We start from the raw sequence: 144,179 nt of genomic DNA, 5'->3' as shown, positions 1-144,179 counted from the left end.
TAGGCTCCAATTCTCACTATTTACTAGTTGCTTATTACTAGGATATTGGCTGTTTATTAGTACTTATGAAGCACATATTAATGCCTTAGAATGCATGACCATATTCTACATCCCTTAATCCACCTGACCCAATACCTAAATTTAACAACTACCTTTCTAACTATTAATAAGCAGTAATTAGGAGTTTAATGAGGCAAAAGTCGTAGTTAACATTTAGTTATAATAGTGAGAATTGGACCCTAAACTATGGATTTAATGCTGAAATATATCTACACTACCATTCAAGTTTGGGATTAATAGAATGTCTTCTATTAGAAGGCTGCATTTATTTAATCAAAAATACAGTAAAAACAGTAAAATATTATAACAATTTAAAATGTTTATTTTAATGTGAAATTTATTCCTGTGATCTGTATTCAGTTTTGTATTCCTGTGGTATTTTCAGCAGTCATTCAGTGTCATGTGATCCTACAGAAATCATTCATTGGTGACTAGAAACATTTCTTATTATCATCAATGTAGAAAACGGTTGTGGTTTTTGTGGAAACGTGATACTTTTGTTTCAGAATTCTGTAATGCAAGTTCAAAAGACAGCAATTATTTGTAAGTAACAAATAAGTAACATTATAAATGTCTTGACTGTCACTTTTGATCAACTTAATGCATCCTTGGTGAATGAAAATATTAATTTCTTTAACCAAAAACTTTCTACATCGAAATCTATATCGAATTTTTGCACAAATACTGATGAGGAAAAATATACAGTATCTACCATCATTACATAGTAGAGTCTTTCATGAAATACAATGACATGTTTTTAGTACTCTATTTGACACAGGGTAAAACTAGAATCCAAATTCCAATAGACCTTATAGTCCCCGCCCCTTTTCAGCACTGTGCTCCTTGTGTTCTTGTCTTCCGGTTTATACTTCCACATCATGAATATAAGATCTTACAGATTTATGAATGAACCACTTGTTTTAAAATCTTCCCGGTCTACTGAGATTTGTTATGACATCCGCATTAAACATTACAATGGTCATGATAACTTTCGTTAACTCTACAATAAGTAAATATGCATGCTTGTTTCTGGCGCATAAGGTCTATAGAGCAGCCCAAAGACCAAGTAAAGGCGTGACTCTGCAGTGTGGCGAACTAAATAGTTCTTCCGCTGAATCCTGAAGTAATGTGTGTAAACATTTCATAAACTAATTTTCTTAAAAGTTATTTATAAGTTCTTAAAAACACTAAAATGGAGAAGAAAACAGCAGTATGATGCAAACGTTTTTAAACACAACCGCTCATTGTCTGAGGTTTGTCCATTGGCTTTTTGTTTAAAATGCTTGTTTAAAAGCACCTCACTGGAATTTAATAATCATGACCTTTCCAATGATCACAATACAATGTTTACTACTGACATTTTGCAACAGCTGTTCAAAAGAAATTTGCCTGGGGCATTATTTTGTAATTTACCAGGAATAATAATAATATAATAAATGCAATATCTTTCAATTAGTCGCTGTAAAGAATGAATGAATGAAAATTCTGTCATTAATTACTCACCCTCATGTTGTTCCAAACCCAGTCGACTTTGGTTCAACATTGGAACACAAATGAAGATCATTTTGATGAAATCGGAGTGTTTTCTGTTCCTCCTTTGACAGCTATGCAACTGACACTTTGATGCTTCAAAAAGTTCATAAGGAGATCGTAAAACTAATCCATATGAATCCATACTAATCCATATGAGCGGTTTAGTCCAAATTTTCTGAAGAGACACGATTGCTTTATATGATGAACAGATTGAATTTAGTCTTTTATTCACATATAAACATTGATCAGCGAACAACGAACCTGCTTGATGCGTGAGAACTAACCTCTCGCTGAAGCTCAAACATGCTGCGTAACACAAGAATGAACCTCATTGGTTCTTGCGGAAGCTCAAACGTGCTGTGTAACACGAGAATGAACCTCATTGGTTCTTGCGGAAGCTCAAATGTGCTGCAAAACACGAGAATGAACCTCATTGGAACCTCATTCTCGCATGTTGCCTTTGGCTTGCTCAGTTGGGGATATTCAAATTAAATGACCCATCATACCACTGATCAGCTCTACCAAACTTGGATGTCTTTTTCCAGTAATAAACAAACACTGTTAAGTTGTTTTGATTGATACTGTGAAGCAGCTCTGATACAATCTGTATTGTGAAAAGCGCTATATAAATATATTTGACTTGACTTGACATTAAGCATACATGCTTGAGTTTCCATTTACCATATCTGATGTGGGAGTTGATGAGTGAATAAAAGCCTAAATTCAATCTATTCATTATATAAAGCAATGATGTCTCTTCAGAAAATTTTGGACTAAAGCACTCTATTCATGGATTAGTTTTACGATCTCTTTATGAACTTTTTGAAGCGTCAAAGTGGTAGTTGCTAGCTGTCAATGGAAGGACAGAAATAACTCAGATTTTATTAAAAAGAACTTCATTTGTGTTCCGAAGATGAACGAAAGTCTTACCGGTTTGGAACGACACGAGGCTGAGTAATTAATGAGAGAATTTTAATTTTTGGGTGAACTATCCCTTTAAGTCTTCCTCCGGGCACCTCCTAAATGTCTTTTTAGGAAACTTTCAATACGCCAGTATGTTTTGACACCATCCCTAGACAGGGCAACTCGAGTACATACCACGATAAATACTTCCTTTTCTGTTGCCACACCAACAGGCATCCAGCCGTTTGTTGCCCGGCGACGACTGATCTTAGGCTGCTTGGCAGAGCCGCTGCCATGGCCTGCTCCCAGCTGGCCATCCTTAATATGGGGGCAAACAGCAGAGTCCCGCACCCCAGAACGAGAGCCACTGGGCGGCTTGGCGCTCTGAGGGCATTCCCGCCCCACTCTAATCTGCACCTGGGGTCGACTGGCATCGGGAAGAGGCGTCTGCAGGTGGGGCACTGACTGGGTGGATGGAGGCACACTGGAGATGGGGCAGATGGACAGAGGCAGGGCAGAAGGCATCGTGATGGATGAGCTGTGGTCATCCAGAGGGTAAGAGTAGTCTTCTACAGAGCGGAGAAAGCAAAAATCATTGGTTCATAAAATGCTCAACATGCATTTATGATCATAAACAAACACCATATTGCATGTAATACAACACAGCAGACTAATGCAGTCATAAATGAGTCAGTGTGCCAGATGCTGCGTGGTCAGATGCAAAGCTAAGAGCTGTAACCACAATTATATACAACCTTGAGGGGATTGGATTTTATGACAGGAACTACAAATCAATTTAGAAATGTGGAAACAGTGAAGCACTTGATTATTAATTCATAATTGAACTCGAACAAAACAATGACGGTGCATTATCATTTCAATAACATCCAATTGCTGTGATCCAAGGGTGTCGTAAAGGTTGTGTGGGCAGTTGAAAAAATAAAATAAAAAATTCAGAATGGATGAGCCAATCTTGGGAAACCTGTCAATTGCCGTGGTTCCCATAGTGATGGGGAAATTTGAGATGTGAGAAAGTACATGTGACGAAATTCTTCTGGTAATGCATAAAGAGACAAGAAATGTGCATTTTTAGGGTTCATCTTGACTCCAGAAATTAAATTGTGTCATGAATTGTTCCAAAGCTGTACTGTATCCTGATTTTATCCATGGAGCAAAAGGTGATTTTTTTTTCTTCACATCTTGATCTTTCGTTTTCCCATACAATGATAAGTTCAATGTGACCACAGACTCAAGTTACAAAATATAGCCTAAAACAAAGATACAGTATGTTTCATACACTAATAATTCATAATGATTTGGTTTTGTATGGAAAAGAACAACAATCAAATTAAGAGGACAAAACATTGAGTGCAATTAAGTTTTATACTTCAAAAATTTACCTTTAAAACTTTTTACAAAGAACACATACACTCACCTAAAGGATTATTAGGAACACCTGTTCAATTTCTCATTAATGCAATCATTTAATCAACCAATCACATGGCAGTTGCTTCAATGCATTTAGGGGTGTGGTCCTGGTCAAGACAATCTCCTGAACTCCAAACTGAATGTCAGAATGGGAAAGAAAGGTGATTTAAGCAATTTTGAGCGTGGCATGGTTGTTGGTGCCTGACGGGCCGGTCTGAGTATTTCACAATCTGCTCAGTTACTGGGATTTTCACGCACAACCATTTCTAGGGTTTACAAAGAATGGTGTGAAAAGGGAAAAACATCCAGTATGCGGCAGTCCTGTGGGCGAAAATGCCTTGTTGATGCAAGAGGTCAGAGGAGAATGGGCCGACTGATTCAAGCTGATAGAAGAGCAACTTTGACTGAAATAACCACTCGTTACAACCGAGGTATGCAGCAAAGCATTTGTGAAGCCACAACGCGCACAACCTTGAGGCGGATGGGCTACAACAGCAGAAGACCCCACCGGGTACCACTCATCTCCACTACAAATAGGAAAAAGAGGCTACAATTTGCCAGAGCTCACCAAAATTGGACAGTTGAAGACTGGAAAAATGTTGTCTGGTCTGATGAGTCTCGATTTCTGTTGAGTCATTCAGATGGTATATAGAGTCAGAATTTGGCGTAAACAGAATGAGAACATGGATCCATCATGCCTTGTTACCACCTTGCAGGCTGGTGGTGGTGTAATGGTGTGGGTAGGGCTGGGATAAACGATTATTTTTTAAACGATTAATCTAGCGATTATTTTTCCGATGCATCGATTAATCTAACGATTCATTTTCCCAGTCCGATTCGATTTCAATTCGATTATCGATTATCTCCCCATTAATTGACTAATAGCACGTTATACATGTTGATTTACATATCTGAATGAAAAAAAAACATGAATTCCTTAACATTGCAATATATGTTTATTGCTCTTAAAATTCCAAATTAAAAGACTATATAAGTGCAAAGTAATGCATTCTTATTTTCGTAACATTCTCATTTTCCACTAGATATGTCCCTCTATATATCTAATCAGCAATTTCGATTTCGGCACGCTCTGCAGCAGCTGAGCACTAAGGAGCGAATGTACAGTGACGTGACATCACTGCCAGATTCAAACTGTGAAACTGCTGAGTTTCATTTTCAGTCATTTAAATGCAGTTTAGTCAATCTGCATGGTCAAATCAGGGTCAGAGGTCAGAGGGTGAAGGCATGAAGACTACTGAAATTAATTCTCTCTTATCTCTTGATTTTCTGTTTTACTGGCCACTTCCCCATTGCAACGAGGGAAGAAGAATGACTCTTTAATAGCTGATTAACAAGTTGGTGGTTTTAACCTGCAGCAGGGCAGACTCCTCTCGTGCAAAAGATACGGTTTATCAGCAGCACCCATCCCCTGAGGTTTGACATCAATGAATGGCAAATGCAGACATTTTATTACAATCTAGACTCCAAATCTAATAGAAGCAACAAGCATAACTTGAACACCAAATCTGACCAAATCAAACAGCCCTCAAACTAAGCGCACACAATGACATGCCGTTGGAGTGGTAATCACACTCAGTCTACACAAAAAATAGATAACAATACTTAAGATAACCCAGTTTACAGCGCTTGGTCTCAGTGGATCGAGTCTGGGTAAGCGTGTAAGGAAAAACACAATCATTGTACATTCACTCGAGCATGAAAGTGTTGCGTTATTGGAGGAAAACTTCACTTCCCCCTGCAGTATACAGACAGTTTTAATAAATTTACACTCAGTTTTAGCTCGCACAGTATTGAACGGTTCAATACAGCACTTTGTGTATGTGAGATTTTTTTAAAGTGTAAAGCTTTGCACTTCCAAAAATTACACAATTTCCACAACCATTTAATAGCAAACCAAATATACCAACTTCAAATTAATACTAAAAGGCCTCTGCTTTGCTTGTTTGTCTTGTCACAGTGAAAGTCATTCTGTACCTAAAGAGAAACCCACAGAGAGTCAGATTACTGTCTCATTAACAGAGATTACGGTGAGTGAAAAATTACATCGTATAACGGAGCCGTGTGGTTAAAAACCAACAAGGGAGCATCTCTGCGGAGGTCTCTGCCTGTACCGAGGTCCACATGCGTCTGCGAGACCACAGCTGCCACCTCACAATGAACAGACAGTTCAAGTCTCCTGCCAACAAAAATAACCAGCACCCTTCCCCACCTGTGGCAATTACTCACATGCAAACCAACAGCGAACAGACTGCAGGGAACATGCAGCCACAATGATGTGGCTGGGGAAGGGAATTTCATTTCATTTGTCTCTTATTCAAGCAGTTACTTTTTTCCCCACAAGTCCTTGATGCAACCTTGACAGGGTTTCTCTTGACATCTTTTAATGTCACTGTATTTCTTGTGTACACCTTTAGATCAATCACTTTGGAGACTGTGTGAGCTCATTCATAAAGACGTCTACTGCTGAGACTGGGTCAAGGCTGAGAATACAAACATGGCATAGAATGATGAGAATGTGGAAATCCTTCTATCCACTTAAGAGATACATTTTCTCTAAAAATCAGTCATTTGTTAATTTACATAATGATGTTTTTCTATTTTCTTTACATAATGATATTTTCTAATAAGCCACCTCTCACATTATAGGGGAGAGTGAGGCAAGATGTGCCATTGTCACTCTTTTTATGTGTACCTTATGGATAAGTCAAATTATTTTTTCATTATTTTATTCATCCAGTCCAATTTTCTCCTCCAAACAATGTGCAAATCAAAAGTATATATCCTATATGTGTGTGAACTGTGAAATATTATTAATTTAAAAAATAACTTTTCTATTTTAAAATGTAGCCTAATTCATTCCTGTGATGGCAGTCCAGTCTTCAGAGTCACATAATGATGATTTGGTGCTCAAGAAACATTTCTTGTTATTAGAGACGGACCAATACTAAATTTCTCTGCTGATAGTATACTGATAGCCGATTATTCAGAATGATATACCGATGGTTAGATTTTTTTTAATCTCTCCCAAATAATGCTGCAAATGAAACAAGGAACCCTCTTATTTGGAACATTACTATAATATTAGATGTTAAATTTAACAACAGCTATTATATTCAACTGGTATTTATTTTCATATATAATAATTACACTAAATAAAAACTGAAATGTATACAACTCGGTTGCACATAAGGCAGTTTTGTATATAATTAACAGTAAATAAACTGCTCTCTAGTGTTTTTTATAGATAACAAACGAACTGCTAACGCTGATTGGGTGATTACATGAGACGATTCATTTCGGTTACATAATTTAGTTTTTTTTTGTGTGTTGTAAGTTACTCGTATTAAAGTGGAAGAGATGACTCGTGCTCTGCGCTGCTGCTTGAACGGAGGCGGTACAGCGATCTGTCACGTCACATTTAAGAGTGTTAAAAACATTATTTATTGTTTGAAATTTGTGATAAAATGGACAGAATTTGAAAGCTGAGACTTAAAACAAAGCGCAAAGCTCTTTGCGATTATTGGATGAGAGGTGCTACAAATAATGTTTGATGTAGGGAAAAAGCAACAACCCTGGCTTGAACTACGGGTGATTCATAGAGTCAAATAGAGCCTGCTTTAACATCGCTTTTTTTTTTCTTTTTTTTTACTGTTAATGTATTTTCTGTATGTCACATTAACTTGCCCTAAGTTCAACACAAGAGAGATTTTCTTTACACACAGTATGAGTTGCAGTCTGAACATCTTTTTCTGCTGCCCTTTTGATTGACAGGATAGAATTGGACTGGATCATCTTCTGTTTTTAAACAATTGGCTGATGGCCGATAGTGAAAATAATTGCTTTTATCGGCTGATACCAATTATTGGCATCTCTACTTATTATTATCAATGTTGAAAACAGTTGTGCTGCTTAATATTTTTTTGGAAACTGTTTTACATTTTACATTATTCTTTTAATAGAAAGTTCAAAAGAATAGTATTTATTTAAAATAGATCAATCTTTTTTGTAACATAAATCTACTGTCACTTTTGATCAATTTACTAGATCTTTGATCATTTTTTTTACAGTTACTGTTCTTAAACAAATCATTGAACGTGAAGAGTTGTGAGAGAATGAGTCGCGTGTGAGACCCGCGTCTCTGTCAGCAGCGGCTAGTCTTAAAGGGACAGCAGCCAATAAAGCTTTCTGTCAGTAAAGTTAATCATAGAACAAAGTGAACAGAGAAAATTACTCACTGCTATTGACTAAAGAACTTTTGTAGCTATTAGGCTATTCTATATTTAATTTATAATTTATGCAGTGCAGACTGTTTGATAACTTTGTTAAATTTCTGTATATGTCCTACATTTAGACAGTAAGGGCACAGGTAAATATGACATTTATTTTATACTATTGTACTATTGAGACAATAATTAGTAAGTTTGCAGTAATGCAAAGATGTCACTATTTAATTTTGTGAAAAATATTTTTTTTGCATTTAGTTATTGCTAGTTTGAGTTGAGAAATACACATTTCAGCATTATCACTAATCTGTGTGTGCATTTTATTTGAGAACCAAGCAAGTTGACTCATGAAACCATTTGTTTATTATATCGCAATCGCATATCACAATCGCAATATTGACTTCAATAATCGCAATATGACATTTTCCCCAAATCGTGCAGCCCTAATTTACTGGGCTACTTTATTTGTATCTGATTTACAACGAGCAGAAATCTGTGAGGAATATAATGACCCAAAGACAAATTAACTTATGAACTCATAAAAATAAGCTGTTATGTAGGAGCAATAGCCTTGTGGGCAGCGCTGTGTCATACGCCATAGCTGTGCACTAGGCAACCCGCGTTCGAGTCTCAGCTACAGGTTCAGGCATATTCGTTCATTAATGACGTCATCAGCGATTAGTCAATGCCGCCGACTTTACTTTAATCACATAAATGTTGACTTTAAAAAAGTCGTTCAACCCCAACTTCCTATCTGTTGCATTGTCTGTTTTACGCGCATATGTGCATATTTGCTTTATGAAGTACTTAGTTTAACAGCGTCTTGCAAGCTTGCAGTTCTTTACTAAATGCAGCCCTACTTAAACATAAAATGTGGCACAGTTTACCAACTCTCACTTTCTCCTCCATACTTCAAATCACAAGAACAGCAGGCAATCTGTTTCAAGACAAATGCTAAAACATCCTTGTAAAGTTACAGTTTTGGAGCTAGTCAGACAAAAGCGAGAGACATTTTTATCTTTCATTCCATTTCCCATCCTACCTTTTTCCATTTTGTGCATGCAGCTGGAGCATCCTGCGTTGTACGAGCAGCCCCTGCTAGCGATGGGTTGCGTGGGTCTGTAGGCATAGCTGTTGAGCCTGCAGGCTTCTCCGTAGCAGGTGCCCACAGAGTTACAGTATGCCGGATGAGGGATCCCTGTGGTATGGGAAACTGAAGAGGGTAGCAATTTTGGTCTCTGGACCCCGCTAGTGCACATCGCCAGCTGGGGTACTGACGAGGGCGTGTGGCTTCCTGGATTTGAGCTTACAGGATGCGCCGGAGTCCCGTGATGGGCAATGTGGACATAGTACCCAGGGTAACATGGATAGGAATGGGCACCGATAGGCATCGCTGGATGCGTCAGGGTGTGAGAAGAAGGAAGAAATCCCTTCAGAGAATGTTCATCGGTTTCCGGGTAGCTTTTCTGGCCGAGGAACAAGGCTAGTCTATGGCAGTACTCCACTGATCTCTCCTGGGAACAGCAGTAATATGATTTCACATCAGTCTCTGTTTTCTCTTCCTTCACAGGCTTCAGGGGAAAGCCAAGCATGGATCTGCACTGATATCCGGGGCTAATAAAGCCATGGCTTCCTGTGCTCCCGTCCCACAATGCCTCGGAGTGGAGGGCTTGCTTCTCACAGAGGCTGCAGCATTGCTGCGCTACTTTTAACTTGGACTGACAGGCCAAGTTGTGCTGCTGTTTACGCGATTTAGACTGTAGCTGTTTCCCTCGCACCCCTCCACCGCTCGGTTTGCCATCTGTTTTACCTTTGCGCTTAACTCCAGAGGACGTGCTGGTCAGCTTGAGCAGGGCGGCCGCATTTAAACCAGCCAGGCGCTTGGGAGCAGGACTGTTTAGAGTCAGGAGATCAATAGTGTCGGCTTCCGCCTTCGCTTTTTTGGGGTTTCGACATTGTTCGGTCTCTCCGATACACGTGCATTTTCGGTTATCTTGGGCTTTTCTGGAACAATCATTATCTTTCGTTGTGTCTTTAGAAAGAGAAGTGTCTCCTTTTTTCTGTTGCTGCTTCTTTGAGAGTTTTGATGTCTTTTGGGGGTCCTCTCTGTCTAACAGCAGACTGTTAACGGCCTCTGCATTCAGAGAGGCCAGCCGTCTCTGGCGAGGTTCGGGGATGAATTCTGTGTATAAGGCAGATTTATCTGGTTTCACTTTGCTTTTTGGTTCAGGCGCTGACCGGCAAATCTTACAGGCTTTCTTGCGACACTTGCAGATTTTCGCCTTCCCCTGCATTTCCTTCACCTTGGCCTTCATGTTGTTCCTACACGTTTCGCTCTCGTCCAAGCGCGTCAGTACGACACAGCAGTTAAGCGCGCTCACTTCACCCAATCCATGTCGTCCCCTGAGGGGGTACAGCTTCCGGTCTCTCTTGGTGGTTTTCCCTTTTATTTCCTTAACTTTTCTTCTTTGGGTAGAGCATGTTTTAGCCTTCTTTTCTGGCCAAGTTCTGTCCATAGTTGTCTGACAGCTCACCTGGTCCGCAGATTCACTCTTATATCCACATAAAGAGTTCCTCTGCCGTGCATGGGTCATCACACACTGTCAAGAAAAACCTATAAAAATAAATAAAGCATTTTGTAATTATTATTTCGAAGCTGTAACTGCTATGATTAAATATATAATGTGTACAGGAACCATTAAGAATTTCATAACCTTTACTAATTAATATTAATGCAACCGACTATGTAAACTAAAGCTGAAAAATCAGCACAAATGTGACCTTATGTGCCACCGTAATCAGGTTTCTGGTTTGGCAAGAGTTTAAAGAATTTTAATTTGTAAGGGACAAACATGGTTACTAAACTGCGTAGGTGCAATAAACAATTTTTAGCATATGTTGTTTTGGCCTTTTGTAACAAACATCTTTCTAGGTGAATTCACACAATCCATAAATAACATTCTTATCTTAGCAGGCTAGTAACACTTCTGATATTTTAACTTTGAGATTTTACATCATTCCTTTAGCATATAATGGTTTCACAGGCACCATTCGGTGTACATTCGACTCTAATCGACCTGAAACACTGCCATAATTAGCCTACGTCAGTTATTTAAATGAATGATGATGTAGTTGCTAAAATATACAGAGAGACAGCAAAACATTTTGTTATGATTGATGTGATGGTACCACAATGTCTGAAACTTAGGTCAGCTATTCCTATTTACATCTTGCATCATTTAAAAGGACATTTATCCCAAAAATTAACATTCTGTCATCATTTATTCACCTTTGTGTTGTGTTCTTGAAATAATAAAAAAAACATGTTTAAGATGCCCTTTTCCATGTAAGCTCAATGACTGGACCTTTCAATAGCTTTAAAACAACATGATGGCGAGTAAATAATGACAGGATGTTCCTTTAAGAGATACAGAAACACCTGATCTGTAAAAATTACATAGTCAGGGACAGGGTTCTTCTAATAGTTTCTTAAGTGCCCATTAAACTGTTGCTCTCCAAATAAAAACTATTTGATTTGCAATTTTGTGGTACACAAGGTTGAAAACTTGTAACCTCAAATGTCAGATGAGAAATTAATGCAAGAAATATTTCTGATGTCATTCTGGAGATTTAACATGTCCAACATGTTTCCCCGAGACCTATTGATTAACTGAAAGGCAAGTCAGGGGTCAAACACACACGCGGAGGAGACATATGACAGTAATTGGGCTCCATGTGAAACTTAACACTAACAGACACAAAACACTAACTGCTTTGACCTATTGACAAGTTCCTCTTTCTTTAAAAGGAACAGAAGTCCTTGAGGCTTTCCAGTTGACTCTGAAGTTAGACCAAGCTATTATTAGTCAAAGACATCTTTTCATATTTGATGCATCGCTTTAGTTTTAAATATGATTTTGAGTTTTATGTTCTGTATCATTGGTATCACTGTGCTCCACCATGAAAGACAGAAGAGCTTTGAAAAAGTATGAATGCTACAGGCTTGCTTGGATTGTGTGAATAGATCCATTTATTCCTGTGCTCAGTTATTAAGTTTGACAGCTGCTGTATTTGAATCTCCATCTGTCAAATAAAAGAGGTCATCATAACCATCAGTCAACCTCAGACGCATGTAGTGCTCTCCTTTACAATGCACAGAGCAAGTTCAGCACCCGCGAAAGAAACATTTTTGTAAACTGTATATTTACATAACTGTAAAATATGGACAACAAAAGGCATCTACCATAATTGACAACTGTAGCATTCTCTCATTTGCAACAATCCTCTTCACTCCTACTGCTCTAGATACCATTTAAAATCATCCACATCCACCCATGCGCCAGATAAAGAGGGGAATCATTCTGTAGTTCCAACCATAAAAGTGACTACTTTAAATATTTAACCAAACAGGTTACACTAAAAGTAAAATAACCAAACATACACATTTACAGTAGGGATCAATAATTAGCTTTATGATATTATTTATAATTACTGTTATTAAAATATTCATTAGGTTTATTAAGTTTTGTTGTTAACGCTGCAAAAAAAAGCATGCATTAAAAATATTAAATATTGGATTTGGTGATTGTATGTGTGTGTATATATATATATATATATATATATATATATATATATATATATATATATATATATATAAAACATTCAATCTCCAATTTACCAAGAATCAGCATTAACGCATATTACTTTTCTTCTCTTGCTTTATAAAGTCATTTAAAGATTACCGCAATTGAATCCTATAGTGTGCGTTCACAAATGTGAAAAGCTTTAAATACAATTTCTAAGTGCCACTAAAAACTAAATCAACAGTCTGTAATTTCTGGGAATGTCACAAGTTATTGATCTGGAGGAAAGTGTGGCTCATAAAATAATAGACTAAGTGCTGGTCATGTCCAATTGAGTGACACAACACAAACTCTCTAGTGGAAGGTAGCTGGAGGATGAAATTTTGGCACGATATTATGGAAAATTAGAGGTTCCCCTTTCTAGTTTCAGGAGGGGTGAAGGGAAATGGACTGGTGCCCATAATTTACCACCATTCCGGGTGTTTTTCTTTTTTTCGGAATGAGGTATCAGCCCGACTTTCTGGCAAATATCCGGATAGCCATCTGGCGTTTCGGACGTAAAACGTAAACGTTCAATAGAAAATGTATCCAGTCTGCGCTTTGATAGGTGGATTAATGCGGTTTAACGTGATATCCGACATGTAGAGACGAAAGAAGTTGCTCTTTCCTTCGTGTGATTTGAAATTCACCCCTCACTCACTGTACACAAATAGATGTTGTTCTTTTTTCCTCCTACACTGCAGATACAGAGAAGGGAAAGGTGTGGATTGGGGGGGGGAAACTGAAAAAAAGAGGAAACAGAGTGAAATGTACAGCGCGATTAAAGTAATCCGGGATAAAGGCGGCAAGCGCGTGCTGGAGGTGTATGATGATGAGAGGAGCTCGTGCGGCTCATAGGGCGTATCACACTCACACACACTCTCTCTCTCTCACACACACACTAAAAAACAGCGCTGTTTCCTTCACATCCTACGGTTTCTGCCACCGCATACCTCCCAACTGCGAAACCGAACCAGCACGGTCAACTCGAAACCGAGCAATTAACGTCAGTGCTGAAAATTACACTAAACGGCCAACCGTGAGAATCAAACGCCGAAGCGGATAGCGCTCGGTCGGTCCCTGCTGAAATTTCCGAGCTTCGCGATGGTATCCAGAGCACGATAAAAGAACAGTTTGTGCAAGTCTAACTAAAAAGCGTCTCTCGAACCGAATTCATACAGCAATGATCACGAATCATGTCATATTTCAAGCTATTTCCCCACTAGAGGAGAGAGCGAGCGCTAGAAAAAAAGCGCATTACCAAGATAAAACAGATTAGTAATCCTTCATTTACCTCGTCATCCACTCACTCCGCTGTATTCCCGATCAAATAATCACATTCCGCGAGCAACGAGGCTCCTGTTGTTGGGCTATTACAACAATATCGATGTTCAACAGTGAAATGAAACGAGGGGAGCACACACAGCTGACAAGACACGTTTAATCGGTGACCTACTTCCGAAGTAGCGTGCTGCTCGAGATAATATTCATGCGCTGCATTCGTGAGAGCCGCTGCTGCGCTGGGACGAGGTCTCGTTGGCATCATTCAGGTAGTTGAGTGATGAAAAATGCAAAAATGACAGGCATCGGCTGAGATTTAAACCCCATCACTCCGTAAAACTCACTGTTGGTCAGTGCTTGATCTCACGCAGTGAGCAAGTCCCTTGGATCAACAGCTATTACATAATGGACAGCCTTGGACTATCTCATCATCAGCAGTAGCCGATAGGCTACTCAGAAACTAGATAATGAAATAATTGCCAAAGGGAAAAAAGTTTGCATGAGGTTATCAGAGCGGTCTAGGCACGACGTCTAGTTTTAAAAGATTATAGGCTAATTAATCACATGTGGTAATTTAATGCTTTTACTCCTACTTCCAGGAACAAACCCTATATTCCATATTCAAATTCAAACTGGTTGGGTTTTGACCTTTTGACCATTACAGAATGTTTGTCAAGCTTGGGTCCTTGCCTCTTTAATGTGAGATGCATGTGAAAACAAGTACTCAGGCTAATAAACAAATTACACTGTAAAAGACAGCCTACTATCACCAATCCTATTTTATGGTTTAGAACACAATTTCAACTGAATAATGATTTAGGGTCATTCCGTGTCAAATCAACCAGAGGTTGAACCATCAAGGGCCTTTAAAATGAAGATATTAAAAGGAAAGTTTGTTAAGAAGCAGAACAGAAGGATCTTGAGATAGGCCTACCTTTAATTCTTCTTGAGTTGCAGGCATTTAAACTTGAGGCAAAAAAGAGCTTTTTCCCATTTTTTAACTGTCACCGTTGGCATATAACGCAACCAAGATTGCTAAAGTCAACAGATTTTACCAATACAGACCTACCAATCTCTATGAAAAATAAAATAATAATGCTGCCATCTTTCTATTTGTCATTTTTACCCCCCTGTAATTTGGCTCCAGATCTCATGTAAAAACTGTCATTTTGACCAGTGGATTACTCAGTAAATACATCCATGACATTTAATATTTTGGCTTTCATCACTATTTATGTTTGTCTTTCAACAGAAAAAAGTTTGAGCAAAATAAAAAATTTGAGCTGGGAAAGTTTCCAAAATTTGGTTGATTTGACACGGAATGACCTTTTAGTGTCCCCATACAGAGAAATGTTCCTTAAACTCTCACACTCACTGTTGTTTGTTTAAAGAATGCACCTAAATGCCTTTCATTTGCATACAGTGAGATTTATGGATTTCAGTGTCGCTACACGTTTAGTTTGTTCAACACTACTACTACTTCTAATACTACTTCTTCATAATTACTAAGACATTGTTTTGTTATTAAACCAAGGTATTATTGAATAGTGTGTTAGACATTAATACAAATCTAAATCCAAATCTCCAACATACACTCTAAGATGCTCAGAACATCATTGTACTGTTTTTTTCATAGGTGTTTTATACCTGTATTTTAAATTACTGTATTAAACTGTTTTATGGTCAAAGGAATTTTTCTTATGGTGTACTTTTCCTTGGTTCCTGTATGAACCGAATTCGCAAACATGTACAATTAAATTGAGTCATGGTCTTAATGCTTTAAAGTCAATGTTTTGTGTATAAATGTCTTGAAACAAGTGTATAATATCTGGATGCTGTTGTTGCTGAAGAAATACTAATACAATAGATTCGGTGAGCATTTGCTTTCTATTGAAAGTAGACAGTATCCAATTAGAGACTCAATAGAAGGATGAAGGAAAATGGGGCAGTTGAGTGTGAAGACCGCACTGTAAATTGATGGGGAAGTATAGCTGAGGTTTTACAGCTGCAGCCTCAACAAAACACTATTTTTCTAAGATAACTAAGACAGAAGGATGATATTTACACTAAGCTTTAAGTTACATAAACAACACTTAGGCTAATGATTTAAGCTTGGAAACTTCACAAAAGTGTTGACTGTAATGAAGATATGACATCTGAAAGAAATGGTTGTAGATCCACAGAGTATTAAGATAGGAGGACAAAAGCTTCAAGGTCCTACAAAGGCTAATCTGGGAGAAATGCTGCAAAAAATACTATTTTTACATATAAATTGATGTTTAATACCATTCAGAAATATGTTTAATATAGGAAAAATGAATGGAATTTGCATACTTAGACTAATAAGCTCAACAGATCAAATAGATAAGCACTATACAAATCTTCACAAAACTTGCTCGAGGCACACACAATGAAACATTAACTTACGCTCAAAGATTCTTCCTCTGAGGCTGTAACGTCTCAGATAAGATAGGGTATCAAATAGAGATGTTAAATGAACGGTCCCTAAAATGTCTGGTTATCCTGTTGATTATGCAGTTTTAATCAGGGAGCCTTTAAAACACACGGCATGTGGCAGGATGGCAAACACAGCCGAAGCTATGACATAAATCTTAGAAATAAAAAGTGGGAGGAAATATTAGACCCTTCTTAGACCAAGCCCATTAGTATCTTGAGTGGAAAAAGCTTTAGAAAGTGAAACAATGATTTTCTGCTTTATGATAAAAGCAATTGTCTGTGTCATATCAAATTTCCGTCTGTCTTTTAAAACAGAAAACTCTAACTAAAAACAACTGAACAGAGGTAACAATCAACACTGCAAGCAAAGCTCATTTTACACTGACACAAGCTCACAGCATAAACCTCAAAGTAAAGACGTTTCTCCAGCAGATCAGCCTTCAGCTTGGCCTTCTCATGAACGTGATTATCCTACGCTACTTGAAATGCGTTTTCATGTTGATTTAACGAGAGAGAAAAAACATTTCAAATAGGCTATTTAACTCACATAATTCAGCCTCATTTAAAAGATGCTCACTGCCTTTGATAGATCAGATGGTAAAGCATTAAAGCTTGGTCGTCCGTATGTCATTGATGCCAACAGGAGGAAATTACTCTTTTGAATTTCCCTATGAAGATCAATAAAGTTCTGCAAATTAGTATAGAAATTGGGTAACAAAATTCAAACACAAAAAAGTAAACTAAAATATTAGTTTGTTTTATATCCTTCTATATGCAGAGGTGTAAAGTTCTAACTGAGTATTTTGGGGTTTTTACTTGAGTGAGTACTATTGTACCTTTTGCCCCTGTAAATCCAAATACATACATTATTAACCCTGTTTTTCAAATTGACATAGGAGTTACACAGCTGTTATGAGAATGAGAAATACAAAAAGGCTCGAAAGAACCCCTGAAAATGAAGCTCTATCAGCTCAGGTGGCCATGAGCAAACTGGTACCGTGGGTTCATTTGCACACTGGCATTTGAAAAGCAGAGAATTCACTGAGAAGAGGCTGAAAAGGCGTTAATGTTAGCCCACTGCGTCATCACACCAAGAGTGCAGAGGCACAGTCTGATACTGACACTAACACATTGTCCAAGAGTTCACTGTCCACTGCGCAACCTTCTGCCAGTTTAGCCACTCAGAGTTTACTCCATTTCAGAGCACTAAAGTGAAGCTTTCGGAGAAATTGCTTCCTAAATTTGCCTCAGCTGCTCCTCTCTGTCAACGTCCCCATTAATGCAAGATTTTTAAGTATACTGGTGGCAGGCCCGGCTCCAGATATGAGATGAAAGGTGGGCCAAGTGATATTCCAGGTGGGCCGGTCAGGGGGAGGGGGGAGGGGATATAATACTAGTCTCACATGTCTGTTGATATAATTTTAATATCATGCATTTAAGGCAATTGTTAGGGTTGTTTTGTTATTGTTGTGTTTGTGTTTTCTTCATTTTTAATATTTTTTGTACATATTTTGGAACTATTTAGTAACTTTTGTTTAACATGTTTATTTTTACATTCTCTATTTTTGCATTTGTAATATTGTTTTTACCTCTTAACAGATCTTGTATCAATTAAGTAACTATAGATTTGATAAAAAGGAACAGATCTTTTAAAATAACTATTTACATCAACTAAAACAAACTTGTTACTAACTAAAAATGTTAACATGTTCTTCATTTTTAATATTTTTTGTATATATTTTGGAACTATGTAGTAACTTTATATATATATATATATATATAAACATGTTTAATATGTTTATATATATACTAATAAACTAAGTTCAGAGCTGCCAACTCTCACGCATTGGCCGTGAGACACACGCATTTGATTGGTTTCACACGGTCACACGCCACACCCCCGATCTCTCACGCTGAAGTGTCAACCTGGGGTGCGTTTCCCAAACCCAACTATGGTAGCAAGTTCCGTCGTTACCAATAGAGTTCAATGGAAATTGCGATCATAGTTGGCCAACGATGCTTTTGGGAAACGCACCCAGGTCAGTCAAATGCCTGGAAGATGAGTTTATCTATATATCTACCTGTTGAGCCACTCGTGATCGACTTGCTATGCCGCAAATTAGTTCAAATCTCTCGTAATCTAGAGCGAGCGCCAGAGACAGAGATTGTGCTCCAAACCACGTAGCGCGCGCACGGCATAGAGGGAAAGCGAGCGAGAGACCTTGCGTGTGACCCTGAATGTCAATAAAGCTGTTTTCATTTCCTATTTTTTTTTGTTGTCAGACAATAGAACGAGTAGCTATAATATAGTGAATGATTACATTTTTTATTGGCCTATGTGGAACATTATCTGAATTGAGAGAGTTAGGGAACCAGATGAACTAAGCTCTGTGATAGTGAGTGTTAAGTAATAAGCACAAGAAAATAAATAAAATTAAAATGGTCAAACTAAATTATTTAAATATAACAAAAGAAAAGCAGATAAGTGATAAGTCCGTGGAAAAACACTGCTCATTCGCGTCTGTCAGCGGCCGTGCGCTCCTCTCAGCCATTCACTGAACAGAGGAGACGCAGCTAGAGAGAGTGACGACAGGGAGAAAGCAAGACCTCGCGCTCGCAGGACAGTACTGGTAACATTTGGAGGTTACTGAGGTTTGTCCAAAAAGTCGCTAAAATTGTCGCTAGTCGCTTTTTTGAAAAAATGTCGCTAAAGGGGTCTGAAAAGTCGCTAAAAATAGCGACATAGGCGCTAAAAATAGCGACATAGGCGCTAAGTTGGCAACACTGGTCTCGGAGGGAAAAAGGAGGGGGTTGGGTAGAAAATAGAAAATAACGTAGCCTATCTCGAGCTGAATTGAATATCGCACCAATTTTGTGATTGGCTGTTATGTGGTGTGGGGCCAGGGTGGGCCAAGCTTCTGATTGGGTGGGCCAGGCCCACCCTGGCCCCCCCGTGGAGCCGGGCCTGACTGGTGGCATTCATTCACAGAAGAAATTGAACTATCATGAACTTCCAGATGTACGTAGCAGCGCTCTTTCCAGGACAAAGGTGGCAGAAGACATTTATTTGCATGTTAGTGATTTTATGAAAGAATTACAGGCCTATTTTACTTTAAAGGGGCTATGTGTAGGTTTTTACTTAAAATCTTTAAGATAGAGTCTTCATTTGTACATTTATGAGCCAACCATTATGTAATAGAAAGAATGACACCTTGACTGTCCACCACGGTTGCCTCTATCAGCCTGTAGGCTCAATTGTCTGGAGGAGTCGGGTCCGAATTGGCGTGAAAATTCACAAAATGTGACGCCATGTGCGTTCTCGTCTACTTGGGCTTTCATCCGTACGGCAGACATTATTAAGCAGAGGGAATCGCTAGCTGTAGTGTTTCAAATGGACTCTGTGGACGGAAAGAAGCGACCAGGCTCCAGCACAATCCAGATACCCACGGAAACTCCTCGTAAGTTTAAAAATAAAAAAAAGCCTTATATTATCTAGTGCGGCCAACGAGCGAGCGAGCGTGTGCACCGAAAACGAGCATGAGACTGGCTGCAGTTACTCTAACGGCCACTGGTGTCAGTAACGGTAAGAAATTTCAGAACTTCCGCAATGCTCCTTTAACCTAAGTTACCAGGTTATCTATTAGGCATTGACAAAAAGCCAAAACCAGTTCTGCTTCTAACAGCAATTATTGTAGAGAAAAAGCCACTTTTAGATTAACTGATTAAACCAAACGAAATTACCATTATCACTGTTCATTACTGCAGATTTAAAATTGTGTTTAAATCAACTAACCAATAAAACAATGGAACAACACACATGGGACAGAACATAGGTTAAGTTTTGAAATACTTTTATGACATCTGTGTATGACTATCATAAAGGAAAACCAGTGGTGGAATGTAACAAAGTACAAATACTTCGTTACTTTACTTAAGTACATTTTTCACATATCTTTACTTTACTTAAGTAGAATCAATAGTGCATACTTATTACTTTTACTTCGTTACATTTTGCAGCAATTATTATACTTTCTACTCCACTACGTTCTGTTACATTTTCGTTACATTTTCTGATCAGTTTTCCCCTGCCAAAACGTCATCCTGACCGTCCGTTCGTCGCACGTTTGTCTCACCAATGAAGTTTGGTTGCCATATCAACCCGGTCACGCAGTATGTTTATTGTGCAATTTATACGCGGAAATTTGTTTTTACGTGCATAGGATACGCATGGGTAGGTTTAGTAGTGGTGTGGGGTGCCTGTCTATTATACGTTTGGTTAAGATTAGTATGGCAAGCCAAGAGGTTCAGAATTAAGCCATAAATTAATCGCGTTTACAGCCAAACCCCGTCAAATTAAGCTTAATCTGTATATTGCCTAATTGCAAGCTTGTTCAGAAATAGTGACAAAAACTTTTAAAATAACGGCTTTTCCATCATTATTGAACATCATTATAGGATTAATAGGTATAATGATGTTTTATTAATCATTAGAATATGCACTATATGCACTATGTTTTATTAATCATTAGAATAATATAGACATTAAGAGAATAAATTGTTATGCAAGTACTTTTACTTTTAATACTTAAAGTACATTTAAAATCAGGTACTTTTTACTTAAGTAGGGTTGTCATTGTGGTACTTCTACTTTCACTAAAGTAAATATGTCTCTGGTTATTTGTACTTTTACTTAAGTACTGAGATTCAGTACTTCCTCCACCACTGAAGAAAACTTAACAAAAGGAACATAAATCCAAGGGTTTCACAGGGCGATGGCTTGATGTAAAGTCCAATATTGTAAAATCAAATATTCTTATTAATATATAATCACACTCAAATGAGAAAAGCTGAAGAAGGGTCCTAATAAAAAGATGGCATCTAGCCCTCCAACTACCCCTCTACTGATGTGAAAAATACACATGCTTTAATATCAGTGCCTCTAATAATTTGGCATGTACTGTAACCAGATTTGCTAATATTCAATCCCACTGACTCATGTTTGTCACTGACTCAAAAAAACAGTTTGTAATTTTTACAGAAAAAAAACCTGTACATTTTTTTTTATTAGGTCACCTGTAAGTTACCTTACTATATATGATGAAAAAACGTAAATGGGTTAGCATTACATATAATTTTACTGTAAAATACTGTCAAATGTACAGCTTTTGCAAACAAAAACATGGATTGCCATACAACTAAAAACAGTAAAAGGTCATTCCCAGAGGTCCTTGCGTGACATCAAATATGATTAAAGTTTATATAAATCATTGAATTCTCATTTTTGTTATTAGTAGGGTGTGAGGAGATCTTGTGCCACGAGATTAACAGCATGTTTATCTGTATGATTAGCATGTATGATAAAATGTTATACCTTGTCAAATGCTCGCTCAGCACCGCCACTCCCTATACACAGACTACGTGCGATCGCGAATCCGAAAGTGAAACTCAAGCTCCTGCAATACTGCAATATTCCATTTGATTTGTCAATTTTGATTTCATGGTGACTTTTAAGAGAACCCCATTTCCACAATCAATGAAAGTTCATTTGATGTAGGCTAACGTTGTTTTCAAGTGTAACACAGTGGTTTTGTTAAGCTATACACTATTGCCATGAAAAGAGCATAAAAGATATTTCAGTACATCTAAAGAAACCATAAAGAGACTTTGGATGTACACAGCATGTTAATTTGTTTGCTCGTGTTAGTTCAGACTCTCAGATGACAGTTTGTTGCCACTGAACTGACAGAACACAGGAAGTCAAACTCTTGTTAGTTGTTAAAGTGTCTGTCTTCAAAAGCATGAAAGACACAGGGCAAAGTGCCCAGGAAAGCGCAAGGGATGGGTTTTTTTCTTCTCAGAATACACTCTTATGACACATCTTGTTAAGATTACAATGAAGAATCAACACCGTTAAATGCTTTCTGAGAGAAAGAAAATCAACAATAGTTTGACTGGATTTCCAGCTGTGTAGTAACAACCAGCACAAACAACAGAGGCTCAATCTTGTGTTCTCGCATGCTGGGTGTTGCCATCTGCGATTTTGAAGACCATGTGCTCTACAAGCTTCAGGGGAAGCCTGAGGTCTGGCTTGGAAGATTTTAGCATGGCTCATGAACAGTCTTTATCATCCTTTTAACATAAACATTTTAGCAGTGATAATAGACCAGAGCTTCAACCCCTTCACGTCGACCACAGCTGCAAACCCTCAAACAGCTGAATCTGGTTTCAGTGGCCACTTTTAACCCCAGTTCTCTCCTCGAACAGACCAGTAAATTTCACAGCTGTGGCTCTGGCACAGGACCAGGTCGTGTCGTGTCTGATGGGTTTAAGATTAGCCACATGAAACGACTCTTCCCCGTCAAGCATATGTGAGCTGGAAATCTATGGGACACATGTCCTGAAGGTAATGAAGAACATTCCACAGCGTCTTCATTCAAATAGAAATACAGTAATCAAAGTACTTTTGATGCAGTATAAGAAAGTCTTGCCTTTGGGGATTTAATTCTGGGATGAGAAGAAGGGACATTTGAGCCTTTGTGAGTCTGTAACTGACATAACTCCAATCTCACCCTAAATTATCCAAATAAATACAATACATTTGTTTCATATAGTGTCACTAGTGAGATACTGCCTCTCTATAGGTTTCCATGAACAGCGTTCAGTACATTGCCCTCAAGGGAAAACAACAATTAGTCATCAATGATTAGTCAGCTGACATTTTGTAAACATTTTAGTACTGTTCAAAGAACTGTTTGCAAATTAATTCTTAAATTTGCATGAGGAGGAAGATGATTCAAACATTTGAAACAAGGCACGAAGAGCTGGTTTATCTGGTCAGATTATATTTTTCCAGTGCAAAATTAAACTTTCCAATCAGTTAAACAGGTTTAACAGTTTTTGGAAACGGAAGGAAGACTATCAACAAGTCTTGACTTTCTCATGGTCAAACTGTGCAACATTCAAGGTACATTGTAGTAACCTATACTAAAATTCTGGCTGATATGATAGGGCGATAATTATCTAATGTTATGTCGAGAACTAATAAATGGACCAGTTCAGCAGTTGTTTGTCTAAATACATTTTTTTAAACTACTATGTAAAAAGGTTGTGACATGGATTTTGTTTTTTATTATTTTAAATGTTCCTTGAGGTTCACTTATATTGTTAATAAAGTTTTTTTGTGCAAAAAACATACGCTGCCCGGACAAAAAAAGTCGCTCTTTTGATTTAGGCAAATGCTTAAGAGTCTATGATTGGATCATTGTTGCAGTGATTATTGGGTCAATGACGTGACGCCGAATGTATACATTTTCTGTCCGATTGCATTTTTTCAGGTAAAAACGGGTTTAAATGCATAAAAAGTATGTACTCACTTTATGTAATGTGTCTAGAAAAACTATGTCTAGAAATCAATTTCAATAGTAACGTTACATTGGGTTTAATTAGTCTTTTAATGAGATCTACTAATATTGTTAGTGCCGAGAATTTTCATGTGAATAAATCCATAGATCAGCAATTTTGCTTGTGTAAGTTACCTTAATGGTCTTGTGGTTAAAACTTTAGCCAAGCGTGTCGGAGGTTCTGGGATCTAATCCGCACACGTATAGATTTTTTTTTTCTCATCAAAACAAAATATGTTTATCAGTGGTTACAGTATATATCAAGCAGGGCCACGTTTGTGTGCATTTTGTTTTGTGATTTCACCGGAACGAATAGAGAGTCTCCACAACGGCGATAGATTGAAGCGAGTATCCGAGTGAAGACTGCATGAGCCACAACAAAACACTAGCCATGTTTCCATCCACTTGTCAATCGAAATTATCTGAAGTTCGGTAAAAAACCTCATGCAAATAAAGCTGGTGAAAGTGTGTTTCCATCAAACGGCTTTAAAGCGGATAAAAACCTGTGCGTAATGACGTCACATGCTGTTTTGCGATCAAATTGGTATATCGAATTGATTTGAGACATGTTAAGGTGTTTCCATTCATTTTCTCACCGAATAGCAGAACATTCAAGCCAACATTTGCGAACAAAGTTTTACTAGGCAAAATGGATCGCAGTCATCGCACCATAATAACGTTTCCATCCGCGTTTATCGCATAAGCCGTATATCGATCAAGATAAAATCGACCGATCGTATTTCATTTGAGTCGATATTCATAAAAATTTAATCGAATTTTACTGTTTCCATAAGGCATTTTTCATTCAATATCACTTAATGCGGATAAAAATGTGTGGATGGAAACATAGCTACTGTATCCATGCAACTGATAACAAGCATTCAGCTTGATTTAAAAACAAAACAAAACATTTTAGTGCTAGATTGTCTCTTATTTAATAACGAACTAAATGAATGCTCTGCTAGTTAGCTGGAGATGATTTATTAATTTGTATTAGGTACATCCGTGCCTCGAAATGTTTCACAAAGTGGTGGGGGACAATATCGACCCTGAGAAAAAGTGATGGGGACTTGTCCCACCCATAAATTACGCCTATGCACAATAAAAATTAAAGCTCCACTTTCACATGAATGGTTTACTTTGCGTGTCAGAATGTTTGAATCCATGTGCTAACACACTATCACTGTAAAGCTGCTTTGAATCAAACAAATCAGTATGGTAAAAAGCACTACATAAATAAAGGTACCTTTATTTAAGGTACCTCACGTGACTTGACCATATTCAGCTATAAACAGCATAAAATAATTAGAGCACTATTTACTTGCCTCAAAAAAAGTCTGGTATTGTTATTATTAAGTTGGCTTGTGAGAGCCAACTTACTGATGTTGTATTTAAACTTATTAAGTTGGCTTGTGAGAGCCAACTTACTGATGTTGTATTTAAACTTATTATTATTATTATTATTATTATTCTTCTTACTCAAAATTTACAACTGCTACTCCTCCTAGAGCTTTAACTCCACATACTCCAAACTCGGCACGGACACTCAAACTGTTCTGACTCGGTATGCTATATCTTTTCTAACTGATCGGACTTACGGTTTTCCTAAAAATGACGATCAAAGTCGGAAAAAACTCCCATTGACTTTACATTGCGGAATCTTCAGATTTTCAAACTCCCCAACTGTCAAAAATTCAAATGTAAATCCCTTGAAACCCTAGACTGAATCAAACTGCCATTCTATACACTATATGAGCCAATGAGACTCATTCAAACTAATAAACTCATCTATCTATGACACTTATCCATCTATCTATCTACTTTAAACTAAATTAAACTTCAAACTAAATTAAACTTTAAACTTCAAACTAATTTAAACTTCAAACTTATTTAAACTTTAAACTTCAAACTTATTTAAACTTTAAACTTCAAACTAATTTAAACTTTAAACTCATAAACTCGTACACTTATAAACTCATACACTTATAAACTCATGAATTCATACACTTATGAACTCAAACTCATAAATTAATAAACTCTGAACTCTTACTCATTTAAACTTATAAACTCTAAACTCATAAATTCATACACTTATAAACTCATGAACTTATAAATGCATTAATTCATACACGTATGAACTCTCATGAATTCATACACTTATGAACTTTTAAACTCATAAATAGTTCACCATAGCAAACACCCAGAACACTCTAGCAACTGCATAGCAACCACCCAGAACACCCTAGAAACCAACTGAAATACCTTAGAACACCCTAGCAACACCATAGCAACCACCCACAATACCTTAAAACACCCTAGCAACCACATAATATAACTTAGAAACACCCTAGCAACCACCCAGAACACCCTAGCAACCACCCAAAATACCTTAGAACACCCTAGCAACCACCCAAAATGCCTTATGACACCCTAGCAACACCCTAGCAACCACCCAAAATACCTTAGAACACCCTAGCAACACCATAGCAACCACCCAAAATACCTTAGAACACCCTAGCAACACCCTAGCAACCACCCGAAATACATCAGAACATCCTAGCAACACCCTAGCAACCACCCAAAATACCTTAGAACACCATAGCAACACCATAGCAACCACCCAGAACACCCTAGCAACCACCCAAAATACCTTAGAACACCCTAGCAACCACCCAGAACACCCTAGCAACCACCAAAAATACCTTAGAACACCCTAGCAACACCCTAGCAACCACCCAAAATACCTTAGAACACCCTAGCAACACCCTAGCAACCACCCAAAATGCCTTAGAACACCCTAGCAACCACCCAAAATAACTTAGAACACCCTAGCAACACCATAGCAACCACCCAAAATACCTTAGAACACCCTAGCAACACCCTAGCAACCACCAAAAATACCTTAGAACACCCTAGCAACACCCTAGCAACCACCCAAAATGCCTTAGAACACCCTAGCAACCACCCAAAATGCCTTATAACACCCTAGCAACACCCTAGCAACCACCCAAAATACCTTAGAACACCCTAGCAACCACCCAAAATAACTTAGAACACCCTAGCAACACCATAGCAACCACCCAAAATACCTTAGAACACCCTAGCAACACCCTAGCAACCACCAAAAATACCTTAGAACACCCTAGCAACACCCTAGCAACCACCCGAAATACCTCAGAACACCCTAGCAACACCATAGCAACCACCCAAAATACCTTAGAACACCCTAACAACACCCTAGCAACCACCCAAAATACCTTAAAACACCCTAGCAACACCATAGCAACCACCTAAAATACCCTAGAACACCCTAGCAACCACCCAGAACACCCTAGCAACCACTCAAAATACCTTAGAAACCACCTAGCAACCACCCACAACACCTTAGCAACCCACTAGAAACACCCTAGCAACATTTAATTACTTGAAACTATACTTTAACCTTTAAACTACTTTGAACTTTAAACTATTTAAAACTTTAAACTACTTTAAACTAATTTAAACTTCAAACTACTTTAAAATTCAAACTTATTTAAACTTTAAACTACTTTAACTTTCAAACTAATTTAAACTTCAAACTACTTTAAAATTCAAACTAATTTAAACTTTAAATTAATTTAAACTACTTTAAACTTTAAACTAAGTTAAACTATAAACTACTTTGAACTAATTTAAACTTCAAACTAATTTAAACTTCTTCAAACTTTGCGGTCCAAACTTTCACAAGCCAACTTAAAGTTTGTCTCGACGAACTTTTTCTAGTTATTAGTGGTGCTTGCCTATGGCGAAGCAACACTATTGTTATCTCACATACTTATTATTCTTCTTCTTATTATTCTTCCGGCCACTTTTTGACGCGCTACTCCTCCCGCAGTTTTTGTCACAGACCCATGAATGAGGTGTCAAAACGTGCGGCCTGTTCGGGAATGGTGTGCTATGACTTTTCTAAGAGATCGGGGGTACGATGGTCGCCCCAGGGGCGAAAAACGGCCCAAAAAAATCCCATAGACTTAACATTGCGAAAAACTTTGACGAGTCGTAGCTCGGAACGAGGATGTCGCAGAAACGTGAAATTTGCCACATTTGAAGAGGCTGACAGACTCTGTAAGAACATACCACACAATGGGGTAAAAGTTGCACCCCTGGGGTGCAGGAGCTGCCCAAAGTTTCCCCATTGACTTACTATGGTGTAGGACGGCCCATGAAATGGGCCGTCCTACACCATAGAAACCGCTTTTATATTGAACATAACTCTGGATCACAGTGTCATAGAGACAAGGGGGCGGGCTCATTTTACTCAGACAACCAATCAGTCTCTCAGGATCATTGTGAAGCTATCAAGCCACGCCCTAGCAACCATTTAGAGCACCTTAGCAACAACTCCCATAGACTTCCATTGAAAGAGATCGAAGGGATATCTCTGGACTGAATTGTCATAGAAACATGAGGGTGGTCTCGTTTGACTCGGGCCAGCAAACAGCCAATCATGAATCACCTCAACACTTGCTAGCCACGCCCTAGCAACCATTGTCGAGCACCTTAGCAACCAAAATCCAAAGAGGAATATCGTCCATTCTGAATGTCACAGAGGCATGGGAGTTGGTTTATATCTTTCATAGTGACAAGCAGCCTTTGGAGTTTCATGATTGGCAGCTGCCAAGCCACTCCCTAGCAACCAAACAGAGTACCCTAGCAACCATTTTGCAAAACCAATATCTCTGCATCAGAACATCGTATAGAGATGGGGGTTGGTTTATACATTCACATTGACTTTGGAGCTTCATGATTGGCAGCTGCCAAGCCACTCCCTAGCAACCAAACAGAGTACCCTAGCAACCATTTTGCAAGACCTACATCTCTGCATCAGAACATCGTATAGAGATGGGGGTTGGGTCTTTTGACTCATGCTAGCAAACAGGACTTGCTACATGCTACACATGCTAGCAGTGAATAGCTACATGCTAATATTGATTAGCTAAGTGCTAAATCATGCCAATAAAATGCTACAAACTCAACAGTAACCATCTTTGACAACTACCAACCACCTAGTAACACCATAGCAACCACCCAAATTACTCTAGCAACACCCTAGCAACCACCCAGAACACCCTAGCAACTGCCTAGCAACGCCCTAGCAACCACCCAGAACACCCTAGCAACCGCCTAGCAACCACCCAGGATACCCTAGCAACCGCCTAGCAACGCCCTAGCAACAACCCAGATTACCCTAGCAACCGCCTAGCAACGCCCTAGCAACCGCCTAGCAACCACCCAAAACACCCTAGCAACTGCCTAGCAACCACCCAGAACACCCTAGCAACCGCCTAGCAACCGCCCAGGATACCCTAGCAACTGCCTAGCAACGCCCTAGCAACCACCCTCGAACACCATAGCAACGGCCTAGCAACACCCTAGCAACCACTCAGAACACCCTAGCAACCACCTAGCAACACCCTAGCAACCACTCAGAACACCCTAGCAACCACCTAGCAACACCCTAGCAACCACCCAGAATACCCTAGCAACCACCTAGCAACACCCTAGCAACCACCCAGAACACCCTAGCAACCACCTAGCAACACCCTAGCAACCACTCAGAACACCCTAGCAACCACCTAGCAACACCCTAGCAACCACCCAGAACACCCTAGCAACCGCCTAGCAACCGCCTAGCAACCACCCAGAACACCCTAGCAACCGCCTAGCAACACCCTAGCAACCACCCAAAACACCCTAGCAACCACCTAGCAACAAACTAGCAACACCCTAGCAACCACCCAGAACACCCTAGAAACCGCCTAGCAACCACCCAAAACACCTTAGCAACCACCCAGAATACCCTAGCAACCGCATAGCAACACCATAGCAACCACCCAGAACACCCTAGCAACTGCCTTGCATCATCATAGCAAACTCCAAGAACACCCTAGCAACCGAGCGGCGAGTTTTGCCACTGCAAGCACCACTTCACATTTTCTTCTGGAAATGTACATTCTAGTTATTATTATTATTCTTCTTACTCAAAATTTACAACTGCTACTCCTCCTAGAGCTTTAACTCCACATACTCCAAACTCGGCACGGACACTCAAACTGTTCTGACTCGGTATGCTATATCTTTTCTAACTGATCGGACTTACGGTTTTCCTAAAAATGACGATCAAAGTCGGAAAAAACTCCCATTGACTTTACATTGCGGAATCTTCAGATTTTCAAACTCCCCAACTGTCAAAAATTCAAATGTAAATCCCTTGAAACCCTAGACTGAATCAAACTGCCATTCTATACACTATATGAGCCAATGAGACTCATTCAAACTAATAAACTCATCTATCTATGACACTTATCCATCTATCTATCTACTTTAAACTAAATTAAACTTCAAACTAAATTAAACTTTAAACTTCAAACTAATTTAAACTTCAAACTTATTTAAACTTTAAACTTCAAACTTATTTAAACTTTAAACTTCAAACTAATTTAAACTTTAAACTCATAAACTCGTACACTTATAAACTCATACACTTATAAACTCATGAATTCATACACTTATGAACTCAAACTCATAAATTAATAAACTCTGAACTCTTACTCATTTAAACTTATAAACTCTAAACTCATAAATTCATACACTTATAAACTCATGAACTTATAAATGCATTAATTCATACACGTATGAACTCTCATGAATTCATACACTTATGAACTTTTAAACTCATAAATAGTTCACCATAGCAAACACCCAGAACACTCTAGCAACTGCATAGCAACCACCCAGAACACCCTAGAAACCAACTGAAATACCTTAGAACACCCTAGCAACACCATAGCAACCACCCACAATACCTTAAAACACCCTAGCAACCACATAATATAACTTAGAAACACCCTAGCAACCACCCAGAACACCCTAGCAACCACCCAAAATACCTTAGAACACCCTAGCAACCACCCAAAATGCCTTATGACACCCTAGCAACACCCTAGCAACCACCCAAAATACCTTAGAACACCCTAGCAACACCATAGCAACCACCCAAAATACCTTAGAACACCCTAGCAACACCCTAGCAACCACCCGAAATACATCAGAACATCCTAGCAACACCCTAGCAACCACCCAAAATACCTTAGAACACCATAGCAACACCATAGCAACCACCCAGAACACCCTAGCAACCACCCAAAATACCTTAGAACACCCTAGCAACCACCCAGAACACCCTAGCAACCACCAAAAATACCTTAGAACACCCTAGCAACACCCTAGCAACCACCCAAAATACCTTAGAACACCCTAGCAACACCCTAGCAACCACCCAAAATGCCTTAGAACACCCTAGCAACCACCCAAAATAACTTAGAACACCCTAGCAACACCATAGCAACCACCCAAAATACCTTAGAACACCCTAGCAACACCCTAGCAACCACCAAAAATACCTTAGAACACCCTAGCAACACCCTAGCAACCACCCAAAATGCCTTAGAACACCCTAGCAACCACCCAAAATGCCTTATAACACCCTAGCAACACCCTAGCAACCACCCAAAATACCTTAGAACACCCTAGCAACCACCCAAAATAACTTAGAACACCCTAGCAACACCATAGCAACCACCCAAAATACCTTAGAACACCCTAGCAACACCCTAGCAACCACCAAAAATACCTTAGAACACCCTAGCAACACCCTAGCAACCACCCGAAATACCTCAGAACACCCTAGCAACACCATAGCAACCACCCAAAATACCTTAGAACACCCTAACAACACCCTAGCAACCACCCAAAATACCTTAAAACACCCTAGCAACACCATAGCAACCACCTAAAATACCCTAGAACACCCTAGCAACCACCCAGAACACCCTAGCAACCACTCAAAATACCTTAGAAACCACCTAGCAACCACCCACAACACCTTAGCAACCCACTAGAAACACCCTAGCAACATTTAATTACTTGAAACTATACTTTAACCTTTAAACTACTTTGAACTTTAAACTATTTAAAACTTTAAACTACTTTAAACTAATTTAAACTTCAAACTACTTTAAAATTCAAACTTATTTAAACTTTAAACTACTTTAACTTTCAAACTAATTTAAACTTCAAACTACTTTAAAATTCAAACTAATTTAAACTTTAAATTAATTTAAACTACTTTAAACTTTAAACTAAGTTAAACTATAAACTACTTTGAACTAATTTAAACTTCAAACTAATTTAAACTTCTTCAAACTTTGCGGTCCAAACTTTCACAAGCCAACTTAAAGTTTGTCTCGACGAACTTTTTCTAGTTATTATTATTATTATTATTATTCTTCTTACTCAAAATTTACAACTGCTACTCCTCCTAGAGCTTTAACTCCACATACTCCAAACTCGGCACGGACACTCAAACTGTTCTGACTCGGTATGCTATATCTTTTCTAACTGATCGGACTTACGGTTTTCCTAAAAATGACGATCAAAGTCGGAAAAAACTCCCATTGACTTTACATTGCGGAATCTTCAGATTTTCAAACTCCCCAACTGTCAAAAATTCAAATGTAAATCCCTTGAAACCCTAGACTGAATCAAACTGCCATTCTATACACTATATGAGCCAATGAGACTCATTCAAACTCATAAACTCATCTATCTATGACACTTATCCATCTATCTATCTACTTTAAACTAAATTAAACTTCAAACTAAATTAAACTTTAAACTTCAAACTAATTTAAACTTCAAACTTATTTAAACTTTAAACTTCAAACTTATTTAAACTTTAAACTTCAAACTAATTTAAACTTTAAACTCATAAACTCGTACACTTATAAACTCATACACTTATAAACTCATGAATTCATACACTTATGAACTCAAACTCATAAATTAATAAACTCTGAACTCTTACTCATTTAAACTTATAAACTCTAAACTCATAAATTCATACACTTATAAACTCATGAACTTATAAATGCATTAATTCATACACGTATGAACTCTCATGAATTCATACACTTATGAACTTTTAAACTCATAAATAGTTCACCATAGCAAACACCCAGAACACTCTAGCAACTGCATAGCAACCACCCAGAACACCCTAGAAACCAACTGAAATACCTTAGAACACCCTAGCAACACCATAGCAACCACCCACAATACCTTAGAACACCCTAGCAACCACATAATATACCTTAGAACACCCTAGCAACCATACAGAACACCCTAGCAACCACCCAAAATACCTTAGAACACCCTAGCAACCACCCAAAATGCCTTATAACACCCTAGCAACACCCTAGCAACCACCCAAAATAACTTAGAACACCCTAGCAACCACCCAAAATACCTTAAAACACCCTAGCAACACCATAGCAACCACCCAAAATACCTTAGAACACCCTAGGAACACCCTAGCAACCACCAAAAATACCTTAGAACACCCTAGCAACACCCTAGCAACCACCCAAAATAACTTAGAACACCCTAGCAACCACCCAAAATGCCTTATAACACCCTAGCAACACCCTAGCAACCACCCAAAATACCTTAGAACACCCTAGCAACCACCCAAAATAACTTAGAACACCCTAGCAACACCATAGCAACCACCCAAAATACCTTAGAACACCCTAGCAACACCCTAGCAACCACCAAAAATACCTTAGAACACCCTAGAAACACCCTAGCAACCACCCAAAATACCTCAGAACATCCTAGCAACACCCTAGCAACCACCAAAAATACCTTAGAACACCATAGCAACACCATAGCAACCACCCAGAACACCCTAGCAACCACCCAAAATACCTTAGAACACCCTAGCAACCACCCAGAACACCCAAGCAACCACCAAAAATACCTTAGAACACCCTAGCAACCACCCAAAATACCTTAGAACACCCTAGCAACACCATAGCAACCACCCAAAATACCTTAGAACACCCTAAGAACACCCTAGCAACCACCCAAAATGCCTTAAAACACCCTAGCAACACCATAGCAACCACCTAAAATACCCTAGAACACCCTAGCAACCACCCATAACACCCTAGCAACCACTCAAAATACCTTAGAAACCACCTAGCAACCACCCACAACACCTTAGCAACCCACTAGAAACACCCTAGCAACATTTAATTACTTGAAACTATACTTTGAACTTTAAACTATTTAAAACTTTAAACTACTTTAAACTACTTTAAACTAATTTAAACTTCAAACTACTTTAAAATTCAAACTTGTTTAAACTTTAAAATGCTTTAACTTTCAAACTAATTTAAACTTCAAACTACTTTAAAATTCAAACTAATTTAAACTTTAAATTAATTTAAACTACTTTAAACTTTAAACTAAGTTAAACTATAAACTACTTTAAACTAATTTAAACTTTAAACTAATGTAAACTTCAAACTACTTTATACTTCTTCAAACTTTGCGGTCCAAACTTTCACAAGCCAACTTAAAGTTTGTCTCGACGAACTTTTTCTAGTTATTATTTATTGCTACACTTCAATAAGTGAATTATTCCATCAGAAAATTAACACTTTTAGCATTGTCAGACTTTAAAACAATGGAGCTGTGCACTTGTTGATATTTGTGTTTTGAAAAAGTTTTTTATTGATGTTTTGACTCCTAACCAATTTTCTACATTAAAAATTGTATTTTTATTTGGGCTAGTAAAATTCATTTCGGGCTACCAAAACCTGAAGAGTGCCTGCCCCCGAAGGGCTACCAAATATTGCGAGCCCTGCCTCTTATATGTCAAAAGATCAACGCAAGTTTGATTTCTCATGTCATGACCCCTTTAAGATCAACCATTTTAAATGCTACACATGAATTTATGCTTCACAACATTATAACAGTGTTATACATAACATTTAGCAGTGTTATTAAAAGGTCCCCTGACATGGGGTTATTTTATTATTTTATAATGTTTCCTGGGTTGCCCTTATAATGTTAGTATGTTTTTTTAGATCAAAAATAGTCATAATTTCTAAATAAAAGGCATTTTTCCTAGCCTGATTTTAGCCTCTCATTTGAACGCTCTGTTTGAAGGGGTGTGTCTGCTGTGGGATTCAGTGTAACCGGCCTCTGCTGTGATTGGCTAACATGCTTGCATATGAAATAGCTACATATTACATGTGAAACTCTCTTGAATACTTTTACTACAGCTATTATACGTTTTTACTATTACAGCTATCGAGATTAACGAATCGTGAGAGGTTTTAAAAGTATTTAGATCAATTCCCATCACATAAAATGTTGCCGTGATGAGCATTGAGCAAGCAGATGACAGTCTGTTGATCGCGAGAATGAAGATCTTATCATTGCAACGCAGTTTCTGCACTCTCTCTAATGCTCTCTCTAACTCGCGCTGTGAGAAACGATGTGAAGTTGAAATTTTAGTCACTGTCTTGACTTATGCATAAACAGTATTGAACGATTTTGAGAGAAAGATTACCTGTCTGAACTTGAACAATTAGGCTACACATCAGAAAATTGTTGCTTGGTAGATTTGTTTTCAGACGTTCATCGAGGCCAGCTCTGTATTGGCCCAAGTTGAGGAAACAGTCGTCGGTGAAATGTTTTGGACCATACAAAACTTTGGTAAGTTGCGTCGGCGCATTTCCAGAGAAAATAAAATTAACCCATTGTTTCTTCAGAGGCTCGGATGAAGGAGCTAAAAAATACTTTTGTGTTCATTTGTACATCCGAACACTGATCAACTGCCATGCTTCGCTCGTTTGCAAGCCATGATATCTCTCGAGGAAAAACTCAAATCGCGCTTGCGCGTTCGTACTTCCTAGCTCATTTTCTCATTGGCGAGCCAAATTCTCTGGGCGGCCAAAGCAGAGAAAGGGGAGGTTACCTTTCCTCTGTATGACGTCATGCGGAGGAGATTCAAGATCAGCCTGTCTGAGCTTTCATTTTCTCAAAGGCAGAGAAAGATAGCCAAAGCTCGGTTTACACCGATTGAAATTTCTAGCCACTGGGGGACCATATATACGGACCTTCTTCATAACTGGACTAAATCAGAGCTGATTTTACACGGTGATTTAAATTGGGATTGGTTATCACCAGTGTTGGGAAGGATACTTTCAAAATGTATTTCGTTACAGAATACAGAATACATGCCCAAAAATGTAATTTGTAACGTATTCCGTTACATTACTCAATCTAAGTATTGTATTCTGAATACTTGGATTACTTCCACAAGTAATACATAATTTCCATTCAACTTTTTGCCTGCAACAATAGAATAATGACAAACAAATAATAATAATTAAAAAGAGTTTAGCTTTTAACACCTTTTACATGACACAGTTTCTTTTCTTGGCCATTGGTTAAAATAATTTTTTTTTTTTTTTTTTACAGAAAAACACTATTTCAGTTTAAAAAAAAAAGATTTCAGTGCTTCTGATGTTCTCTTGTATAAGCCTACTTTCCTTATGTAGGCTTCTAGGTCGCTATCAAAACAGCAATCACTTGTTTAGCATTCATGTAAACACTACATTCAGTTTCATCAATCTGAATGAATTCAGTCCGATTGAAACAAAAGGTGTGCATAAACAATGAATGGCGACTGTAGAAAGCAAAAGCCGAATCCCCGACATTTTGGGTGATCTAGAAATGGGCGGCCGGACGCATTTATTTAGGTCCAAAAAGAAGACATGTCCGGGAAAAAGAGGACGTATGGTCACCCTAACGTTAATGTCAAATGGGGCTAGTCAGTCTTTCAACGGCTCGGGGGCTAGTAAATCAGCACATAGGAGAATGTGAAGTCGCACGTCAACTAAGCAGGTAGCTACCGGATATATAACTATTAATAGCAAGGTGACCAGTAAAACTACAGCAGACGACTAACGTTAATAAAAAATATATTAAAAAAATTACTTTAAGATGCTTCTTCAGGTTGGAGATGGAGTCTTTGGACGCTTAAAGGAGGTTAGTTGCTGGCAAGCAGAGGTTGCACTGCACAGTTATATTTCGTCCCCCTCCCTTCTCTTTCTTTAACGTAAAATACTGTTTAAATTTCCAAGATATAAATGCATTCTTGCTCTGCTGTTGTTCCGGCTCCATCTCTAGCTCCCGCTGCACCTCTTCCAACTCCATTGACTGATCACGCACGCAAACCGCGCATTTTTTTCGTTTTCATATTGGGGCTTCTGGGAAATTTTGAGTTGCCTTAATTTATTTAGAGAGTGAATAAACTTGTGAAACAGAGAAGTATCGTCATGTAATCCATTGATTTCAACAATGTAACTATTCTAAATACCAACTATTTAAATTGTAACTGTAACGGAATACAGTTACTCATAATTTGTATTCTGAATACGTAACGCCGGTACATGTATTCCGTTACTCCCCAACACTGGTTATCACAAATGTCTGATCCATTCAAGAGTATTTGTGACTTTCTTTGTTTGGATCAATTGATAAATTTACCCACCCGGTTAAATCATAAAGATCTGGTTAAATCTACGCTACTTGATGTTATTTTAACTAATGCTCCTCATAGATTCTCTGCGGTTGGAGTTTTTTGTAATGATGTTAGTGATCACTGTCCAATAGTATGTGTAAGAAATTGCAGGATTCCAAAGAGTAAACCACGTTTTATCTTGAAACGACAATTTAAACATTATAACGATCAAGTCTTTTTGCAAGATATTTATAACAGTGATTTATATGTTGTTTCACAGATACCCGATGTTGATATAGCATGGGAGTATTTTAAATGTACTTTTTTGACTATATGTAACAAGTAGGGATGGCCCGATACCGATACTGGCATCGGGGATCGGGCCGATACTGTCCTCATATACTCGTACTCATAAAAATTCGCCGATACCACGCACCGATACCACGTACATTTTGCAAAACGAAACTGGCCGCCGCGAGTGCTTTGTCGAGGTGAACTGAGGCATAGGAAAGTATAATGTCGGCGGTTAGGGCTCATTTCAAGATAAGGGATGATGACAACAGCAAGGCAGACTATGAGTTATGTTCAGCTAAGGTGTCGAGAGGAGGGAAAGAAAGTACATCGTTTAACACCAGCAATCTAATTAAACATCTGAAGACGCATCATAGATCTGATGGCCGAGCGCGCGCGCGGGCGGTAAGGGCCCTTACATAGTCAACGCATCGGTACGCATACGCGTGCGCAAGGCTACACATCGCTACGTTTCGGCCGCCATTATGCGTCGATGCGTAGCCAAATGTGTCGTCCTAGTTTTTGATACGCGACGCGCCGATGCACGCAATACTATGCGTTGTCGGTGGGGGCGACATTGCAAGTAATGTACATAAAAAGGTATATTATTATGTTTACAGAAGAAGAAGATTTGAATACAATGGCGGGCGAAGAGGAAAAGTTATGCGAGCTTGTTCGTATACATCCTTTGTTGCCGCCGATGTAAAATCAGCCATATGCACTCCTCTTCAGTTGCCATTTTGATCTGAATTTTACGTGACCCGACTCTAGAGTCTACTACCCCCTGCTGCGCAATCGGTGTATTGCATTTCACGCATCGCCGGTGACGCTTGTGTACTATGAAAAGGAACGCGTAGCTCGCGTCGCTCGCGTTGACTATGTAACGGCCCTAATGCACTCACTCTGTGTGTGCGGGTGCGGGAGAATAAAACGATTCGCGGGACTCCCGCAAACTAGAAATATCTATGAATAAAACATAAAAACTACCGTAATAGATTTTTATTCATCTCTTGCAGAAAAGCAACAAGAACAACTACAACAAAATAGAAACGATTTACAGGCCAGAGTTTCTATTCATAACATGGTTACAGCGTTGAGCGATGTAGCCAATCACAGACATATGTGTTGATTTCTTGAACGCAATGGCCAATCAGAAGCATTTAAGATAGACTCCCCTCACTGCTCAAAACGGACTTTTTTGTTCAGTGCTGAATTCTGTATGCTGGCAAATCCTCTAATTATAACAAACAAAGTGTGGATATTATGAAAGATTGATTGTGCAGTCAGCTTCATTGATAATAACAGAGATGTGTGAGATCGCGATGAACTGTCAGCTTTTAGGATTTATTAAGGGTGCGCACTTTGCGTGCATTCAGTCATGCCCATGCACGCAGTAGCCTGCTTGCTTTTATGTTAAATTAACAGTGGTTTGTGTGTTAATACATTTATTATTTTACAATTTTTTTTTTGTTTTTGACTTGTTAAAACAAGCAGAGAAGAAAATAAAAACAGTCTTCTGACCTGTGTTCTAAAATAGTCGTCTTCTTTTATGGGAGCCTATTACTTTTGCGGTTGAAATATCGGTATCGGTACTCGGTATCGGCAAGTACACAAATGTAAATACTCGTACTCGTCTCGGTTTGAAAAAAAATGGTATCGGGCCATCCCTAGTAACAAGCATGCACCTTTTAAAAGGTTTAGAGTAAGAAGTAGAGATAATCCCTGGTTTAATGAGTCAATATCTTTACTTATATAAAAAAAGAGATGAGGCATGGGCTAAAGCAAAGAAAACAAATAATAACATGGACTGGGTAAATTATAGGACAATAAGAAATAATTGTACAAAATTGGTAAAAAAAGAATCTAAATGTGATTATTACATAAATATGATGAATGAAAATTTGAACAATCCGACTAATTTCTGGAAGTTGACTAAATCAGTTTGTGGTAAAAAAAACCTCCACCAGTCTGCCGGATTGTTTGAAATTAAATGAGAGTGTAATCCGGGACAAAGAAAATATTGTAAAAGCCTTTAACAGCCATTTTATCTCTGCTGATTTAATCTCAGATTTTAGCCATTTAAAGGAACATAATATATAAGGCAATGTGGAAAACGTTTCATGTTGTTCTCAGCGGTTCACTTTTACTCCTATTTTAGCTACACAAGTTTATAAAACCTTACCAAACTTGGATTGTAAAAAATCAGCGGGGTCTGATAAAATAGAGCCTTATTTTTTAAAAATTGCTGCAGATCTTATAACAGAGCCCATCACTTAAATTTAAGTTTAAATTCTAAATGTTATTCCCCGTGCATGGAAATCGGCTATGATTCTACCTTTGTTAAAAGGGGTGATCCATCTGAGATGAATAATTACCGTCCAATTTCAAGGTTGCCGGTGATGGCAAAAGTATTTGAATCTTTTGTAAATGATCATGTAAAACAGTTTTTACCTGAAAATAACATTTTAAATGAATTCCAATCAGGCTTTAGATCAGGTCACAGTACTATAACAGCAGCCATGCTGGTCACAAATTATATTATTGAATGTTTGGATAGTAAACAGCATTGCGCAGCCTTATTTGTAGATCTCTCTAAAGCATTTTATTCTGTAGATCATAAACTCTTGTTGCAGAGACTTAGTTGTGTGGGTTATAGTGAAACAGCTCTAAACTGGTTTAATAATTACTTATCAGAAAGAACTCAGTGTGTCTCAGTTGAAAATTTTACTTCAGCAGAACAAACAATTAAAAAAGGTGTCCCACAGGGCTCTGTTTTAGCACCAATTTTATTTTCCATTTATATCAATGACCTAGGTTGTGGGATAACTCCAGCGAGAATTCATCTATATGCTGATGACACAATCATCTATACAGTAGCACACTCTCTGAATCAAGCCATAGAGCTTTTGCAAGATTCTTTTCGGTCTTTGCAACTGTCATTGTCAAGTTTGAAACTGGTTTTAAACACGAAAAAAACTAATTATATGCTTTTCACCCGTTGTTCCATCAACACAGATCGCCCGATTTTAAGTTTAGAGGGGGGACTGTATAGAAAGAGTAAATTGTTATAAATATTTAGGCATATGGTTAGATGAAAAATTTGGTTTTAATGTACATATTGAAAATCTCTTGAAAAAGCTTAGACCAAAACTGGGTTTCCTCTTTCGTTTAAAGAAATGTTTTCCTTTTGAAGCAAGAAAGAGAATTATTCAAAGTTGTTTCCTCTCAGTATTGGATTACGGTGATGTGATTTATAGGCATGCAGCTTCATCGTCGCTAAAAAAATTAGATTGTGTATACCATGCTGCCATACGCTTCGTGACGAGTGCCTCTTCACGCACTCATCATTGTACCTTGTATGAATTGGTGGGTTGGACTTCTTTGTTCCAAAGGAGAAAAATACACATGTTGATGTTTATTGCTAAGACATTGTTAGGCAAATTACCAATTTATATCTGTCGTCTATTATCTTATTGCATTAGATTATAGCACTAGATATAGTGCAAAACTGCTTTTAAAGGTTCCTAGAGTACGTTCAGAGCTTGGTAACACTGCCTTTTCTTCCTATGCTCCCTGGTTATGGAATGAGCTGCAGAGTATAATAATGATAAAAACACTCCCCTCTTTAAACGTTTTTAAAAATCTTTTATCGACCAATTTAAAGGAAACGTGTGCGTGTTTTGTAAAGTAACTTTTGTTGCCATTTTATGAGTGAAATTTTATGTAAGATTTTGAGTTTTATGTTTGTATTGTATACGTGAAACTTTTTGTGCTGCCATTTTGGCCAGGACTCCCTGGAAGAAGAGATTTTTATCTCAATGGGACTATCCTGGTAAAATAAAGGATAAATAAATCAAATAAAAAATTAAATATAGGCTAGGAAATGTTAAAAAAACTCAGAAATTGAAAATTTTATGTCAGGGGACCTTTAAATTATTCGGGTTTTATTTAAATATATATATAAAGATTCGCTTTAGGTGAGCATTAAATGACGGCAAAGGTAATCTAAATGTAAAAATAGCGGAAATGTGCCTGTACAATTATAAAATATCACAATTATAATAATTAAATCTCTTATATCATTTAATAACTGATATGGCACCAATATATAGAGTACATCCCTAATGGATGGACAATGGAACTTGCTTCTACACATAAGCCAAAGAAAATGGACCTGTGCATCACAGGAATTTGGAGGCTCTGCTTGGTTCTAATTCTGTAAGTGACTTTGTCCCCGAGTCCCACTAGAAGACGTTTATATTAGCTTTGGCAGATCAGCAGCAAAATGACTTTATTAAATCAATAGAGGATATTAACTTATATCTTGTTTGTATCAGCAAAATAATCAATGCTTTAATGATAAACTAGCGTACACTCTGTATCTCCACTTGTAATGCATATCAATACAGTGAAGCCGTTGTGTAATCATTACAACGTTTTCTTTTTAAATCCAATTCTCCATGTCAAATTTTTAGATTTGATGTGCAACGAGTGGATATGAGGTGGCCCTGTTATACTCCATGTTGTACAAATTTGGTAAAAGGGGTTATGGACCATTAATCTAAAAGTCAATTTGCTGCACATAGGCTGCCGTCTGTAATGGGATATCACTGATGATCTGTTCAGTGAAAAATCCTAATCATGCATACGTATATTTGATGGATTTCTTTTTCCCAAGAGGTGATAATTCATGTTAAACATGAGTCGAATTGATTCAGTGAGAGACTGATCTGTACTAAGTGCACTTGACAATGAAAATAGGATGAGTGAAAAAGGAAACTATTTATATATCTCAAAATTGTTTGACATTTAATCATGATATATCTGTAGCTATCAGTACTGTTGATATTTGATACATATTTTTAGATTAGATTTAGATTCATTTAGTGCCTACAAATTCATCTTTAAATCATTAATAATTTCATATACTGTCAAACGTAATTTTTAGCAAACCAACATGAATATCCATTTTTCATACAGTACATTATAATGTTGTGATGCCTAAATTCACTCGTAGAATTTAAAGGCACAATATGTACGATTTTTAGATTAATGTATCTAAAAACCATGAGAACAATATTATACATTTTTTTGACTTGTGTACTTACATTATCCCAAATATTTCCAAGAATGTTTAAATCCAGAGAAAAAAGCAATTTTAACCAGGAGACTGTGTCCGTGCGTCGCCTATCAATGACATCATACCTGCATTATCCTCGATTTCCAGGTTTATTTTTTGGAAACCATGGAAACACCAAAGATGCTTTAATATATTATGTGTTTTATTAGACAGGAGACCAACTGTTTGGATACATTAATCGACAGAAAGCTAATCATTGTTATGCAGCTCAACACAGTTAGTCTTGTTGTTTAAATCTCGTTTTTCTACCTTAAGTACAATGTTTTACTATGCCTAATATCGATCTAGCACACTGCAGTGTGCAAAAAGTGTCAGTAGGCGCATAGTAGCGATTAGCGAACGCACAGAGTAGCATTATAACATAACTTTCAACACACTCAAATGTATCTAATATGATAAAACAGCGCTACGTTACCCCACATTCACATTACCGGAACAAGCAGAAGCGGCCGTTTGCTGCATAATAAAAGCTCCCCTGCTCTCCAGCCGCGTGTCGCGCTTGTCTTTCATTAGCAATCGCTCCAGCGACTTTCAGCCCCGCCCTGCTTCATACTACAGTAATGTCAATAAATCTTTAATACATTAGCTCATCTATGAATATGATTTCTGCCCGAGTCCCGTCGGATTCTTTTCCATCGGCAGTAGAGGTGAAGACAACAACTCCTGTGATCCCGCGAAATCAAGGCATCATCAAGCTATGCTTTTGTTTTGAATAAGCGACCTCTAGCAGCGAAAATTACATATTTTGCCTTTAAAATGATTGATGTATAAATACTGTATTGAATTTTATTATCTGCCATTTATCAGTATTATCAGTAGCCAGAATTTCAATATCAGTGCATCCCTAATAATTATGAAATGACAAGAGTAAACATTACATTTTATAATAATTTCCATATGTATCACTATAAAACTGACCTGTAACCACTGAAAAAAGGTGTATGATTTACTTTGAAAAAAAAAAGACTGTAATGTATAAAACTTACTCCAACAATCTTAGTTCCCTACACATTAAAATACACCTGCAGTTATTTAATTTTTTTAAGGATTTTAAGGCCTCTCATTGCTTCCAATTAACATTATTACTAATATTTACAAGGAAGATGTACACTACATACACCCTGAACCCCTAAACAGGGAATAAAACTTTAAAAAAAATTATCCATACTGCTTTTTCTTTTTCTTAAGTTTCAGCTTCAAGCTTTCAACTAAGTAATACCATAATTACTGTCACTTTATATTCAGCAGACCCGAGCGCTACTTATATCCTCTTCTGATAATAGCAATTAGAACTTAGGTTATATTTTACCTTGTCGGTTTAGTCAAAACATTTCACCTTTAGCTGACTGTTTTGGAGCACATTGCCTTGTGTATTTGCAACTTACAGAACATTTGTACTTTTTATGAAGGCATTTAGGTCAAACAAAACCAATGAAACGTAAAAACAAAACAATCATCACGGAATAATTTTTACATAGAATTCAGGCACTTAAAAAGGCAGCCTGAAGGAATGTGGATTAAGCCACATTGAACAGAAGACTATAACCCAACATCATTCAAAATCCTATAATTGGATCATAAAATAGGACAACAGAACATATGCTTGCTCCTCAAACATGGCAAGGGGGGTTTTGGATAATAATGGCATAAAACTGGAAAGCAAGCTGACCAGTCCAACTACTAACTAAAAATCTAAAAAAAAAAAAAAAAGAAGAAAAAAAAGAGAAATATTACAAAGAAAAGAGCTTTATCAGTTTCAGTCGTGACCTAAAATGTATTTTCCATACCAACATGCTTTCTTGCCTTTTGTGTGTTAAGATAAATGAAAACTGTGCTTCATATTCAATGTGTTAGTGACAGCATCAGGGCTCAACAATAAGGACTGCCCGATGGCCCGGGGCCAGTGTGAACGACCCTCGGGACAGTTGATGAAACTGTCACTTGCCCGATCGGGCCAGTGCTGTAGAAGTGTGCGATATGATGATATCGCTATTGTTGATTTAACGATCTGACATCAGTATGTCCCCCACTTTACAAAAACTAAACAAAAACACACCCATTGAGTGCACGCATACATGTCGTCTAGTAGATTAGACTAGCGCACGTGCACATTTAACGTTAGAGTGTAGCCTATGCTTTTACTTTAGTCTATTAAAATGCGTGCTTTAGTCTATTAAAATGCATTTAAAATGCCCCCAGATTCAAGATAAGAGGCAAAAATGCCCCTGAATATCTTATATATTTATATCATTTAATATTATTAACCAATATTACACGAAAAGCGCCGTTTTTCCTCCAAATATCACCATGATTACAAATGTGATATTGAGTTTATACAACATAGTTTAATAAAGAAGTTAATATTAAGTGACTTACATTTTAGACATCAAATCGCCTGTTTTGCTCTATTCCGCAAACGAAAATAGTTTCAAAACAAAGTCCACAGCACTGTTTTGCGTCTCTGAGCAACTGTATCTTTACTGAATGAATCAGCTTTTTGAACCAATCAGCTGAATGACTCACTCATTTAGTAAAATTCTCTAACCATCTTGAATGAATCAGCCGTTTGAATGAATCGGTTGAATCCCAATGACTCACTCATTAAAAGTGACTTGCTGCCACCTACTGGTGGGTTTAATTTAACATTTAAAGTATCTTTTCATTAAAAAAAATGTCAAACAACAGTATTTAACGTTTTATATTTTCAACATTTCAAAACATTATTCATGCATCTTTAACAGCTCTTCACTGATTAACTTTAATAAAGGTTGATCTATAGTTATACATTATTACAATTTCTGTAGCCTACCTGGAAATCTCCTGTTTATAGGCTACATGAAAAACCTGAAAAGCACAGTTTATTTCATTTATGTTTGTTCTGCTGTATTTATTTGTGCTATTGCTCGTAATTTAATTATTTGTTCCTATTTTATTACGTACTGTTTAAATGAGTTAATCTATAGCTCTTGTTGTCATAACCTTATTTATTATGGTTACATGTATCAAAAAATACTAAACGAAAACATTGCTTATTTTATGGGCCCATTTTCTTTTCTTTTACTTAATACATTTTTTGTTGTGGGACCAGTGAACATTTTGGCTGGGCAAGTACAAATTTGAACCACTGGGCCGGCCAGGCCAGTAGAAAAAATCCTTAGCGTTGAGCCCTGAGCATATAAAAATAAAATACCTAAATTGACAATAATGCCTTTTCAAACAATAGCATATAAAGTCTAGGTGTTATGAACGTAACTTAATTGACAAAGCTAATGACAATTGACATGTCAAAGATTTTAGGTAAATTTTAGGTTAAACATTTTTTCAATAAGCAAAACCAAAGTGTCTTACAATTCTCTTTTGATGAAAACAAAACCGTAGCACTTGAAAGATAGCAAACTACAATGTCATCTCTGGTCAGGTAAAGAGCAGTCTCTCTTTATCGACAGAAACAAAAGTTTCAACTATATAGGCTACTGTCACATCCCAGCACAGCAAAATGGTGACACGGTCATACAATGTCATGGAAGATAAATATTCCATTAAAGCAGATTTTATATGCATCATTATCTTGTAGTACACTTAAAATTATGTTATTCAAATAGGTAAATTTTTATATAAATCAATCACTCAAAACATCGGAGGGTTAGTTCACCCAATTTTTTTAATTCTGTCATTAATTATTCACCCTCATGTCGTACCAAACCCGTAAGATCGAACCATCTTCGGAACACAAATAAAAGAGCTTTTTGATGAAATCTGAGAGATTTCTGTTCCTCCATTGACAGCTACACAACTGACATTTTGACGCTTCAAAAAGTTCATAAAGAGATTGTAAAACTAATCCATATGAATTGAGCGGTTTAGTCCAAATTTTCTGAAGAGACATGATTTAATAAAGATTTAATTTAGGCTTTTATTCACAATCATTGATCAGCGAACATAAACAGAAGCTCAACTCCGAAGAACAAACCTCTTGTTGAAGCTCAAACGTGCTGCGTAACACACGAGAATGAACCTCATTGGTTCTTGCGGAAGGTCGAACGTGCTGCGTAACACATGAGAATGAACCTCATTGGTTCTTGCAGAAGCTCAAATGTGCTGCGTAACACACGAGAATGAACCTCATTGGTTCTTGCGGTAGCTCAAACGTGCTACCTAACCCATGAGAATGAACCTCATTGGTTCTTGCAGAAGCTCAAATGTGCTGTGTAACACACGAGAATGAACCTCATTGGTTCTTGCGGAAGCTCAAACGTGCTGCGTAACACGAGAATGAACCTCATTGGTTCTTGCGGAAGGTCGAACGTGCTACCTAACACATGAGAATGAACCTCATTGGTTCTTGCGGAAGCTCAAACGTGCTGCGTAACACACGAGAATGAACCTCATTGGTTCTTGCGGAAGCTCAAACGTGCTGCGTAACACATGAGAATGAACCTCATTGGTTCTTGCACATCAAACAAAAATGATTGAGCTTCTGTTTACCATACCTGATGTGTGCGTTGATGAATGCTTATATGTGAATAAAAGCATAAATAGCCTAATCTGTTCATCGTATAAAGCGATCGTGTCTTCAGAAAATGTGGACTAAATCGCTCAACTATGAACTTTTTGAAGCATCAAATTGGTAGTTGTGTAGCTCTCAGATTTCATCAAAAAGATCTTCATTTGTGTTCCGAAGAAGAACAAAAGTCTTACGGGTTTGAAACAACATCAGGGTGAGAAATTAATAACAGAATTTTCATTTTTGGGTGAACTAACCCTTTAAATGTGCTATTCTTCATCCCTAACACAAAAAATGTAGCCTATTCATAATCAGAATATAAAAGTATTAACTAAAACTACTTGTATAAAGTCTAAATTCGTGTAAGTATAAAAAGGCCAAATTGCTTTTTGGGTGACATTCAAAAATTAATTTGCCTAATTAAGGCCTTTAAAGAATCAATAAAATGCAGTAGCCTACCAGAAGCAAATGAGTCAATGGACAAGTTTCAATGTCAGTCAGTACAATAACAAAATGTTCTAAACTTCTTTTTTTTTATCGGGCCATTGACTTTTATACTCGAATAAAAGTCAGACAATGTGACCAGAGCAAAAATGTCAGTTTCAAGTTGATGTTCCAGTGTTTTCGACAGGGAACAACCATAGGGAACAACCAGTGCAAAGAACCCGTGATTGCGTTACTAACAAACAAAAGATTAGACAAACAACTCATCACCTACACCATAGTCTTTGCCTTCACTCACTGCGAGCGACAATCTAGGATTGCTCCTTTTTATAATCTAGCAAGCGCGATTTTTCGGACAAATTACTTGATTATATTGAGAGCATTCTAGTTTTGACGCGTCGCGTAGGAATGTTATGTAGATGGGTAACATGCCTGTCATTATGAGTAACGAAACTAAATGATGGATTAGACTTCTTTCCAAAAAGCACTCTTAATTACTTCAGAGAGTGACGGGTTTAGAAGAAATTTAATATAGGAGGACAGCACGCCAAAAAAAGAATCGAATTATGCCTACAAACTTCCCGTATTCTTTCAAACGTAGAGATTCTCTTACCTTTAGTGGTGTCGTGGATTTAAATGACATACTTTATTGGTAACACACTGCTGGTCCGCTTTTGTTTCTCTCGTGGATACATGGGAAGCTCATAGTACTGTCATCCTGAGGAGAACACCTGGAATAGAGCAGACTCATGCAGAACTGACACAAACACATTTGCCATGGAGTTTACGTAACACCACCATCCGCTGTTAATGGCGGTGTCCCAAAGCATAGTGATCTGCCTGCCTAGACTGCATTTTTAGGCATCACAGTCAACTGAACTGACACACAACACGCCCCTGAGTCTCTAAACATGCTGCACGCACCTATAATGCTCAATAATAGTGAGGAATGCGCCCACTATGTCCATTATGCTGTCTAGGTAGGCAGCTCACTAGGTTTTGTGACACGGCCAGTGTGTTGACGTATAGCATGCTGGGACAACATGGAGTTTCTTAAAGGGCTATTGGCACATGTGAAACCCAAGTAAATTTGAAAAGTGAAATCTGCAAGTAAATGATGCTACTTTTCTGAGCCAATTTTTAAAAAATGTGACTTATAATCATTTTAGTAGATTCATGAAGTCAGTTCCCCTCAAGTTGTAGTTTATCACATTGCCTGCTACAACACAGGACTCTTTTACTTCTGACAAGCAGAAAGAATCAGAATACTTTATTTTAACAATCCCTTCAAACAACAATTCCAGTAATGACCTTTTTGTAACTGCTTTTTGATATTGGAACCAATTTGTTTCTTTAAACAATTGATGAATGTTGTCACAAAATATCAATGCAATGAACTGCATCTACAAAACTTCACAACTAATCAATCTGATGATAATTTAATTAACTCTAACAATCAAGTATACAGATGATTAAATTTGCATTGATGAAGTAGGCTATATACTGAATGGATTATATAAAATAAATATACTTAGTTAAAAGAAAATAAATAATTCTATTTGCAATGAAGAGTTATTGTTCAGTAATTTTCCATAACACCTGCTCAAAGAATCAACCAGATGGTTAACATATGCTTTTTAAATATCACTATTTTTGTGAATGTTCTTAATTATTTTCCATTTCAACCATTAAAGAAATGTACTGAGATTATAGTGAACAGCTCTATAAGGCATCTTTTTCCATTTCAAGTAGAAAATAACACTGTAAATTACATTATTGTTTTTGTTAACTAAAACTATTAAAAATGGTTTACGTTACATGAAATAAAATCTTGATATTTGATGAACAAACAACATGATTGAAAATGTTGCCTTGGCAACTAACTCTTATCTGTACTCTGGCATTTTAGTACATTTGCACATGGATGTTTTTATGTTTTGTCTTATTGTTCTGTTGGTTTTTATTGCAATGTACAGCACTTTGGAACTACAGCCTGTAAGGTGCTACATAAATAAAACTGAAATAAAACAAAATAAGTAAAAGCTAAAGCTGGAAAAAAAAATTTAAGCCAAACAAAAATATTTTTCTTAAAAAGTAATAAAAATGACAAGCACATCACAAAACTACTAAAACTGAAACTAAAATATATCAAAAAGCTTAAAATATGAATAAATAATATAACTCCTAAAATAACACTGGTAAATTAAGACAGTTATAAAAAATAACAATAAAATCGGAAATAACACCACAAATACAAAGAGTATGCAATGCTTTTTAATAATTCAGAAATTCAAAAGATATAGATGGAAATAGGATTATGTTAATTCTAAACAATCATTATACAACCAGTAAGTTTACTTCAAACACATCAAGCGATTATTCATTAAGGCAGAATTCTGAAAACCCAAAGATTTGATGGGTCGGTACGATAAAAAAAAGTGCAACTACTTTTGAATCTTAAGATTATACAAATGAAGTGGGAAATGCATAATGAAAATACAAAAAGAATGGGAAAGAATGTTTGAATTACAACGACTTCAATAAATATACTCTATAAAGAATTATTTTATTCACATAAGAAAACGAGCAACAAACAATCATGTTAGGGGATAGAGATGATATGCAAACCAGCTTACAAAGACTGACCAAAAAAAACAAGTCGATTACATGTACCATGTGCTACAGAAACATCCGAGTCACATGACAAAGTCTACCGTGACAAAATAATTGTTTTGGTGGTTTACCTCAAGTGTTTTTCCCCTTGCAGTTAACTGTGCAACTACTTAGTTAAGATGAATTCATAGTCTATCCTTTCAAAAGGACTTGGGGTCTGAGAGGTACGTCTCTTCCTACTGCTTGTGTTCTTGTATGCGAGACCACTTGATGTATTGTAACAGAACATCACATAAACAGCTTTAGACATCCAAAAGACCTATTGTAGTTTTGTATCACTGCTCTTGAAACCGATTAGCAAGTACGCTTCACATGAATGGAAGTGTTAAAATTATAATGCCAGATGACTGTTTTGTCTTAAATAAAAGCAACACGGTTCATGTAGGATCAGATTCTCATCCACTAAGTGCTGTTCTTATTTGAACATGGCATTGAAGGCTCTGCCGATGATCATCCTTCTGACCTCACTGGTACCAGCTCCAATCTCATAAAGTTTAGCGTCTCTTAAGAAGCGGCCCATTGGGTAGTCATTAATGTAACCGTTTCCACCTGTGAACAGATGCAAAAGTGAGTCAACTAGGACTTGAGTCATAAGACCTAGGCTTACTGAATTAGCAGGATTTCATTCACTGACATTGGGTGCGTCTCAATCAGCTCCTTATGTCGTGAATCAGTATATCGTGTACATGAATTCGGCCCTGGTAAGGACAGTAACTAAGCACCCTGGCACAATACGCATTGGGAAAGTGATGACTTTTTCCTCATTGTACAACATCACTACATTTATATTGTTATCATTTTTACTTTGTTTGTTACATATACGTGCAACATTTCAGTTGTAAATAAACAATAAATGTTAGCTAGATTATGTTTGTAACCTGTCTAGCGACGTGTTTATGTCGAAATATAATTAAATGATGGTTTGTATTTTAAAAACATCTATCGCGTGTCATTATGTGTAGTGAGCTGGCTCACATGATTTATGTTTTGCACTTCAGAATCGGTTCCCAACAGGGGGTAGTACCCCAGAGTGCAGTCTGGACGATGGGGCGGGGCGACACTTTTGGGCAGGGCGACACGTGTCGCTCCGCCCACCCCCAATTTTATTGGTTTATAATACCGCAATCTTATTGGTGTAGACGATTCAGGTCTGAGCATGCGCATTCCTTTAAGTACGATTTTATGAATGATTTGGCCGTATTAAAGAACTATTAAATACTTTAATCGTATGGCTATCTTATCGGTTTACCATGGTAATTTTAGTTAAGATCTATTGCTGTTTTATTGTACTTAAGACACAGAATTGATTAAGTTATTGTTTAAAAACGAACGCTTGGTGACACAGCACCTGTAGGCCTACTTCATTGAGATGTTTTACATTATAGCGCGTCATTCACTTGGCTTCTTTATACTTCTATCAGGATCGGTGGATCAGCACAAACTCGGAATTTTACGCAAAGGATGATAATTCACTATAAGAATGTAGCCTAATAGCAGCTGATTTTAATTTTTAAAGCACGACCGTTTTTGTTTCATTTTTTAACGAGATGCGTGCATTATTTGGTAGGCTACAAAGTGCAAAATAAAATGTTTAATGGCAAACTCATGTTTCATTGTTGTTTACCTGTTAATAAAATGAGGGCCTATATATGGTTCTGTAAAGCCCTATGTTATAGTTTTAAAAGATTCATGTTTTCTAATAAGTGTCAACTGGTTAACATGTAGGCTAGCTACAACTATCTGTGACTGCGACATTATAAAAATCCTATAATTTATTTATCCACCCCCGCATTACGTGTCCATGTTTTAATCTGCGTAGTATAGGCTACGGGATAAAAAATGGTTTTAAATATTAACACTCACATATTAGGCTAGCTGCATAACCATAAAAAAACACTGCTGTAAATCTGTGCAATTATAAGGCCTATAATAAAATAAATAAAATACCCAGCAGAGAAGTGATATGAACATGTAGGCATATTGCTTAAATACACTCTTGAGCACATAAATAATAATATTTGCTATAGCCTAGATCGACATAATAAATCTGTTTTAGTAAATAAATATATATATATTTTGTTTCACATTTCAGCAGTGCACGGTTTTTATTCCCTTTGTAGCCTACGCACAAACCCCAATGGCCAGGGCTTGTATGCTATTTGGTAGCCTATCATTGTCTTATTTGTCACCGTGGTTTTGCTTTAAAATAAAATAAAACACACTTTTGGATTTATACAATGTTTTACTGAAATACAGTTATCATCATTTGTGTAAAATCCCGAGTTTGTGTTTATTCACTGATCCTAATGGAAAAACGAAGAAGCATTTACGAATGATGTAAAATTCCGGAGCCCTGCATGAAATGCGGAAAAATATTGTCTAGCCTAAATCATCAGCCTATAGAAATTATCTCTCCTTCTATGCCAGTAATTAATTTTCATGCCGTCATGATCATTGCTCACTAAAAGTGGCACTGACTTTATCTCCAGGGTAAATTAATAAATACAATAGTATCTAGGCTAAATCTCAAACAGTGTATCATCAGCAACATAGGCTATTTCGTGATATCGCCTAGCCCTAAAACTGCTCAATATTATAGCCTATAAAGCTTACAATATTACTTTTTGTAAAGCTGCTTTGAAACGATGTGAATTGAGCGCTATACGAATACATTTTGACAGGAACTTCATCTAACTTGATTCGTAAATTCATCAAAACATTATCCAATTGATCGTTACTGAAATAGGAAATCGCCATGGTTATAACTTAATATTTCTGTAGTAGCTATGGCCAAACAGCGTCGTAGATCATCCATAAACTCCTACCATAGACTCGTACATAATGGAATGCGCATGCTCATGCCTTAAGCATCTACGCCAATAAGAGTGCTGTATTATAAGCCAATAAAATCAGGTGTGGGCGGAGCGACACGTGTCGCCCCGCCCAAAAGTGTCGCCTCGCCCCATCGTCCAGACTGCACTCTGGGGCTACTCAACAGGGGGGTCGCGGCCCACAAGGGGGCCTCAGCGAGCTCTGTGGGGGGTCGCGTCATATTTTGAAAGGTTTGAGCAATGAGCAATAAATAAAAATCCTTAACTTTTTTTCTATTCAAAATTGACAAAATGTATATGATGAGCGAGTTCATCATGAATCCATTTTCCAATCCGTGTTTTTGTCTTATCCTGAACCACTATGGTCCACCTATAATAAGTGTTTACATTGGGACTATTTTACACTGGTTCGGATCGCTGCCGCTGCGGAGTAGCCATAGACAGTAAAAGAAATGGACAGAGCCATCTCATTGGAACTCAGTTGAGACAGTTGAAGCCCATTTTTAGCGATTTCTGAGCACTTCCGTTCCTGACGCGCAGACTCAAACCGACTCAAACTAAGCTTGATGACGTGAGCAACCTGTCTGACAGACGTTAATCTTCTACTAGCTGTGCGTGAAAATTGCCAACGTTAATCTTGCAGAGACGGGGAAATTGAGCAAAGAGTTCTTTGACGTGAGTGAGCAGGAGTAAGTATTCCGTTGCTTTTATGGACTCATTATCTATGGGCTTCTCCCTTGACGGGACGTCCCCCCGATTGCCTGCGAGCTTCTCCTCCTGTCTGTACGGTAATTTCTGTACAGCGCGACAGAGAGTCGAGTGGTTATGACGCAATCGTTAGCCTTTTTTTACTAAAACTGTTTCTACGGGGCCATAATGTAACATAGAAGGTAATGGAGCACTTTATACATTGTCGTGTTTCTTTAGAAATAAATAATGGACAAATGGAGTCTTTAAACGCCTCAGATGTAAAGTTATTCGCTGTCAAAGTGATGCCAAAATGAATGGGAGTCAATGGAAATGCTAACGCAAGTGAAGTTCTGCTACAACATGGCGGCACCCGGCCGGCTTCAACTTCCGGTCGATGGATTACCCCCTTGGGAGTAGCCCAGTGCCTGCGTGACTCGTCATAGACCTACACAGAGAGAAGTAGTTCCGGCTACAATGTTCTTCCGAAAGATGCTTTATTCTGTTAATAAACGCAAGTTTATTATCGCTCACCATAGAGCCAAAAGCGTAAAAAATAAAGCCTCATATTGATAAAGCCTCACAAATAACATGCAAGTATTGAGGCCCCAGACAACAGTCATTTAGTAATAGCCTATATTCTTTCTTTTTCTTTACCTACACACCAGTGTGAATATTTTTGTTTTTGCATTTCAAATAGGGCCAATATATAGGCTTCTCCTAGGCTTACGTTTTTAAATTACAAAGGGCCTACTGATGTTTTTGTTATTGTATTTTCAACATTATAGGCTATTATTTGTGCATAAACATACCGTTTGTTTGAAAAAAATATATATTTTGTCATCCTTGCTGCAAGCTTACAAGAGCGATAATATCATTAAATGTGAAGGGGGGCCCTACAATATTTTCTTGGGAAAAAGGGGGTCTCAGACAAAAAAAGGTTGGGAACCACTGCGTTACGGGAACATAATGAGCATTAATGCTCCCTGGTTTTCACAGTGGATTGTGGGACGTTTTAGGGAGCGACCGTGTCAGTGCACTGGTAGGATTTTTTACGACTCCTTGATCAGTGAACTGAACTAGATCATTACTGAACTAGGGAGCTGATTGAAACGCACCTAAAATCCTGAATTGATCAATTTTTTATCTCAGAGCTGTTGACATATCAACAGGACTAGTCTAACATTGGCTGTCCAAATTGTTGGATCAATATATGTCCCATATACATTCAATCAACACATGAATGCTTAAAGATGCAGTAAGTGATTTATGAGAAACGCAATCCAAAATCCAAAACAAGCATGCCCTTACCCAAAAGGATCTTGCCCCTACTTTTATAGCCCAGCCCCCAAATCCAAAACATGCACCTCCCCCTAATGAGTACGCCCTTACTGCTGATTGGCTACAAGTGTGTTGTGGTGCTCGGTCTGATCCACTTTCAACAGTGTTTCTCAGAAATCGCTTACTGCACCTTTAATGATCAAAATGGATATGCAAACCAAATTTGCCTATACATTCAAGGAACAATTCATCTACGGCAACAGGTACAAGTTTGACTTGTTTGCTGTTTATCCACCCAGTAATTGTTAAGAATGAAGACAGAAGGGTTTGGCCCTGATATCTGTCTAAGGTACATTGAGAGCTTTTTCTCAGTTTTTTTTGCTGTGCTAACTACTAAGCACTCACCAAGGCATTGAATTCCATCCAAGGCAACCTGAGTCGCATTCTCAGCACAATAAAGGATTACCCCAGCACAGTCCTACAATAACATCACAAATCAATACTGCTACTACACACTCTGGAAAGACTGTATGCATAATTTCCAGGCTGATATGTAACATTACAAAATAAAGCATTCAAGTAACAAAAACTGTATAAAGAGCTCTTACCTTAGCACTGAAATGGCCTTTGTCACAAGCACGGGCAACGTTGTATAAATACTGTCGACATGAACTAAGCCGTGTGTACATATCAGCCATTTTTCCCTGCATTAGCTAGTTAATGGAAAGAAATGATTCATTTTATTGCCAAGGGAACATAGTTGTTTAATATCTTTTCATAACTTTACATGCATACATTCAAAAGTTTGGGATTGCATTTATTTAAAACACAAATCTTTAGTTACAATGGAGCGGAGCTCTTCTACACTGACTTTCTATGACGTTCAAAGCAGTCTATAGATGCTGGTTTTTAGAAGGCATGATGACGAGATGACGAACAGGAACATGGTTTGTGTAACATTATAAACACATTATTAGCTGTTTGATAACGTAGTCAAGCCAAAGTCTAATCATATCAATTACCGTTATGTGTCCGACGTTGTAGAGAGCAATAAATAAAGCGCATTACCATTCTGATACATTGACTTGTAGACGAGCCTGTATAATTCGCTCTTCCTCTTCTTCATTAGTTTTTGAGTTCTTCTCAAAACCAGTTTCAAATTTATTCAGTATTTTTGTAACAGGTTGAGTGCACATATAGTGCCATACTTCTAAAGCATGAGAAACCTCAAAATAATTACATGTGTGTGTGTGTATATATTGTATGTATATATATATGTATGTATGTATATATATATATATATATATACACACACAATATATACAGCGATCAGGCATAACATTATGACCACCTTCCTAATATTGTGTTGCTCCCCCTTTTGGTGCCAAAACAGCCCTGACCCGTCGAGGCATGGACTCCACTAGACCCCTGAAGGTGTGCTGTGGTATCTGGCACCAAGATGTTAGCAGCAGATCCTTTAAGTCTTGTAAGTTACGAGGTTGGGCCTCCATGGATCGGACTTGTTTGTTCAGCACATCCCACAGATGCTCGATTGGATTGAGATCTGGGGAATTTGGAGGGCCATTTCATTTTTTTAATGCCATACACGACCCATGACTAACCACGTGTATATATATATATATTTCCTGGAACACATAGGTGTAATTTGCGGGTGGGACATGTCCCCACCACTTTTTGCCAGGGTTGATTCATGTGTCCCCACCATTTTTTAAACATCTCACGGCACGGATGTACCAATACAAATTAATAAAACATCTCCAGTTAACTCTAGCAGAGCATTCATTTAGTTCGTTTGTTAAATAAGAGGCGATCTGAAATGGGTTGTTTTTGAAATCAAGTGACCAAAGTGCTCGTAATTTCCGCAAAATCCATTTAAGGACTTTTAATGCTTTTTAATGCCCCGCGGAAACCCTGTGCGATGTCTTCCCCAGGTAAGAAAACGTAATTCATCAGACCAGGCCACCTTCTTCCATTGCTCCGTTGTCTGGTTCTGATGCTCACGTGCCCACTGTTGTCGCTTTCGGCGGTGGACAGGGGTCAGCATGGGCACCCTGACTGGTCTGCAACAAACTGAGATGCACTGTGTATTCTGACACCTTTCTATCAGAACCAGCATTAACTTCTTGAGCAATTTGAGATACAGTAGCTCGTCTGTTGGATCGGACCACACGGTCCAGCCTTCGCTCCCCACGTGCATCAATGAGCCTTGGCCGCCCATGACCCTGTCGCCGATTCACTATTGTTCCTTCCTTGGACCACTTTTGATACATACTGACCACTGCAGACTGGGAACACCCTACAAGAGCTGCAATTTTGGAGATGCTCTGGCCCAGTCGTCTAGCCATCACAATTTGGCCCTAGTCAAACTTTTTTCAAAAACTTGCACTTTGAAACCTATTTCAAAGTTTGCATTCTAAGGCCACTGAAACGCCGTTGTCGTGTAAATGAACGGTCATAGCGCATAAAAAGTTTTCTGTTTTCAGTTGAAAACGGTGTTGTGTAAACGGCGCTAATGATTTTTAAAACGGAAATGAATCAATGCTGAACTTACTAAAACGGGACAATGACTTTCTTCTAGAGCTGCTGTACAATCAAAACAATCTTTGTTCCATTAATTTCCTGTTATCACTGTAAAACTGCCTTGAAACAATCTATAGAAGATGACTTGACTAGATAAACATAAAACATGACAAACACACAAATCCTTGCATATTTCAGTCAAAAGCATACCTGGAAGTGGCCAATTTTCTGTCCAAAGGCTTCACGAATATGAAGATAAGGAATTGCATGGTCAAGCACAGCTTGCATGATGCTGAGGGAATGTATAAGAAGGACAAAAATAACTCTTCGACAGTCTTTGTCAGTTTACATTTCTAAGCATGCTACTGGAAATAAACAGTAACAATTACCCAACAGGTCCAGAGGCCAGGACAAGTCTCTCTAGGTCCAACCCACTCATCATAACATATACTCCTTTATTTAACGGGCCCAATATGTTTTCCTCTGAAACCACAAAAGAACATTCAAATGATGTTTGGACGTCCAACACATTCAGACTAATATGCATAAAAATAAACTCGTGTACATTCACACACCAGGGACCTTGCAGTCTTCAAAGATGAGTTCACAGGTGTTAGATCCTCTCATTCCCAGTTTATCCAGCTTCTGCGCAGTGCTAAATCCTGCCATGCCCTTCAAGAACACAAGCACAATGTCTATGATATGACTTCACATTTGAAGTTGTAGCCTTATGGAACAACAGATTAAAAATGAAACATTCAATCAAAATCTGAATGCCAAGTGCAACGCAGTGTGAACGGTACACCGTAATCAATCATCCAAGAGGAAGTGGTTTGTCTTCTCTAACCTTCTCTATGATGAAAGCGGTGATGCCACGGGCTTCTGCCTCTGGGTTTGTCTTAGCATACACAATCAGAACATCTGCATCTGGTCCGTTCGTAATCCAGAACTTATTACCATTCAACACGTAGTGATCCCCTTAAAGAAGACAGCCAAACATGTGTTGTCACATTCTAGGAGCAAGATGTATCTTTTTTTCATTAGATAGCCATTCAAAAGCAGTTATGTATTATGATTAAATTATTTTTGCACGCAACATAAATCACTAATACGTCACTAAATTATAGTAGATGTTTTGCCAGTCACAAATTTCTTTAAAAGGCCCTTCCAAAGCATGCAATGGTATAAATAAGCATAACAAACATAAAATACAAACTCTAATAAAAAAAATTCACAATATATTGCTGTGGCGAGCAGGACGAGACGGAGAGCCGTGAGAAAATAGCGCGAGTACGGTAGCGTGACTGATACTGAGCGTCACCTGTGCCGGTCTCGTTTCTCTCATGGAGGAGCTTCGGAAGCATAAAAGGAGGAGCGACGACACAGTGAAGGATGAGAGCGGACCAGGCCTGGACATTTATGTTATGTTTTGGTTATGTGTGTGCGGCACTGCGGCAGTCTTCCGTGAGGCTGCTTTTACCTTCGTTTTGTGTTTATTTTTATGTGTAATTCTGTGAAATATTATTACAATTTAAAATAATAATGTTTACTATTTTAAAGTATTTTAATCTATTTTAAAATGTAATTATTTCTGTGATGACAAAGCTGATTTTTCAGCATCATTACTCCAGTCTTCTCTTCAGTGTCCTTCAGAAATCCTTCTAATATGCTGATTTGCTCCTCAAGAAACATTTCTTATTATCAATATTAAAAACAGTTGCACTGTTTAATAGTTTTGTGGATTTGATGATGAATAGAACAATTCAAAAGAGCATTTATTTGGAATAGAAATATTTTGTAAAATTATAAATGTTTTTACTGTCACTTCTGATAAATGAAATCTTTTTGAAATTCTTTTTTGACCTAAAACTTTTGAATGGTAGTGTATATGAAAGGACAATATATCACACAAATCAGTTAACAGATATACTGTAACATGCATGCATCTAACCAGTAATGACATGGCCATGGCACTGATGTAACAGTGCTTATTATAGCAGCAGACAGTGGTGACTAACAGAGCAGCACATAGAGTGATAACAGAAGGCCAGTCACCTTGTTTTTTCGCCTTCAGTTTCATGGACACCACATCAGAGCCAGCGTTGGGCTCACTCATGGCCAAGGCACCCACATGCTCCCCCGTCATCAACTGAAGCACAAACATTGTGGGGAAAAAAAACCCAACCCTAAAATCCATAAATAACCTAAATGCACTACTTAATTAGCCTGCATTTACAGTGTGGAAAATGAATTTTCCCTAATACATTATGTCATGGATCTGTTTTAGAAAGCTAGCTTAGAAAATGTAATAGACACATTAATATAAATCTTTTGACTCACACCTTGGGCATGTACTTCTCTTTCTGTTTCTGGTTTGCATGACGAACCATCTGATTTACGCACAAATTGGAGTGCGCTCCATAGCTGAGAGCAATAGCTGCTGACACACGGGAGATCTCCTCCATAACAATCACATGATCAAGGAAGCCCAATCCCGTTCCACCATACTCCACTGCACACAATCAAAACCGTTGAATCATATCAGACTATGCTCAATACGGTCTCAGCAACAGTTTTCTCATAAACAATATTTTTTGAAGACAGACTGTAAATAGGCCGACCTGGCGCAGTAACTCCGAGCAGTCCAAGATCACCCATCTCCTTCCAAAACTCCTAGTTTATAAAAGATCATATTTGTTCTGATTCATTAATCTGGATTATTACACAGAGACTCCTGAGATACTTGTCATGTACAGGAACTCACCCTCATGCGGGGAAACTCGTTGTTCTTGTCAATCTCATCAGCGTGTGGAGCGAGCTTCTCCTGGCAGAATCTTTGGATTGTCTGTCTGAGCTGGTGTTTAAAAGAAACATGTGTGATAAACGCAAGGGGGTCTGTCCACAAACAACATGAGCTGCCAAAAATCTCAACAAAACAATTCCAATGCACACATTTCATAGTGCTTTAAAGACTATCAAGGCATTGTAGAGACCAACAAAGCAAAATCCCCAGTGTTAAATGAACTCTCCTGGTGTACATATAGGTCCGTGGACCTATATGTACACCAGGAGAGTTCATTTAACACTTTTACCCATGTCAGGGTAAAAGAAGGCATGGGAGAACCTGCCTCAAAAAAAAGAAGAAGAATTTTTTTAACAGCACAACAACAAAACAAATATAAGATCAAATGTATACATTTATTTTTTGCATGTAATCATGTCCAACAGCTCCCCCATGCCTTTAAAGCTCCAGTCCGTAGCTTTTTCCCTTTTTGTCGCCATCTCTGTTCGAAATCTGTAACTGCAGTGATTCGCGGAATTATCATCTTTACGTGGGTTGTAAATCGGCATGAAACAGCGCGGATGAACACAGTGTTTTGAGGCGAGTGCTGCTGTCAATCACCGCGCTGTGTGGATACTGTCATTCAGAATCACAGATTCACTTTTTGAAAGTTTGACCAACATAAGAATTTTCACCGGAAAATGTCTTCTGAACAAGTAACATCCATTTTTGTTCTGATCAACTAAGGGGGGAAAAGCATTCGACATGACAAGCGATCGTTAGATTTAATCAGCGCGATTTACAGCAACCGTGCAAATCATAGCCTACTTTGCTCTCAAATTGTTCATGTTAACAACATCAGCATTGCGTGACTAACGTTATTTAATGTGTTTTATGATTACCTGTGTAGTTCAGAATTCATATTCTCCATAATAGCTAAACGAGAAAGGCACAACAAAGGAAACTCCATAACTGTGTGAATTAAGAAAACGTACTGTTACACGATTGAACTATTGAAATGTCTTACTTGTTCAGCAGAAAAAGCTGTCTCTTCTTCCGTTTCGAACCCCTTCGGGAGTTCACGCACCTTTCAAAAGCCCCACCGATGTGTATCCTTGTGTTTGCATGAGACGGTTTATTTCTCTTTCCACCTTAAATTCGAAGTACAAAGTCTTTTGGGTTTTATAACTGGTTAATCTCCAGTTGACACTGATGATTGTTGTCTGGATCCGCCATAAGTTTAATCATGTAAAGTGCTGCGAGAAAAGCCTATCTCTACATCTCCTCACGCACAGTATAGCCGGCTAGCCGAAACTCCTTCTTTATGTGTACGGGTGTGACGTAATGACGCAAAGACATGCTCGAATTTCCCGCGAAAACCCACCAGTACCACTGGAATTAAAATCATTATTACAAGCTAACCGTTTTGAATCTTGCTATGGCAAGCAGATAGTTTTGAACACTGGCTGAAGATGTTTTTTTTTTAAATAATTAATTTGGATTATTTTTAACTTAAAGTTACGGACAGCAGCTTTAAGAATAAAGTTATTTTTAATAACAATGAACAAAAGACAAAAACAGTTAATATTAATAAATTAAAGACATAAATTAATGATGTCAAAAAACCTTATAATAAATTACATATGTAATATAATATATATATATATATATAAAGAATTCTTTACTTCATTGGAACGGTACGCAACTTGGTAAAGGTTTTGGCACTTTCTGTGTCAAACACACACACACAAAAATATGAAGGTGACTTTTTTTTTTTTTTTTTTTTTTTTTTTTTTTTTACAATAATCTACCAAGTGACATCTTTTAAAAGAGAACAAACTTAAGTCTGTGCTCCAAAGCATTCGAGATTTATGACAGTTTAAGTTGGAAAATTCTTTTTCAGGTCCATGCTAAATAACTCAAAAAGTAAATAAATGGATTATAGATAAATATAATTTAGTACCAAAAAATCCCCTAAAAATACAGAATAATAAATAAAAATATATTATCGAACTAAAATATAGTACAATAATTTCATTGAAATAAAAAAGAAATTGGTCATTTTTGATCTACACGCAAACAGTACCAGAGGGTTAAATGTATTTTCTTCCCTTTTACTCCTGTGATGTCACTACTCCAGTTGTCACATGATCCTTCAGAAATCATTCTATTATGCTGATTTGGTGCTCAGGACAATTGTCTTGTTATTATCAATGTTGAAAACAGTTGCACTGATTAGTATTTTTGCAGGATTCTCTGATGAATAGAAAGTTTAAAAGAACAGCATTTATTTAAAACAGAAACTATTGTCACATTATAAATGTCTGTGCTGCATCTTCCACAAATATGCAGTACAGACATTTATCATGTGAAAATGCAGTGTAAAGAAAATTCTATTTCATGCATTTAACCTGAAAACCATATATACAATAAAATAGATCTGGATCATGAATTTATATTAGACTAAGAGGGACATTTGCCACTTCCTCACAATGAGACTACCATGTCCAAACAATATGCAATTGCAATATGTTCAATAACAGATTTTTGTAAGTGGCGTTATGTCCACCAGTTCAAGTGGGCTGCTGTAAAAACTAACGAAGGGCATCTGAAACGATCCTGTCCAATCAAAACGCGCAGACCGTTCACACCTACCAGCACGAGCACGGTCATTTGACACAGGCAGCACGAAGACTGACGTAACGTTATTATGAAAACCGTAAAAACATGTAACTTTTAAACTATCCGTTTAAATCTTATACATTTTAATTCCAATGTTGGATCTGTAGTTCGTGTTTTTTTTTCTTTCTATGTCAGGTCAAAAAAAACGACAACCGTGTGAATGATGCTCTAATTGAAGTTGAATATTATAATTGCCTGGCGACTAAAACGAATACAATCTCTTATAAGTTCCCAGAATTGTGTCAAAGGTCATGATCATGTGAGCTAGCACGGCAAACTGACTCATTCCAACAAAAATTCCTACAAGACGTAAACAAGAAACAGTGACATTTCACGAGCTTTGGCTCTCGGTTAGGTAGCTGGGGGTGTGTGTGGGATACCTGGATCTGCTCCTCGGTCAGACCGTTCACAATGTCGTCCACTGGAACAGCTCCAACGCAACCGCGTCGCGAAACACTAACATTTGCCACTCTTTGACAAAGACGCAATGCTCTTCTGACTGCAAACATTTTGTAGTGACTGCAGGATGTAGACAGAACAAAAAGGGAAAACGCTTAACTGCACTTGGACGGGTGAAAAGCTCAGGAGGGCAATCCTAAACTTCCCTAAAATGCACTAGAAGGAATTGCGTTCTCCTTCTGTTCTGTTGTGTTGCGTGACCTCTGTCTGCCATTAGAGCTTTACTGCCTCCTACAGCGATGAAGTACAAACTACAGCCCAACTCCCACAGTAAAAAACGACTAAAAATGATATATTTTAAAAACAGACGCCTACATGTGATTTTATTTTAAAAATCATTTTATAGAAGTGAAAAGCATGAATTACCTTCTAATTTGCGGAGGAAAATGATATTATATTTTAACAAATCAATATGTATAGCCTAGTTATTATATAGGATAAAATATTTTTGATTATTATGTTTTCAAAGTAAAAAGTAGGCATGCATTAGAATTTAAGATGAAAGGGCCATTTCCAGAATCATCACATTTGTCTGGGTTTTATTTTAAAAAATTAAGTTTATTTTATTTTTTATTTTCTGTTATTAGTTATGTACATTGTTTTATGTTATTTAGTTCATGTTTATTTCATTATTTTAGTGTCATATGTGTTTTGTGTTATGACACCATAATTAAAAAGTCAATTTTGATTTTAATTTTAAGTCATTATGTGACAGTAACAACAAGATTTAATAGCCCCAATAGGTTTGCATTAGCCTATAATACATCGACATACAATTAGGCATTTTTAAAATATACAGTCATCCAAATGCTAGTTTCACCAGTAAAGTTTTGACAAACACAAACCTTGTTTATGTATGAATTAGCCTACAGGATCAAATATATAGTAATATTGTAATAGCCTATTATAGTAATATTAGAGGCCTATTATATTAGGCTATTAAGCATAAAAACTTTAAAGTATTTATCCGTTTTGACATTTGCAAACCTTAATTTTCTTAAATATAATTTAACATAAATCTGAGAAATAATCAAAATCATTTGGATAAACAATGCTTTATAATATTGTTAGATATCTATATTGCATGTAGAACAGATGTGACTGATACATTACAATAAACAGAAGTGGAATAGCCTACTACAGAGAACGAGGAAATGAGCTATCAAGCAAATGCCGAACAAATTAAAAGTCAGGAAGAGCGCTGAAACGTTTCAAATGCGGAAGATGTGTGTTCACAGAGCTCGAGCGCTGTTAACGGGGTCTCCGTGGCTGTGAATGCACGTCCACAGACTCACGCTAAGCCAAACAAAGTTATCCGGAGGGAGATCGTTTGTTACGTAACTTACTGGAAATAAAGTAGCCTTATCTCTACCTGGACTGAACCGACTGATTATTTTCCGCGGCGATACGCAGGATTTCTTTTTGGGGGCCCCCACTCACTAGCAGCGTGTGGCCCCTCGATCAGAGGGGGGTTAATCTGAACCCTCCTGTCACCTCGATGCCCAAACAGAGTCGGAGGTCGCTGAGAGAGGCGGTGTTCTCCCGTTCATCTCCTGTTTGCGACGGATCAGGGAGAGGAGGAGGAGGAGGACGCGCACATAACTTTTCATCCACAGAGATTTGTGATGATCAAGCACAGATGGCGGAACAGTACACTGGGCAAGCAGGCTTTCTCTGCGACGGTAAGCCGGGGAGAGGGTGCCTGGTGCCGCAGGTGACCATCACGTCTGATGGGGACTCACGGGAGATCACCGAGGAGGATCTGGAGGAGGAGGTGAACGGACGGCTGCGCCGCAAACTCTCCAACTCCTCCATCTCTTCCAACGGCTCCTCAACGGCGTTCGACGAGTCGGAGGATGACATTCTCAGCGACAACGAGACCAAAAGCAAAGGCATCGTGACTCTGGAACATTTGGGGGACTCGCTAGACTCAGGAGAGGTATGTAGCCTAGTGATTTACGTGCGGAGGCACTTACAAAAATAAAGTTTCCTTATTGGCATCTAGCCTATGGTTCCATAAAGAACCTTTAACACACATGGAAACTTTCCATTGCACAAAAGGTTCTTTGTAGTGGAAAAAAGTTTTTTTTAGATTATTATTATTTTTGTAAAGAACTGATCACTGGAATGGCCTTCAGGAGTGTAGATTGTAGCAAGGTTATTTGACAGTATTGGTTTTATAGTTGTCACATTTTACTGTGAATATTTATCAGAATAATGTATGTTTTAAAGTAAATGTCTGGCTGGAGTTCTTTACACTTACAAAAGACAGTTCTTTAGACAGATGCTGATCTTTTGTGACAGCCTTATGTTATCATGTTATCAGATTACAAGGGGCACGTTTTCACACTTGAATCTGACAAGATAATTAATGCAACAAAACAATAACAAAAATATAAGCATTGTCTTGGCAAACTATTATTGTAATTATATATATACATATGGTAAATATGTATATATACATATATGGTAATTATATGTAATTTTAATTTAAAACATTTTTTTTTTTCAAACTAAAACTAGGACTTTGAGCTAATTGAAATAGGAGTTTGAAACCCACAAACCCACTTCTAGGGCAACATTTGTGTAATTGGCCGTTTGACTCAAAACTGAGAGACACTTTTGTGACAACTTCACTATGTGACAACTAGTCCCGGTCTTCAATATAAGATATATAAGATAAATAGAAATAACCTTAATTTTGGACTCTTTATTTTTATACATCTCTTCTCAAACTAAATAAAAGAAGACTATTCGAAACATGTCATGAGAACATGAGACTATAGTAATGAGGAACTGTTGTTACATTATGAAATCCTTTTTTAATCTGTTCTTGAGTTGCCAACGAGGCTTTCGATACCTGTTATCTTCATTTGACCCCATAACTGAGGCATTAGAATACTTTTGATTGAAATCTGCATATTTCCACCATTAACACAATGTGCTGTGTGTTCGATCTTTAGCTGTAGAGCTCATGCCGGTTCATCATTATGGTATGTTTGTGTGGGTGTCTGTTTGTCTGTACTTGCTTCTAATTGTGAAATCATGTCTGTTCACCATGTTGCCAATTGAAAAGTAGGCTACTGTATGTGACACAACACATGACATTAGCAGCTATGTAGATCTGTATCAGGTGGCTCTATGTTCTTTCTGATGAAATATTTGCAGTAGTGGGGAACTAAAAATATAACAGAAAAATCCATCATCCATCCATAGCAGATTGATATGTTTCTCCTGCATTGTTTACAAAGTAGGCTGGTCAGCGTTTTAATTGGAATTTTAGCGCCTTCAATGTAGATTGAGTTGAGCAAATATCACAGGCGTGCAGCTTTAATAACCTGGCAGCACTTCGAGCGTTAAAATAACAAGCTCAACAGGCTTAACCACTATGTGCCAAGGCCCTTTTTTTTTCATATGCCTACTCACATGTTGTTAATTTCTGTAACAGTGGGTGAATTCGAAGTGATGACCTTTGCAAATTGTTTCGAAAATATCCTTGTTAGTGGATGGGACAAGCATAGATGATTTCTAAATACTAATTTGAAAATCATAATAATAATTCGTTACATTTATATAGTGCTTTTCTCGGCACTTACAGCGCTTTACATGGAATCTCCTCAACCACCACCAATGTGCAGCATTCAACTGGATGATGAAAAAAGTACATAAATTAGCCCATATTATTTCTGTTACTCGGCTAGCAACTATAGCAACCAAAGATTATGGCTTCAATTCCCAAGGAACATCCTAATAAAAAGGACTTTGAACTGGTTTCAGATAGAAGCATCTGCCAAAATATGAGAGAATCACAAATAAAAATAAATAATACATTTAACTTAGATAAATACATCTTAGCGATCATCTCCTAACGTTTTGTTTCTCACTTCTGCCATGTCTGGGATTATTTTGAATGGATGTGTTATGTATTGTGGTCCTCACGCTCATTCAATGCCATAGAAGGCCTTCGCTGTCATTGTACGTTAAACACTTTGCCTCTGTAAATCTGGACATCACGTCTGCATAGTATCTACTCTTTCCTTTTCAGAAAGTTACACATCTTGCACTGAATGAACTGACTGAATGTTGATGCTCAAGCTCAATGACACTGTAAAAAGCCATTCAGAGGGACTTGAATTGAATGTTTGCACAGACCTGTTCCAGACTCTAATATTCTGAGAAGGAAAGCACATGCAGTGTCACAAAGTGGCAAACGCTTCATTTTTATCAGCCTATATCAAAACAAACTCATTGCCGCTTGACATTTAGGCAGAAGCCACAGTGTCACAAACAAGTTTCCATCCGCAGTTTTATATATAGTCCAACTTCAGGTCAGTTTTATAAACTCTTGAATACTCACAATGGAAATGAGATCTTTTCTGCAGTAAATATATGTAATTCCTGTAGTTTAGAAGCACATTTTCACTATAACAGTGGAATAACAGTTGTGATAATTGTCTATTTGACTAACTAGCAAACAAACAACAGATACTAAACAAAGGTACTAAAGATAACATTTAACATCTAACATTTTCACTTTGATTTGTATATAGTTTCAAGTCATAAATGCCTTTTTAATATGCTTGTAAAAGGAAAATAGAGTGTTGACTTTTTTGTTATTCAGTATGTGATATGTTTACTAAAGGTAAAGCTTTTTATTTTTTTGTAGAAACATGTCACATTTTTATAAATCATGATTGGTAGTTGTTTGAGAGTTGGCACCATAATGTTTGAATTGACTGCATGACTGTCGAGTTCAATATTTAGTTATGGCGTGTTACAAATGTGTGTATGCACAGTTCCACAAAGTGCAGGTCATAGCCTTTGGTTTATGGCTTTTCGCTGTATTTATACAGGGCTGTACGCAGTCTGCTTGACTTTAAATATGATGTACTCTCTGGATCTTGTCCAACCCTCAAAAGCAGTTTTATGTATACGTCCAATTTAAAGGCTCAATATTTGCTGCATGCTGCATTGTAAAGAAGGTTTTCAGATCTTGTGCCTGAGGGACAATTTAACATGTTGGTAAACTTGAATCGTCTGCTTCATTCTTCCACATCAGAGGTAGAAAGAAACATGTTTCTTTCCATGTCAAGTGGAAGAACAAACACTGCACTTCAGTTACACCCTTACTATTTCAACACATGGAGTAAATGATCTCCCAAGGGAATTTTTTTTTTTTTTTTTTTACAGTTTGGGGGAAACATGTCTGTGTATTTGTGACAAAATAAAATAAAGATAAATTATTTAAGGGCATTACTGCCATACAAATGTTAGACACAGTAACTAGACCAACACACAAAGTGCACCTGTAACCCACATTATTTTATTTATAATATATATATATATTAAATACATTAGAAATAATATATATATATATATTAAATACATTAGAAATAACGTGTTCTGAAATCAAAATTCACCGGACCCTATGGGTGTTCTAAACATTTATTTATTTATTATTTATTCTAAACATAATTTATAATCAAAATGACATAAATCAATCTTCTAGTGAAGAAAAAAAATCTTATTTCCACCATTTTCATACCTCCTCCACCATTACACTACGACTTTAAAATCAACATGAAATCAAAATTGACCACAATTTGCTCTGTTGGAATAACATGCCATGGAGAATTCACAATAAGACTAGCAGCATTAATGGATAATGGATAAAACGATCTCCCATCCTACATTTTTCCTCACTAAATATCCTGGTTCACTCAGAAGTATGTCACATTATAGAAGTGAAATGCATTGTGAACGCATTTCACGTTGACATTTGCATTGCACTGTCTTAGCTTTGCCTTTGGTTCATTTAATGTTACTCCTAAAATGAACAGAAATGGTTTCAAGGTTGCTTATTTGAAATGGGCAGCAAAACAAACGTCTATTTTATGGGCTGCAGTGCTGGATTACTGAGCTTCACAGCTCCAAATGAGACCATGTGTGTGTGAGTCAGTCTTACACACTTAAGGAACATTGTGCAGTGTTTAAAAAAAACACTGTCAGTTGGTTTCAGTCACTGGTGGTCACTCTTCTTTTTTGGAATCCAATCTCAGACTTATTGTTGGGTGGTCAAGGGTTGAGCTTTATATAAATTCAGCAGAGAGTTTGAAATATTTAATGCACTTCTATCATAGTCATGGATGATTATGTTTTAATGTGTTCCAGCAAAGCAATGCCTGGAGGAAGCTGAAGACTATTGTCCATTGCCCTTTGGTGGCCTCACAACGAAGACGCCTGTCCTGGGTTCAGCTAGCAGGCCATAAAGGTATGCCCAAAAAATGCTGCACATTTCTGTCTGATGTAAATTCATGTTTCAGTTCCATATCTACAGTTTGCACAGTTTCCGGGTTAAATGCATATGGAACAGCATTGTACTTTATGCTTGGGACTATCAATTTACTAACAGTAATTTAATCATTTATTAATATGTTACTTTTTACTAACAAGTTATCAAAACCTAACCGAGTAAGACTTGAATATGCTTTTTAGTCTATTATTGTAATTATCTTACTTCATGTGTAGCTTTGCTTTTTGTAACTTCTTTCTTATTTATTTCTGTACAATCAGTAATTCTCTTATTCAAATTTATTTGCAGACAGATTGCCTTTGTGAAAACACCACTGATTTTAGCTTGTGTTTTCTGGCTGTTTTTGTAAACAGGGCTTTTAAATACATGGGGAAGTACAGTCATTTGATACCATATTTTGGGAAGTGGTTATGATCAGTGTGATGACGCTTGACTCACATGTCAAAGAATACACATTTTACATATGATCTTATTTTCATTTACACATCTTAAGCTGCAGATATCAAACATGTAAAATAAACACACGCGATATCTAACATTTTTTAACACTATAAATGTGTGCATGTAATGTTCATATTCACAGATGATAAAGGCACATATTCTGACTAAGATCTGGTTGACTGGCTGAGCGGCTCAGTGTTGATTATATATGCTCCAGTGACTCCAGTCTTCCTTTGTGTTTGTGTTTCTCCCCAGGCAGCTTTAAAGCAGGGGATGAGGGCTCCATACTGAAGAAGTTCTCAGAGAATGAGAAGCTGTGTTTTGAGAAGCTGAAAGAGGATGCTTTACATTCTTTCGTGCCCAGCTATTATGGAGTGGTTAAGAGAGATGGAGAGCTCTTTCTCAAAATGAAAGACCTGTTGGCCAACTTTGATTTGCCGAACGTCATGGACTGCAAGATGGGAGTGAGGTACAGTGATTGGATAACAGATGCTCTTTTTTTTTTTTACACGGACACGTTTTACACATACTCAGATTATTATTGTAAAATTGTAATTTAAAAAAATGACAGTTAGTTCACCCAAATATGACAATTCTGTCATTAATTACTCACCCTCATGTCATTCCAAATCCGTAAGACCTTCGTTCATCTTTGGAAGATAAATTAAGATATTTTTGATGAAATCTGAGAGCTTTCTGACCCCAACATAGACTGCAACGTAATCACCACTTTCAAGGCCCAGTAAAGGTAGTAAAGACAACGTTAAAATAGTCCATTTGACTACATTGTTCAACCTTAATGTTATGAAGCGACGATAATACATTTTGTGCGCAAAAACAAAACAAAAATAACGACTTTATTTAACAATTTCTTCTCTTCCGTGTCAGTCTCTGAAGCTGTTCACGTGAGCACCATTAATTTATATACACTCACCGGCCACTTTATTAGGTACCCCATGCTAGTAACGGGTTGGACCCCCTTTTGCCTTCAGAACTGCCTCAATTCTTCGTGGCATAGATTCAACAAGGTGCTGGAAGCATTCCTCAGGGAGTTTGGTCCATATTGACATGATGGCATCACACAGTTGCCGCAGATTTGTCGGCTGCACATCCATGATGCGAATCTCCCGTTCCACCACATCCCAAAGATGCTCTATTGGGTTGAGATCTGGTGACTGTGGAGGCCATTTTAGTACAGTGAACTCATTGTCATGTTCAAGAAACCAATTTGAAATGATTAGAGCTTTGTGACATGGTGGAAGTAGCCATCAGAGGATGGGTACATGGTGGCCATAAAGGGATGGACATGGTCAGAAACAATGCTCAGGTAGGCTGTGGCATTTAAACGATGCCCAATTGGCACTAAGGGGCCTAAAGTGTGGCAGGAAAACATCCCCCACACCATTACACCACCACCACCAGCCTGCACAGTGGTAACAAGGCATGATGGTTCCATGTTCTCATTCTGTTTACGCCAAATTCTGACTCTAACATCTGAATGTCTCAACAGAAATCGAGACTCATCAGACCAGGCAACATTTTTCCAGTCTTCAACTGTTCAATTTTGGTGAGCTCTTGCAAATTGTAGCCTCTTTTTCCTATTTGTAGTGGAGATGAGTGGTACCCGGTGGAGTCTTCTGCTGTTGTAGCCCATCCGCCTCAAGGTTGTGCGTGTTGTGGCTTCACAAATGCTTTGCTGCATACCTCGGTTGTAACGAGTGGTTATTTCAGTCACTGTTGCCCTTCTATCAGCTTGAACCAGTCTGGCCATTCTCCTCTGACCTCTGGCATCAACAAGGCATTTCCGCCCACAGAACTGCCGCTCACTGGATGTTTTTTCTTTTTCGGACCATTCTCTGTAAACCCTAGAGATGGTTGTGCGTGAAAATCCCAGTAGATTAGCAGTTTCTGAAATACTCAGACCAGCCCTTCTGGCACCAACAATCATGCCACGTTCAAAGTCACTCAAATCAACTTTCTTCCCCATACTGATGCTCGGTTTGAACTGCAGGAGATTGTCTTGACCATGTCTACATGCCTAAATGCACTGAGTTGCCGCCATGTGATTGGCTGCTTAGAAATTAAGTGTTAACGAGCAGTTGGACAGGTGTACCTAATAAAGTGGCCGGTGAGTGTATATATATATACACATATATATATATATATATTTTTTTTAAATTATTATTCCTGTGATGGCAAAGCTGAATTTTCAGCAGCCATTACTCCAGTCTTCATTGTCACATAATCCTTCAGAAATCATTCTATCATGCTGATCTGGTGCTCATTAAACATTTAATATTATCAGTGTTGTCTAATTTTTTTTATGGGAATCGTGATTTTTTGATAAACAGAAAGTTAAAAAGAACAGCATTCATTTGAAATAGAACAATTTGAAAGAGTAGGGCAATTATTTAAATTTATACTAATAATTATATTGCTATATAATGTTATATGTTATAATTTAATATTAAATAACACACAATATTACAAATATAACACAGCAAGTATTACTTATTTAGCTAATGTTTAATTCTCTCCTTTTCATAGTCATGCTAACATATTGTGCATAATGAGTTTACTCTGCCTGCTAAAACACCTGTTCTGGTTGTTGGCCTGCATCCTGTCAGGGCAATGGGTGGGGCTCATGAAGAGAGAGGCCCTCTCACCACGCACAATAATAACCACTTCCTGTGCACATGCAGTCAAAACTTACATGCATGCTTAGCAAGGCAGACAGGGCGTCCCTGAGGGCTTCCTTCTCACATGCATTTCACGTATTCTTTTTACACACTGAGAGACATTTTGTGCAAGGAGTCCCTTAGTGACTTCCTCTTCTCACACAGGAAGTCAAGTAAAGTTCAAGCTTGCAATAAAAACAAAATGCACATGCACAAAATAAAAATAAAAACAAATGAAATAAAAAATGCACATGATTGAATCAACATTTCAGCCATGATTAATAGACATTTCCATCAGGTTCCAGAATTTGCAGTACATTTTCAGGTAGTTAAATATCCAATTCTAACTTTCTTTCTTTCAGGACATATCTAGAGGAGGAGTTGGTGCGGGCAAGGGTGAAGCCAAAGCTGCGTGAGGACCTGTATAATAAGATGATGGAGCTGGACAGTGAGGCTCCAACAGCGGAGGAGAAGAAGCAGCTGGCAGTAACCAAACCACGCTACATGCAGTGGAGAGAAAGTCTCAGCTCTACTAACACTCTGGGCTTCCGCATTGAGGGTATCAAGGTAGCCACAGTGCCTAAAAATCACAGCAAATTTGAGTTCAGTAGAAAACCAGGACATTGAAACTAGATTGTTATATTAAATAAATTCATTTGAAGAAAATAAATTAATAATTATATTTGTTACGGATCCACTGAAGTCGGAGTTCTGAACCCAATTGCAGTTTTTTCCAAAAGTGTACAAAAATAAAACGATGACTTAAAAAAATGAACATAACTTAAACATGAACTTCACTTGGTATGGTGTGGCATGGATGTGAAACTCAGGACAGCAGGTTACAGCATAACACCTGAAGAAGCACCTGAATGCAATGGAACAATGGACCAGTGGGAACTTGACACAATAGAAAACAAAAGCACATGGCATGATCACATGGGGTATATGGGAAAATTACATGACATGGAAAACATAATGACATGAAATACAAAGCAAAAAAACATGAAAACAAGAGCCCAACCAAACACCAGCCTTACATATCCCCCCATTTATGGGTGTCTCTAGACACCCAAACCAAACACCACAAGAACATTTTTTTTAAGTCCCAGAGGATGGTGGAGCAGAGGCGTACAAGGGGGAGGGAAGGCGTGCCTGGACCATGAAGTGGTCTGTTACAAGGCATAATTCATGGCTTGATTTATGGCTTAAAGTCCCACTCCGATCATATTTTGAGCTATTTTTAAACATTCCCAGTGGTCTTTAAATTATGATATGCCATTTTTAGCCAAAATCACAAAACCTGTGCCGTTTCCTGGGACTTCGCTTCAGCAGAGCGGCAGTAGCTCATTAGCAATTCGCCTCTGCGTTGTGGGCGGAGCCGTTGGCACGGAGACGACCCTCCCCCTACCCGTTGCTGAGAGCTGTCTCTCCCGCTAGCTTACATCCCCAATACCGGTGGGGCAACAGTATTATATACACGTTAATTATTATTATCCGAAGTTAATCAAAGTTATCATCGATCATTATTTCACTCCAAGACGTCGCGTGTGGAGACGCCCAGTGGAGTTACTACGTCACAACTCCAGTCGATTTTAGCCGGCATTTTAGCGTCTGCTACTGATTCACAGCCATTTGAATGTAGAAATACTCAGAAATACAACTTTGAGCTGATTTTTCTCAAGATATGTCCTCTAACATCAGAAAAATGCCACAAGAACATGTTAACACCTAGAAAAACATTATTTTCATCGGACTGGGTCTTTAAGTCCTGCAACAATGAAATACCATGACTGTAGAGCATGGGCAGGCCTGGATTGTGGAGTAGAAACAGGAGGCCATGGTGGATCAGAAACATGAACATCATTCATGACTAGGACATGGCCGGCATGTACTGACTCCTTGGATGTGACACAGTTGGCATGATATGAATCATGGACAGTTCATCAATAGCCTCGTTGACTTGTTTAAAGCAAATATGGTTCATGAATAGTCTCTGTGACCGTGATTTGAGACAGACATGGTTCCTGAATGCTCTCTCTGGTTGAAACCTGGGGCAAGAAAAGTTGATGGACTTGGTCAGTGGTTGTGACTCGATCCATAAACCTTTTATGGATGATCTCCTTGACTGTGACAAGGTTCTCAGAAGATTCAGTATCGTCTATGACAGCTGCTGCATTCTCTATAGGTGTTGTAGTGGACGCTGCCACCTCGAGAGGATCTATAGCGAACGCTGCCGCCTCGGGAGGAGCTGTAGCCGCCCCTTCTGAAGAGGTGTATGTGGCCCACATACAGAATAGCAGTGGCTATCACTACAAGTAGTGTTGACAGTGGCATGATCTCTGGGACACCCGGACTTGGAACCAGCGGACTTGGGACCACTAGACTTGGAACTACCAAGTCATCATGGTTAATGAATTCAATGTTGGACCAAGCTCCGTATCCTCTGGCTTGGCAACCATGACGTGACTTGACTCTGCCGTGGTGGCCATTTCATGAAGAGGCTCTGAATTGGCATTCATGACATGACTTGACTAACATGACAGTCTTGACATAAGACTCTGGTTTGGTGGTTATGATATGATATGATTCTGCCGTGGAAGACATAACATAACATGGCTTTGGCATGATGGATACTTCGGTACTAAGGAGATGTCTCATCCACAATCCCCACAGTAAACGAGGATCTGCTTAGTAACAAAGCATGAGCAATGAATTGGATCAGAGAAAAATAAATCTTTCCACCTGGTAATTTGGAACATGCGGGCTCTTTTAAACCTGAACGGAAAATGTCTTTAAGCGCCGACCTCACTGAAATCCATCAGATTTCAGATATTGCCCTCAATCTGCTGATTTGTAAAAACTCTTCATCTGACTTTTTTGTTTTTACATTCAATACAATACATTGTTTTCTTATTTCAGAGAGGAGAAACCTGCAACACAGACTTTAAAAAGACCCGGTCAAAGGAAGACGTCATTCAGGTCTTTAAGGATTTCGTCGAGGGCAATAAAAACATAATTGTGCGTGAGTTCTTGAGAACTAGATCAACCTGTTCTGACATAATGCACACACGCCTACATTTCAGTGGAACAACACTACACCTTGAATACTTTGTATCCAGGATATACATGTCTGATGTAAAAAGGCCAGATATTGTTTACTCTCAGTGATCTTCAACAAGGCAGTTCAAACAGAATCATAAAAGCTCATCTGTTCAGTTTGGGGTCTACATGTCTCTTCAAATGAAGGGTAAGGTGCATTAAAGGGATAGTTCGCCCAAAGATTTGCTCACCCTCAGGCCATCCAAGATGTAGGTGACTTTTACAGTAAAGAAGATTTTTAGCTGAAATCGTGGTCCTTGGTGATTCATATTCGTCATTACGTGACAGGAAGCTTGCGCTTCAGACTGTTATGAATGCGTATAATCAGGACCCACGGGTATTCATTTTGTTTTGCCTGTATGTTTTTACTTAATCTTTTTAGAACTAGAACTGAGTTAGAACTAGCAGATATAGCTGGAAGGTTTAAAACAATTGTTTAAATAATATTTTATAATAGGCAAGCACAGGAAGATAATGTCTCAACAGAAAACAAATTAACTGCACTTACAAGGTGTCCTTGTGTAATTGGAGCCTCTCTCCAGTGAATACTGAAGAAAAAAAATCACTTCTAGGATAATTCCAGTTGAATTATTGATTATTGATGTGCTCTTCTCCTTCACTTACCTAATAGAACTCCTATATTACAAGGATGGAAGATATTAAACAGGCACTGAAAGCCTCAGAGTTCTTCAAGAAACATGAGGTAAAATACAAATTTTTTTTTGCTCTGTAATGTTGAGTTTTATCTTATTTTTTGAAGTTGTGTGATGTAAATATTTACTGATTAATGTTAAAAACAAATGTTTAAATTATGTTTAAAAGTTATTATTTAAGCACTATATGTACACTTCCAACTAATATCTAATTAATTAACATGAGCTTTTTGGAGTTAATAATTTTCAAATTAATATCTAACTATAAATGTCCAAGAATATATATATATATTTTTTTTATTATGCGCCATATTTTTATTTAACGTTGCACTATACTGTACTGAAATATTGTATACACAACAAAAGTTTGGGGTTAGTAAGATGGTTTCCACAAAAATATATTTTAAATAAATCCAGCTTTATTTTCATCAGTATAAGAGACTTTTTTCAAAAATGTGACAAAAATCTTACCTGCTCACTACCGTAAACTTTTAAACGGTAGTATAAATCTTGTTTGTTTTTTTTACATGATTTGGCCCTCCTCAACAATTACTCAACCATTTACATGCATCCTCAATGCGATTAGAATGAGATTTTGGCAATATTGTGATTAAACTTTACTTCGTGTAAATGCAATACTTCAATCAAACTAATGCAATTAAGCTCATAATCATAGTTAGTAGCCATACTTGCATTACACTTTTACAATTTTAATTACTATAAACAGGCATGCAAACACCTTAATTGCATTATTACATGCATTATTGTGTGCTCGGACGTGTGACAATTGCTTGTAAACTGGAGTGAAGAGTTTTGCTTGTCATGTAAACATCTTACTATGATCAAGTCCTTATTTTGATTATTGTAAAAAGAAAAAAATCAAATTATTGGTGCACATGCAAACATAGTCAATGTTGGATGTCTTTCAGGTCATTGGCAGTTCGCTTCTCTTCATTCATGATCACAAAGAGAGAGCTGAGGTCTGGCTCATTGATTTTGGTAAAACCATCCTTCTCTCAGAAGGACAGAAGCTGGATCACTACAGACCCTGGGAGGAAGGCAACCGAGAAGACGGATACTTATGGGGCCTTGACAACCTGCAGCAAACCCTTTCCTTATTAGCCAGGGAGTGACCTTCTTACTGTGAACTTTTCACTTACTGTCCAGTACGAGTGACAGCTACGGCATGCTGATAGACACTTATAAACCTTCTGCAGTGCATAATGGGGAGACTACCAGTGAGCAAGTCCATTACTTTACAGTATTAAGCTGTAAAAAGCATTTCGCCATGATCATGGTTTCAAAAATGTGTTTGTTGTCATTGGGCATCACACAATTACTCTTCCCCAATGTCCAAAAAAAAAGAAAGAAAAGTTCAAAACAAATACAATTTTAATTACAAATGTAGTTTGTAAAAAAAAAGAAAAAGAAAAAAAAAAATCACATGAACAGGTACAATGTATATTTGTCTACAAAACTAACACTTAAGCATAAACCTTTCGATGATACGGGACAAATTCAGTACATTTTTTAGGCTGGTAGTTTGCATGCTGGAATCTATCAAAATCAATTTCTTCACACATCATACAAGGTTAGCTGTTAGCAACATTGTTCCATGTCTAGGCCCAACAAACACTAGTCAAACAATTGACGTTGCACAACTGACTGTTTTCTTAAAGTACCATCAAACTAACATACAGTAGAACAGATTAGTGGAACGCATACAGTGATACGATGTGAATAATGCACAATAGTGCATTTATATACAATATGATATTAATCGCTTTGACTTCAGTGATCAATCAAGGGTGGTGTAATAGATTATTTGGATGATTGCGTGGATATATAGTATTGGTTTTATGTATAAGAACCAGGGTTATGATTTTCTATACCTGCACACCACTGAAAGTGTTTCATTATCAGACAAACTTAACGTTGTGACACTATTTTGTTTAGGGGGGCAGGTGAGTTTCATTACAGTGTTCCCTGTGCTGTGCAGTATGTTTATGACAAATAAAACATCTGCTCAAAAATCATTCTGTATTTCCAAAATTCATGTAAGTATGGTCCTTCATATCAGGATTATAGACAAAAACAATTTATTTAAAGTTTGCTATTATGCAGCAACGTCCATATTTGGGAAAAAGAAAAAAATACAGGTAGTACATGTACGTTAAAATTCACTTCATATGATGGTACATTTCTAATCTGGCTAGTTAGAAATGAGCCACTGCAAAGACAAATGCAGAAGATTGGCAGTGATAACCTCAACATAATCCAACAAAAATAATAATAAAAAAACACCAATAAAACTGAGATTAAATATTACAGCTACATAATATAAGGGTTAGTTTAGTGTGAAATGAATATTAATTCAAGAATACAGCACTTATTTTCCTGGCTAATGTATAACTTTTTCTACCCTTCTATCCAGTTATAATCCTACTAAAGAATAAGAAGATCCTTAAATTTAAGATTGTGCTAATACACTTTAGTCTCATCTCTTTGCATAAGGATCCTCTCAGCAGTCCCTGACTAAAACGAAAAAAAAAAAGTACACACAAATTAATCTTTTCACATTAAAACACTATTCACCTACAAACTTCAATATCTATAATAAAACATTTGAGAATAATTAGGAATAAGACCTAAGAATAATCTAAAAAATAAAACTTCTCATGCATCACATTATGCACACTGAGGTGTTATGTGGTTTGTGATTGTGTTAGTTGTCTGCATGTATACAAAGTCACAGTTAACACAGGGTAGCTTAACATCTAGTATAAGGACATTTGGAGATAAAAAGCACTTCTATTTACTTATTTATTTTTGAGGGAAAAGTACTAAGAAAATAGATTGCAAAAGTGGTTGTCTTTCAACAGCTTCCTAGAGTGCATTGACATGGAAATCAATACAATCACCACAGCAATTGCCCCCCGCGTCACATGCATCATTTACTTCTAACACATTCAGGTGCAACACCTTTGTAAAAATCTCACAATTATCTCAGTGTTTCACACACAAAAAACACCCTCAATAAAAAGGCAACATACTGTTTGCAAACGTGTTGGTTTTTCAAAACTAACAGCAGACCAAAAAAAAAAACCCTGTAAAGTCCACCTGATCTGAGATTAAAGATAAAGGCGCTTTCTGTCAGCATTTCTTTATTACTAAAATGCAACACACTGTCACATTTTCAAAGTATACCTCTGAGTTACTGGTGATAGTCCTTAATGGGACAGCTCACCCCAAAAGATTATTATTCACCTTCATGTCATTCCAAATCTGTATGACTGACTTATGAACACAAAAAAGATGCCCTTATTTAAATGACCCTTTTGACATTTCAGAGGTTCTCAGAAGTAAACTTTGCCATAGTTGGGTAAATTTCAATAGTGGCGAGGCAAATATGATTTTTGCATTCCCATTTGCTCCAATAACAAAAGAATTTTAGTCAATAGAGAGAAAGATGTCAAATTTACCATCACTTCCTCAGCCATTGTATTTGAAACACCAGTCGATAAAAAGGGTGTATTGTTTTTGTACACACAATGAGAGTCAATTGCATTAATATATTGGACCATATTGACTTTCACTGTCTAAAAAAAACACTGACGCTGCGTTTGATATCGAATACTTCCCTACTATATAGTATGCGAAAAACAGTACACCAAAAAAGTAGTATGTCCAAATTCATAGTATTCGAAAAACAGTAGGGGAAAAGTCTGAAGTGATATACTGAAGTATGCATATTATAAGAAATTGTATGATCAATAAGTTATGACAACATATGTTTTTTACATTGGTTTAACTCATCAAAATAAGTTAAGCAATTCAACTCATTTTTAAGTCAGTTTAATGTAATTTAAGTTGAAATGACTTAAGCATCCAAGTTGATTGTACAAAAAGTTGCTGTCTTAAATTAAGTACAGTGTATAATACTTTACTATCCCATGAGGCCAGAGGGTTTGTGAATGGAAGTGAAGCGACGCAACTAACGCTGGTAGGTCACATGACAGTAACAACATGGATGATGTAGTACGTCAGAATTTCATTCATACCACCCATATTCATACTATTATAGAGTACATTTTTTTAGCAGTCGCAAAGTAAATTCAAATTCAAACATAGTACCTACTCAGACAGGACGCGATTCCAGACGCAGCCTGAGACATCTTTTAAAATATCGAAGAAAAAAAGTCATACAAGTTTAGAACAACTAGAAGGTGAGTAAATAATGACAGAATTTTCATTTTTGGGTGAACTATCCCTTTAAGACTCTTAAAGCGCTTTTTTTTTTAGTTTATTTTAAAGTTTTAAAGTCATTCAAACTATTTCTTTTAACAAACCAATTCAATTTTACTAGATTTTGTGACTGGTCGTTATGTGGCATAACGTATTCTGTTTGTGTGAGGTCTGAACATGCTTTGGTTCTTCCTATATTACACTCCTAAAACCAGCTAAAAATGTGAATTCATCTAGGACATCAAACCTCCATATATGCATTGCTAATTATGACTAATCAGTTAATTTCACGTGAACATCATGTGTTTTCACAGTTTTGACAGAAGATGAGAATCCAGTGTAAAAGGGCTGCTATTAGCCAAGTGGAAGTTTCCATAGAAACCATCAGCCATTTGTAGGAGAGCCACCTCTTAATGACAAATTAGTTACGACTCCTCATGTCCTTAGTGTTTTTGGCACCACGCTACAATAATGTAGTCTCTCGCACAAACATTTATCTACTGGCAGTAACTAAAGGCTGGAATACAATACACAAATTTCGCTTTTTAGCCTCGGTTTACTGTCTGGACGAGTCAACGCTAGTAGCCAAAATCCAGAGCCAGTCTGCAGATTTGAGCTGACATATTTCACAGAAAAATCTGTGTATAATGAATGGATACTGACTAGATTTAGCTTCAGACTATTGCTGCGTCCCAATTCGGATACTATCCGTCCTAAATATTATTCAAAATTAGAATTAGTTTGTCCCAACGGCTAATATTGCCAACAACCCATAGAGTGCAACAGTCTGGTTCCAGAAGTAAAAACTCCATTCATTTTCCCCATAGGGAAATTGATTTTAAACGATAACTTATAAGCCTTTAAAGACAGCCTTACTGTGAGCTAAGAGGTTGTTAATCGATAGCATTTGCTTTTGTTGAAGCCGTCAGCCCCCATTATTTTAACTTAGTTTTAAAATAATCGTGTTTAACAGCGGAATTTGTGGTGAAAACTACATTACCCATAATGCTGTACAGAAAATTCGGTTACACTGTTTTACGTGAACTTACAGTTTGCTTAGAATGTAGTTACCCAAGAAAGTACTGGTAATATAATGTAACTGGGTTAAGGTTAGGTTTAGGGGTAGGTTCAGGGTTAGTACCTAGTTGTAACCCAGTTATTGTAATTGCTATAATAAGAACATGGTATGTGGAACAGGACTGTAAAATAAAGCGCTACAGAAAATTCCACCAATCAGAGAATAAAAATGAAAAAAAAGTAAAAAATGCCAAAAGATCTCTTTAGATTTCCCTACACTCAAAATATTTAAATATTTTGATATATATGCATATTTTTCTATAAACATTTTTTAATGCATAGTTTTATATTTCTCTATCTTTTTTAATTCGATTATTCTGTCCACAATGCATCATGGGACTGTGGTTCTTTCCCTTACTAAAGCCGTTAAGTACACAGTCTTGCACCTTTGCATTTTTGCCCGATTTTCAATTACGTTTTTGCTTAAAATCAAAGTTTGTAATGTTATGATTCACCTCGTAGCTGGTTGACTTGGTTCATGGCTTATAACACTTTACAAAGACTTTTTTGAAATCCCTATTTGAGAAATAAATGGTAAAAATACTTACGGAACCATCGCCGCTGAAAGAGCGGGCAAGCGCTGTTTTATTAAATTCATTATTTATTGAGTTTTCATTTTGAGTAATTTGGTCCTCCATAGAAAACTACAAACATGGCAGATGTGCAAGACCTACGGTTAAGGGGCTTGAGTGATTAATAATCAGTATCTAACATGACGAGAAAAATATTTTTTCAATGTTATCCACATTATATTTATCAATAGGATCGGAAGGATATTAAATTGAATGTGGAGGATTTTACCTGTGACAAGGTGATTGACAGGGCAGTTTAAACTGTGACAGGATGCGCGTAACTAAGCGACAGAGCGGTTCGTTAAAGACGAAACGAAGTATAGCTGCGTTCATGCCATGTTGCAATTACAGGAATTTCGCGGATGACTACTCATGACGTTCTACTTGAAGCTGTTCACGTCCTCGTACAGGGAATAATGCGTTTCTAACACAATCAATGCCTAAATTAATCTGTAGAGGTCAGGTGGTACAGCGGGTCATGTGGTACAAGCAGAAGCTCTCCGAAAATTCCCAGCATACAAGTTGTAATTATGAGCTCTACAAGGACATGAATGCTCTTTACAATTTGAAATCTCAATTACAGTAATTACAACATGGTGTGAGTGAACACATCTTATGTCCCAAAGCTAGCTTACTATTCTGCAAAAAAAAATAAAAAAATATTACTTTAGTTTATGTAGGTGAATTGAGATGCAGCATATAATTCCATCCAGTTTGAGGATATCAAACACGTTTTATATTTTGAGCTCATTGTTTTAGGACTCATTGTTTTAATTTGTCATGAGTTTCCTAGCAAGCAGGAGCATGTTTCTGCATGAGTCTGTTGTGTTCGGGATGACTTGAAAGTCTGTTCCTCAAGGTGCGGCCACATAGTTGGCGAAATCCACTCCTTTCAACAGGAATCCAAGCAACAGCCTATTTTGCGTGCGGCTGAAAGATTTCATTTTACAACATATTCAAGCTGATCACACAGATTTGCTGTGTTGACCAAAAGAAAAATGCTTGGTTTGAAAGAGACTTCTATACGAGCGGTGAATCATTCATCACTACACTATGTATTCCAGTGCAGTGTATTCCAGCCTTAAAGGAGAACTCCGGCCCAAAATGAACCATTGGTCTAATTGCACATTGTTACCTAGTCAACCGTTATCTGAGATTTGTTTTCATGATTATCATGAAAACAAATCTCAGATAACGGTTGACTAGGTAACACAATGTGTAATTAGACCAAAGGTTCATTTTGTGCCGGAGTTCTCCTTTAACCTGCCATTCTGCCTCTAGCTAATCCACTGCCATTATCACATAAAAAAAAAAAAAAAAAAAAAAAAAAAAAAAAAGAGGTGTTTCCTCAGTTGAATCGTTCTTCGGTGCTAAACCGGAGTGACACTGAGGTCTTCAGACAAGGAAAAGCCAGAATCCCGGTCTCTCGTTGGCTTCTCAGACTGGGAATAACTCCTTACATCCTCGTGTCCGTAGCTAGCATGGCGCTTCACCTGAGGTTTGTGGGTAGGGGTCGTGGCCAGGCCAAGGGCAGCAAGTGAAGACGTTGCTCCGGAGCTGGTGCTGGGTTCCACAGATTTGGGAACAACTACAGGCAAACTCTCAGTCTCGTAGCTCTGCTCATCATACGCATAGTTTACATTGCCACATGGGAAGCTCTGGAGTTTCGCCAAGTCCATAACAGCGAGCGAGCCACCCGTAGCCCCTGTTGGACCCTTCCGAGAGGGAGGCCCTGTAGGACTGGATGTGGTCTGGGAGGAGACGGCAGATGGAGGTGGAGACGTTGAGACATTTGCGTTAACCACTACTCCAGGGTCCATGCGCTCTGAGGTAGAGGACGGGGCAGACGTGGATGTGGGGTTGCAAGACAGAGGCATGGACTGGGTATGGCACAGGGCCGTCTTCCCTCGTCCAAAGCTCTCCAGGACCCAAGAACCGTAGGTGGGGTTCCAAAGGTTTTTAGTCTTGTTCTTTAGCTTCTGGCTGCCTGACGACGAACTGCTCCTGGAGCATGGCTGGTGATCTGGGACTTGAAGCCATTGTCCTGGACAGACTCCAGAAGCAGGAACAGGCTCAGCCCAACACGGCTCCAATGTTTCTCGGTACGTGCCCACCTCATGTGCAATATGGAGTGTTCTTTGTAGCTGCAAACAGGGTTTGAGGGCCTGTGGGGATGCACCGGTGATGCCCGGTCGAGGGGAAGCATCCTGGGACATAGAGTGGGCCACTAGAAGAGGGGTCATACTGCCTGATCCTTCAGGATGGATCACAGTGCCACCTTCTTCGACAGCAGGACCGTACTCCACTGGAAGAGGGGTGTTAATGACATCAGGGTCCTGACGAATCAAATGATGTGTGCCAAAAAAAGTAAAAAAGGGTCAACACTATTAATTTTATTAAGTCAGGGGTTTTCATTTCTTATAATAATCATGATTATTATTTTACTCTTGACATCTCAAGTTTATAAGATTAAGAAATACAATAACAAATCTGCATGTAGTTTTGTGAAGAAAAAAATATTTCTACTGTAAGTGTTTTATTACAGTTTCTTCTTTCCACTGGTTATAAGAAGTGTTGTTAGTTAACTAAAACTTTAAACAATTATTTTCATTCATTGAAACAGAGCTGAAATAAAATAAAATCTAAATATTTGATGAAAATGTATAACTAAATAAGTTTAAGTTAAAGTATTAAAATTACAAAAACAAAATAAATAAGTTAAATAGAAATATTTTTTAAAAACTAATAAAAACCACTAAAACATATTACAAAATTACTAAAAATAAAATTAAAATAAATAAAAGCTAATATAAATTACAAAATGTTAATAAATACTATAATAGTATATAGCCAGTGAGTGTTATTTTAGTATTTATTTATATACTATTATAGTATTTATTAACATTTTGTAATTAATTTATATTAGCTTTTATTTATTTATTTATTTATTATTTATTAAATATAAATTGCCTTATAAATAATACTAAAATAACACTCACTGGTTATAAGGCAATTTATATTTAATAAATAAATAAATAAATAAAAGCTAATATAAATTAATTACAAAATGTTAATAAATACTATAATAGCATATACTAAAATAACACTCACTGGCTATATACTATTATAGTATTTATTAACGTTTAATTCATTTATATTAGCTTTTTTTTAATTTATTTTTTATTTATTAAATATAAATTGCCTTATAAATAATACTAAAATAACACTCACTGGTTATAAGGCAATTTATATTTAATAAATAATTAATAAATAAATAAAAGCTAATATAAATTAATTAAATGTTAATAAATACTATAATAGTATATAGCCAGTGAGTGTTATTTTAGTATTATTTATATACTATTATAGTATTTATTAACATTTAATTCATTTATATTAGCTTTTATTTATTTATTTATTAATTATTTATTAAATATAAATTGCCTTATAAATAATACTAAAATAACACTCACTGGTTATAAGGCAATTTATATTTAATAAATAATTAATAAATAAATAAATAAATAAATAAAAGCTAATATAAATTAATTAAATGTTAATAAATACTATAATAGTATATAGCCAGTGAGTGTTATTTTAGTATTATTTATATACTATTATAGTATTTATTAACATTTAATTAATTTATATTAGCTTTTATTTATTTATTTATTAATTATTTATTAAATATAAATTGCCTTATAACCAGTGAGTGTTATTTTAGTATTATTTATAATTAATAAATAAAATAAATAAAAGCTTATATAAATTAATTAAATGTTAATAAATACTATAATAGTATATAAATAATACTAAAATAACACTCACTGGTTATAAGGCAATTCATATTTAAAATGTATAATTATAAAAGGCAATTTACTCTGTAAAACTGCTTAGAAAAGATATTTCCTGTAAAAAGATTCAACACACATTTTTTTAAACAATTTAAAAGGATATTTAATTTCGAAACACGTGTTTGTAATAACATGCTTAATGTTTTTTCAAACAGTGTAAATGATTCCTTATACACAATATATAGGCTAGCTTTCTTTATATTTTACAGAAATCCAGATCTGTTAAATTCCAACTCTGTTTTACCTGTGTACAGTAGTTGATCCTCTCTAAAATAGTAGTAAAGTTTGGTCGATGTTCTGGGCAGTGTTGCCAACACTGCGTCATGATCCGATAACTAAAAGAGAACAAAATCCAAAACACCATGATTATAATTATTAAAACAGATTAGGCACATTTCACTGATGCTATACAGCTTCTAACAGTACATTTTTCATTTACATTTTGTTACATTTACGCTTATTTAAAGGTACAGTACGTAACTTCTTTTTGTTAAAACTTTACAAAATGTTTATAACACGACTACATCATGAATCCATCTTCCAAACCGCTAGAGTGTCAAAAGTTACATAGTGTACCTTTCAGGTTAGGGCTGAGATCCATTTTCAATTTGAGTAACAAATCTGCTATTGTTACTTACACAGGTCCTGGGCAGCTCTTAGGAGGATCCATACGACCTCCACCTGTTACAAACTCCAGTACTTCCTGATTGGTCTTGCAGGGATAAGGCATGTATCCAAGAGAGAAAATCTCCCACAGTAGTACCCCGAAAGACCTACAGATGGAGACAAATTGTATGCAATTACTAATGACTACAATTTCTGACCTTGGTCTCTGCAGCTGAGTCCGGCCAAATAAAAAGAAGTCGCTGTTTGGATTTAAATAGGCAAATGTTTAAGAGTCTATTGGATCATTGCAGTGATTATAATGTTTGTAGCATGTTATATGTTTGGCAACATTTTTTAAACAACCATGTAGGAAGACATCATGGCTCAAATTGTGAAAGAATGGTTGGGAGGGAGCATGAAGAATCATTTTCACACAAGAATTGACACCTCTGAGTCCAGGCCTTAAATTCATTGAAAGTCTTTGGGATGTGCTGTAGAAGACTTTACAGGGTGCTCGACTCTTTAATTTGCCAATACAAGATCTTGACCAAAAATGTATGCACCTCTTGATGGAAATATATGCTGTGATGTTATTTTTGGTCAAGATCTTGTATTGACAATGCAAGAGTAAAGCACTCTGTAAAGCACACACACACAAATTATAGTTAATAATTTAGAGTGATTAAGAGAGAGTAATAATTTAATAAATATTATACATACACGGTGTGTATTTCTTTATGTTTTACCTGAATCTTGGACATAAGTCCAAAGCACTAATCAATTAAGTAAAACTAAAATTATTTTAAACCATTGCTGACAAAATAATTTTTTTTCCCCCAGTAAACTAGTATTACCAGGTATCAGTCTTGCATGTAAAAATGCCTTCTAGGAAGGCTTCAGGTGGCATCCACTTCACTGGCAACATGGCACGGCCACCCTTCCTATAGTAACTCGCCCTGTAATGCAAAAATACTCTTTTGTTAAAACTCAAATCAATGCCTGTGTTCATTATTATACTTAACAGGTACTAAACCACACACACACACAACTTTTAAAAATAAATAAAATAAATATGTGAGATAGTGAAAGCACCTGTAAATATCTCGAGCCATCCCAAAATCTCCTATTTTAGCCACTCTCTCTGGACCAGGACAGGTCAAAAGACAGTTTCGTGCTGCAATGTCCCTGAAACACACAACAGACATACATGCTTGACTTATTATATGCGTGCGAGACATCAAGGTCAAGGGCTGCAGCGAGTTAATGACATCTATATATCCACTGAAGAGCGATTTCCACTTAATCTGACAATGAAGGCTACTTGAGGGCAAAGTTGACTCAGGTTTGCCAGCGAGAAATCACCTGTGAATGAAGTGGTTCTCTTCTAGGTAGCGACAGCCAAGTGCAATGTCTCTGGCCATCTGAAGAAGATCCAGCATACTTAGAGAAGATGGCTGGTTCTGTGGGAAGACAAGACGCTAATGTTTCTGAAGTAACCATATATTATATATATATATATATATATATATATATATATACACATATACATACATACACACACACACACTTACCTTTCTTAATAATAAATGGCACATGGTTTAATATGGTTTCATTTGTAATGCAAAGTATGTTCCACACATGTGGCAAACACACATCGTAAAAGCGAAATGTGTGCTAACTAATAAACAGAGGATAGAAAATTGTCTATACACACAAACACTCACAGTTCTGGGTCGGTTTAGTCTCAAGAAGCTCTTCATGTCTCCTCCTGTCATGAGCTCCAGCAGTATGAAGCGAGGCAGGATCTGGAGACTGACTCCGATACAGCGCACAATGTTCTGATGGCTGAACTTACTGCAGACACAAAGGATGAAGAAATAAACTCAAATGGACTATTGAATGGAAGAACGGGTCAGCTTGTCAAGATAGTACCAGAGTTACATAATAAGGTCATTTCAAATGATGTGAAATTACATTTCTGTGAATATTTTATTGTGTGCCAGTTATTGCAATGTAAAATATTTAGTTTATATTGGTTTAGAAACAATATTTAAGCACCTTGAAGACTATTAATATTATTATTATAAAGCACCTTGAAAAAAAATGGTAACATATGTGTGACTCAAAGCCAAATGAAATCAAAATATCCTCTGGCAGGGAATCACTGATCTAGCCCATGCAATGGAAGTATGAAGGATATGATAATTAACTACAGCACAGTTGCTCAGAAAACTATGAATAAATGAAAAACATCTGTTGCCTGTTGCTAAAGACGATGCCATACGCTCAAAAACAACACAACAAATATGAACCTGATATGAGTAACAAATATTTTTTTTTTAAAAAGAGAAAAGATTTCATAACCTAAAGCGAGTTTGACTGAGAGCAGAGGATTGAAATGACAATGCCATGTGTGCAATGTCTGTCACACACACGTGCGGTCATTACAATGCTGTGTGTGTGTGTGTGTGTGTTACAGCCAAGCATACCTCATAATCAAAGCTTCCATTAGGAAATCCATCTCATCCTGCTCAGAACAGATTTCTGGAAGAGTCTATAAGAGGGATGGAGAGAGAGAAAACACAGAATCAATTAAGAGAAACCAGGAACTGCTTTCAAAGGCAAAGGCAGATCTGGGAAAACTCACCTTTATAGCAACCTGCATGGCTGTGTTTTCTCCATTCATACCCAAAACCTGTCCTTCATACACTTCCCCAAAGGCACCGTGTCCCAACGCCCTATAGTCAAAGAACCCACACAGATACGTATTACTCACATGAATATTCCAGGTTGAATATGATTGTTACATACTGCAGTCTTCCAGTGTAAATGCAGAACTGTAAGCACAATTTTTGTTTGTTTTATGTACTGTATGTCAGTCAACATTTATTTTTTGCTGTTATACATGTCAGATATGCTGTCAACAGAACTCAACTTGTATTTAACCCAGAATATTATTTTAACTAAATACTGGACCAGTGCAACCTGTGGCAAGCTGCATAAACAGCCACTATGTTAAGACTAAACTAAGATGTTTCTTACTAACTAGTCTGACCAACTAAAAGTTAGCCAAGGCGGGTTCAAATTAGACCAATATACGTTTTTATGTAACTGACTTAGACTGCTAAGACTAGTCTTACAAGTCAGTCATCTCATTTTTTTCTTTAAGACTGTTCATAACTTTTTTTTATGCCACAATTCATATTTTTTTTCCGGATACCAACCTTGAGCTTTAATCACCTTAACCTTGATAACATTAGTTAATGCATCAGGTATCATGAACTAAAAATAATACTTTTACAGCATTAATGACACGTTTACAGCAGCATTTATTAATAGGTTATGTTAACTTTCACATGTACCATTATATATTTGTACTTGATTTATATAAATTAATATAAATATATATTATAATTATAACATGAACCTACAATAATAAATGCTGAAAGAGTTACATTTTAAAATATATTAAAATAAAAAAAGTTATTTGAAATTTGTAACAATGTTCCACAATATTATTGTTTTTACTGTATATTTGATCAAATAAATGAAGCCTTGGTAAGCATAAGAGACTTTGTGCAAAAACATTTAAAAAATCTTACAGACCCCACACGTTTGAATGGTACTGTACATCTGCACAGTATAGATACCTGAGAAGGGTGATGTTCTTACGTGGCACCTCCTTAAGCTCACTCAGTGAGGCCGCCTTGCCAGCAAAGCAGTAGTTAGGGTTGTAGTCGGTCATTATGGTGGACGAGCGAATTTTGCTAAGCTTGTACTCTGGGCTCTGCAGACGAATTCTGACCGCGTGCAGGTGGTTCTTCTTACGATAATATACTGCAAAGAGAAAAACACAACAGGAATCAGCAAAAAGTGATCATGCTTTTAAGGTGTTTTCTTTAGGAGTAAATCCACCTGCTTAATTTGCATAATTATTGGTCTCAGAGTACGATGCGGGATAAGATGATCGTGCATCCTAAAAGTGTCTTTCAATAGGCTTTCAGCATGATGGTAATTTTCTCAGAGAAACAGCCATGTGCACTTATTTCTCCCCACTGAATTCTATCAAGATGACAAAATTGTGCATTTTAAAGCCCCTCAGGTGAGGGCTGAAGCTCTGGGCCTGTCTGTCAGCAAGTGATCGGGCAGGGTGGACTCACCCTCAGTGGAGGCTGCCCATGTCCCCGATGCAGGTTGGTAGTCTGCTGGGGAGGGTGCTGCGTGGAGGTGAGAGGTCCCCTTTTGCCATCGGGCTGCTGGCGCAGTGGCGCGAAGCGAAGCCGGCAGGAAGTTGACCAGGTATTAGGGGTGCGAGAAGGGAAGCCCGAGCAAAGACTACCAACCTGCATGGGGGAGATCTCAGGGGAAGACACAAAATTAGCATCCAGTGGAGCTCTGCTAACTAAGGACCCAGAGACCGTGCTCTGCTGTTTATATTTGAGTTTTGAGGTGGTTTTGTGTGTATGCCGAAAATTAATGTCCAAAATATACAAAATGAAAATGAAAAACATGCGTCAAATGTCTTTTTAGAGGTCTGTTTCACTTCTCTTTAATGATTTGTGTAATGACAAGTCTTTATTGATCTTACAAATACATATAAAACGCGTCATGGCACAGCATTGTACAGTTAGTGCACAAGTCAAACAGACAATAAATGTTTTTTTAAATCAAACATAAGGAGGATACTTGATATTAAGCATAGTTATTAAAAAAATAAAGCATTTATAATGATGAGTCCATTGCATAAACAAAGTTAGAGCATTGTGTGACAGACTGTTGGTTTAAGGCATATCTCAATCAAGGGTTTGGGAAATTGAGTTCACTGGGATTCTAGATGAAAATTACAGTAAATAGTGATTTCTAGGTATGCATATTTTTTATTTATTGACATTAAGCTGATGGTAAACGCAGGCAATTTCTTCCTATTCAAACAAATATCCTACTGTTTCTATGCCAAGTTTCTGCACAGTATAATGTTTCAATGCCGGGTTTTCATTTAAGCATATGCAATTTTAAATTGCAATGTTAGAACAAAAAAAATACTGATATATAATATCAGCTATTATTTATGTTATCATAGAATATTTTATTGGCTTTAAATAGATATGAAAACAGATGAGTGATTATGTGTAATTAATTATCAATATAATCATCTATTGGTGAATCCCAACTTCCCAAGTCATTGCTTTTTACTTTTGATATAAATGCTTCTAGAAGGACTTTGACCATTTTTTGTTTCCCTTTACGAGAGGTAAATTCAAAAGGTCAGTATGTTGGACTGCCACCAGCGCAATGGAAGTATTAAAAATTGTAATCAATATTTCTATTAAAGAAAAAATCATGATATCCTCATTAATTCCAGAAGATGCTCACATTTATAGGGACAGTGCATTATGACACCCTCAATATTCCCTCACTGTCCTTTACCGGAAAAAAAAACGTTTTTTGTTGAAAGTACAAAACACACAAGTTAAATAGCAGCAAGAGTAATTAAGATACTGGTCAGCACGTATTTACAAAAAAGCCCATCTGTGAGAATACAGTTAGTTTTGACAATAATTTGGCTTAATTGTTTATTTAAATTTAATATCATAGTCCATGTTTTAAGGTTAATAGCAGTCCCTGTCTTAGTTCCCTACTCATTCCTTTAAGGGGTATTGTGCAACACTACATAAAGTAGTTAGTTAGATCAAAACCAAGCAAGCAATTTGTAAAAAAAAAAAAAAAAAAAAAAAAAAACAAGTTCAAAAGCCAAGATAACACAACCTGTGTTAAATTAACTAACCAGCAAAAGCAACGGACAGAAGGATGAGAAGTAAGTAAATATATGTGAATATTGCAACATGTCTAACTGGCAGTTAGATTTTTTTAGCATGGCTTAAAACTTCTGAAATACACATTCATGTATGTGATAGTTTTTGAAAAGGGTGTGAAGATTCACATCATTCACATCATCCTGTGTACACTAGGCTTCAAAAGTTTGGAGTCAGTAAGATTTTGTAATATTCTTGAAAGAGGACTCTTATGCTCACAAAGGCTACATTATTGAATGCAGTAGAACCAGTAAAAAAATACATATTATATATTATTAAAATAGTTTTCAGCATCATTACTCTAGTCCTCAGTGTCACATGATCCTTCAGAATTCATTCTAATATACCGATTTGCTGAAAACAGTTGTACCGTTTAATATTTTTGTGAAAACTGTGATACATTTTTTTCAGGTTTCTTTAATGAATAGAAAGTTGAATTACATTACAAATGTCTTTACTGATGCTTTTGATCTATTTAATGCGTCCTTGCTGAATGAAAGTATTCATTCTGAAGAAAAAAATGTTTTTTACTGATGCCAAACTTATGAACAGTAGTGTGTCAATTGTCACTATATTACTTGTCCCGTAATGTTTTTTTTATCATGTCACAGTTTTGTTCATGTCACATTTTTAGGCTGTTAAAACCCTTTTCTTTTAGGATTTTTAATGATGAAACACTAATGCCCAGTGGCTCCAACAATTAAAACTATTTTTTGTACTTGCAAAATAATTATAGGGTATGAAAAAAAAGTCACTAACTTTGTTTATAATTTCCGCTGCCTTTCCTGTTGTTGTTATTATTGCTTGTACAAGATCTAAAATCACTGATGTTGCACTTGCCTGAATGTGCTCTTCTGGGAAATCCAATTTTAAACTAAATCTGTCCTGCAATGTCACTAGGACCTAGACAAAGCATGTCAAAGACGATGGAATGTTGACGGCACAGAGTTGACGCAGAACTGGAAGAATCTCTTACTGAGCATGAGGCTGGCACAGGTGAGAACGACACCCGTAACTACTGTGGACGCGATCACTGCCAGGATAAATATCAGGGATGGGGGTCCGTCTGCCAGGGAGCCCAATGGAACAACTGGAGGATGACATCATGAGTGACGAATTAGAAACATTTCAAACAAATGCATATATAAACATACTTTTGAGAGCAAATAGACACAGGCTGTTTAGGTACCTGTGCAGGTGACGTTGTCTGGAGCAAGAACCTCGTCGCTGTCACACAGGCAGAGGATGAGTCTGGTATCTTCATCACGCTTACAGCTCTGGGTCTGACAATGGCTACAATTCAGATACACCTCGATCTCAGCTTCCCCATGACTCTCCATGGCTAGAACACATGAAAACGCATCAATACTGCACAGTAGCTGTGCAAAACCTCAGTGCTTCTGTCTAGGGAGTCTTTTTACCTTTAATTTAGGTTGTATATAACTGCTTTGAGCTAAATAAAAGTTCTAGGGTAAAACAAGCAAGATAACTATTAAAGTGAAATTAGTTTGAAATTAGCCTCCGTGAAATAAAAAATATATATATTTGGTTTAGTATCTTTGCTATGATACTATGTATATGTTAATGTACTTATGCCAAATAAGGTTTACAAAACCTTTTGGCAGACATTTAAAATGTAATATAAATTGTAATATAAAATATTATTTGCCATAGTCCAATTAAAATACAGTTTGTAATAAAATATTTGGTAATACTTTATAATAGAATGAACAAAAAAGATCACATTATATAATGCTAAAGAAATAATTAGTGAATTAACTAGCAACTAGTTGCCTTAAATTTTCGAAAGTGCCCCTATTATGCTTTTCAGATATTACCTTTAATGTAGTGTGCAATATAGCTGTTTGTGAATGTAAACCTTGCAACCCAAATTAAGAACCTTCAAAAAACGCATAATAGGGGCGGTTTAATATATTTGTATAATATTTTAAGCATTTTATACTGTTTGTTAATGACTTAATAATGAAAGTTATCATTAAGTATTGACAAAAATTTGTGCTTGGCCTCACAAGTGATAGTCAGTCTAAATTCTAGCCCTTTACTCCAAACACACTCGCAGTAATAAACAGTGGCGCCAACTTTAATAAGTCACATAAGGTCTTCTATTATCTACCACGAGTTACATTTTCTCAATTTCACGTTTATTACTGAATCAGTGTGTGTGTGTGTGTGTGTGGGGGGGGGGGGGGCAATCCCCCCCCCCCACACACACACACACACACACACACACACTGATTGTGACACACACACACACACACTGAAGCAATCTAGTTTTACTAGAGTTAGTAGTGTACTGTACAAATATAGTTCTCAAAATCTGCAAGATTCTGTGACTGTTTCTAGACTTCTGTAATAAAACACATTTTATTAAAAACTGAGGGTATGTAAACTTTTGAAAAGGGACTTTTTTTATTATCATTTTTTAAGATGCTATCATTTTTTTATTTAAGATGCTATCTTGCTCTTAAAACTCCTAAATGTCTTACAGATGTAAGGGGTGTGTAAACTTAATAGCACAAATGTACATCATTATAGACAGTCTATAGATTATGGCCTGACCTGCCAGCGGTTGTAGAAATATCTTTCCCATGGGGTGAATAAAAGAGACACCATCTTGTCCATCTGATGTGATGCCATCAAGAAGGGGAGCATCCCCACCTGGGCAAAAGTGACAAAGATAAATATTCAGTCATTACATCAGCTAATCCACTTCCTGACAAAAGACAAAAATGCCTCAATAATGATTCTGTAACTTTATAGACCTTATGTAGCCCCGCCCCTTTTCAGCACTGCGCTCGTTGTCTTTTGTCTTCCAGTCTATATTTTCAAAGCGATCTTGCGTATTTAAGAATGATTGGCTCATTTTAAAATCTTCCCGGTCTACTGACATTTGTTAAGACATCTGCTTTAAACATTACAATCCTCATGATAACTTTCGTTAACTTTAAGTAAACCCACTTCAAAAGCTAATTACTCCTCGACAGTGATGCCATAGAAATATACAGAGCGACCGCAAAAACGGAAGTTCAAAGACAATATTCTAAAGATGGCGGCGCCCTTGTTTCTCTGGCACATAAGGTCTAGAACATCTGAACTACAGTAGGATCTAAACCAGTGGTCTCAAACTCGCGGCCCAATTGGCCCGCGGGGTGATATTTTGTGGCCCCCTACTTGACATTAAAGTTTAATGTTAGTGCGGCCCGTCGTTGCGTGTGCCGCGTTTTTTTTTTTATGTGTTTTTTTATTTTGATCCCTTATGGGCTACCATAGATAGTCTCGTGACAGCTTACGGTGGGTTTGTTGTCAATAGTTGTCATAGACAACCGCGAAGTACAAACATAACGCGCCTGGAAAAAATGAGCGCGTCGCTTCAATTATGCAATCAATTATTGAATAATTATAATTGAATAATTATTCAATTATTTGTATCAAATTACAAAATTACGATTGCCGCGCGCCTACATTTGAAATAACGAACTTGAGCGCACAAAATATGTGAGCGCGATATCCAACCGATCAAGCTACCACCAATCAGGCCACGAGCTACTGGTAGCTCGCGAGCGACGTGTTGGAGACCCCTGCTCTAAAACAATGTGAGAATAATCATTTTGAGCTTGTAATATGTGTCCAACAGGTTGATAAGAAGTTTTGCTTTGATTTGTGCAAAGTCAGTAATTTGCCTGAGACACTATACATGTGTAGAAAGAATTCAAGACGGGCAGACATGACTGCAAATATTTGTATTTCAAAAGCAATAATTGTTTTTCTAAGTATAATAAAAGGAAATGTGCCTTCCAAAAAAAAAAACATTTAATATCATATTGAAAATAAAAAGGACATGAGCAAATATAAGAATCACAAAGATGTGTTATAAGGAAAAGAAAAATAAGATTTGTAAAATGAACTTCAACTGTCAGAAGGACAGCCAAAGTCCTTTTAGTCTCTGGGACAGCTCATGAAGAACCAATCATGTACAGAAAGGAATGTTCTAATTCAGAGGAACAGTTCAGAAGAAACGTTAATAATAAAGATTGAGAAGATTGGATCAGTTGTGCTCCTTTTTTGGAATACTTGAATACTATTTTTTTGTGGAATACTTGATGCGGCCCCGCCTGACCCAGACTCTACCTCCAGCGGCCCCCAGTTAAGTTGAGTTTGAGACCCCTGATCTAAACATTTTCTACATTTTCTAGAAGATACTGCTTTTGCATACAGAGTGTAATATAAGGGTCAGAGTTTAAAGTAACAACAGGTCGTTTTTTGCTCTCGGGCTCCCCCTACAGTTGGGAAACAGTATTGTCCTCTACTACTGTCGTAAACTGTCATCCTACATGCACATGCATTTGTTGACAACCATGATAGCCCTGAACACTGTAGGAGGAGGAGGTCACATGCAGGTGTTCTCGCGTGTGTGAAATGTCTTCATCCCAGGTACAGTGGCATATATTTCAGCATGTCATATGAATATAATTTCATGTGTTTTATTTTTTTTATAACGACAAATGATCGCGTTTACAAGCCAGCGTCATTATAGTAGCCTAGTCTATTGGTTACCGTTTTACTGAATCTATATGATACTTCAATGCAATGTTTGAGTAGTTGATAATAACCATATATCGTCAATATTATATCAAGCTACCATAAATTAATCTGCAAATTTTACAAATCGATTTGCATTATAGCTTGAGGCAAGACAAATAAACAAATATCACAGACATGTTAGGTATCCTAAAATATGATTTTATTAATAATCTTCCTCCTTTCTTTGTACATGTTGAGTAGACTACACTTTTTAGGTCAAACATTTGCTATTTGCATTTCATCGATTGCAAAGTTCAAATCAGAACGAGAATACTAGCGATAGCTAACCATCAAAAACTAGAATATCGTTTACTAGCTACCAGATTGATAATTCGCTATTACTCTAGCGAATTAGAGAGATTAGAGAGAGGCATTCTTTTTTCGATGGGGGGTTCGATGCTCCCTGCACACGCAAGGTCTCTCGCTCGCTTTCTCTCTCTGCCGTCCGCGCGCGTTGGAGCACAGTCTCTGTCTCGCGTGCGCGCTCGCTCTAGATTCCGGGAGATTTGAACTAATTTGCGGTATAACTTGTCGATCACGAGTGGCTCAACAGGTAGAGATCTATAGATAAACTCATCTTTCAGGCATTTGACCGACCGGGTTGACAATTTAGCGTGAGAAACCGGGGGTGTGGCGTGTGAGCGTGTGAAACCAATTAAATGCGGGTGTCTCACGGCCAATGCGTGAGAGTTGGCAGCTCTGCAATGTTGATCCTCGTTCTGCCTTTAACGCGATCACTTTCTCTTTTTCTCTTTTTGCTTTGCTCCGATAAAACCTTTGCTTCTTGTTTTTCTGTGCTGCTTCGGCCATGACTATAACATTTGGCTCGCAAGTCCGATTTTAAGGAAGTGGGGGTGGTGGTGGAAGTGACGTATATGCCGTAAAGCAGTCGAATTTTGTAGTTCTCTTTGTTCGCCGGTTACTACCCGAAACCCAAAGTTTAAAAGTACGATTAAAAACGCTACAGACCCCGTCAGGCTATGGCAGACGTGTCATTCAACCTATTGTAAGTCGATGTACCATCACAAGAGACTTGGAAATATATTATAAAGGCTGAAAAGTTACCTGTTGTTACTTTAAAATAAGTAAATAAAATACTATAATACAATATCAAGCAATGTGTATCATATAATATATGTATATAATACAATTTTATCATTTTTAAAATAGTACACACTACCATTCACACTTGGGTTCGGTAAGATTTTTTTAGGACAATTTTATTTAGCAAGGATGCATTAAACTGGTCAAACGTGACAGTAAAGTCATGTATTATGTTACAGTCTTGTGATTGTGACATATGTACAAGTGTTTTTAATCTAACATTTACCTCTGTATCCTCCACCACCCCCTCCAGCGGTGCAAGCGCCCCCTCCTCCCCCAAACCCCCCAAATGTAGCCCATCTCAGCACTGACAGAGCCTCAGGACAGGATGAGCCTCCTTGACCACCTTCAACAAGAGCTTTCCCTCCCCAGGGGAGAGAGGATGAGTCACTCCATCCACCTCCTCCACCTGAATACACACACACAATATTGAACTGCTTGTTAATTCAGTGCAAAGCATGTTAGTTAAAAGATGTTCCACAGACAAGTTTGCAAATACTGTTATTCGTTGTCTGCTCTTCTACTTATTGTGCAAATTTGTCTATAAAGTGAGGGCCAAGAACTGCTTTCTCATGACATTTCTGCATAAAAAAAGCCTCTTCCAGATGTCAATCCCACAAAACATCCGTCATAATTTATAGGATTGTCAAAAGATAATATGACCCCGGTGGCTAAAACTGAAACAGCAGCATCATATTGTGGAGAAAAAAATGGTTGGTAGCTAATGGAATTAAAGAGGCAATAAAACATTCATAAATGTGGGATTAGCTGGAAATTGCTGAAATAATACTTACCTTCATCCAAATCTAAACCGCAGAGTAATTGTTAGCATTCAAAGAAAGCAATTGTAATATCAAGTCACAGTAAACAAGCAGTGACTGAGAGAAGTCTCTCACCCTAATGCTGAACATATGGACAAAAATATTGTGAGACACCTCACAATTATTGAATTCATGTGTTTCAATCAATTTCCACAGGTGTAAAAAGTCAAGAACCTAGCCATGCAGTCTGCATTTACAAACATTTGTGAGGGCTCAGTTAATTAAAGCGTGGTACTGTGACAGGATGCCACCTTGGCAATAAGTCAGTTCGTGAAATTTCATCCCTGCTAGATATTCCACGGTCAACTGTAAGAGGTATTTTTGGAAAGTGGAAGCATTTAGGAACAGCAGCAACACAAAGGTGGAAGACCAGGTCTGCTAATTCCATAGCTGAAGAGTTCCAAACCACCACTGGCATTAATATCAGCACAAAAATGACAGGAGCTTCATGGAATGGGTGCAGTGCAGCAGTTGCATGCAAGCCTCACATCACCAAGTACAATGCCAAGCATCAGATGGAGTGATGTAAAGAACACCGCCATTAAACTCTGAAGCAGTGGAAACATGTTCTGACAAATCATGCTTCTTTGTTTGGCAGTCTGATGGGTGAGTCTGGTTTTGGCTGATGCCAAATTTAATGGGTTTGGTGTGGAAGAACTTGTTTGGCCCACACAAAGCCCTTACCTCAACCCTTTCTAACACTTTGAAGTGGAACGGTGATTGCGATCCAGGGCTTCTTCTCATCCAACATTAGTGTCTGACCTCACAAATGCTCTACTGGATGAATGGGCAAACATTCCCATAGAAACACTCCAAGATCTTGTGGAAAGCCTTCCCAGAAGAGTGGAAGCTGTTATAGAGGGTATGCATTGGCGTCACACCCGCCAGAACACGCCACCCCTCAGCCGGACTGGTTGGCAAAAGAGCTGCTGCATGACTGGATGTAATAGGGGAAACTGCAAAAACGCGAGTAAAACAAGCGATTATTAGTTAAAAAAAAAAGGTTGTACTCGATATAGTGTTCCTTACAACTTACCAAAGATCCAGAGATCCATGGATAATGACATTGCCACGAAACCTGTTTCCTGACATTTACACTACTGGTCAAAAGTTTCAGATCGGTAAGATTTTTTATGTTTTTAAAAGAAGTCTCTTCTGCTCACCAACGCTGCATTTATATATATAAAAAAAGTAATATTGTTAATTACCGTTTCCTATTTTAATATATTTTAAAATGTAATTTATTCCTCTGATGAAAGCTGAATTTTTAAGCATCATTACTCCAGTCTTCAGTGTCACATGATCCTTCAGAAATCATTCTAATATGCTGATTTTATGCTCAAAAAACATTCATTATTATTTTCAATGTTAAAAACAGTTTGCGGCATTTACGCTGAAAACCAATGCTGGCGCTCAGTCTTTTTGCCACTCAGTGGGCGTAACCGCAGTCACTCCGGCCGATGGTGACGTCACACGCATACCCTCTATACTGTAGCTGCATAGGGGGACCAACTCCATATTAATGTCTACAGTATGTATTAAAAATGCAATGTCATTACAGTCCCTGTTGGTGTAATGGTCGGGTGTCCCGATACATTTGTCCATATATTTATACATATATAGTCAATACATAGCAGAATGAGGTAAATTCCAGAATATGTTTTTCATTCAAGAAATACTGCAGTGAGCTGTGCTGTAAAAATACTGTACCTGCTGCTCCAGATTTGCCATTGACACCAGAGGCAGAGGTGTCATTCTCATATTGTTCCAGGAAAATCTGGTCCAGGCTGCTTTCAGGGTCCTCCAGGTAGGCCTTTCCTCCCCCTCCTGCTGCAATCAGTAAAGGCACTAGTTCCCCGTTCTCCATCTGCCCCCGGGCATCCCAAAAACAACATCAGAGTTACTTTTCATCCAAGTAAAAAAGAAAGCCAGACAGACCCTCATTTACATCTGTGTTTCAATTCAGATGACTCCAAACTATTTCAGGATGTCTCAAATATGCTTGTCTAGACAGGCACTATCAGACGACGACTGCTGTCCACATGGCTCCCCTTAAGGGTACTCACAAAGCTGTGATTGATGTTTTTAAAGATGTGTTTGAGACAAGAAAATTGGAAGAAAAGAAAGATCTTACCCGATATATGTATGTGCCTCCCCCACCACCACCACCGCCCCCCGCCCACTTTAAGGCCGAACCATCACCGTCAAAACCATCTTCAATCACAGAAGACTCGCCCAGACAGATTTTATGTGTCAGGGGGTTCCTCTGTACATATGTGAAGACAACATTGAAATGTACAGTAGACTGAGAGCTTATACATAAATGCTTTGTAAATAACCAAGTTTCACTCACTCCCGGACAGGCATCTTCTCCTTGGTGACCAATTAGGATGTAGAGGATGTCCCCTTTCTCCAGTGGGAAGATAGCTGAGATGATGACACCATGTGAGCGCTTGTTATGGTTCTTTGCTCCTTTGCCTCCTGCGGCTCCATAAGCTGAAATCCTGGAGAATGAGGATGTTTCCTTAGAATTCCCAATGCACTGAACTAACAGAGGACACACCTGCTATATCGAATTACTAATACCCATAAAGAGAAGCAGAAAATAATTTAAAACAAACCTTAAAAAGAGTAACATTTGAAAACAGATGAACTATGGTCTAATTATACTGTTTGTATATGGGAATGAATATTTTATATATATATATATATGTGTGTATTAGGACATTGAAAAAAAAATACATTGCAATATTTTGTTTTTCTGCGATATAAAACCAATTTCACCAGATGATTTGAATGGCTCTATTTGAAAAGAATGCATCATTCTAGAGTAATTGGGGTGATTTTGTAGGGGAGTGAATCTGCATAGAAAATAATAACCAAATTAAAAGCATATATATATATATCCCTCGCAAGGGGATCTTCATTCTTGAGGGTCCTTGGCATAACAACGTTTGAAAATATACTATTAATATACCAGTAGTATATTAAGCTATTAAGTCATAAGTGGGCCCAAAATCATCACCATTATCCCTTTGAATATAAACACTATCATTTTAATAACATACAACTTAATTAAGCTGAGCTAATCCTGAAACGTAAAAGCAAAGACTTTCATTCCCTCACACCACTAAGGAAGATAAAACTTCCTGTCTGGAGGCAAATATAATATTTTGTTATTAAAACCAGTCAGTGCTTAGGGCACCAAAACAAAAGGATACAATATAAAATAATTCAGTTTACGAATGAGGGATAGCTGGAGCTGGAGCTGGATCTCTATATTTCAGTCTGGCACCCTGAATGCAATAGTATCACAACATAGTGTCGTCTAAGTTCATCTGATAGTTATCTGCTATATTTTCCTGTCTCCTGCATGCCCTTCTTTCTCAGACAGTTTTGGAGTTGTTTTTAATGAGCTCCCATGACTAGCCTCTATAATCACTGTAAATCAGTTCAAAGGCTTGACTACACAGGGGCCAGATTAAGTGGAGTACAGGAAGAGATTTATTTGTGCCTACAGCCAGTGAGTCATGTCTCTCTCTGACTTTACAAAAAAAAAAAAAAATAGATAAAGAGAGTAAGGAACTGTTTACACCTGGTATTAACATCTGCTTAAATTAATCTACTTGCATTCGATTGGATTTGGAGGGGAGAATCTCTTATTTCAAGACCACATAGATTATGTTTAAATGAGCACTTGAAAAAACTGTTTAAATGAGCGCCAACAAAATTTCACACAAATATTTGAATGTTGTGCATTTTGGATGCAAGTCGCTAGCATAGGATGATCACCACCAGACTTCTTAACTAGGTGAACCAGTAAGACTTTGATCAAACAGCTTCTCCAGAAAGACCATGCATGTAGTACCTGTACAGTAGCTGTTTTTGAACCCAAGATTGATTCTAAAGTCTAAACCACAATGATTTCCAGCTTCTAAACTTACTTGTACATGTTGGTAGCTGGGACCTTCCACATCTGAACCCCTCTGAGAAGGCCCTCCTTCCCCACCACCACGCTGACGTTGGTGTTACGGTAAGCGCTGTCACATTGTGCTTGAGTCGGGCCTAGCGGTCCGCTTGCTCCACAGGAAGTAAACCACCATGTTATAAGGGATGCCTCTGAAAATAAAAGACACTGCTTTCTTTTTTCATGCTTTTAAAAAGAAATTACTTTCAATCAGCAAGGGTTTATTAAATTGATCAAAAGTGACAGTAAAGACATGTTACAAAAGATTTCTAATTCAAAGAAATGCAGTTATTTTGAACATTCTATTCAACAAAGAATCCTGAAAAACAAAATGTATCAAATATTAGGCAGCACAACGGTTTTCAACATTGATGATAATAATAAATGTTTCTTGAGCACCAAATCAGCATATTATAATGATTTTTAAAGGATCTTGTGACATTGAAGACTGGAGTAATGATGCTGAAAATTTAGCTTTGCCATCATAGGAATAAATTACATTTGAACATTTCTTATAATAGAAAACTGTACCTGATGCTGAGGGTTCTGGGAGAGGGCTGAAGGAGTCTAAATTATCCAGTAGTCCTTGTCCAAGAAGCAGTTCGTGTAGTTCTTTTAAACCAGATATGGAAAGAGAACGAAGAACAAAGAGGAAGAAAAATTAAAGTGTGAGACGTTAGAATCAATTCTTGTAAATTTTTTAAATATTTTATTAATTTTACTTTTTGCCATTTTTATTTTTTGTTGACAAGACCAGCATTGTATTGGTGTCATGAACGGTGGCTGAAATAAACGCACGAAGAACGGAGTACAACAAACTAACAGTCTTTAATAATAATTCCAAAGGTTGCAGGAGAATTAGTGTAATATCAACAACTATGTAAACTGAAACGAGACTGGACAATGGAACACAGGAAACCGAGGGCTTAAATATACTGAAATGAACTGAAACAGAACAAGTGTTAACTAATTAAGAACAGAACACAGAGAAAATTAAACCAAAACAGGCTACAAGTGACAATTGGTTGCCGGTTTCCAAAATGGTCCAAGCTGGTTTGGTCCAGGAATGGAATTCATATTTTTATTACCTACAAGAGCACCACAGCATGTGTATCAACAACTAAGCCACAGCGCTTGCATTTTACTATTTATATGATTAGTCTCTCTCCTATATTTCAGAATAACTAAAAATAAATTCAATAAAAAGAATATACTGTTCAAGTTAATAAGAGAAATCAAGATCTCCAAAGTCCATGTCCATGGCTTTAATTGGGTTAGATATGGTGGAGAATTAAGGTGATGAGTGAACCGTGACAGTGGCAACATGACAAAGAACAGAAAGAGGAGGACTAAATAGAAAGCGAAAGAGGATATTTAATGAGCAGCTCAGGAATTTCTCCAAATCACAGATTATGGGAAACAAAGTTAACAAGGATAGTAAATCTCGAATTTCACAAGTCTTAAACGTAAATTAACAGGCCCATCAATTCCTGCGGTAAACCGCGGCACCGGAACAATCCTGATTCTGAGGATTTATAAATACTACTCAGAAAAGCAGAAAGTCTTTTGTTGCCATTTTTACAACATTTGCAGATTGCGGAATACGAAAGCAAATAGGGAGATCGTCTTATCGATTCTCCCATCCTTCAAAACCAAGCAAGCAGAGTCTACATCAACCGTGTTATGAGAACCATCTCCCGCTGCTAACTGGAGACAGCGGTTGGACAACATGTGTGCACATCACCTCTTGAATTCTCCATCTGTCTTACTAAATACTACATTTTTAAACATGCCTTATCTTTGAATGGTTGGACGCATTTATGGGTTTAATACTGTGGTGTGGTCAATAAACTTGTGAGCTATGGATGGACATATGGACCATTATTCTGCAAGAAATTAGTGTCTGTGTGAATACTGTACATGTGTGAAGCAGAAAGTTTACCTGTGTCAAAACATGCTGCACTTAATGAAATGTCATCGAGCGCAATGTCAGCCTTAGATCCAGAAGGCCAGAGAGCCCGCACTTTAAGATGGAAGCTGTGCTCAAAACAAATGAAAAATATTTTAGAATAAGAGCAAAGGCCAAATCAGAGTTGTTAATGTAAATAGTCTACATTAAAATTACACAAAATAACTGGAGTAAAGCTCAACTCCTAATTTACATCACTCTAAGCAGGGCAAGACTTCCTTTGGGTAACATGCCTCCTCCTGATTTCACTTTGTATCTAAGGCAGCACCAAATTTCATCTCTGGTTAAAAGCTCATTCATTTAAACATTTTTATTTGAACATCATTGTTAAATCAGAACAGTTTGGAGGTTAACTGAGCTATTTTTTGTCATGACATAATAGTGATGTGTGGCTTTATATTATGTTGGACATTTAATTGAGTTAATGAGGGATTTGTAGGGTCCACAAGTAAAGGCCAAAGTATACTTCACATTTTACGTGTACTCGAGGGTCAGCATACAGTGCGCGAGGCGCGAATTTAATCTTCAGAATGGGCACCTTGTGGATAAACTAATTACTGCAAAAAAAAAAAAAATGCACTTCTGGACCTGCTCTTAAAATGTGCATTTGTGCCCGCCATGTTAGCGGACAGATCGGAATTTTTATTTATTTATTGAGAAATAAACAAATTTATGTACAAAGTAGGCATTGTTGAACAAACAATATTAACAATTTACAATTCTCAAAGGGCAGACATAGTTGCAAAATACAATAAGTAACAGCAATGAAGTCTCAAATCAAATATACAATCATAGCGGACAGATTGGATATTCCCGTCAAGGCGAGTTGCACGTCATTGAAAAAATTACGGTGGCGAATGACGTCAACTCAGGTGGACACCAACGGCAATCACATGACTCTTTTCAATGGTGCAATGGAGGACGAAGGCTCAAGGGCTCAACCCGATGTTTTGCTGACCTTTGAATATGGTGCGGAAAGCAAAAGCTTGAATTATCATTTCATCTGCGTCCATTGCAAATCGCGCCATTTTCACTTCCTTTTCGGCTTGAGCTTTTCCATGTCACTACGTCTAGTTTGGGATGTTTAGACAAGTGTATAGTGTAGATATCAGATATGAGTCACTCTAAAAGAAGATGTAAGCTATTTGTAAAAAAAAAAAAAAAAAAAAAACCTGTACCTGCAGTGTAGACAACATGCAGCCTTGGCAGGGATTCTGTTAATTGATTTGTGAGGGATTCCCAAACATTTTTGTCAGCTTTGACCTAAATATTTAATTGAAGTACCACCTGAAATGAAGTTGATATTTTTCATTTTTACCAAAATATTTGCATGTTAACATTTCTTTGATGCCAGTTTATGGCGACATGATATGCAGGTACACCAACTAATCTTTATAAAGCACAAACAAATTTAATCTTTTTTAGTGAATGTTTTATTTTGATTGTTTTTATTTCAAAATTATTTATTTTAATTGTATACATTTTAAATTTAATTTTCCATTTAATTCATTTTGGGTTTTATCAACTCACAAACTCCCTTCCGTTCCCTCACTAATGCCCAGGGGTTCGCAAATCACAGTCAAAATGCATATTTAAATAGAATACTTGATCTTGAAATCACTTTTTTTTGACAAATCTAAAGATTAATGATTCTATGAATCATATGACAGCCCCTGGGTGTTTTCTTTTACCCCAGAACAGGGACAAGATGGTCCCTGTTTACCCATTCATCTATTCATCTCACCTATTTAAGATCTTTGTAATCGGCAGAATGAGCTCTTGCCAAGTGTCCTTCCAGTGTCCGGTTCTGTTCCACATAAGCGTAGGTGCTGAGATTCCGTTCTCCTCCACTGACAGGAGCACCGTTCCATTGAAGTCCCCATACAGGTACAGAGAGAACTGCAACTGCACAGAAAACTTCATCAGTTGAGCATCTGCTACAAGACCAGATGTCTCAGAATAATATCTTATTCATGGAAAATCACGTGTAAAATTTAAATTTTGGCTCAATGTAAGATTACTCTGTGTAAGGTATTTGTAGATATTATGTACAGATGTGTCCCTGTTTTCATGGACAATTAACTTGAAATCTGCCAAAAAAATTAAGTCTCAAAAACCAAATATTGTGGCACAGTAAAAACTTTTATGTGGATAGTCAAACAAACCCTCATTCATAAATTTGGGGTCAGTAAGATTTTTTTTTTAAATAATACTTTTATTCAGCAAGGAGGCATTCAATTAATGTGACAGAAAAAGTGACAGAAAATACAATGTTACAAAAGATTCCAAATTCAAATAAATGCTGTTCTTTTAAACGTTCTATTCATCAAAGAATCTTGAAAAAAAATTGTATCATGGTTTCCACAAAAGCACAACAAGAAAGGTGTCTTCAAATCATCATATCTGAATGATTTCTGAAGGACCATGTCACACTGAAGACTGGCTGCTGAAAATGATCAATTGAGTACATTTTCAAATATATTCAAATAGAAAACAGTTATTTTAAATTGTAATAACATTTCACAATATTACCATTTTCACTGTATCAAATAAATGCAGCCTTGGTGAGCAAAACAGACCTTTTTAAAAATCGTATGACCCCAAACTTTTGAAAGGTGGTGTAGGTCTAAATCATTAGAACATAAGGCAAGTCTTGTCTTAATTGTGAATTTGAGATCATTGATATAAAATCATGAATATTTATTTGTTGTTCACTCACACAGCATTAATATTCCTCACAAATGAACTTACCTGACAGTCCTGATTCGTTATAGTTGAAGGGAGAGCTGAGCTTTGAACCAACGCCTCACTTTCATCACCATCACCTCTGACCTTTAAGAAAAGGAAGTGCCCTGAGGCGAGAAAGGATCAGTACTCTATTGAGTGCTCAGATATGGTGTGCTACAGCTTGCACAACAAAAGCTTAATAGGCAGGGCTGAAAAATCTCTCCAGAATGGGCTTTTAAACACAGTGCTGACAATCTTATAGAAAGGTAGAGTTTCTCACGCAAACGTTTTTCTTAAAGGGTGCATTTCAGTTTAACAAGTTGGAATACAACTACCCAGCCATAAACTGGACTTGGACACCTGTACTGTGGATTTAAGATCATTCTTGCATCATTCTACAAACAGCTACATAATACAGCACAATTCTCCTACAGCCTGTAAATCATTACAGACTCCTCTTAAAGATATCATGTTAAAATCACAGATGCCATGAAAATAGTTTTCCTTTAAACATTTTAGATTCTCATGCCATGGAAAATCCCATTGGTGATATTCATAACTAAAAGGATTGTCTGTCTTAGGATGATTGTGAACAGACGTTTAAAATATGGTGTTTTTATACACATGGGCTCCTATATGTTCCCGTCTCAAAGCTGTTGTAATAATGTAGAGAGAACAGTTTTGCCAAAGATAGGTCAATGCGCAAACATGGAAAAGCATCTAAAGTCACAGTTTGTTCAACTACATCACCTCATGACTCTCTTAATTGGATTGGAAGTGTAAGCTATTTAAACATTTCGACGTGACCCATCCATAATATCTCTTACTTACTTCCTGTTGGGGTCCTGACTAGCAACATTATCAAGTATCCCCAAGCGATGTAGTAGGTAAAGAAATGGATAGCATGAGTCATTCAATAATTGGTGTCAAAATTAAGAGTTTTAATACATTTTTTTAAGGGAACAGGTACATTTAAAAGATGATTCCTGTATATATTTAAATAGTATTTCTATTCACAATATTCATTACAGTGTTTCTGTATTTTATAGTTCATTATGCAGACAATCTTCAGGTCGATTTACACATTTTATTTGAAATTTCTAAAATAAATAATTCATTCTAATATACTGATTTGGTGCTCAAGAAACATTTCTTATTAGCATCAGTGAATAGTATTTTCAAAGAAATAGTGATGCTAAATTTAGGATTCTTTGATGAATAGAAAGTTCAAAAGAAAAGCATTCATTTGAAATAGAAAGACCACTATATCAATTTAATCCATCCTTGCTAAATAAAATAAATTTGATTTATTTTATTTTATTTTAATATTACTGACCCAAAACATTTTGTATACTGGCAAATTATTTGTTTATATAATTGTGTTACATGTTAAAATACTTCCACATTTGAGAATGGATGTTGTTTCACATTTACCTTGAGTGTTTTGCAGAGTTGTGCCCAGTAGATCTGTATCTTCAGTCAGCTGTTGTCCACTAACTAGTCTCCAAGAGGACTGTGTATAAGACACTGGCCATCCACAGGAGTCCATCTCAAATGAACAGTATGAACCCAAAGGTAAAGAGTCTGCATAGACATAAAGCAAATTATGAAACATCTAACAAATTCGTAAAATACAGCTGATCGTGGCTTTAAAACAACAGAGCTTTAAAAGCTCATCAAACGAGTATTCCTCTGCTTCCATTTATCCATTAGGTTCACTAAAATGTAGTTATCAGGATCACTAAATCAACAAAGCTGGTGAAGTTTTTTTTCTTCAGTTTGTTCAATGTAGTTTTAAGTCCAAGTAGGCCTGAATTTCAGCAATCAGACACAGAACTGAAAGTATTCAATTATTACATAATTCCAACATCTTTACTACTTTTACTTGAGTCTAAAATTGATTGTTTTATTATAGATTAATTTATAAAAGCAGATTGTGTCTCAATTAGCTTTGCACTTTAAATATTTCACACCTAAAATGACAGCTGATATGACAGGACTCCAACTAATGTGTGCTAATATGGTCTCTGGATACTTGCCTGGGACAGATTTAACTAACTGACAGATTCATTATCCAGAGGACACGTTTTATAATGTCATGGATGTAATTAATAAGCTTAAACTTAGTGGGAGTCGCTTTGATCATTTTCATTAGGATGTTGTCAAAATTATGAAACCCTTCACAGAATATCAAACGTTTCCACCCGCCGCGGCTCGTCTGTAAGGGCAGGTGGGGCAGAAATATTCATCCAAAACATAGACCTCAATATAAATTAAATCAATAATAAATTGTAAATGTGTTCAGCATTCTGTAACAAATGATTTCAGATATTCTAGATAATTTTAAGTCGTAAAGTGAGCAGGGTACATAAAAATCGGTTCGGTTGGCATGTATTATGACACTCAGGGCCCTATCATACACCCGGTGCAATGCAGCGCCAAGCACCACGCAAGTGTTTTTTGCTAGTTTCAGCCCGACGCAGTTATCATTTTTACGTCCGACGGCACGTTGTTTAAATAGCAAATGCATTTGCGCCCATTTGTGCGCCCATGGGCGTGCTGGTTCAAGCGCATTGTTGGCACGTTGCTATTTTGAGGCAACTGAAATAGACTGCGCCATTGACCAACTGAAACTCGGTCTAAAGTCAATATTTCTTTAACCTCACGCACGAGCAGATCTATTTTCTCTCTGGAGACACATTCAGTCTTTCCGCATGCAAATTCCGCTATATAAATAGCGAATAATTCATGGTGCGAGTATAACTGGCTTTTAAAGGGTATGGGAAATTACACTCTGATTTGTTTTTTTCACATTACGCCCAAAACATCACTCATTAAGAGAATAGGGACAACCCTTTTAGCCCATGCGCCGGGTGCGCCGAAGATTTTTCCCGTCGTTAAACAAGCAAAAGTGGATTTGGACACGCCCTAAGTGCACTTGCGCCGTGCGCTTTAGCCTCCTAGGGCTTAGTGGCCACATATGTGGACAGCACATTTTTGCTCTTATGTCCACAATTGTGTTCACTGCTGAATTGGTGGTGTTATGGACACGTATGGGGGTACTTATACTGCCATCTGGTAGTGTTAGAAATTTATAACACACTATGGTCAAAATTCAAAATGGCGGCAAACACAAGGAAAGATTCAAGTGGTAGCTCCATACACAAACGTCGACCAGTTAAGAAGTTCTGTCATATTTCATGGCTTATTCTGATTTAGATATTTATAAAAGCCTTGTATATTTGTCATGACATGCAAATTTGAAAAAAAAGTGCAAAACTACCAACTTTGTAGGTCGCTAAACATGAAGTACACGTATGTGTACTTATGGACTGAAGCTCCTCGAAACAGCTAATATGCTAGTAAACATGCACAAACATAAAATGGGAAAAAAGCTAGCTCTGATGCAGCTAAAAAGGTGCACATGGTCCCAATGACATAAATAACAATTAAATCACTAAATACATACGTACATAGTTAAATTAGTTGGGTTAAAAATGTTAGTAAAAATGTAATATGCTAGTAAAAATGTGCACATGTAAATTAGCTTGTATATTATCCCATTGGAATAAATAACAAATAAATAATGCAAACCTACATAAATTAAATTAATTTGTATTTGATTTTATCATGTTTTTATTTCCAGAGCGTTTTTCTGTGCAAAGAGCATTGGAGCTACTTTGGGTTAATTGATGGAGATAACACAGATTTGGATGTGTCTGATAACGATGATCCCTTAGAGATGTCTTATTGATCACAAGTTCAGTATGGTGTACCACAAGGCAGAAGGCTCAGTACTAGGACCGTTGCTGTTCACTCTATACATGCTCCCCTTGGGAGATATCATTAGGAAGCATGGCATTAGTTTTCACTGTTATGCTGATGATACTCAGCTGTATATTTCTTCACGCCCCGACGAAACTTGCCAATACAAAAAAAACTAATGCATTGCTGATATAAAAACTGGATGACTAGCAATTACCAACTTTAAAACTAAAAAATCTAAATTACGTCATGTGCTTTCAATGAAAAATGTGGAACAGTTAGTTCATTACATCAAGGCTAGATCATTGTAATGCTCTACTGGGTGGTTGCCCTGCACGCTTAATAAACAAACCTCAGCTGGTTCAAAACGCAGCCACTAGAGTTCTTACCAGAACCAGGAAGTATGACCATATTGCCCGGTTATGTCAACATTGCATTGGCTCCCTATTAACCATCGTATACATTTTAAATATTGCAATGTTTCCATGTTGTTTTTACTCTCTGATAGTCAAAACATGTTAAAAAATATGTGTGTATGTGTTAATAATACATTAAAAAACAGTCAGGAAAAAAACTGCTGTGTTCAAGGCAGAAATAAAGGGTTTTTCATTCTATTACACAAAGGTGACTTTATTGTGTTTTATGGAAATTCGGACCATGAGTCCACATATGTGGACATCATTTTTCTCTAAAAGTACATCATATCAAAAGATGATTCTTAGTTTTTATTCTAATTAGGTTCCAATAAGCCCAAATAGCAAAGAGAATAAAAAAATGCATGTAAAAAATCAGCTTGGGCCTTAAGAGGTTAGACCATGTGCTTAGATGCTTAAAATAGGGCCCTAAGCGCGGCAGCCCTGCCCAGCTCTACAGCGCCCCACAATTCTCTTATGTACATCTGTGGTGAAAAATGGAACTGCTCAAATTGAGAGCCATTGGGGCAGATTTCAGACTGCCCCACTTATTTTCACGTTACTTTACATAAACCTTGCTCCAGACCAAGACTAGAGACTGTTCTTCGTATCAAATGAATGAAAGTTGAAAAGTGCTAAGGTGAATAGCCTTTATATAGTTTTGTTGTGTTTGTTTTATGTTTCTTCTGAGAATAGAAATGACTTTTTCTCACTGGAATTCCTCCACAACATTCTAAAACAACATTTGGAGGACAATAAATACTAATAAGATAGCATTCTGTGCGTGTGTCGTGTGTAGCTTTTTAATCAACATGATAGCGTAAAATAAGTGAGTTTTTTTTTTTTTTTTTATATAATTTATTTCTGTGATGGCAAATCTGAATTTTCAGCAGTCATTACTCCAGTCTTCAGAGTCACATGATCCTTCAGAAATCATTCTAATGTTAATTTGGTGCTCAAGAAACATTTCTTACCATCAATGTTGAAAACAGTTGTGCTGCTTAATATTTAAAACAATATATAGCAATATGAATGATGAAAATTGCTAAACAAACAAATAAATTAAACTGAACTGTAAGCCATTAATTAAAAGCTTTATTTCAGTATAAACTGCAGTTTCAATTATTCAGCATCACATGGGTGTTACTTGCTTTTTCTTGCTAATCGAGTAGGTAATCAAACTATTAGGGTTCTTTTGTTAACTCTAGAATAATTAACTGAATGTTTATGCAATGTGTGTACCAGATAAATCTTAATTTTAATAGACTGTAAATTTAGATAACTTTTAAGAGTCTTTGCTCTCACCTTTTTATCTTTTTGGATAAGTGCTGTGTGCCAAATATTACAATACATCTACAAGTTCTTTGTACACAGACAATTATAAATCATCTAAGCATAGTATAAATGTTAATGAAGATTAAATAAATCAATAAATATGCAAATATTTTTCCAAGAGGGAAGCACACACGAATGCATTTCAGGTCCATTGTGTACTTCTTTACTTAGTGGAAAACTTTGACAGAGAAGGTTTGCTAATCCAACGCCTCCAGTGAAAGGATTAGAAATTTATCATGGCCGTAAGATTTAATACAGCTAATGTGAGTGACACACAGCCAGCCAGTTACTCAACGGCACCCTCTTATATCGCCCTGTCACACTGCGGTTCATACTTTTGAGCACTCTCCACGAAATGCAGATTGGCAAGAATGATCTCACAAATCTTACAAGGATTTATGGCTTAAAGGCCACCTTTCAAAGAAATGTTTCGATTATCATAAATTAAATTAATGGACTGGTGGGATGCAGCCAGTTCTCTACATTTGAAATAACAAAAAAAATTACATATGGCTTTTTAAAAGAATTAAGAGCTCTGCACAAACTAAATGGTCTGATGTGAGTAACAGAAAATGCATAAAACTGTGAAAACTAGTGTTCACAATTTCTTACAGCCTTATACGCATCTTTATATAAAATATTTAAAATCTTTCATTTTACTCACTGCATATTAAGCCCTCATCTTCTCCTTGTGGACAGTCAGTATGAAAATCACACACTCTTCGTTTCTCAATGCAGCCTCCAGAAGGACAATGAAGTGATGAGTATTTTTCACAATCTGAACCCAAATTCAAATAATCATCTCCTGCAGAAAAACACAGAAAACCATCAATATTTTGTTCAAAAGTGCCACATAAGGATAGAACAACAATAACCAGTGCAGTCATTTGAATACTTTAAAAATATTCAAAATAGAATCATTTAAAAAACGCTATGGGCACATTTAACAGTTTACATATCATAGTGATAAAGTAGAAATGCTCTAGTACAGACGGCCTACGTGCAAGTAAAACGTGCAGTAGCTCTAACACATGTTTGAGTTGAGTAATATTAGAGAACAATTAATGAGCTGTTACCCATCATGTCACAGTCCTTCAGCTCCAGTGAATCAAATGCCAGAAATCCAACTTCATGGCTGCTACAGGAAGAGTACTGCACAGTCACCTGGAAGGGCTCATCTAACTGACCAATCACAGCCTCCAGCACCTCCCACTGTGGCCTGGGCCACAAAAAAGGAAATGCTTTTTTCACAATCATTCAATTTTAGATAAACGAGTTCCCACAAATTAATTGGTTCTCTCGTATTAGTAAATTGTGGCCAAGTTGAACGTATTAGTTGAATCAAAGTGAGGGAACGAATTAAAGGTAACAAATTATTACAATGTGGCCATGATTTAGTAAATCAAGGGCATGCATTATTTTATCATGCGCACGGTTTACTTAAAATGAGGGAACGAAATATTAATAAATCAGCACATTTTACTAAGTCATGGGAACTAATTGTTAATTCGTGGCCACAATATACATCTTTTTTTACCCCGCGTGTCATGTGCGGGGCTCCAGAGAAATTATCAGCACATCTGCTGAAAAAAAAAAAATGCTAAAAAAAATGTAATGCTAAAATAAGCTCTGTAATGTTCAGATATCAGAATCAACTGTATATTTTATAGAAAAGCGAGGCGTTTGGAAGCATACGCTAGAATATACCACAGTGTAGCATTGTATTTGAGTTAGCACCATGTTCAAGGTCAGAATATTGTGCAAACTTTTCCAGAGAATTAGAATAATCAAGAAAAAAATCATTCTTAAGGGTCATTAACAGAGAATGTGTTTTTGTGGTTAAACATAGCCAGATGACCATAGAAAAAAAATTATTATAAAAAAAGTTTTTAACTTGAGCGCCATGTTTATAGAATGCCGTGCCATGCATGAGATGCTGCAAAAGACATGTCCATCAAGCCTAGCGCATGTTTACATAGATAAACTATGGAAAAGCAGCGCAGTGAAATGTAAAAACGCGTTCTGCGTGAACGGCCCCTTTAAAAAAACGGAACTCTTTAAACATTTAGGGGAACTTACAGAAATAAAATTTTCAACTTAATGTGAATGTTAACTTATTGTGATTGTTAGGAAAATGTTCTAAGAACAGTGTTAGAGATACAGCAGATGACCTAACATCTAAGAATACATTTTCAACACTGAGACAACCACGTCTAATATTCGGAAGTGATAACAGTTTTACATATTTGTTCCATTCTTAACATTGCCGCTACAGAAAATGAACCTTAGATCAACACAAAGTATTGAGCTAAAGAACTACAAGAGAAAAGCTGGCATTGTGGAACTCCTATTACATGTCAAAAATACATGAGTTCCACAGCTGCATGTGAGAGTGCTTCACTAAATGTACAGGAGCTTAAGTACACAGTGGAGAGCTAATGCACTGTGTACCAAACATGAATCTCTGAGTTGGATGGGATTATTAGGTATATGACTGATTTGTATAATACACCACATTCCATGGCGTAACCTCTATTAAGCTCAGATCCATATAGCTAAATGCAGAAAGTAAAAGTATATTAGCTACGTCATGAACGTACTAGCTCGTGCCAAATTGCATTGCATCACCATCTATTTCTAGCTCTCTGTCAGAACCAATTATGCCAAAAGAAACATCAGGTCCTAGTTTTAGAAACAAAATGCTTTCATCCATCTTGTTCGTGATGTGCCCTGCATAAGAAAATCAATACCAACTACATCTCCATAACAAAAAGTCTTTTGGTTAGCATTTGTTTCTTATGGGTACAGAATGCTGCTTTATACTATTCTTTGTGTAAGTAAAGCGCATATGTCATTGCTTTTTAATTTACTTACAGAAGTAGCTCTGCAAAATGTCAGTTCTCATTGTATAATCTGTCAATCATATATCCATCACGACATCACCATGACATTTAGATATCACACACACACACACACACACACACACACACACACACACACACACACACACACACACACACACACACACACACACACACACACACACACACACACACACACACACACACACACACACACACACACACACACACACACACACACTTGGGGTCAGAGTTTTTGTTTTGAAAGAAATTAATATTTAGAAAGGATGCATTGAATTGATGTGACAGAAAATACATTTATAATGCTAGAAAATAATTCTGTTTTAAATAAATTCTGTATAAAACTTCTTGGAAAATAATGCATCCCAGTTTCCACAAAAATACAAACCAGGACAGCACAACTGTTTTAAACATTGATAATAAGAAACGTTCCTTAAGCAGCAAATCAGCATATTAAAATGATTTCTGAAGGATCATGGGACAGACTGGAGTAATGATGCTGAAAGTTCAGCTTTGCCTTAAGGAATAAATTACATCTTAAAATATATTAAAATAGAAAACTGAAGCTGTATCTCACCTGCCAGTTCCTTGTTCCTTGATTGTAAGGGCTATTGGTTTGATGACGGAGTTGTCAGTGTGCTTCACAAAGGCAGATACGTTTCCTGTGAATGGTTCCGGTTGGAAACGAGCGAGACGAAGATGACATAGTGGCCCACTGCTGAGCACTACAGGACTGGTCATGTGAAAACTACATCTGCCAGCAGCAAAATGAGTTGAGGTGGGCTTTAGTAACAGAAAATGACCTGTTGAAAGACAGGAAACTCTTACTAGACTGCCAATGATTATACAGAGAATCGATTAATTAAAATGTAAAAATGTAGCTGTAAACGTTTTATGCAAAACATATGCCTTCATTCAGAGCTCCTGCATGGGGTCCACCAGTCATTGTTTGTTCTGAATTGAGTGTTAAAGTATAATGAATGGTATATAATAGTCGTCATTGATACCTTCAGATTTCCCAGTGGAATAATCTTTGATTGGTTGGACGCCCCATTTGTTGGATCTGTGTTGCTGTGGTGATGTAACATACCAGTCCCCTCCAGTGCTGTGATTGGATAACGTCCAAGAACATGGAGATTCAAAGTCACAGAAGGAAACTGTGGAAGGATGAAGTAACACTATCAGAGGGTTAAAGGGATGTCACAACTCACACTTCGGTGGCAAAATAATGACTTAAATTCAGGATCAGCTGCAATAGAAATACTAATCAAAATAGAGAAAAGATTCATTTGTCTGGATATGTGGAACTGAAGTTAGAATAACATATATATCAGCAACACACAGGCAGATCTGGCCAAATGTCGAATAATAAACACAGAATAAGACTATTGTCAGGCGCTGCTGTGTTGAACACTCACACAAAGGCACAGGAAACAAGAGTCCAAAGAAGGTTAACTTTAATCCACAAACTGAGATCCAAGTACTCACAGGGGAAATGCAATAACACAACAACTTAACACAATGAAATGTGATTATCTTCGACTAACACCAGACAATGAGAGTACTGAAACTGCAGGATTAAATAGAGCTAGCAAACAAAGGTAATCAAATGAGAAACACCTGCTGAACTGAGTACTAAATCAATGAGTAACTATAGCAACAGAACATGAAGGGAACTGAACAAACAGAACCAATTAACTAAGAAGCAATGACAACAAACTAGAAAGGAAAACGACCCCGCGCCAAAAACAAAGGAAAAGTGTCCAACCAGGGAAAGGGCAGGTGTCCTGGAGTTGTGGCAGGTGATAGACAGGCGACCAGGGTGATACAGGCAGACTAGTGAGTGTCCAGGATGGCACCAACAATACAGGGAAACCAGGGAGGTTCTGGTAGTTCAGGGAGCTTGGGAGGAACAGACAATACAAAGAGCCAGGGAGGTTCTGGTAGTTCAGGGAGCTTTGGAGGAACTGATAATACAGGGAGCCAGTAGGTCAGGGAGCTTGGGAGGAACCGATAATACAGGGGTGGTCCCCGTGGTTGTGACGAGGGGACATGGAATGGCCTTCTTGGCAGTGATGAAGGGGTTAGGAACACTGGAGATCAGAATGGCCTCAGTGGCCCTGAGGGGATAGCCATCCTACCCCATCCCCGCCAAAATTTTCTTGGGGTAAAATACGGGCATTTGTGCTGCCCAAACTCACATAATAGCAACTGCCGTCAATACCAGAGCAGATGTTATATCTGACAAAGTGATTGCTGGATCCAACTGTGCTGTGAACACCGAGCTGTGCTCTGAAGCTTGAGTGGGCTCCTGGCTGAGCTCTGGGGCGTGAGTGGGCTCCTGGGCAGAATACTGAAGGGATGTGTGTGTGGCCCAGACACACATACTAGCGGCAACATACATGGAAAGGACCACCTCTTAGATCACGCCAGGGCAGACAGGACGACACTCACAGGAACGGGCTCGGGAATTTCACTCTCTGAAATGGGCCCAGGGATTCTACTCTCTGGAATGGTTTCTGGGATTTCATTAACTGGAATGAACTTGGGAAGTTCACTCTCTAAAGCGGATTCGGGAGAAGAGGCGATAAGGTCCGTGGAGGGCTCGGGCACAGGCATGGAGTGAGCAGGAGTGCCCAAAAGTTTTTGGGATGGGACTGGATGACAGAATGTATTGTCCTCATACATTTCCTTAATAACAAAATCTGAACCATTCAACCAGAGGACATAGTTAAAGGGTTATTTCACCCCAAAATGAAAATTCTGTCAGTAATTACTCACCCTCATGTTGTTCCAACCCCTTAAGACTTTCGTTCATCTTCGGAACACAAATTAAGATATTTTTTATTAAATCTGAGAGCTGGATCACTACGTTTTCACTACGTGAAATCTCAAGGCCAACAGAGAAGGAAATGAATAGTTGAATAAAGTCGTTATTTTTGTTTGTTTTTTGCGCACAAAAAGTATTCTCGTCACTTGATAAACTTAAGATTGAGCCACTGTAGTCACTTGGACTATTTTAACGATGTCTTTAATAACTTTTGGGCCGGCCAGTTTCGATCCCTTAAGAAGCCTATGGAGGAGTGATCCAGCTCTCAGATTTAATAAAAAATATCTTAATTTGTGTTCCGAAGATGAACGAAAGTCTTACGGGGTTGGAACAACATGAGGGTGAGTAATTACTGACAGAATTTTCATTTTGGGGTGAACTAACCCTTTAATAAAGTCAACCAAGAAGTACCACATTTACCGGAAGGAAGAAACTGATAGAAATCCTCCCGAAAACAGGCCTTGAGCATATGAGTGCTCCAGTTCACCAGATGGTAACATTGTAGGAATTTCTCTACATCCTGCTCCAGAGGCAACCGTTTTGACGGTGTGTGAAAAGGAGATGATCCAAATAGTCACAGGGGGAAATGCAATAACACAACAACTTAACACATTGAAATGCATCTATCTGCGACTTTCTTCGACTAACACCAGACAATGAGAGAACTGAAACTGCAGGAATAAATAGAGCTAGCAAACAAGGGTAATCAAATGAGAAACACCTGAATGAGAACTAAAACAATGAGTAACCAAAGCAACATATCATGAAGGGAACTGAAGGAACAGAACCAATGGCAGCAAACTAGAACAAAGGAGGAAAACTAAATCAAACAGACTACAAACATGAATAAAACAAACTCAGAATATGACAACTATGGAAACACAAAACATTTTAACACAGAAATTGCAAAGTGATGGAAATCCTACATATAATTAATTTGCAGAAAGACTTAAGGGAAAATAATTACAGTATTTAGATAAATATTAGTAATATTAATATTAACAAATATTAAATAAATCAAATTATACAGAAAATTTGTTCTGATTTCCTATTAACTTTCTGTAAAATTTAGACTAAAATATAGACTGGATTTTCAGCAGTCCTCCAGAAATCATTATAAAATGCTGATTTGTAAATATATATATTTAATACCTAAACACCTACCCAATACCTAAAGTCATTGTTAATAGTGAGAATTGAACACTAAACTAAAGCGTAACTACAGACACACAAAGTATATACACAGAATCCCCTACAACTAACCTTTCAAATATTATCTGTCAGTAATAAAAAGGGTTAAGAAAAAGTGGCCTTGGTTGTAAACAGATTAGGGAAGAAATTGCTGGAATCCCCTCAAGAAAAATTAAATTACACTGTTTTCTACTCCCTGCTCCATTAAAATACGCATCCAAAAATGCAAAACTTTATAATAAAATTAAATAATTAAGGCAAGGGTATGTCAGTTTGGACTAGAGAAGGAATATCTTGAGGGCTTTCGGTTTGTCATCAGGCATTCCAGTGGAAAGACACAGACAAGTTGTCTTTGGAATCATGTAAGGCTATTGATGAAGAGAGACCACAAAGAAACCACAAAGCCACTCTGACATTCGACTGAAACATCCCAATGGGAAGTGCCCTGAGTGGGTGGAAAACTTAACCAGATCAATGTTTCTTCTCAGTTGAATGTGGTGACTGCAATGATAAACTCCATTTAGGAACATTTAGTGAAACAAAAAGGAAGAAAACAACTGCAAAACAACTGATGAAGGAAAAGGGAGCAAATAAATAATCAGCTTTACGTTCAATGTCTTCAACTGGACTGTAGTCGAGAGGATTTGGATGCACTGGATCTTCTACTGCTCTTTCCAACAGAGCACAACTGCTCCTGACAACTGAGGAAAGACAAGAAGAAAAAAGGTCAAACACAACATCAGAGAAAGTCCTTGTTTTGCCTACAGGCGAAGTTATGCACAGTTCTTGTCTTTTATCAATGAAGCATTTATTCAAAACAGCTGGGCATGGTGCTGAGCGCTTTAGTCAGCAAACACTTCTTTTATCAGCTAACATTCATTCGTCAGCACCCACGACTATACTTATGTAAAAAATAAATTAAAACATCAAATTAACGATTTAGCAAGACTTATACACAATTTCTTGTTTACCATAGGACTTTGTTGAAACAGTTTTACTTCAGTCATCTGAAGTTTGCCTTTCTAAAACAACAGTGCTGTTTCAAAAACCTTTGAGCACTGGATTGTAATTTGAGGAAAGCCACATTTCAAGTTATAACAGCACTTCAAAAGGGCATACAGGCATGAAGATGGGCAGCATTTTCTTTTAAGCATTTTAGCACAAGCCGTTTATTTATTTTAAAATCTAGACACTAAGACAAAGTTAAAGAAATAAAGGACAAACTCAGTCTGATCCATTATTAAAACAAAAGCATTTGATGAAAGTACATTATCATGGCAATAGCTCATTATAGTGTGCCAAAATCAGCTCAGTAATGAATATGCTTTGCCAGTTATGACCCACACTTAGGGTGTTATACAATCGCTGATGTACACTATTCATGTCCTGGACTTAAACCACATCTGTTTGACGGGGCTTAAAATGACCCTCTCTTTCCATTAAAATATTCCCTTGATTTCAATTGCGTCAACTGTATTGAGTTAACAGGAAAAGCTTCTGACAGAATGCTAATGAAGATGGGAAGCCATGAAGCAGGATTTACCAGAAAGGTTCAGATAAAAATGATTATGTTGAGGTTCGCGAAACAAACACTGTACAACAATCAGTTTTTTCATACCCTTTTAAAAGCCATTACAGAAATATCCGTGAATCTTTTGAATGCAGAGTGATTCATATGACACAAAAACATGTTGTTAGCAAACCCTGAGAAATGTAAATGCTGTAAACATACTTTTTGGGGCATATGAAAAAAATATTTCTAAAACCAATAAAATGGCAAATGATTCCTTCAAAAATAAATTCCTTGACCAATCACTGGTCATGGTACATATTCTGCACAAGAGCAAAACACTGTACAAAAAAGTACCATGCCAAATCAAACACATGACGTTATAATAAATGACATGATTGGCACAATGGCTTTCTTTTCATCTAATTGATTCAAGTATGGAAATAAACTGCCTGGGAAGATTTTTAAAATAAATCAACAAGGCAAATTTTATCAACAAAGGGGACTGAGAGAGCACATCTATGTAAAGACTCAATTGGTTAAAAGGTCAAGACTGACAAAAGCTCAATCACAACAATATAGCCAATGGGGAAATTGTCATGTGACAAAATCATGTGATTTACTGGCAAAATATACAAACAGACTGCAGCTGGCAAGATGGATCATTAAAATGGGCAAGTTAGCGAAATTTCAAGCCTCATATATTTAACCACAAACTTACATCTTATTTACAGTAAATGAAACCAAATGCACACTATCATATAAATAAGTTAAAAATATGTATAAATATGTACATCAAATATGTTTAAAGAAATTAAGCACAGGCTGTTTAAAGTCTAAATCCAAAACTTAAAACTCATATTATTATATTATAATTAGTCTATAAAGATTGGATTACTTAGGCTGTGTACGTGCATATGTTTCTATTAGTACTGCAAAAAACAAACAAACAATGTTTTGTTTTAGGCTGCTACAATGAGCACATCCAATAAAGAAATATTTGCTGGATTTGCAAAGTTCTGCCCTGTTAGTGACACTGATTCTTTGAAAGACATTCTAGTGTTTAATTCAAGCACAACTGTACACAACACTCCAGTGAATATCAAAGTGGGTTTATTTTTGTCCATTTCTGTATAGACACATACTATAAGTCTTGACTAAAAAAAAAAAGTACTGAACATTTCGACCATTGCCTAGGCCTAGTTTACTAAACATGGAATAGTGGGGAATGCTGTTAGACTACAAGTACATGCACGTTTTCACAATAGAACATTATTATAGGCATTTCACCAATATTTGATACACCAATATATAAAATTCAACAATTTTATAAGATAGCATACACCACAAAAATATCAAATAGGTGATTTTGTTATGTTCCTTAGGATAGACAGAAATATGATTCTGGAAGTTTGAGTTTTTAGCCAGACTAAGATACAACATTGACCAGACTTATGCTGATGCTTGGGCTACACTGATAATCAAAAGTCTGGCTCTGTAAGAAGAGGTTCCATGCAGTTAGCTGATTTATTGAAATATGAAAGAATTAATATCTACACATGAGGAGCGAATTATAAGCCATATGTTGATTTTGCAGTGATGGTTAAAACTAAGAAATCTTGTGCCATTATCCATATAATGTCCAAATATGATGTCTTAGTTGTAACCTCAAGTTTACCCGCTTTCATCTGGGGGTTCCATCCTTCAGCAAGAACAACTTATTTGCACTTATTTCGCTCTGCCAAGAGAGCACTCTCTGTTCGATTTGCATGTGTGACAGTCCTCTGATTTGTATCCAATTGGTGAAGCATGGCATCTGGCCTACCTGTTCCGCCCAATTTAGGGCCAAATAGGAACATGTGACAGCTGGGCATCGTTAAGCGCACACTCTCAGAGAAGAGCTGTTACTCCTCACCGACATGATACACAGCACAGCGTTAGTTCAATTAGGACATCTAAGTCCTAACATTACTGGTGTGCATCTTGATCTATATTTTAAGATATGTCAGTGCAAGTTGCTTTTAGTTAAAACAGCTCAAACATGCATTTTAGTCTGGGACTAGGCTTAAGCCTTGTCTGTGAAACCGGAGGCTAATGTCTGATGCTGTGAAGGAGCTGAGACGATCAATGGGTTTAAAGGGGTCATGAAATGCATTAATATTGTTTCTGGTGGTTAGCTTACGAAGATTTTTTGCACTCTCATTTTCACACTCGAGGGGCATTACCTCTTCCAGAAGCACAAGTAAATTTGTGTTGTGGCTGGTGAACTTCTTTTCACCGTATCAACACACAACATGTGTGTTGTGTGTTTTGATGCTCAAGATGGCCAGAACTTTAATAGCGTTATATATGTTTGAGCCCGAGGCAGAAGAAAATGAACCAATGCACCCATAACGATTGCAACAATCTGTTTCAGTGTGGTAATTGCTCGCCCTTGCTAAATCTCTTAGCCTGTCTGTATACAGTTCTAAAACTATATAAAGTCCCCCCTGTGGTGAAAATCAAGCTTTTTAATGTTGTATGTATGTCTATGTGGTGTTTTTAATATGCTTTAAGACAAACCATGTGCAAATTCATAAGTCAACACCATTGTTGATGTTGAGTATATTCTCTTAAAAACTGCAGTGAACCAAAGAGTCTTAAAAACACGGTTTGAAATCACTGGTGTTTCTGACGTCACAAACTACCTTGTAACCAATCACGTCAACGTGTGACCGTCAATGAATGGATTTCTGAGCTGGTGTGAGTGAGTGGAGTCGGGGCTAATTTACATATTCATAGAACCGCATATACTAAATGAGGCAAGGATGTAGAGTTACAATCAAACTATTTCAAGGCATAAAAAAATCAAGGAAAAAACATTTAAATATGTAAATTTGGTGATCAAAGATGAGTTTTAAGTGATAAAATTATTATTTAGAAAAACCGGCAGCAAACTGAGAATAATAATAAAAAAAAGAGTCAATTGTGAAATGATTTTTTTTTCAATTGCTCAGACATGTTTGTAGCAAATTACATCAAGGAAAATATGATAATTAGAACTAGTTATAATTGGTTATAAATATTTGGATCAGTTGATATAATTAACTTAATGTAGCAGAATTAATATTACAATCAAGTAACCTGTTTGTCCAACAAACACTGAGTGTTAATTGTTTATTAATTCTAAGAAATGATCATGTCCGGGGTATGGGAAATAACTTTCTTACTGTACAGTACTACTCAGAGCATGTAGCCAAAATCTGCATGATTATGACTCCAGTTATGAGCAAAACAACAAACTTTATACTGTCAATGGAGGGAAAGAAATCGCTCAGATTTTATTACAAATATCTTAATTTGTGTTCCGAAGATGAACAGAAGTCATATGGGTTTGGAACGACATGATGGTGAATAAATTAATTTTTCATTTTTGGGTGAACTAACCCTTTAACTATGAAACTTGTAGGTTCCCTTTCGAGGGAACTCTCGATGCGTCACTTGACGCCTTGGGAACGCCCCCAGCGTGCATGCGTCTGAGCATCAATGTCAACTAGTCCAATGGAAAGAATGAGCGTCACGGGCGGGTGACGTCATGACCAGGAAGGGATAAAGGCTCACCCGGTGAAACGCGGCATTAGCTTCTGCGTCTCAGCAAGCGATCTGTGTCATTTTGTCTCTGTCTATTTACTGTTGTCTGTTGCGGAAAAGGATGGAAACTAAACAAGTGTACAAACAGTGTGCTTCTCCCTGCCCGCGTTATTTAACGGGTGGGGATACACACGAGCTTTGTGTCGTTTGTTTGGGAGTGGAGCATGCGGTCTCAGCCTTCGAGGGGGCTGAGTGCCAGCATTGTGAGATGTTACCGCTTCGCATGCTCCGCTCTCGCCTGTCACTCTTTGATAAAGAGAGTGGGCAGGCTCGCGATCCACAGGGATCAGGACCCGCGTCTGCTGAGGCAGCGCGGAGAATGCATTCCTGGGGATCGCAAAAGGATCTTTCGGAGGGGTTGGAGACGGGTCCGAGGGCTCTTTCTCCTTCCTTACCCGAGAGATCCAGTGCTCTCTCCCCGGTGTCGGAAGCACGCTCTGCGGTTTCTTCTGCCCGGGGAGAGAGCCCTCCATTACTTTATTGCTCTTCCTCCGAGGAGGTTGATGCGATGAGTGTGGAGAGTGTAAGCACACACATGGGGGAAAGAGATTCACAATTTATTTCCCCAGCATATGATGAGCTGGTGGATGTTATGTCGCGGGCTGTAGAGAAATTAAATATTGAATGGCCATCTGAGAAGAAGGGCGCTCGTCCTAAAAGCAAATTAGATGAGCGCTTTTTATCTTCCACCACATTATCTCCACCACGAGGGCTTCCATTTTTTCCCGATTTGCACAATGAAATTTCTAAATCGTGGAATAAACCATATTCATCACGTCTTTTCAGCCCTCATGTTAACACTTATTCGAGAATAAGAGGGCTGAAAGAGTATGGTTATGAGGCGATGCCCCAGGCGGAAGAGAATTTAGCCAGTTATCTTTCCCCTGGTCCCGCATCGTCTCTGAAAGCCTCGGCTTTGCCCACTAGACCGCTTAAAGCCACTTCGGTGTTAGTGGGCAAAGCTTATACGGCAGCAGGTCAAGCTGGAGCATGTCTGCATACTATGGCAGTGCTCCAGGCTTATCAAGCTGACCTGCTGGGGGATCTGGATAGTAGTGAGGGAGTCAGTCATGACGATATTCGTGAACTTCGTCGGGCTACCGATCTTTCTCTCAGGGCTACTAAGGAGACCGCCAGAGCAATTGGGCGGTCTATGGCAGCCTTGGTAGCTACTGAGAGACATTTATGGTTAAATTTGTCTGAAATTAAAGAGAAAGATCGAGCTTTTTTATTAGATGCTCCGCTTGAACCTTCTGGTCTCTTCGGCGACGCAGTCCACGCGGTCGTCGAGAGATTTCAGGAGTCAAAGAAACAAGCGGACGTTTTTAAAAAGTTTATCCCTCGCCGGGTCCAGCCCCCTGGGACTGCTGGGCGTGAGCAGCCCCAGCCGTCGAGCTCATCATATCGTGTGCATCAGAAAGAGAGTGTTGCGTCTCGTGCACCTCCACGTAGAGACTGGAGACGGACGCAACCCTCTCAACCGAAGTCTTCTAAGTCGAAGCCGGATCTGAGGACCGTTCTTCAGGCGAAGAAGACTTCGGTTCAAAAAAAAAAAAAGGTCCTGATGTTCATGCATCAGGCCTGTGAGGACAGCCCCGACCGAAGTGGAGCGGTGTACACCTCATTATACGGTGCCCGTTCCATTTCGGGGTCCTCACGAGACCGTTCTGCCAACCCTGCCACCCATGGTGCTTCAGGGCGCAGCGGTCTCCAGCGAGTCGCTGATGCTATGCTGCGGCACAGCATCGGTTTCGCGCCCTCTGAGGGGGGCCTTAGAGCGGCCAGTTCAGGTAGTTCCTGCCATTATGTTTCAGGCTCCGGAATTGGCTGTCTCGATAACACCAGAGACCAGCCTCGAGAGGCTGGTTCCCTTAGTAAATTCTCTGGCAGCGTGGAAGCTTCTGCCGAATATTTCTCATTGGGTCCTGCAGATTGTAGAGAAAGGATACAGAATCCAGTTTGGTTCTCGTCCTCCTCGTTACAACGGGGTGCTGCCCACAGTGGTGCATCCCGAGCAGGCTCTGGTAATGGAGCAAGAGGTAAAGGCCCTGTTAGCAAAGGAAGCTATAGAACAGGTGTACTCACCCGACAGAGAGTCGGGTTTTTACAGCCGTTATTTCATTGTTCCAAAAAAGGATGGGGGGTTGCGTCCCATTTTAGATCTTCGTCTGTTGAATCGTTCAGTACAGAAACTCAAGTTCAAGATGCTGACACTCAAACAGATCGTGACTCAAATCAGGTCCGAGGACTGGTTTGTCACGATAGATCTGAAGGACGCCTACTTCCATATCTCCATCCTCCCTCAGCACAGGAAGTTCCTAAGGTTTTCTTTCGGGGGCAAAGAATACCAATATCGGGTTCTTCCTTTCGGTCTAGCTTTATCACCCCGCACGTTCACGAAATGCGTGGATGCAGCTCTAGCCCCTCTCAGGCTTCAGGGCATACGTATTCTGAACTACATCGACGACTGGCTGATTCTGGCGGAATCAGAGCAGTTGGCGGTTCGGCACCGAGGTGTCGTTCTCGCCCATATGCAGATGTTGGGGTTGAGGCTCAACGCCAAGAAGAGTGTTCTTTCTCCAGTACAGAGAACCACTTTCCTTGGTGTGGTATGGGATTCAGTGACGATGCGGGCCACTCTATCGCCCGTTCGTGTAGCTGCTATCCTGAAAGCCACCAAAGAGCTAAAGCTAGGCCAGTCACGCACTGTGAAACAGTTCGAGAGACTGTTGGGTCTCTTGGCGGCAGCGTCCAACGTGATTCCTTTTGGCCTGCTGTACATGAGACCTCTACAGTGGTGGCTAAGGACCAGAGGGTTCTCCCCGAGGGGAAACCCACTTCGTATGATCAAGGTCACGCGGCGGTGCCTTCGTGCCTTAATTATATGGAGGAAACATTGGTTCTTAACCCAGGGTCCGGTATTGGGAGCTCTTTGCCATCGTGTTACGATCTCGACAGATGCTTCCCTCACCGGCTGGGGAGCGGTAATGGAAGGCCGCTCGGTTCAGGGTCTGTGGAAAAGTCATCATCTTTCGTGGCACATCAATTGCCTGGAGATGATGGCTGTCTTCAATGCGTTGAGACAGTTTCTCCCAGACCTGAGGGGCCATCATGTGCTTGTACGAACAGACAACACATCAGTGGTCTCTTATCTGAACCGTCAGGGGGGTCTGCGGTCGCGTCCGCTCTGCAAACTGGCGCACCAGATCCTCCTGTGGTCTCTGGGGAAGGTACTCTCCCTGAGGGCAGTGTATATTCCTGGGGACCAGAATGTGGGGGCAGACATCCTGTCGAGGCAGGAGCTGAGGCCAGGGGACTGGAGACTCCACCCCGAGGCGGTGGAGAAAATTTGGGAGTTTTACGGCCAAGCAGAGGTGGATCTGTTTGCGTCTCAGCACACGACGCACTGTCCACTTTGGTTCTCCCTTACTCACCCAGCCCCCCTGGGGCTGGATGCTATGGTGCAGACGTGGCCGAGGCTACGTCTGTACGCATTTCCCCCTGTTGCTCTGCTCCCAGGAGTTCTGGAACGAGTCCGCCAGTACGGAATAAGCCTACTGCTTGTAGCACCACGCTGGCCGAGTCGGATCTGGTTTGCGGACCTGATCCATCTCTTAGACGGTCCTCCCTTGGAGATCCCGATCAGGAGAGACCTTCTGTCTCAGGCCGGGGGCACAATATTTCACCCTCGACCAGAGATTTGGAACCTGTGGGTTTGGCCTCTGAGGGGGCCCAACTCATAGAGAGTGGTCTCTCAGCTGAGGCTGCTGAGACCATCCTAAGCTCCAGAGCTCCAGCTACTAGGAAACTATATGCGCTGAAATGGAAAGTTTTTTCTGTATGGTGTCACCGACATCAGTGGGATCCGGTTAACTGTTCTGTGAACACAGTACTCGAGTTCTTGCAGGAGCGCTTTACGTCAGGTTTATGCCCTTCCACACTTAAGGTTTACGTGGCGGCCATTGCGGCTTACCACGCCCTGGTTGGGGGTACATCGTTGGGTCGAGACCCCCTGATTACACGTTTCCTTCGTGGCACATTGAGGCTGAGGCCTGCAACTCGCACTAGGGTGCCAGCTTGGGATTTGGCAATAGTACTAGAAGGCCTGTCTAGGGCTCCATTCGAGCCCTTAGATTCGGTTTCAGAGAAATTTCTTACCCTTAAGACTATCTTTCTGCTAGCTATTTCGTCCCTTAAGAGAGTTGGAGACCTTCAGGCCCTTTCGGTTTCCCCCACTTGCCTTGAGTTTGCACCGGGGATGGTCAAGGCATTCTTATATCCAAAACAGGGATACGTCCCTAAGGTGCCGACCTTGATTCCGAGGCCTATCGTGCTGCAGGCTTTCTGTCCTCCTCCTTTTACATCTGCGGACCAGGAAAGGCTGAACCTCTTGTGTCCAGTGCGAGCACTGGATACTTATGTTCATCGGACATCTTCTATGAGGAAGTCCGACCAGTTATTTATTTGCTTTGGATCACCTAAGAAGGGTCTTCCTGCTTCTAAACAGACGGTTAGCAAGTGGATAGTCGAGGCTATTTCACTTGCATACGAGTACTCTGACCATCCGTGTCCCTTGGTGGTCAGAGCTCACTCAACGAGGGGTATGGCGGCCTCTAAAGCCTTGTTATTTGGGGTTTCCCTCCAAGACGTTTGTGATGCGGCAGGCTGGTCCTCACCGCTCACATTCGTCAGGTTTTACAGCTTAGACCTGGATGCTGCCCCAGGTTCTCAGGTGCTTAGTGCTTAGTTTCAACAGACTGACACTCAGGTACTTGGAATTCTGGCGTTTTGGGTATTCTCGTTCCCAAGGCGTCAAGTGACGCATCGAGAGTTCCCTCGAAAGGGAACGTCTCAGGTTACGACTGTAACCGTAGTTCCCTGAGAAAGGGAACGAGACGATGCGTCACCCTGCCATACTTCCTGCTTCCCTGTGATCGGCTTGCTTCGACTTTTTGAAGCTAATGCCGCGTTTCACCGGGTGAGCCTTTATCCCTTCCTGGTCATGACGTCACCCGCCCGTGACGCTCATTCTTTCCATTGGACTAGTTGACATTGATGCTCAGACGCATGCACGCTGGGGGCGTTCCCAAGGCGTCAAGTGACGCATCGTCTCGTTCCCTTTCTCAGGGAACTACGGTTACAGTCGTAACCTGAGACGTTTTTTTTATTGTAGAGTAACGACTGTTGTTAGCTTAGCGACATGCTAACATCAGATTAATTTAAATCAATTGAGTCGCCGTGAATGCTGTCTATGTTGAGCATTCCAAATCGGTCACTTGGGTTTTGTAAATCAGCTTGTGTCATCCTTAATAAAACTGAGGTATTTCTATGCAATTCTTATTGCATTTGAACACCATTGCTGAATATTATGTTTAACAGCTGTTAAGAAATAAAACAAAAACAGCTTACAGTACTTTTCTGTGCATTCCTACCAAGACTATGACTGCAATAGCTTGAGCAAATGAGCAAATTTGTGTTTATGAGGAAGCTCATAAACAAAAAACCCTGCAGAAGAGACATATGTAAGTTATTAATGAAATTTTTCACGGGTCACTCATTTACAGCTATAGCACCAACCGCCTGTCTCTGTGTTCACAAGCCACTAATGCAACATAAAACCAGGCTATCAGCACTTTTTTTTTTTTTTTAACCATAAATGTAGCTTAATTGTAGCACTTGTGAAGATCACAGAGCATAATTTGGGGTTGGGAACTTTAAGACAGTGAGGGTGTTGAGTAATGCCATTTAGATGAGTAGAAGAGATACAAATTGAACTATAATGGAAAGATTTTGCATTATTTGACACGCTTAAAAAGAACCATCTGATCGATTTTAGATTTAAAACTCAAAATCCGATTGATGCTGGTATATACAGTTGAACAAAAAGTTCCATTGCTTGATGTACCACAATATCTGTGTGATTATAGACAGAGCTAAAATGTTTGAATGCCAAATGTGACTGAATGGAACAGGTAATCCGAGCTGATTGAGTGGAGGCGGAACAAGTACAACATGTACCTGGATCAACATCTTTCTATTATAAAGTGGACCTGAAGACATAATCAGAAACAACATTATTTATTGATTGAATCTGAAATTGATACTTACTAATTTAATGCATTTTATTTTGTTTTTCAAAATAATTTAGTTCAATCCACACTGTCTGTCATGGGTTCCAGGCAGCTCAGCTTGGACTAAAATCAATCAGAAGATTAAAAAAACAGCGGGACTACACACATGGGAGCAGTTGTGTCCCTTCACTTTAGAGAGAGTTTGTTTTCATTCAGGCTTTTGTCTTGTTGCCAGATCATTGCAGAACAGACTCCTTACCATATATGAGGGAAGATCCATAAAAGTTAAACACTTCAAACTTTATTCTGACTGCAGCAATTGTTTGTTTTTACAAGTCGTTAATACTAGATGGTGTGTTATTAAGGCCTTGTCCACACTAATACGGTTTAGTTTGAAAACACATCTTTATCTCTCTGTTTTATCCTTGCGTCCACACTGAGACGGTGTCTTTGTCCTGCGAAAACAGAGCTTTTTCAAAATGCTTTCCCAAGGGGATAAATTTGAAAACTGCGTTTTTGCGTTGTAGTGTGGACTGTGAAAACAGAGGTATTCGAAAACGATGACAAGTTTAGTCATGTGACGCATAATGTACCGACAGATGTTTATAGCAGTATTGTATAAAGGCTAAAGGGTTAGTCCACCCAAAAATGAAAATTCTGTCAGTAATTACTCACCCTCATGTTGTTCCAACCCCGTAAGACTTTCATTCATCTTCGGAACACAAATTAAGATATTTTTGATTAAATCTGAGAGCTGGATCACTCCTCCATAGGTTTCTTAAGGGATCGAAACTGGCCGGCCCAAAAGTTATTAAAGACATCGTTAAAATAGTCCAAGTGACTACAGTGGCTCAATCTTAAGTTTATCAAGTGACGAGAATACTTTTTGTGTGCAAAAAACAAACAAAAATAACGACTTTATTCAACTATTCATTTCCTTCTCTGTGGGCCGTGAGATTTCACGTAGTGATATTGCGCAAAGCTTCTAGGTTGTACGTCACACGCATCACACACATGACCAGCGTCGGCCAATAGTGAGCCTACGTGTAACGTGCAACACAGAAGCTTTGCGCAGTTTCACTACGTGAAATCTCACGGCCCACAGAGAAGGAAATAAATAGTTGAATAAAGTCGTTATTTTTGTTTGTTTTTTTTGCGCACAAAAAGTATTCTCGTCGCTTGATAAACTTAAGATTGAGCCACTGTAGTCACTCGGACTATTTTAACAATGTCTTTAATAACTTTTGGGCCGGCCAGTTTCGATCCCTTAAGAAGCCTATGGAGGAGTGATCCAGCTCTCAGATTTAATAAAAAATATCTTAATTTGTGTTCCGAAGATGAACGAAAGTCTTACAGGTTTGGAACAACATGAGGGTGAGTAATTACTGACAGAATTTTCATTTTGGGGTGAACTAACCCTTTAAGTGCTATTCACTTTCACACTGTTGCTAAAGAAATGTTACTTTCTACACTCCTCATATCACAGTCCTGCAATTCTTTTGTCCTGTGGCAAAACATGAGGGCAGTTGAATTTTAGACCATACATAATATAATGGTGATTGAGTGCTACCTGGACGGACGAATGTAAATGGTGAGATATTTTGGTAAATAAAAATATATTTTAAAAAGAATAGCGTGATAACTTTCTGTTCCGTCTGTATCATCTCAGTGAGCTTTTATTAAGTTTAACGCATGCGCAGTAAGGTGAATTTAGCTTTTTCTGACGTTACAGTGTGGATGAGAAATTTCTGGAAAACGCTTGAAAACGCTAGTGTGAACGGAGAGCGTTTTGAAATGAAAACATCATTTTCAAATGTATTTCTGGATTAATGTAGACGTAGCCTAACATGATAGCAATTGATGTTTTGATCACTGGAAGCAAGACTGACAATTGTGATTTCAAGCATGAGTTATACATTCTTCTTTTTCCAAAATAAGTTCTTTTTAACTGGTTTCACGGTTTCCACACAAATTTTAAGCAGCACAACTGTTTTCAACATTGATAATAATGAGAAGAAATGTTTCTTGAGCACCAAATCAGTATTTTAGAAAGATTTGGAGTAAGGATGCACTGACATATCTTAAAAATCAGCTTTGCTATCACAGGAATAAATGACACTTAAAAAATATTAAAATAGAAAACAGTTATTTTAGATTGTATAGTAATATTTCACAACATTAAAAATTTTAAATGCAGACTTGATGAGCAGAGACTTCTTGCAAAAACAATTTAAACTTTTAAACATCAGGTCTAAATAACTGAATATTTCCTTTTTTTTTATTATTGGTTCATTCATAACTAAAATGATCTAGGCTGCTGTTTTGGACCATATTTTGTCATTAATATTTTTAGAAAACATTAAAAATCTACTCTGAAATGTTTTTATTTATTTGTCATTTTTATGTTCAATTAAATGATACATGTTGTGACATTTGTGTTACTTCTGACATCTCCTGACACAATTTAGTAAAACTGCAGTCCTTTCACAACTCTTCCAAAAGATTCACGTTAATTACTTTTGGAATCCTTATCAGATAAAATATCGCTTGACACCGAATGTACCTCATAACCATGAATCATTAACCAGATCATATCTGAGCTGCTGATAACAATCTCTTCCAAACTCTTTTTGACACAGCCAGATGTCAAAAACATACAGTGATTCATCAACTAATCATATAAGGTTACCCTGTCTGGGTCAAGCCAAACAAGGGGATTTACTGTTCTTTGTGTAGTGAAGGATGTATTTGACACGTTTGAACAGGACAGGAGGGATGCAACAACAACCACATTTCAGTTCAACTACTGCTCTTAGGGAGCCATAGGTCTCTAAAACCAACTTAATATTGACTCACTGAATGTCACAAACTAAATGTCAAACACATGACAAAGTCAAAACAGTCGCCAGACAGCATCAGAGGGAAGGGTTGTCTAAAAACACAAGCCCATCTGGTCTGCTGCTCCACAGGACACAACAGCTTTGAAATCAAAGTGGTTCATTATTATGTAGTAGGTGGGATAGACATTAAGAGGGAACAAAATAATTACCCTCATGAAATTAAATGAAAATAGTCCTCATGAGACTATTTAGTCGCATTTTGTGTGAATGTTACGAGTACTATCTGACACTTTGGTGACCCATGACCTTTTTAGAGGCATAAATCTCATGTTGTTTTACACTGAGCACTATTAGATATGTTTAAACTATTATGAAAGATACCATTAAGACTACCCTGTGGTGAAAATTATATTTTTAATGTTGTTTATATGTCATTTCTTATAAGTATTTTCTCCTTAAAACTGAAGTGTACCAAAGACAGTCTCAAAAACGCAGTTTGAAACCGCCCCTAATTCCTACCGTCACAAATCAACGTGTGGGGCGGGGCTTTTCCTGTCATTTTTTCTAAAGATGCTGATTTTTAGAAGGCAGCTTTCTGACGAACGGAAAAATGCTTGTGTAACATTAGCAACACATTATTAGCTGTTTGATAGTCAAGCCAAAGGCTAATAATATCAATTACCGTTATGTGTCGACTTTTATTCAAATTCTGAATTAATATAGCCTAGAAAGCGCACAAAGGGCCAGATTTACAATATGAGCTGTGGGAAATTATAAGTGTTCTCGGAGCTTTATACAACTTTTTTTTTTTTTACGGCTTTTTGAAAACACGGTAAGTCTTTCATCACAGCTTCGCCACCATACCTGTCATGGCGCTACTCTGAATAAGGTCAGATTGCTCACTGCTGCAAAAGCAAGTTGTAAATAAATAGACACAAATACGCATTGGAGCATTTACCAATCTTTTTTGTCAATATAATATCATTACAGTATCAACTGAGGGTGCACCCTCAAGCACCCCCATAGAAATGGGCCTGTCTGTATAATTCGCTCTTCCTCTTCTGAATCAGTTTCTGGTTCAAGCATATATGGCTGAATTAAACCAATATTTCCATTTGCCGTTGTGTAGCATTTACTACAGTTGACTGAATGGAACAGGTAATCCAAGCTGTGTGATTGAGTGGAGGCGGGGACTAATTTGCATATTCAATTCCATTGTTTAAATTTTTTTTAACATTGTTGTAATGAATGAATTCGCTAAGCTCAAACAATTCAACCCTGTTACAAATTATAGCAAAATTAACAAAGATTTTTAAATTTATCCACAACATAAAATATGGAAAAGTTTATCAACTACCAAGGGTCCCAAGATACTAAGTGAGATAAATTTAGGCATTCTTTCATAAATTTTAATCCATTGTTGTTTTTATGGCTAGAAAATAACAAACACACAAATTAGTGTTTTTAACAGTATATACATTACATTGAATTTTTGATTTGAAAAAAAATTAATAGAAAATAAAACATAAAAATATATAATACATTATATTTTATTTACAGCTAGTGTAACCTCAAGATGTTTTCTAAAAGTCCTCTTGAGATTTTTTTTAAGGTTATGCAAGAAAGAAAAACCTATTTGTATTATTTGGCATTATTTTCGTCTATCTATCCAAATGGTCGAAAGATGAACAAACAATCAACACAACTTGGACATGAGCCAAAGATGATTGTGATCTTTGACAGTTTATAGTAACTGTGACTGTGAACCATTAGATTTTATCAGTGTACGTAGGCCGAGTAAATGCTCTGCTTGCGAGTGACGTCACTACAACACGCTTATTGTGCTTCTTTAATGTTTGATGCTAACAGCAAACACTTTGATCTGTGTTTAGAGATGCAGACCTGTAATTACTGGATGATCATGCAGCTGGCAAAGGAAGTCCATTTCACCAAACACACTGTCTAAAATCATGCTGAGCACCACTTATATGTACAAGCACCCACTTTATATTGACACTCTAAAATCCCATATAAGTCAAAGTCGACATATTGTCATTTCAGTAATTCAAGGTGTGGGAAGAATGAATAGTTTCCTCGGAAACAGTGGTGCAGACATTAAACGCTATACGTATGCTGGAGCATTTCACAAATGATACTGTCACAATGATGTCACCTTAGGCTATATTGTCACTGTAATGGTTTTTGTTTGTCAGCAGAGTCTCATTATATGTCAAATAGCAAACAGCAAAAAGTAATAATGAAATTGCTCATTCAAAATGCTGAGCTTGTCGTCTTCAAAAGCACAAATTCAGGGAGATCTCAAACACAGGAAAGAAAAATCCCAAATGAAATCTCTTTAACATCTCAGCTGAGCATCCTAAACAGCAATGACAAATGGAGAGTCTCCTGCTTCTCAGATTTTGCTCCTGAGAAAAAGGACCTATTCATCTCATAGTTTTTTCCTTGTAGAGATCTCAACAGTGTCTCATTCAATGCTCATATTTGTCAAGTCTGCAATCAAAAGCCAGACATTCAATATTAATAACTCATCTCATACATTTGTATAGCTCTATATTCTCACTCCTGTCAACAACTGTCTCATTTGTGTCTGTTTTTATTTTCTTATAATGAATTTTATGAGAAACACGAGACAAAATGATCTAAATAAGACCTAAATAACATTTACAATTAAATGTTTTTCCTTTAGCCAATGCTTTTATCCAACAAATGAGAAACATAACATCGATTTGTCACAGAGCCAACAATAATCATAGTACTCAATGCCAGGTTTATAGAGTGCTGCAGGGATGACGTATTTCTGTAGGCCAAATCCTGCAAACGAGTAGCACATTTCTGGTTCCATCGTCAATGGATTTTTCAATGGATTTAAATGTCTGAGATAAGATCTATTTTTAATTTCTATTTTTACATTTTATTCTACTACATACATTACATCAGTAATACCACCTTCTGATTAAAAAAAAAACTTTTACTTGACTTGAAAAAGGCAGTTAAATGAATAACCTCTGTAGTCATTTAACTGCCTTTTTCAAGTCAAGTAAAAGTTTTTTTTATACATTAAACAGGTACACTCACTAGTTCTCTTTCACAGCCTCGTGTGTTTAATTGTGTTTAACTCGAACTTTCTGGGGGGGAAAACGAAGACTGAAAGAGTTGTCAGAAGCGAAAGAGTTGTTAATCATGGTATTGTTGAAGTCATGCAACCGTCACCGTGGTGTAATTTGTTTATACCCTACGTTGCAATTATTTAGGCTTCAAATTTCATAAAAGATGTATTCAATTGTGAAGATTACCATGATGAACAAAATGTGCAAGAATCATAAAATTTGTTGATCACATAGCCTAGCCTATTTTATCCAATAATCCAAAAGCCAATGGAATTGTATTTTTGTCAAAGGAATCAGGGTGATGCTATAACTAATTTTTCTTAAATGACTAACTCACCAGCATGGTTTACCTGGTGCTGTACGGCATGCCTCGTTACATAAAAACTACCTCATACACCCCTACTCCACCAAAGACGTATAATTCTCCTCACTTTTGCTAGATGATTCCTTAAATGTTTTTGATCTCAGGAAATTCTCATACATCTGCTCTGGTTTCTCCATTGGTTTCCCTGAACAGTGAGGGACAGATTCAACATGTTATTTCTGGCCTCCTTTGTTAAAGGATGTGATTCATTCTATGACTTTAGCAATCAGCTGCATCTAGTCAACTAGGTGGCCAACTGTCCCCTATAGTTCTGCTAAAAATAATCAGCAACAGTTTGCCCTTATAAAAAAACACTTTTATACTGTATACCTTAATTAAAATGCTGGTAAAATACCTTGCCATCTAGGTCAACATGTAATGTGAGGGGTGGAGTCCAGCATTCTACTAGTCCCAGCTTGAGACGGCAGGCCAACAGACCGACCGCAGTCCTCTCACTGACTTCCTAATGCATATTTCATATTGCTTGATCTGGCAAGCTGTAATGTGATTGGCTAGTTTTATGATAGCTTTGGCTTTAACCAGTCTGCCTCCCTTTATTTTTGCTTCTGAAATAATCATACTGGATGGAAATTTTGATTATAAAGTTTCCACATTTCCATTCATTTTGGGGGTGTTTTTAGTACAGCTGGTCACAGACCAACACTATTAAATGAATGAGTTTTTTCTACGCCTGTCTGTTGTTATTTCACTACTACATTGTTATTGCATGTCAACTATTTCACATAAATTCACTGCTAAATGGGTAAAACAAAAGAAACTGTGGTTTATGCTACATGATGTCAGTCATATGGTCTCTTCTTTTGGGCGGTTCTTATCACAATAATGCTCTATATCTATCTTCTGATACAGTGTGGTTAGAAAATCTGACAGATGTAATATAAATGACAATGCATCTGAACGAGACATTTGAATTTGTTTCATAACTCTTACTTCTTTTCTAAAGCACTGACATTCGCAATCCCTGGATGGTTAAATATCCTCAAAGCTGACTGTATAAGCTGACAGGGCAGACTCATAATACATTATATCAGAGCGCTGCTCTCCACATTTAATGTTCATAAAAAAGCATACTAACATTTTAGTAATATTACATACTGTAGTTGTTAGTATTCTGGGTCCTTTCTGAGTGAATCATCAGTTATTTAATTTGTCTTGGAAAGACACATAAATGGATGGAAACTGAAAACAGAATAGCGAAAACCACTAGAGAAAAAGAAGGAGAATGTTAAAAGCTAGAGGCATATTGTACGTGCCTTGAGTTACTTGAAAATGGGTTTCAGTTTTTCCTCAGTCCGACATCTGTGCATTCAATCTTGCTAAAAGCTCAGCACAACAAAGGACGGCAGAATTAACTGATAATCTGTGTGTGTGCCAAAAATATATTAATAAAGAAACAAATAAATGCATTAATAAATATGTTAGACAGATAATGTACAGTATTGAAAGCTAAATTGCTGAACACTGCAGAGAAATGGCGGACTGTCCAAACATGAACCAAAACTGCTTATGTGGACCACTCTTCCCAGATTGCTAATTAGAGGTGAAGTCTGTTTGCTATTACATAAAAAAGGACCGCACAAACTCATTACATCAATCATAAATTCTCTTGCCATAAGGCAAAATAAACATGAGTTGATAATCTGTGATGCTGATGAGGACATTTTGACTGAGCAGGACAGATGAAGTTCTAATGAGCAGGATTAGATTAAATATCACATCTCACACACCCATAGATTAGCATATGCAAAACCCTTTTTTTTGTGAATCTTGTCCTCCAAACTAACTTAATGTTTCTTTGCTTTATTGGCTGAATAAGTAAACACAATAAAAACACACTGACATACATTCAGACAAGAGTCAACTAATGAATGTAGATTTTAACTAATAGGTTGAACTGCTTTTTATATTGGGAAAGTTGTCATGTTTTAAATGTTGACCGCAAATGTTTCTTTTAAATATTGGCCACAATAATATTTTTCTTTCCTTTGTTCCTTTGTTTCATTAGATATTTAATGAATTGTTTCACTGTTTAAATGCCTATAAAGGCTTATTAATGACAGGCTATATTGTGACAACTTATCCCATAAAAGTTCAATGCAACAGTGCAACAATAGAGTTTGTCTTTAACTCAGGAAAAACAGCTTCATCTCCTCATCAGTTCTTCCCTGGAGGACTCTAAATCTTAGGGTACTTTATTTAATTGTTGGCCAGCATATTCTGAGAAGTCAAAATGTTTTATGCTTCGGAATAAATTAATTTATTTCAAAGTGCTGCTGAACTGCGCAATTTAGAAAGAACATCTCATGCCGTACGTCCTTAAAAATCATTATGTGGAAATGAAAAATCCACTTTGTGTTTGCCAATTGATTAGCGGTTTCATGATTCTGTTTCCCCTACGATCAAGTGGATTTCATTTAAAACCATCAAATTCTAAATGCATATATATCTATCGAAGCGTCTCTGGACATGTTTAACATCGGCAGAAACATGCAGATCAGATTTAATTAGCAAAACACTCACCTGTAAAGATGAAAAAAGCTAGTTTTAAGAAAGTTTGTCGAGTAAGATAATCCATGGCTCCTTAAAAAGGATCCTGGAGATAAAGTAGGCTACTGTTAGCCTAATCTCCGCTCAATTTTATTCCTGGCGCGGAAAAAAAGCTCAATAATAACAGATAAAGCGCCTTTCCGAAACTATCCAATTCAGTCTCGCGGTTCCTGCTTCTCGTGCCTTAGAGCTGCTGTGATTCATTATGATGCTGATGCTGCTGCTGTAGCGCCTCTCTCTCTCTCTCTCTCTCTCTCTCTCTCTCTCTCTCTCTCTCTCTCTCTCTCTCTCTCTCTCTCCTGCTACTAAAGCCTAATGCTTGTTAGTCACGGTAGGTCAGTCTCATGCTCCCTTGGGTTAAAGGCGCACCTTTTTAAAAAACACAAATGACACATTTGTTTTACAAGTTATGTTTTCCATATTAAGAAATTAACTGGGATTTAATTACAGTGTATGAAATTATTTACATTCACATAGGTAGGCTATAGGCTAGGCCTACAAATCAGTATTCTAGAAAAAAAAGCTTAATCATTTAACAAAGGTATACGTAGGCCTACAGGTCGCCTTCTCATGAGCCCCGCCATGTTGACGTCACATGACAAGCTGCGTCATGTAATTGGCGTATTGGTTTAGTTAGGCTACTACTAAGCTACACATAGATATCATTATGATGTCTATGAAGCTACATACTACTAGAAGAAGACGACGAAGAAGAAGAAGATAAACATTAACTTCAGGTAGCCTACCCAAACACTTTGTTATATTCTGTTTTATTTATTAGATTAGTAATACATTTATGTGGATATGTGTGTAGGCTATATACCGGTACATTTTAAATTTAAATTTACAATGTTAAAATGACATTTATTTAGTCCAACATATCACTAGACTAGACTAAATAAATAGGGTTTCACTGCTTGGAAACAGTTTAGATTCTAAATCTACGCAGCACTGCCAGCAATGCATCTCTGAATAAATATATTAATATATAAAATTATTAATATTAATAAATATGATCATCCTTTCTCAAATGAAACAAATAACCCAAAAATATATATACATAACTGGCTATTAACAGCAAGTGCTGTTGCAAGAATGGGGGGTTATTGTGTTTCTCTGTCATGTGATGCAGCATGTGTTTGACATGAGTTTCTAATATAGAGTTTAGATTCGCCTGTCATCTCTCAGAATAATGATGGGACGTCTAGCATTTAACCTTATTTCAGCAAATAGTTCACTTCCTGTTACAGACGTTATGCTGCACATAGCTGACTTATCAAAGGCATTGACTATGGACCCTAAAACCTCATAAACTGTGTTTCTATATTTCTCCGTGGGACACACAAATAGAAAATTAAAATAAATTTAATTATAATAATTGTTGAGATAAAATAGTAATAAAAATCTGTTTTGTGATAAAGCAAATATTAATTTGTGACATACCAAGAAAGATTAACATAAAAGCATAAATAATGTTTTTATTGTATTTGTGTGATATCCCTATAGGTGTAATTTACAAAATGTCCTGTTATCTATCGCAATTTTTCATATACGGGAACTTAACCGATAAAGGAACAGGTTTTTACTGTAGCATTTTTACAGTCTCTTACTGTTCAAATTACAATATTTTTTACTGTGCAATGTAACAGTGTCATACCGTACTGTTTTATTATTATTATTATTATTATTATATTACTGTTTCATTAGTTTACTCAGAATTAAACTTTTTTTCCCCCACTAAAATTCTCATTTATAATACACAGAGAGAATTGAAAATGTAATGTCTGTCAGCAGTCCAGCCCCTATGGTCTCTTTTAAAGTTTGATTGCTCTAATTAAAACTGCATGATTTGTCACACAACAGATAATTTAACGGCAGATACAGTTTTATTTGAGTTTTATTGAATTAAACTTTGTAAAGCTTCTGCTATTCTTAGAAACATCATTCGCTTATCTCTGTCCTCTGTTCTTAAATGGAAAACAAAAGAGAATAGTATGATTCCAAGAAAGGATAGAAATGAAGAACAGAAAGAGAGTGAACCCAAACATAATAACATAGTCATTCAATTAGATCACATCATGCAGTGTTCCTGTAGCTCAAACAATAGGGCATTATGCTAGCAACGCCAATGCCATGGGTTCGATTCCCAGGGAATGCATAAACTGAAAAGATTTGTAACTGGTTGTTGTGGATAATAATTTATATATAATTGATATTTATAAATAATTTTATTATTTAAACAAATAATCAAGAAATCATTATAATTTCTATAATTTGCCATGTCTGACCTAAAAATATTGTATTTAATAAATATTTATCATATTTATATAAAAAAAAGATATATATAATGATATGAGTTTGAGCAAGCATTCATGTGACAATTGAAAAAAAAGCAAAATTATGTAGCTTTCAGCAATATGCAAAAGATTAAAGCGCAGTGCCTCTTTCAGCACATTAAACCGCTCACTTACGACACCAGTAGTGTGCTTCAGATATAGCCTTTGTGTGGAGTATAATATATGCTGAAAGCACTCAATCACTTGACCCTCTCCAAGCCATTTAGCTGCCTGTTATTTACTGCTCAAGGAAAGCAGTAAAGAACCCGACCAAAAAAAAACAACCTTTCGAGCTTGTCTTTAACCCGATGTTTGTAATGTACAACCGCTGCAAAAGTATCTTCTAGTATTTTGCTATGCTGTATTTTACATATTTTGACCAGTAAGCAAGACTTGTCTTTGAGAATAAAATTAGGTTACGTGCTCTCAAGGCACTAGAGTGAACTCATTTTAGACTAGAAAATACATATAAATTTCATTTTATTTTATTTTTTATTGTACATCCAAATGTATTTTCTAAAGTTTTTTATTGACATTTTTTCATGCACATTTTATGAAAACAATAATTCAAAGACTAAAAAATGTGTGCGTCATGCATAAATGACAAAGTCCTCATGGGACACATTTTATAGCTGGAACTATTGTTTAGCACTGGCAGGCAGTAAAAGCCTTTATGCCTGTGTTTTAGGTTGATGTTAGTAATTTTTGGAAGACTGAGAGACACAGTTACCTATTTCAGAGGGTATTGGTGATAGTGAGAGCAGAGTGTCAGGAAATGAGATTATAAAAGAAGAAGTTAAGGATAAGGAGGATAGAAGTAGATGAAGAATATACATTATCACATGCCAGTTTGGAAGATGTGATCCAAACTACAACCAGAGGTAAAAAATAAAAATAAAAAAAATATGCCAATGTCTATTGGCAACAGATAATCAGGGATGCTCCAAAAATTATAAAGTCATTTATTTTTTCAAGCTATGAATTCACAATTAGTCCCATATATGGTTAAATCCGTATTTTAACTCTTTGCCCTAAAGGGTTTGGCAATAAGAATTGTATGCAATACAGTTTCCATGTTTGTAATAAGGCTGAATCATCCCTCTCAGGTCAGT

The 144,179-nt window shown here is 37.5% G+C and overlaps 4 protein-coding genes across 6 annotated transcripts in view; 1 reads left to right on the top strand and 3 right to left on the bottom strand.

Moving 5' to 3' along the window:
• The window catches only part of bahd1 (bromo adjacent homology domain containing 1), a 50,243-nt gene extending 1,660 nt beyond the window's left edge, over nucleotides 1-48,583 (bottom strand). Inside the window, exons 1-3 of one of the 3 annotated variants that reach the window (XM_056266290.1) lie at nucleotides 48,341-48,583; nucleotides 9,211-10,782; nucleotides 2,692-3,065 (exon numbers count right to left, since the gene is read on the bottom strand). In XM_056266290.1, the coding sequence (XP_056122265.1) occupies nucleotides 2,692-3,065; nucleotides 9,211-10,762 (1,926 nt within the window). In that variant the 5' untranslated portion in view covers nucleotides 10,763-10,782; nucleotides 48,341-48,583. The other 2 variants (XM_056266292.1, XM_056266291.1) reach the window with 2 other exon arrangements.
• Nucleotides 48,584-49,988: 1,405 nt separating this feature from the next.
• Nucleotides 49,989-63,860, bottom strand: ivd (isovaleryl-CoA dehydrogenase). The gene is made up of 12 exons (XM_056266350.1): nucleotides 63,585-63,860; nucleotides 60,505-60,594; nucleotides 60,362-60,413; nucleotides 60,083-60,252; nucleotides 59,796-59,889; nucleotides 58,588-58,718; nucleotides 58,316-58,412; nucleotides 58,130-58,223; nucleotides 57,951-58,032; nucleotides 55,808-55,912; nucleotides 55,605-55,677; nucleotides 49,989-50,949 (listed from the first exon to the last, which is right to left on the bottom strand). The coding sequence occupies exons 1-12, from the start codon at nucleotides 63,711-63,713 to the stop codon at nucleotides 50,816-50,818; spliced, it is 1,251 nt and encodes a 416-aa protein (XP_056122325.1). The 5' UTR covers nucleotides 63,714-63,860; the 3' UTR covers nucleotides 49,989-50,815.
• Nucleotides 63,861-64,859: 999 nt separating this feature from the next.
• On the top strand, nucleotides 64,860-78,305 carry itpka (inositol-trisphosphate 3-kinase A). The gene is made up of 7 exons (XM_056266348.1): nucleotides 64,860-65,602; nucleotides 69,835-69,934; nucleotides 70,673-70,886; nucleotides 73,458-73,662; nucleotides 76,015-76,113; nucleotides 76,826-76,897; nucleotides 77,777-78,305. Exons 1-7 carry the CDS (start codon nucleotides 65,162-65,164, stop codon nucleotides 77,978-77,980), a joined length of 1,335 nt encoding a protein of 444 aa, XP_056122323.1. The 5' UTR covers nucleotides 64,860-65,161; the 3' UTR covers nucleotides 77,981-78,305.
• A 5,751-nt stretch (nucleotides 78,306-84,056) lies between these two features.
• Nucleotides 84,057-140,944, bottom strand: ltk (leukocyte receptor tyrosine kinase). The gene is made up of 29 exons (XM_056266351.1): nucleotides 140,705-140,944; nucleotides 121,229-121,321; nucleotides 117,607-117,756; nucleotides 117,177-117,402; nucleotides 114,794-114,936; nucleotides 114,382-114,522; nucleotides 109,639-109,788; nucleotides 108,229-108,329; nucleotides 107,222-107,382; nucleotides 105,451-105,545; nucleotides 104,040-104,120; nucleotides 103,486-103,660; nucleotides 101,895-102,045; nucleotides 101,676-101,807; nucleotides 101,252-101,408; nucleotides 98,947-99,129; nucleotides 95,595-95,693; nucleotides 94,204-94,356; nucleotides 93,991-94,104; nucleotides 90,852-91,038; nucleotides 89,849-89,939; nucleotides 89,691-89,755; nucleotides 88,926-89,055; nucleotides 88,564-88,661; nucleotides 88,294-88,386; nucleotides 88,056-88,157; nucleotides 87,234-87,368; nucleotides 86,840-86,930; nucleotides 84,057-85,077 (listed from the first exon to the last, which is right to left on the bottom strand). Exons 1-29 carry the CDS (start codon nucleotides 140,757-140,759, stop codon nucleotides 84,112-84,114), a joined length of 4,518 nt encoding a protein of 1,505 aa, XP_056122326.1. The 5' UTR covers nucleotides 140,760-140,944; the 3' UTR covers nucleotides 84,057-84,111.
• Nucleotides 140,945-144,179: the final 3,235 nt, after the last annotated feature.

Source organism: Rhinichthys klamathensis, unplaced genomic scaffold, assembly GCF_029890125.1.
Source record: "Rhinichthys klamathensis goyatoka isolate OS25496 unplaced genomic scaffold, OSU_Roscu_1.1 h1tg000247l_1, whole genome shotgun sequence".
In the NCBI taxonomy this organism is placed as follows: Eukaryota; Metazoa; Chordata; class Actinopteri; order Cypriniformes; family Leuciscidae; genus Rhinichthys; species Rhinichthys klamathensis.
This window is presented reverse-complemented; position numbering and strand designations above follow the sequence as displayed.

Coding starts and splice junctions, on each gene's coding strand:
- ltk (XM_056266351.1), bottom strand. CDS start 140,759: ATGGATTATCTTACTCGACAAACTTTCTTAAAACTAGCTTTTTTCATC. Junction 88,387..88,563: donor GAGAACCACTTCATTCACAG/GTGATTTCTCGC, acceptor TGTGTGTTTCAG/GGACATTGCAGCACGAAACT. Junction 88,158..88,293: donor ATGGCTCGAGATATTTACAG/GTGCTTTCACTA, acceptor TTTGCATTACAG/GGCGAGTTACTATAGGAAGG.
- itpka (XM_056266348.1), top strand. CDS start 65,162: ATGCCCAAACAGAGTCGGAGGTCGCTGAGAGAGGCGGTGTTCTCCCGT. Junction 73,663..76,014: donor TCCGCATTGAGGGTATCAAG/GTAGCCACAGTG, acceptor TTCTTATTTCAG/AGAGGAGAAACCTGCAACAC. Junction 76,898..77,776: donor AGTTCTTCAAGAAACATGAG/GTAAAATACAAA, acceptor GATGTCTTTCAG/GTCATTGGCAGTTCGCTTCT.
- ivd (XM_056266350.1), bottom strand. CDS start 63,713: ATGTTTGCAGTCAGAAGAGCATTGCGTCTTTGTCAAAGAGTGGCAAAT. Junction 60,595..63,584: donor TGACCGAGGAGCAGATCCAG/GTATCCCACACA, acceptor TTTAAACACCAG/CTCAGACAGACAATCCAAAG. Junction 55,913..57,950: donor AGAAAATTGGCCACTTCCAG/GTATGCTTTTGA, acceptor TCCATTAACTAG/CTAATGCAGGGAAAAATGGC.